The 144,179-nt window shown below is 37.3% G+C and overlaps 11 protein-coding genes and 1 pseudogene across 11 annotated transcripts; 4 read left to right on the top strand and 8 right to left on the bottom strand.

Annotated features, from left to right (window-relative positions):
- Positions 1–14,334: 14,334 nt before the first annotated feature.
- LOC132662537 (olfactory receptor 5M3) lies at positions 14,335–15,279 on the top strand. Its single transcript, XM_060607992.1, has one exon. The coding sequence runs from the start codon at positions 14,347–14,349 to the stop codon at positions 15,277–15,279; it is 933 nt and encodes a 310-aa protein (XP_060463975.1). The 5' UTR covers positions 14,335–14,346.
- Positions 15,280–21,942: 6,663 nt separating this feature from the next.
- Positions 21,943–22,875, top strand: LOC132662536 (olfactory receptor 5M9). The gene has a single exon (XM_060607991.1). The coding sequence runs from the start codon at positions 21,943–21,945 to the stop codon at positions 22,873–22,875; it is 933 nt and encodes a 310-aa protein (XP_060463974.1).
- Positions 22,876–29,906: 7,031 nt separating this feature from the next.
- LOC132662534 (olfactory receptor 8U3-like) lies at positions 29,907–30,863 on the bottom strand. The gene has a single exon (XM_060607990.1). The coding sequence runs from the start codon at positions 30,861–30,863 to the stop codon at positions 29,907–29,909; it is 957 nt and encodes a 318-aa protein (XP_060463973.1).
- An 18,574-nt stretch (positions 30,864–49,437) lies between these two features.
- Positions 49,438–50,397, top strand: OR8U3 (olfactory receptor family 8 subfamily U member 3). Its single transcript, XM_060607989.3, has one exon. It carries the CDS (start codon positions 49,438–49,440, stop codon positions 50,395–50,397), a length of 960 nt encoding a protein of 319 aa, XP_060463972.3.
- Positions 50,398–58,573: 8,176 nt separating this feature from the next.
- On the bottom strand, positions 58,574–59,515 carry LOC132662532 (olfactory receptor 5AL1-like). Its single transcript, XM_060607988.1, has one exon. It carries the CDS (start codon positions 59,513–59,515, stop codon positions 58,574–58,576), a length of 942 nt encoding a protein of 313 aa, XP_060463971.1.
- A 7,473-nt stretch (positions 59,516–66,988) lies between these two features.
- LOC132662531 (olfactory receptor 5AL1-like) lies at positions 66,989–67,936 on the bottom strand (annotated as a pseudogene).
- Positions 67,937–72,952: 5,016 nt separating this feature from the next.
- LOC132662530 (olfactory receptor 8U9) lies at positions 72,953–73,903 on the bottom strand. The gene has a single exon (XM_060607987.3). It carries the CDS (start codon positions 73,901–73,903, stop codon positions 72,953–72,955), a length of 951 nt encoding a protein of 316 aa, XP_060463970.1.
- Positions 73,904–84,425: 10,522 nt separating this feature from the next.
- LOC132662529 (olfactory receptor 8J3-like) lies at positions 84,426–85,373 on the bottom strand. Its single transcript, XM_060607986.1, has one exon. It carries the CDS (start codon positions 85,371–85,373, stop codon positions 84,426–84,428), a length of 948 nt encoding a protein of 315 aa, XP_060463969.1.
- A 15,439-nt stretch (positions 85,374–100,812) lies between these two features.
- Positions 100,813–101,772, bottom strand: OR8K1 (olfactory receptor family 8 subfamily K member 1). The gene has a single exon (XM_060607985.1). The coding sequence runs from the start codon at positions 101,770–101,772 to the stop codon at positions 100,813–100,815; it is 960 nt and encodes a 319-aa protein (XP_060463968.1).
- Positions 101,773–106,064: 4,292 nt separating this feature from the next.
- Positions 106,065–107,006, bottom strand: OR8K5 (olfactory receptor family 8 subfamily K member 5). The gene has a single exon (XM_060607984.2). It carries the CDS (start codon positions 107,004–107,006, stop codon positions 106,065–106,067), a length of 942 nt encoding a protein of 313 aa, XP_060463967.1.
- A 15,039-nt stretch (positions 107,007–122,045) lies between these two features.
- On the top strand, positions 122,046–122,989 carry LOC132662525 (olfactory receptor 5J3-like). Its single transcript, XM_060607983.1, is given in 2 exon segments — positions 122,046–122,286; positions 122,289–122,989. Coding segments are annotated over 2 exon segments (936 nt in total). The 5' UTR covers positions 122,046–122,051.
- A 10,126-nt stretch (positions 122,990–133,115) lies between these two features.
- Positions 133,116–134,072, bottom strand: LOC132676308 (olfactory receptor 8K3-like). Its single transcript, XM_060628421.3, has one exon. It carries the CDS (start codon positions 134,070–134,072, stop codon positions 133,116–133,118), a length of 957 nt encoding a protein of 318 aa, XP_060484404.3.
- Positions 134,073–144,179: the final 10,107 nt, after the last annotated feature.

Consider the following 144,179-nt stretch of genomic DNA (forward strand, 5'->3'; position numbering starts at 1 on the left):
GGAAGCTTTCTGTCTCCCCTTATTGGATTCTGTACTGATTTCTCTCCACACATGTTGCAGAACTGTTATCTGGAGACTGTGGTTGCTACTCTTGGTTTAAAATGTTGCATTCATTTTAAACCTCTGTTGGATTCTGTGTTGATTACTGGACCGTATGCTACAATTGAGAGATGCAACAATACACAAGGCAGAAAAAGTCCTTTATTATGTTTTCCAGGTGGGCTATTTTGATGGCAAAGTATCCACACAAACTGATAATCAAATATTTCAAGTATTAGTGTTATGGAGAAGGTAAAGTGAGGCAATCGGAAAGACAATGGCTCGGGATCATCGCAAGTGAGGGTGGTGCTGATGTGTCAATTTCAGCGGAGGGGAAAGGACTCTTGGAGAAGGTGACACTTTGAATCGAACCCTCATTGGTCAGAAGAAGGCAAACCCAGACAAATCTTTGGGAACTACACCCGGGAGAGTCACTAGCAAGTAGAGAGTTTCAGAATAAAGCCTGGCATGTTAAAACCACAGAAGGAAAAGCCATGTGGCTGAAGCTTAATAAATGGGAGAAACAATAGGAAACGTTGATCCCGGAAAAGTGGCCCCCCTATTTACTGGATGGCACTGTGGACTCCCAGAGTTGAGAGGCAAACAGACTGCAACACTTTGCTTTTGTGTCCACGTTTGGGTTGTTGCCATGTGATATGTGGCAATAATCTCGCAGGTTAGACAGAATGAGAAGTAGTAGTTGATTCATCAAGTTTTTGTTGGGTTAGGTTTTCAGTTATTGTTGTTTTGAGTTAGCAAAGATCATCTTATGGAACACGTAATCGACTTTTCTTCTTCCAGCCTCGGATTTCCTCCACATTTCCTCTACCCTTATAATTTAAGACTTAGCTGAAGAATTACCTCTTCTGGCCATTCTTCCCTAATACATTCAGGCTGTGTAGGTACCACATTATAGTTCAGCCATGAGTTTACAATTCTATCAGCACCATTACGGCATGGTACCTTGATCATATGCATAGTGTACACCTATTTTTCCCACTATTCTAGAAAGTTCTTATTAATGTTTTTATTTTATTTTATTTTATTTTATTTTATTTTATTTTATTTTATTTTTTGAAGGAGTGAGAGAGACAGAGCATGAGCAGGGGAGGAACAGAGAGAGAGGGAGACACAGAGTCCGAAGCAGGCTCCAGGCTCCGAGCCGTCAGCACAGAGCCCGACGCGGGGCTCGAACCCACGAACTATGAGATCCTGACCTGAGCCGAAGTCGGCGGCTTCACCGACTGAGCCACCCAGGCACCCCTATTCTAGGACGTTCTTAAAGGAAGAGACCATGTCTTTTCATCTTTGTACCTTTAGACCTTAGCAAAGTGTCTGATAAAGACATGAGGCCCAAGTCATGTTTTTTGAAAGAGTAAGATCTTTCTGCCTTTCCCTGTCTCCCTGGTTAATTATAGATTGTGGTCTGTGATACTTTCTTCTCCTCCCATCCTACCCTTTAATAATAGATGGTTACTTTGGTTTAGTAAAGTCGTATTCAAGTTTTTATCATAAATGCCCTGCTACAAGCCCATTGAGAGGAATTCTTTCCGAGCAGAAACTAAGATTGTAAATTTATTGGCACCAGGTAGGAATGATGGCACATTACATGTGCATTGTCATTCACTAGAGACAGATAAAAGTGAATGTTACATCACAGTGAAAGGACTTAAGGGAACTAATTCTGAGCAATCTTGGTAACAATGCCTCTTCCTTGCGATCCATCCATAATTACACATTTGTGGAACAGCTTATAGACAGAAAAGCCTTCACAGCTGCTCAGGCGAGGAGCATGTTGGGTGAAAATCACAACAGGCATTTGCTGAGACCAGAAAAGTTCCAAACCTGGGAAAGAATATACTCTCTTCACGCTCCTTATCCCTTGAGCTCACCAAGAAAGCCCTGATTATTGACTCAGGGCAGAAGTTCAGGCGCTCCTTAAGGTAAGGGGAACAACAATTCTGTGCTGCTTTCTCATCACCAACTATCCCAAGAAAATATTGTCTTCAACTTCTTGCCTGAAAAAATGTCTCTTACGTTGTGACAGAATATCGTAGTGGGAAACGGTTTAATTTGGAAGTTATTGAGACCCGAGTGTAGATCCCAGTTTTAGTATTTATTTTTCAGGTGGGTATGCTTAAGGGATCAGCTTATTCTACTGCAAAATATGATTAGGGACGCCCATCTCATGGACTATCAAATATTATCTGTCAGGTGCCTTTTCCTCAATTACTTTTGAGGCAAGAGTGCTCCGAGTTCGATTTTAGACTCACTGCTAGGAAACTTTTCTGAACACGAGACACATGATAGAAACAATAAATTAAATATGTTATTTAGTCATTTGGATGTTTGACATGTATTTATTGATTATTGCGTATATCAGGTACTGTTTTTGTCAATGTCTTCTGCATCTCATGTTCCAGGCGTTTTTCTTCTGGAAATTTGTCACTTATACCTAGTATTATTTATTTCCAGATCTTCAGCATCCCGTCAGTGTGCAAACTTCTGTAGGGGAAAGACACGGTTTTCATATTCGTATTCTGAAAATTAAACAGCCTGAGTTTTGCACTTAGTGTTTATTTTGTGCGAGTTTTTTAAAGAAGAATGTAGAAAATATTTTAGAGATCTTGAAATTCTGAAAATGAATACTTGAATTCCAGCTCATGAGAAGTTTTGTTCCCGGAGCATTTTAGATTTGGCCTTTAGCATTGCCTAAAGTATTGCCCTGGTATTCATTGCAGATAACTGGTTTGAATCAGGGAAATATCAAATGCGGATCAAAAAAGACTTATTTTGAGAGAGTATAGTACTACCCGTTAGTTTTTCTCCCTCTGAGGATGTTCTCCACTGGGATTACACTTCTAATTGATTCTTCTTGAAACATTTGGGGATTCTTCTGAGATAAATGCTGATGTCAGTAACTTGGGTAAAATATAAATCCCATAGCACTGGCCAGAATTTGAACTGTGGGGTCGTTAAGAAGCTCTAATTTTCATAGGTAGGAGAGGAACTGTGTTGCATATTCATTTCCAATATCTATTAATTTATGTGTTCTCCTCATTAAATTGCATACTTTTTAGATACCGATGTGTTGAAATAGGTAGTTTTAGAGGAAACTGGCACAGAAAATACATTTTCCATGACAGAAAATCTATAGGATTCTCACTGAACTCTGTCTTGCTCTTTTTATCATATTACCAGTGTCTTTGAGTCATGCTGGTAGAATTCCATAATATGGATCCCCAGCAGACGTTTCACTATAATTGATCTCAAATAATATTCTTTTGTGTTCTCCATTTGCCTTGGTGGTCCACTGTCCCAAATTTCCACACAAAAAAAGACAAATTGGAAATTTAGCTCTAGGTAGTTTTTTTTTTTTTTTTTAAGTTTATTTGTTTGAGAGAGAGACAGAGAGAAAGAGACAGAGAGAGAATCCCAAGCAGTCTCCATGCTGTCAGTACAGGTCGCAACGTAGGTCTCGATCTCATGAACCGTGTCATCATGACCCAAGCCAAAATCAAGAGTCAGATGCTTAACTTACTGAGCTCCTCAGGAGTCCCAGAAATTTAGCTCTATGTAGTTTATTCATGGTTAAAACTAAGAAATGGAGTTAGGACGTTATAGGTGTTATCTCCAACAGCAGACTGATTCTTGGGTGCCTGCATGGCTCAGTTGGTTAAGTGTCCTACTGTCGGCTCAGGTCGTGATCTCACAGTTCGTGAGTTCAAACCCCACATTGGCTTCTGCGCTGACAGTGCAGAACCTGCTTGAGATTTTCTGTCTCCCTCTCTGTCTGCCCATTCTCTGTGTTCTCTCTCTCTAAATAAATATTAAAAGAAAACCTCTCTCCACAAATTGTAAAATGCCAATAATATTATAAATAAACTTGTTTATATTTCTTTTAGTCTATTTCTTAGCATTCTAAATTGCTGTTTAGTTGATCAGTTCGCCCATTCACGTAAGAAGTATTAGCTGAGTGTCTATTATGTATTAGGCACTGTTTTCGTTATTTGTTATCAACGAACCAAACAGAAAAAGAAATCCTTGTTTTCATGAGGCTTGTATTCCGGTGGTGTGAGACATACATAAACAATTATCATAATACACAAGTGAATCATATAATATGTTAGTTATTGTATGACAAACTCAGAAAAAAATTATTGTAGTATAAAGGAGCACAGGAGTGTCTCTGGCTTGAGAGGCATGAGAATGAGGGTAAATTTAATTGAGAAGGTGATAGTAAGCAAAAACCTTATGAAAGTGGTCTAGACATTAGCCACGCAGTTATGGGGGGCAGTGCCCTAGGTATGGGAATAGCTAGTGTAAAGGGCTTATAATGCAAGCATTCAAGGAATGTTTCAGGGGTGTCTGGGTGGCTCAGTTGGTTAAGCGTCTGACTCTTGATTTCAGCTCAGGTCATCATCTCACAGTTCATGGGTTTGAGCCCTGTATCGGGCTCTGTGCTGACAGTGCAGAGCCTACTTGGGGTTCTCTCTCTCTCTCTCTCTCTCTCTCTCTCTCTCTCCATCTCTGCCCCTCCCCCATGTGTGCATGCCCTCTCTCTCTTTCTCTGTCTAAATAAAATAAAACTTAAAAAAAAAAGGAAAAAAGAATGTTTCAGAGACAGATTGGAAACCATTGCACTGGAGCCCAGGACAATGAGAAAATTAATGGACTATGAAATCAGAGCATAATAGGGCCTTAGTGGCCAATTATTTAAGATGGGTGAACTGTTGAAAGGTTTTTACTTTGAGAAAAATTGGAAGACGTGGGAGGGCTCCAAGCTAAGGTGCAATATAAAGTGACTTGTGTTTTAAAAGGCCCCCTTCAGTTTTTGAACTCGGGAGCGTAGAGGCACTCGGGCAGGGGGACGTTCCATAATTCGGTCAAGAGAGCTGATTGCTAGGATGATGGCAGAGCAGTAAAGGTGGTGAGAGGCCCTCAGATTCTGGAAATATGTTCCGTATAGATCTCTTGCCGGGGTTGTTGTTTGGAAGTGCGAGGCCACCGCAAACTCTGGTGACTGGCTGCCACCAATCAAGTGCAACTATAATTTATACATGAAAGCTCCAGACCGAGGTGTTTTAGAAGTATGGATGGCTTCCCCATCATTCCTCCAACATCTGGTAGCTGAGGATAGATGCTCAAAGTGACTTTGTTGAGGGCAGAGGACCTGTCAGCCGGAGATCCTGAATGACAGCATGAAACAGAACCCTCAGCTATGATCTGAAACACCTGTTTGCCAACGTTATATTCCTAATATTATATGTTTCATACTTTCTCTTTGTTTTGCTGATACTAGCTAGTAATTTGTCCATATGTGCAAAAGACCAACCCCAGATTCTCAAGAATTAGCTGAGTTTTTAAAAAATCGATCCTGTTTCCTTTATCAATGTTTGCCTTTATGTTTATGAATCTCATGGTTAACTATCTTTATATTTACTATTCAATTTTTCGAACATTTGGAATCAAATGCTTAACTGATCAATTTACATGTTTTTCTTATTAAGTGATGATAACTATTTAAGTTTTTATTTCAGATTTGGACCATATCATATATTTTGAAATGCATCATTCCTATTATGTTATGCTTTAAATTTAATTCTGGCTTTGATTTCTCCTTAAAGCTAAGAATTATATAAGTATATATTTTAGTTTATAAATTGTTTTAATAAATTAATGTTATTTTAAAGATGTATTCTTTGGGGCACCTGGGTGGCTCAGTCGGTTAAGCGTCTGACTTCAGCTCAGGTCATGATCTCACAGTCTGTGAGTTCGAGACCCACGTCAGGCTCTGTGCTGACAGCTCAGAGCCTGGAGCCTGCTTCAGATTCTGTGTCTCCCTCTCTCTCTGCCCCTCCCCTGCTCATACTCTGTCTTTCTCTGTCTCAAAAATAAATAAAAATATGTAAAAAAAAATCAAAGATGTATTCTTTGTTATTTTTTTTAAAAACCTTGTACTCTTTCATATGTTTTAGATGTTATTATACTATTATTGTGCTTTTCCACTAGGAATTTTCACAAATATTCAAAAGTTGTTTTTTATATGCCTCTTGATTAGTCTAGATTTCTGCATTAAAAATGTATATAATTATTATTCATACCTTCTATATATTCATTCTTATTTTTGTTTGCTTTGGTAAAAGCTTAAAATATTTTAAAGATGCAAATTTAATTTTAATTTCCAGTATTATCTTTCTAAATTATTTATACTATATAATTCATCTGTTACATATATTATTACATCTTCACTATGGATGATAATGATACCTTTCACCAGTTAAGGGATATTTTCCCTCTTGTTTAATGATTTATAATTAAATACACTTTAATTCTACTTTGCTTCATGTTAATTCTACATTGCTTCATAAACCTTGGTTTGGGAACATAGTTCATTTCAGAAACATGTTTTCAATCCAAAGTGAATTTACCCATAAGAAATAATGGAAATTCAGATGATTTGCTCTACAACCCAAAGTATTCATATAAAAAATGATTACAATACTGTAATAAAATACAAAATAATGAGGAAAATAGAAAATATAAAGAAAAATAAACAAATCAGCTTATACTTACCTTTGAAAATCTTCATGGCTGGTGTGAGGGAGCCAAGGGAGAGTAGGGTTATTGTGTAGACTGACTTTCACTATCACTAATGGAATTACTGCTATCTATTGGCTCAATGGAATCTTTTTCTGCATGGAAGCCATTGTATATGCTTGCACGGATGTTGACACAGTACAGTATTAATAAACTTTTGTCATATACTGTATTTAATGTAACTGGCAATAAGACAGCAGAGGAAAGGGTCTATATCTGCAGGCAGCCTGACCTAGAATGAAGCAAAGCATTCCTAACTTGACTCTTGTATGGAAAAGCAAAGGACTGCCCATAGGTGCTTTGAAGGGACAGAAAATACACTAGTGTCAGTTGTGGTAACTTTCAAACGTTCTGAAAAGTCACTGATTTCTGCCAAACACCATGGCCTGAGACTAAGCATCTGAGTATGGGAGATGATCACCCACAATCCCTCATAAAGAGAGAGAGAGAGAGAGAGAGAGAGAGAAGCACCATTGACTGAGTTGTGATTATGTGACATTTGATGTCATGTACTACTCATATTGCAAGACATCAGTCTTCTATAAAGTTAAGATTTATTAGAAATGTTTGCTTATCTTGCAGAACACTCACAGAACAAGTTACTTGCAGTCCAAGGCACTATCGTCTCTACTTTCTTTGTATTTGAGTTCGCTTGCCCTGTGACTTTTAATCTTGCTGAATTTTAGGTACATCAACAGTAGACAAAAAGTTTTATTTTGTTATCTCCCACTGTACACAATTGAAATACTTCAATCAATTAATTTACATGGCAGTTGTCATCATTTGGGGCAATGAGTTTTCAGGGAGAAGCGCAAGCATATCTCACATTTTGTTACGCTTTGGTTATTATCCAACAATGTCTCTATTTATTTTGGGGTCAAATATTGAGGAAACATCCATACAATTTTCTCACAGCTAAAGAGCCCCCAGTGATTGTCCTCAGTTTGTTTCATGATGCCCTCTTGAACATGCATTGAAGTGAGGCTGTAACCAACTTATTTGGCCTACACACATCACGTTTAAATGTAGCTTTGGGTAAATCTTCATTCTGTTAACTCCTTCAGTTTTGCTATTTTGACGCTTGGGCTTGTGAAGAAAAACATCATTAGGTTGAAGATAGTAGTGTGTTCTTATTCTTCATCATTTTCTTTCGTTTATTCACTTGTTCTTTCTTTCACACTTTAAAAGGAAACATTCCACGTGCCTCAATGACAAAGTCCCATGAAGCTTTATTGTTCTGTAATAACTTCCTATCATGAGGGAAAAAAAGAATTTGCCTTAGACTGCATGTGTCACCTTGATTAAGGCAGATAACTATGGATTGCAGAATCCCTTCCTCCTCTGAATCCAAATTAGATTGACAAAAAGAGGATCTCATGAGAAGTTTGGAAGGTGGAAGAGGAAAAAAAGCCAATACTCTGTGGTTGGCAGAAACATGGCTCCCAAAGATGTCCGCATCCCAATCCCTGAACCTGTGAGTATTTCACTGCGCATGGCATGTGCACCTAGCAAAATACTTGGTATTGCACAATTATTAAGGGTGCAATGATGAGTAAGATAGTGTCTTGTTTCAAGCTCTTCATCATCAAGCATTATGAAACATGCACTTAAGACTATACGAGATACAAAATGATAATTACTGCATAAACAATACCAACTGAGTGCTGTGAAAATACGGAGGAGGAAATTATAATTTTATACTGGGACCCCCAAGGAAGTGTTTAAAGGGAAAGTAATTTTTTCGTGGCCCCTATAGGTAGATAATTGGATTAAACAAACTTTGTGGTCTGGAGAGAACTCTAACTAGAATAATAAAAATTCACCTTCTTGCTCTGCGAACGTTGTCTTATCTGGATTTCTCTGTGCTAAATGAGTCGTTCTTATGACTCCTTGCACTGAGAACCACCTTTCAACATAAAATCCAGAGGAATTACATGAGGCTATTTAGTGTCTTGTAGCGGCTGGCCTTAAAAATTAAATCCAGCACAGTATTTGAGGGAATGAAAAATAATTAACTTGTCATTAAAAGAAATTCTGGGTCCGTGGTAAGTTCCTGTTTATGATGCAAGGACTAAGACCTCTGTTGCTGGTAAACACTTAGTTCTAAGTAACACAATTATGCTCTCAAGGTAGCAATTATTCTCTCAAGATCCACACAGAGCTGTAACTTACATATGCTTAATCAATACTCCTCAATTCCAAAGTGTGGCTTCATGGTAAACCTGGAAATTCTCAAACTTATTCTGAGACACATCTAAGTAACAGATTTGTGCCTCTCTTGCCTGTATAGTTCACCTATTGAAAATATAATCAGTTAGCCATTTTCTTTAGTCGACAAAGATTTCTTGAACATCTACCGTGTGCCCAGTAGTATTATAGGTCCTGGGTAGGGCTGTGAACAAGGCAATTGCTCTACTGAAAATCTTATTTGCAATGGGAGAAGAATAGACTTTTGAGGACACTATCAATTTCCTTCAGTGGTCTCAGTAAGCAGAAATAGACTCTTGTTGCATGAACTGATGTGAGGCCATATGAGTACAGTGGTCAGGCCAGAAGAGGGAACAAGTTTGAGGGCATAAATTGCCAGAGGACTCAATTCGTGTGATCAAATGCATATACCGCTGAAATTATCCACATTTTTTTGCTATACAAAGAACATATTTTTGTTCCTTCAAGTTCATTAAGACTGTGATAGAATATATTATACAGAATATATGGTATACACCAATCGTGTCGTGGAAATGAAAGTTATTTGGAATCAGAAGTTGGGACTTTTGATCTGTCCAATTAATAGTTACTTTGGGGCTATAGGATGAGATGAATAGCAGTACAAATTCTGGAATCAAAGTCTGGAATCAAGAATCTAGTCCCTGACGTATTTTAAGTGTGACTTTAACCAAGTCGTTGGAACTCCCTAAGCTCTGAGTTTCTTGTCTACAAAATGGAAATAATAATAATGACCTCAAGAGGTAATTAGGAGAATTAAGTTAAATTGGCATGTGCTAACTTCAATATACGCCGTATTGTTGCTATTATTAAATCTCTCACTTTCCTTATTTATAAAAGAAAGGATTTGACACACATACATTTTTCCTGCTTTGATGTACTACAGGTTTAGTCGTAGGGAATAATGATACTTGCTTCATCTTTCACTGGAAAAGCCAAATGGCACAGAGTATGGAGTGCAGAACGCAAGACTGCCTTGTGCAGATTGAGTGACACCATCACTAAGTTTAGCGTGATGCAAACCCAAAGCAAATTTTTCTTAATCTGATCCCAGGACACATTCAAAATAACTTGAGTTTGGGGAAAAATACAATTGTGCAAATCTCTTAAAACAACAAACCTTAACAGTGGACTCTTCCTCTAGAGACGTACTTCCCCCAGGGTTGTTTGTAGACAAAACTTAATTGGTTCTTTTTTTTCCCCCCTAAGGCAAACATTTAAGGGAGGTTTCTCTTGTGGGGTTCCAGTTTATCTTTTGCCTGGTGTACATTGTTCATCATCTCTCATGTAGCATTCGCTTTTCACTTCTGTATTCTTACCGGGAATATTTCTCTTTGTTTTCAGGTTGGTATAAAAATGTATCTGGAATCGTCAGGTTAAATTTTCATCTCATATTTTATCTCCTTTACTGCTTGTAATCACCATGAATTATCCCATGCACGTTATGTGTGTGTGTTGATGTTTATCTGTGCATGTGGAAGAGACAGAGAAATGGGAGGGTGGGAGGAAGGAAAGTGACAGAAAGAGAGAGAGAGAGAATTTCCCATAGAGAGTTGATTATTTGATTACTACAAACTATTAATGGAAGCTATAATTTCTCAGAGTGCATTTAATAATAATTGCGTCTTGTATATTTATTATGTGTTAATATGTAATATCTCTTTTCATACTCATAATAAAACAACGAAACGAGTATTATCATTATTACTGTTACATCATATTAAGGCATAGAGAAATTAAAGACCAAACAAAACAAGTATGAAACCAGTCCAAGTTAATAAGTCATGGCACCAGAATTCAACCAAAGTTTGACACCAGAAACAGAATTCTTTAACTGGAATACTTAGTGTTTCCTCATACCTGGTGTTTGGGGAAAAAATGCATATTTATTGGTAATTTAATTTGAAATACAGAGTGACACAATATGGGAAGTCTGTGCATGCGTTTTTGCCTTTAGATGGTGAGGACAATCCTCGAAGTGCTAATGAGGTCCCTAAGCCCCCCTACTTTTTTTCAGACCTCATTCTTTTTAAAATCGAGCCTAACTGTTACTCTACTTTCCCATGACTTCACCACTGCTATCTATTACCTGGCTAACCACCTGTCAGGTTTTCACGTACTCAGCTTTTGAGAAGTACGGTCACCACCATCTTTTATAGCATTTTGTTGTGCCGTTTCATCCTTAACACCAGGCCCTCAGCTCTGACTTTCCGAGGAAGAATTCCTCCATTACTAACCTTTGGAAAACGCATAAGGGTGTAAAGGTAGCCACAGGCATATTCTGTTGATTCGGACACCAGTACATCTGTTGAAGTGTTTGTTAACTCTTTTCAGTTCCAGAAGCTCTCTTCATCTTTGTACTTTCCCTGTCATCTACAATGGTGTCTAAAATATATTTTCAATAATTTCTCTAGGATGTGAGCCTGTAAAACTTTCAAAAGCCAATTTCTTCTTGTTGAGGGACTCTTTTGCTTCTGTTCCCGTGGACTGCATGTGATGACAGGAGCTCACAATAATGCTGCAGCACATTTGAGATAAATACTCAACACACATTTTCTCCCCCACCCAGACCTTCAAAGAGTATCTCCAAAGCTGAGAACATAGCAACGCAATGAAAAGTGCATCCAATAAATGGGGGGAAATATTTTGTTATGTTTTCTTCCTGCCTGATAATAACCTTTTCTCCCCAAAAGGAAAACAACTTTTTTTTTTAAGGCTGGAAGACAAGGCTAAAAAAAAAAAAACAGTTTATAATGTTAGTGGATTTCAATATTTAAGATTAGTTTAAAATGAAGTTTATGTTTATGTGGGAACAATTGCACGGAAATTCAAAAGAGGAAAAGTAATGGCAGGAAGAACTCAGCCATCGTAGGTAATAGATAGTAACAGTTTGCAACACATTTATATCGCCCTGTCCAGAGAAAAGCAACACCATCCATCATATTCACTTAATTGCTAGTCGTAATGCAGATGATTTATCATTTTATTTGTGTCGTTTAGCTTTATGGAAGTCGCATTAAGTGCTATGCACCGTTACTGTGCATATTGGAAAAAAATTGTGATAAAAAACCCCAAACAAAATATATTTCCATATTGCTACTTTCTACCCTGATTTGATGTCATCTTTTACTTATTACATTGCAAATATATTCCTTTAACATGGTAATTTAACTTTTGTGACAAGAATGATAAATTGGTAGATAAATAATTTTGACCAACGTATTAGCACACATGCTGTGACTAGTGAGCTGACCAATAACACAGCAAGTGTAGCTGGTTATTCTTTAATGTAAGTTAAAGGAAACTGCATTATGCATAGTAGTCTGATGCTCAAGTCTAATTCAATGCAATCACATTCATTCTCAAAGCTGTAGTTTATCTCTGTGTATCTATGCATGCTTAAATCTAAATGATCATGTCAAATTGGCCACTGGAAACCTATTCTAGGGGAGAATGAGCCCCATAAAGGAAGCATGAAGCCTTGGGGCTGGGGGTAGATGGGGTGAAGACACAGAAGTTATATAGAAAGGGTGACACTCTATATATAATAAAGAATTATAGAGATAAAATTATTAAATCTGTGACAGATGTATTTCAAAACAGTTCATCCAATTTTAGACAACTTTAACTGTTACTATTCCTTAAAATCTTTAAGCCATTAATAAACACCTCAAGTTTTCATTAGTTCGCCTGAGACTCTGGAGTTATATAGTCCCAATCTCATCGACTTTGGCTGGTAGCTTTCTCTTTTCTCCCAACAAAATTTTTCTTTCCAAGAGGGGTGGGTGGAAGCTACCTTTGGATAAGAGTCTGTTTATTCCATCATGGCCAGAAATGTATCTTCTTGCCTGCTCTTATCTCTTCTGGTGATAATAATGGATAGGGTCCGTCAAACTGTAGTGGAACAAAGTGTAATGCTGGAAGTAAAACAAAGGTCTTGGAAACATCATTTGCCCTAAAAATGACATTTAGCCTTCGGAGGGCACGATACAATACCATCTCCAATAAATTCAGTGTCCTGTTGAAAAGCTATCTCAGGATTCTTATTAAATAGAAGTGCACTTTGTGTCCTACAGAACATGAATGTTCATTGATGCTGGTGGAATCTCTCTCTTTATCTTTATCATTTTCAAGCTAAGTAAATGCTGGCTATGGTAAGTATAACAGAATTCTTTCCCACAGGACTTCTCACAGTCTACCTTTAGTAGGTAGATTGTGTATCGCTAAGAGATTGGATAGGATATAAAGATTTCTCATTATTATTTGTTAAATGAGCACTTGTAGATTTTTCTCCATAATACCTATTAACATCATGGTAGTGTTTTCTCAGGAAAATAATTTGGGTGATATTGTTCTGGGAAAAGGTTTATATGAAACAACCTATACATTTGTAAAATAAAAATTTGAAAATAAATAAATTGAGGAGAGCGTGGGTGGCTCCATCAGTTAAGCAACCAACTCTTGATTTCAGCTAAGGTCATGATGTCACTCTCATGAGAACCAGCCCCTTCTTGGGTTCTGCGCTCATTGTGGAACCTGCTTAACATTCCCTCTCTGTTTCCCTCTGCCCTTCCCTTGCTTGATCTCTTTCTCTCTCTCAAAAAAAAAAAATTGAAAATGAATAAATTGAAAATAAGTTTCAAAATATCCAAGATGCTTTTCCAGAGCTCCACTGGATTTCCAAAGTAGAGTGAAACAATCCGCAATTTCTGACTCTACTTTAACTCTGTAAAAATATATCATAGTTTTAGAAAGCTTATTTGCATAAATACCACTGTAAATTGTGATGTTAACATCTTTGTTTTACATATTTTTTATCTCCAGAACATTATAGTCAATAATATTTAGTAGATTGTAATTACATATTAGGTATGCAAAAGAGTCCACACCCAGGGAATATGTATAAATGTATGCATGTGTGTAAGTTTGTCCCTCTTGAACATAAATGAGTGCAAGTATGAGGTTAGCTTAAAAATAATTTTTTTATCTGACACTTAGGGCTGGCGAATTATTTGATTAAGTGGCTTCCATACCTAATCATGGAGAACATGTTTTATGCTTATGGTGAAAAAGTGATAAGGTAAAAAACTATTTTGGAGTTGGGTTAAAAGGAGAACTATAGCCCTTCATAAATATGTTAAACTACGAAACTACAAAATACAGCAGTATTGGAAATAAGAGATGTTTAAGAAGTAGTCTTAGAAATTTGGTTAAGTACAATATTTAGTACTAGCATGTTTCAATCACAATATTTTGGTATAACTGCCAGGTCCTGTTTATTTATTCACCTCAGTAACTTTCAAAGCCTGTTACATACCAAGTGCCCAGAAGAAAAATTTGCTGTAAAGAATGGCAAAGTGTAGTCATAGATATTGCATAAAGGAAGATAACAAATTACTAAACAAACCATACCTGATTTTTAAATTTATTTCCTTCTAGTTATCGCTGAGATTTATAACAATATTGATTAGAATTCAGAAAATGCTCAATTTCACCGATGTGACAGAGTTTATTCTTTTGGGATTAACCAGTCATCAGGAATGGCAAGTTCTCTTCTTCGTCATTTTTCTTGCGGTCTATATTGTCACCGTGGTGGGCAACATTGGCATGATTATGTTAATTAAGATCAGTCCACAGCTTAACAGCCCCATGTACTTTTTTCTCAGTCATTTGTCATTTGTTGATGTGTGGTTTTCCTCCAATGTCACCCCTAAAATGCTGGAAAATCTGTTATCAGAGACAAAAACTATTTCCTATGCTGGTTGTTTGGTGCAATGTTTCTTTTTCATTGCCCTTGTCCATGTAGAAATTTTTATTCTTGCTGTGATGGCCTTTGATAGGTATATGGCAATTGGGAACCCTCTGCTCTATGGCAGCAAAATGTCTAGAGCTGTCTGTCTTCGACTGATTTCTTTCCCTTACATATATGGTTTTCTGACTAGTCTGGCAGCAACCCTCTGGACATATGGCTTGTACTTTTGTGGGAGAATTGAGATCAACCACTTCTACTGTGCAGACCCACCTCTCATCAAAATGGCGTGCGCTGGGACCTTCGTAAAAGAATATACAATGATCATACTTGCAGGCATTAACTTCACATATTCTCTGACTGTCGTCACCATTTCTTATCTGTTCATTCTCATTGCCATTCTACGGATGCACTCAGCCGAAGGAAGGCGGAAGGCCTTTTCCACCTGTGGGTCCCACTTGACCGCTGTCGTCATATTTTATGGGACTCTCATATTCATGTATCTCCGGCGTCCCACAGAAGAGTCCGTGGAGCAGGGGAAAATAGTGGCTGTGTTTTATACCACAGTGATCCCCATGCTGAATCCCATGATCTACAGTTTGAGGAACAAGGATGTGAAAGAAGCCATGAGCAAAGTGGCCAGCAGAACATGCTTAACAAAATAAAATAAAATTCAGTTAATGGTATCTCCTGTGTTTTCATAAGCATTCGTCAACAGGTTGCTGTTCAGCGCATCGCTTAAAGACTTTTCACAAAAGCTAACGATTTTGTTCATTAAAAATTAAAAAAAAAAAAAAAAAGAGGAAGTGCCTTGTGGCTCAGTTGGTTAAGCGTCCAACTCTTGATTTTGGCTCAGGTCTTGATCCCAGGGTCATGGGGACCCAGACACATGTGGGGCACTGTGCTGAGTGTGGGGCTTGCTTGGGATTCTCTCTCTCTCTCTATCTCTCTCACTCTCACTCTCTCTTCCCCTCCCCCACTCACTCACAGGTGCACATGCACTCTCTTAAATAAATAAACTTTTAAAAAGTAAAAAAAAAATTAAAAATTAAAGAGGAAGTCTTGAATTCAGAAAAAAAAAGGAGATAGATCTATCCCTGTTGATGTAAGTAGTGAGGATTAATTCAAATTCAATAGATTAATTCATTGAAAAGGTTATTTGAGCCAAAGTCCACTGGTACACTAATTGCAATTGTTCAAATACTTAGCTACAATGAAAAGATTTTGTTTTTCTTACTTAAAAAAATGCAATGGATGAGTTTGGGATATACTTATCAGTTTGCCTACTTAGAGAGTAAATTGGGGCCAAAAAAATAGTATATTTCACTTAGTTTTCTAGTATGATGACATCAAAATGGTGGTCTGGCTTACAGTGGTGAGACCGTGTGAGAACAAATGCTTTTTTCAAGATAAGGGTGGGTCTTTTCCGAGACTACCCCATTGAAAATAGCTATCCTATTGTATTTAATCCCTTTAGATTTTTTTTTGGTGTTTAAGAGAGATACAACATGGTAAGTGTCTCTCTTTTACAGGTTCCAATAACTGCCGTATTTCAATGCCAAGGTGGTCAGTGACCAGACTGTACTTCTCACATGCCCCTGACAGTGTCTTCAATCTGACTAAAGACTGGGTAGAATCGGTGAATGGATGTGTATTTTTGAAAGCACGGCTCTCTAGAGTTCACTTAAAAAATTAAATTGATATTCTTGGGGAATACTTGGTACATCTGTGACTAAGATAAGGTAGCTAAGTAGTTTGAAATAATTTTTGTATCTGAAATACATAAAGTATTTAGGTAGTCTATTTGTTGCTAATGGTAACATGTCCCACCATGACAGTGTTAACATAATTTGGTATTTCTCATATTTCATTTCACAAAACACAAGCATGAGACAATGACGTTAACACTTGGACTTTGTTGGGGCACCTGGGTGGCTTAGTCAGTTGAGCGTCTGACCCTTGATTTTGGCTCAGGTCATGATTTCATGGTTCATGGGATAGAGCCTCGAGTTGGGTTCTGAGCCTGGTTGAGATTATCTCTCTCCCTCTCTGTCCCTCCTTGGCTCATGCTCTCTTTCTCTCCCGCTCTCTCAAAATAGATAAACATTAAAAACAAACAGATAACAAACAAACCCCCCCCAAAAAACCCAAACCTTGGACTTTCTTAAAGTCTCTTGGTAAATGAATAAACAAACAAACTGCTGTTTTGATGTAGAAAATACATAACTATAACAATTTAATACACACTTAAATTATACATGTAAGTAATTATAAATTTACCTTCAAAGATATAAATATAAAATGAGATTGATGTGTATGAGAATAAACATTCCCTCCCCCACTCATGCTCTGTCTCTCTCTCTTCTCAAAAATAAATAAACATTAGGAAAAAAAAATACTCCCACTTATACAAATTACTAATTTGGATTAAATTATAATACTGTATCACTGTGTCTATGGTTGCAAAACTTAAAACACCCTAAAGACTGTAAGATTTAGCACAATGTTACTTTTGGGGTTAGTTAAAAGGAACTTTGTCAGTACAACCATTTATTTTCCACATTTAGAGAGCTCTTGATGTGCCAAATTAGTTGTTGATTACCAATAAATTTCAAAGTGTGGTTTTAAAGTATTTTGATACTTTGTAGTCTGTGAGCAGGTGGGTCTGGATCTTTGTTACCTGTTTTTTGGTTTTTTTCTGGTTTTTTTTTTTTTTTTTTTTTTTTTTTTTTTAATGAAAAGATTTCCCTGTTTACTTTTTTGGAGAGTTAGTTTAGTGTTATACAAAGAGTGAGGACATCGAGGTCAAAGGTCAAATGATGCTCCTACTTGAGTTTGCAAATTTCAAAGCAGTTTGTTAGTCACCTTGGATAAATCATTTTTTATGATTCGCCCGTTAATTTTAGGTGATAGTCATTAACCTCAAAGGTCTCGTTGGGCTCATAATATCTATGATTCTAGTTTTGTTAACAGAACTTAAAGCAATTTTGCCATTTGCTGAGAATTCAAGATATCTTTGTAAAATACTTTAAAAATAAATCTTAGTATTACATTTATTTCTGTATCTGTCAGCCTCATTATATTTAAGCAGCTCTAACATAAAGTGTATTTATCTCTCTTTGTCATGATGCAAACCAAGAATATTTTCCCGAGGGGTGTGTGGGTGGCTCAGTTAGGTAAGTGTCCAACTTTAGCTTAGGTCATGATCTCACGGTTCATGGGTTTGAGCCCCACGTTGGGGTCTGTGCTGACAGCTCAGAGCCTGGAGCCTGCTAAAGATTCTGTGTCTCCCCCTCTCCGCCTTCTCCCTCTCATGCTCTGTCTCTCTCCCTGTCTCAAGAATAAATCATTAAAAGATTAAAGAAAAAAGAAGAAGAATATTTTCCTGAGATGCATAACTGCCAAGTTTGAATGAAAGAAGGCAGAACCCATGTGATGGTGGAAAAGTTACATCATGTTATCAAGAATTTTGATTTCTTAATTTTACTACAAAGACTACCCTTCTCATTAACGGTCCTTAACTTCTCCCTCCTGAGATACTTCCAGACTTTTAATCATTATTCCTTTTATGATTACCTGGGCAGCTCCTTGGGGAAATGCTCTCAATGCTCTCAGTGTTCAAAATTCTATTATAAACACTGGGAAACTGTCCTTTGATGTTCTCTGCTGAAGGTAAGTCTGCACATTGTGTATTTTTGCAACAGAGATTAATGCAGTCAAATCTTCTCATTTTTGTCTCTGTCTTGAACATACCACTGAGACTTTCTTTGTAGACTTATTTGTTATCACTGTACTTTATTTTATGAAATTATATTGTGGGGAAATATTCTCATCTCTATCCATTCAAAACATCATAGGGAGCTCATTACAATGGGGATTTATAACATCTTATTCTCATTTTTTACCCATTCACTCTTCTCTACAAGTACCATTAATTTTCCCATTGTTGTTGTATTTATTTTTAATTTTTAAAGTTTGTTCACTTGCTTGCTTGTGCATTTATTGATTGATTGATTGATTGATTGATTGATTGATATTTTGGTGGGGGGGAAGGCAGACAGAGAAAGAGAGAGACTCCCAAGCAGTCTCTACAATAGCAGAGAGCTGAACACAGAGATTGATCTCAGGAACCATGAGATCATGTCCTGAGCTGAAATCAAGAGTCGGATGCTTAGTTGCCATGCAGGTGCCTCCTTCGCAGTGTTGTTTTAAAAAATATTTGAATGGAGGTGAGAATATTATGTGAGTGGGAATGATTCGACTCATAACTATACCTCTATTGTCTTTCTTCATGGGAAATTCCTAAAAGGTTAATACATTTTTTTTTTTTTTTTGGTAAACTACACATTTTATCTTCTCAATTGTTCTGACAGATGATGCACTTGTGCAATCAACTGGCTTTTTCCCAGAAGTCATTTGATCATCTCATCCCAGATCTGTGGGATTGCTCAACCTTTGAGGAGGAGAAAGAAGCAGTCCATGGTCTGCTATCTTTGTGGTTCAGCCCGCTCCAGGGTCATACAAAGTTCTTCTAGTTTATCGAGGATGGGCCATTAAAAGGATAACTTGGTTATGTCTTGAAGGATAATCAAGCTAACTTTTAAATGTAAAGAAATAAGATAATAGAATAGGTCATCAAAGAGGCAGCAATATAAGGTCATTGAGGGGACAACACTGTAGTTAAATTCATTGGTTTGCATCCTAATCTGGTCAGTTTAGTGGTTGTCTGACCAGGGAGATGTACTCAGTCTCGGTGCTTTGGTTTCCTCATTGCAAAGTGATGTTGCTGATAGAACCTGTCTCATAGGACCTTTGCATGCAAAAGGTTCAGTAAGCACTCGGTAACAAGTCTGCTATTCTTACTGATGTTATAAAGCTGAGACTGTTGTCTCTAGAAGAATCTGTCTTGAAGAGTTTTTATAATATTAGAATATTGTAATGTATTCTATAAAGCTGACTTGGAGATCACGGCACCGTAAAAAAAAAATGGTAAGGGTGAACATTCCTGAGTATTAGTTATATGTAACATGCAAGCTGGGCAATTACAACCACAGAGCTGATGATTTTGTACAGAGGAGAAGAAATGCACACACAGGCAGGGACTAAAAATTGGAGAAGTAGTATTAATTTATATATCTTAGATACCTTGATGCTTTTTTACATGTTTTATACTTTATTTACTTTTAATGTTTACTTTGTATTTATTTTTGAGACAGAGAGAGAGAGAGCAGGGGAGAAGTAGAGAGAGAAAGAGAGGGACAGAGAGAATCCCAAGCAGGCTCCATGCTGTCAGCACAGAGTCCAGCCCGATGTGGGGCTTGAACCCACCAACTGTGAGGTCATGAACTGAGCCCAAATCAAGAGATGGACACTTAACTGACTGAGCCATCTAGGCACCCCTGTGTTTTATACTTCAAGAAAGATAGTAGGACCATTAACACAAGTTGACTCTGTTAATTAGAGAATCATAGGTTCATCAAGTAGGGTCAGGAGTTTTTACATAGGGAAATCCCTGCCCTTAACTCTAGTCCCCAACCAGTCTGCAGCTGTCATCTGACTCAGTATTTTCACACTCAAAAGGTGCAAAAGATGAGTTACAATCATGGAATACATAGTAAGGGGAGACTTAGAATTAAAACTTTGGTGCTTATCAAGGTGCTTGGGTGGCTCAGCTGGTTAAGTGTCTGAGTCTTGATTTTTGCTCAGGTCATGATCTCAGCGTCATGAGATCGAGCACCACTCTGCACTGAGTGTGGAGTCTGCTTAAAATTCTCTCTCTCTCTCTCTCTCTCTCTCTCCTTCTGCCCATCCCTCCCTCTCATGGACGCTCTCTCTGTCAAAGGAAATTAAATTAAATAAAACATAAAATTAATAATTAGAAACCCTTCGATGCTTATTATGTTATGTGCCCAATCCATAGCATCTTTAATTCCAGTATTAAACATTTTAAGAGCAAGAAATAGTTCTTAGAGAGTAACATAGTTAAATTTATCCTGTTACTAATAGCAGGGGCCATAATGTGATCACAGAGCTTGTACATTTTTTCAATATATAAAAGGATGTCTCTAGCAACACCCTTTTTCAACATGCCAAGCACATACTTCTCCTTCTGAGCTTTTGCACTTCATGCCCTTCATTTCATATTTCTACACTGTTCTTCACCAACTCAGAAGTCACCTCCTCAGAGAAATCTCTGCTCACTCTGTATGTCTGTGCCCTGCCTCCTCTTATTTCTTATCTCCCTAGCATGTGGCACTTTTGTCACAGCATGTCCACTCCCTGGAGTCTCTTGCTGGTATCTTTGTGTATTGCTTACTCCTTTTCAATGAGAATAAAGTACGAGGCAAGCCAGAATCTTGTACGTCTCGTTCACCCTCAGATTTCCAGAATTTAGAATTCTTCTAGATATGACAAATATATCAGCCATATAATTGGCTTTGATGTTTGCGAATAAATTAGGATAAGCAATTATAAGCAAAGGTCCATTGGTAAACTAGTAATATGCCCTTCAAACCATTATTACTATGGGGAGCTTAAACTCCCAAGATGGTGCTAAGCCTACAGATACATCCTTGAGAACTTATGGCAAGTTTTTACTTGTTGAGAGAAGTAAGCTGGGCAAGTGTAGTAAATGGGAAAAATATTTGGGGAAACTTTCCCTTGTGATAACATTAACTGTGAAAAATGAATAAGAAGGTGTAGAATTGCTTTGTTCTGAAAACCAGTGGAATCCGAAATAACATGTCACCTAAACTTCACTTCATGATATTTATCTGTTGACAGAATTTTAATAGGGGGTGCTGCACTCAGACAAGCACAGTGTTTAGCCAAACAAAATAAAATATAACCAGGAATTTCATACGTTGCAGGCATAAATCATATGCTGACATAAGGTAGGGCAAATATGTCAGTAACTAGATTGTAACACCAATGTGTAAGTTCGTAAGTTGAATAGGCTTCAGCCATTCCCTGACAACCTTCCGTCTGACTTGAATCATATGTGTGCCTTGTGATTTTAACATTATTATACTGCTCGAGCAAAATATAAATGTCCATTTTTAATAATATATGATACCAATGTAGGTAGTGGTCTATTTTACTGATAAAGAACTAACAAATATTGATGGCCATTACCTATAAGACCTACTACAGGAACTGATGATGCCTTCATATTCGTATCTTGCACATGGCACGATATTTGCATTGATTTTTAAATGATTTGAATTAGAATAAAGATATATATGACTCAAAAGTTTCAAGAAAAAAACAGATCCATTCATTTTTTTTTCCTCTCCATAGGCACTACAGACTGGCTCTGTGTTAAGGCAATGCCAAATTTCACAGATGTGACAGAATTTGTTCTTCTGGGCTTGACCAGTCGTCAGGAATTTCAAGTTCTCTTTTTTGCGATATTCCTAGTAGTTTACACGATCACTCTTTTAGGGAACGTTGGTATGATCATTCTGATCAGCATCAGTCCTCAGCTTCAGAGCCCTATGTACTTTTTCTTGAGCCATTTGTCTTTTGTCGATGTGTGGTTGTCTTCCAATGTCACCCCCAAAATGCTGGAAAATTTATTATCAGAGACAAAAACTATTTCCTATGTGGGGTGTTTGGTGCAGTGCTACTTTTTCATCGCCCTTGTCCACGTGGAGGTCTATATCTTGGCAGTGATGGCCTTTGATCGCTACATGGCCATCTGCAAGCCTTTGCTTTATGGCAGTAGAATGTCCAGGATTGTCTGTGTTCGACTTATCTCTGCGCCTTATGTCTATGGATTCTCTGTTAGCCTAATATGTACCCTCTGGACACATGGATTGTACTTCTGTGGAAACTTTGAAATCAACCACTTCTATTGTGCAGACCCTCCTCTCATCAAGATTGCCTGTGGGGGGGTCCACATCAAAGAATACACGATGATTGTTATTGCTGGAATTAACTTCACATATTCTCTCTCTGTGGTCTTCACGTCCTACGCCCTCATTGTAGTCACCGTGCTACGGATGCGCTCTGCTGAGGGCAGGAAGAAGGCGTTCTCCACATGTGGGTCCCACTTGACAGCTGTGACCCTGTTTTATGGGACTCTCATATTCATGTACCTCAGGCGGCCCACTGAAGAGTCCGTGGAGCAGGGGAAAATGGTGGCCGTGTTCTATACCACAGTGATCCCCATGCTGAATCCCATGATCTATAGCCTGAGGAACAAGGATGTGAGAGAGGCAGTCAACAAAGCAATTGCCAAGGCAAATGTGGGGCAGTGAAACTGCCAAAAAATATTTGTTGTGGTATGTTGCTACCTGTTATAAATGTCCAGGCATAAAAGTCCCAATGCAACAAGGATTATCTAAAGGTGACGCTTATATACAAGAAAAGGTCCAATCTAACACGGTGATGTTTTATTCCATGAATGGACTCTAACTGCTAAACCTGCTTTATTTTGTGTTTACAACCATCTGACAAACTGACATATTGGTGTAATTCATTCACAGTGTATATAAAATTGGGATAAGTGTAGTCATTGGAGGAACTCGTAAATAAGTTGATAAGTTAATTAATTATAAGTTAATTTGTATGTGCCCTTATTAGAGTCAAACATGATTTCCTAGGGTTTTTTCTCCATACACATGCTTCTCTACCTACGTTTCATATGAAATTTATAATTTCATAAGAAAAAGAGTAAGAATTCATGTCTTTTTCATGACCTTCAGGATGTTAGTGGTCCCTGATTTACCAAAAAAAAAAAAAAAAGTGTTCTATAATGTTTATGGATACATGGACTTTTTTTTTTTTTTTTTTTTTTTTTTTGAGACAGAGAGAGACAGAGCATGAACAGGGGAGGGTCAGAGAGAGGGAGACACAGAATCTGAAACAGGCTCCAGGCTCTGAGCGGTCAGCGCAGAGCCCAACGTGGGGCTCGAACTCACAGACCGTGAGATCATGACCTGAGCCAAAGTCAGCCGCTTAACCGACTGAGCCACCCAGGAGCCCCATACATGGACTTTTGCAAATGGAATTGCGTTCACGATCTTCAACCCGTGTCTCAGTACAATCATAAGGTCTGTCCTCAGGTATGGGTTGTTTGATAGCTAACAATGTTCCTGCTTCCATAAGCTGTTTCAATTACTCTAACTCTACTCCTTAGTTTGGGATCTGATATAAATATCCTGATGTGAAAAGGGTGAATACTTACAACAAAGGAGTTTTGTGTCCTAATTACAATGGAAAAAAGAGACAGTGTGAATATTCTGACATATACAATCTGACTTTTGGCCTCCAGACTTTGTCCTATTAAATCTTTGGTTGCTATGATTTGGAATTATTGCTGGATCCTAGTTTCTTGCCACTAATATTACATTCTTTGGCTCTGTATTTAGCAGCTTAAGTCAAGGTTTCAGTGCCTAGATGGATCAGTCATGCCAAAGCACTGTTTAACCAAATGCTATTGCACGAAGCGTGCATTCAAACTTGATCAATAGCATTTAAAATGGTACCCCATTGGACCTGGTTAAACATCCTCAAAAACTCACTATTCAATTTATCTTGATTGATGCACCTATAACCTACTTAGTCTATATTCCATTCTGGCTGCAGGTAGAATAGATTCTGTCTACCTTTGACAACTTTGCTGACTTACCAGCGTAGAGGAAAATGGGAAATATAAATGATTCCTGGTGAGTGAGATTATTCTTGTGTAAATGCTAATCCAATTAAAAGGTGTGCACAATTGAGCGTGCACAGGTAGACTCACAGAATGAGAAATAACATATAGCTGTGGTAATACCACCAACATGGACTAATTCAAGCACAGAAGAGAGTATTATTACTTGGGCTAACTTACTAATCAACCATGGGCCACTGTCCTTCAGAATGGATTGGAGGAAAGGCAGATGACAGGGGTTGTGGAGTTCTCTTTGGTAACATTAGATTCTGAACAGGAGGAAAGAGTTCCATTGGTTGGCACCAGAAACCATGTCATTAAAGGGTTTTTGTTTCTTTGTTTTTGGCTTTATATTTTAGACCACCCAGTTTTGCTTCTAAAAGGAATTTGTGTCAAGTACAAAAATGAGGGCTGCTCAAGGAACAACTTTCACAGATGTTGACAATATTCTAAGACCATATTTTCTGTGATCTTTATGACGGACATATCCCTACTGTTTTATTCTGTGTTGTAGGAATAAAACTCTTGGCATCTAGAAAACTCTTGACCACAGTTTCCATCTTTCCTTATTAGCCAGGTATGCAACCGTGTTATCAATTTTACCAATGAGCCGTCAGTAGAAATTTATGTGCAAAACCTAAGGGTCATCTTTTCAAGGTCAAAGCCACCAGACCTGAATTTTTTCCTCCCCCTTCGCACTCAAAAACGTTGCCACTGAAACGGTTGCCCTACAGCCAGACATAGAAGCCCTATATTCAGGGAATAACTGCCTTACTCAAACCCCTGATTCACACAATTGCCAGAGAAAAGACTAAAATCCTCTTGTTATTTTGAGGGGTCACTAGTTATACGACTTAGTATCCTAAGCCTCTCTCCAAGTGTTCCAATAATACTTTCCAGAAACATGATCTTTAGTGTCTCATCTCTGCCTATTACTACTTCCTAGGGAAATTTTTCCTTTGAAGATAATTGAGTCTCCTAAGATTCTTGCATATTCTGGTATTGGGTGAAGTGCATCTGGTCCTCTATCCTAACCAGAAAAAAGCAAAAACTTAACCCCGCTGTCTTAGATATTAGGTTGTATCCTCTTTCCCTCGCTGCTTGATGAGTCCTTGGACTTGTCACAGCCTCCAATGGTCACTTTAGTTGGTTATAAATCCATTTTGTTCCAGCTTCTCGGCCACTTTTCTCCCCTGGCATTTTCATATACAAGTTTCTTTCTTGGGCCCAGGAATTCTCAGCTGTTTCATCTGCCCTGTGTTTGTAGGTATAGACTGAGTGATCTTCCATCAGTCATTTTAGCCAACACATACGGTTACTTACTGTGGATTGAATTGTGTTCCCCCAAAATATATGTTGCTGTCCTAATCCTAGGTACCTCAGAATAACATTTGCAGATAGGGTCACTGCATATATGATTAGTTAAGATACGGTCACCTTGGAGTAGGGTGGACCCTTAATCCGGTATGACTGGTATCCTTGTAAGAAGGAAATACGGACACAGGCATAGACAGAAAATGGCCATATGAAGAGAGGCAGAGATCGGAGTGATGCGGCCACAAGTCAAGAAACACTGGGGCTACTAGAAGAAGCAAGAGGCAAGAACAGATCCTCCCTCAGAACTTCCTGGGAGCAAGGCCCTGCCGATACCTTGATTTCAGACTTTAGACTCCAGAACGGTAAGAAATAAATTTTTATTGTTTTAAGCCACTTAGGTTGTGGTACTTTGTTAAGGCAGACTGAAAAAAACTCTATGTTTTGTTGCTGCCGTGTTGGAACTCTGGTTTTTCTATGAGGCTTTTTTTAGTCTCCCAGGCTCTACCCTGGGAAGGTAAGCTATCATCGTTTCTGCTTTGGGAGTGCTTCAAACTCACTGAACTTAGCCTCAGTAGCTGTGTGTTTTTGTAGCAACCTCACCCGAATCTGGTATGTTACCCAGAGGATGGGGCAGCTTCTTTGCAATGATTCACTCACCTTTAAATTCTCCTCACATTGCCAGTCTCAGGTTGAGCTCTTACTGCTTGTGGAAAAAAAAAAAAAAAAAGAAAAGACTCTTTCGTTGTTACGAGTTCTCTCCCACTCTCCAGTTCACTGTACAAGATTTTAGCTATTTAATATTATAACAACCAAAACGAAACCAACAACAAAGATATCTCCCTGCGTTGAGTTCTTGCTCTTGACAATTGAGAGTCATAATTCCCAAGATTAATTTCTCGGCTGTCGCATCCTCCCTCCAAAAGTTTAAGAGTTTGAAAGTCATAATTCTAATTTATTGCTTTCTTTCCAGAATCTATACCATTTACAGTCACTTAGAACACATTATGGCCGTTTTAATAATGGTGTTGGGTTGTATGAGGCAAATATAAAAATAATTTTAAAAACATGTACCTTAATATGACAGTATTGATGTTTTCACGTAAATCTCAAGTCTAAACTTAACTATGAAATCTGTACTAAGATAACTTGGGATAACTTAAGTTAACCTTGTTAACACTGATTTCTTTTTTTTTTAAGTTATTCAAATAAGACAAAATCCAGTAAATCTGTAGTTATACCATTCTTTAATTTTAGTCATATAATATTCGAACAGCACTGGAAAGAACTCAGGTATCCAGTATGCTTCCCACATTGTTCAATGAACAATGCCTTAGGACATCTGCCTTAGGACAAAACCAGCTCTGAGTTTCTGAGTTTCATAAGCACCATGAAGTCAGAACTTAAAAATGTTAAAGCAACTTTTCATCTTAAGGTTCTGAGAAGCCCGTTTGATAGAGGTCAGAGATATTATCCAATGTCACTTAGTTACAAATGGTAAAACAGATTTGAAGCCCATAATATTCCAGGAAGTAACTATTGTTTTACTAAGATTCTGTAGCTTGAAGGCTGACAGATTTTGATTTCTGGTCATGCCTTGGTTTGAATCGCAAGGCTCTTGAGATGAAAACAGGGATGACAGAGAATAAAAAGGGGAATCAGCTCATGGAAGGTAAGCACTCATGTTACCTTGGCTTCATTTTGTTCATTTGATAACGAACTTCATTTTGTTTGTTGTTTGTTCACTTTATTCACCGTTAATTGTTCTTAACTTCATTATTGAATGAACAAAATATATTGCCTGGGCCATTAGATCCATTCTAACACATGCTACAGTACATAGGTCAGAAGGGCACAGTCTTATAATTCAGCAGACTGATTTATTTAGAATAAATGGGGGAGGTCATTGAGAGGACACGACTGCCAGTTGATCATTGAGCTGGACCTGGGCAATCAGGAGGCTCCTCACTCCTTCTCCTGTCCTTGGAATGTTCTCCCACAGTAGGAATCATTTTCAAGGATACAGACTGGAAAGAGCAAGTTGTTGTTGAAGACCATCTCGATATATACATGACTGAAACCCATTAAAGCCTCCACATAAACTTTTAAGATTCTGGCAGGTGACCGTGGACATTTACTTGTCTTATGGCCACCCAAGACAAGCCTCACATGTAAGTTTCCTTGTATAAAACTGACACCAATCTGAGGTGCTCTGCCTCTTTCTTTGGTCTCTTTTTGCTCTTGTGTAATGGGGCCAGTTTCAGATTTCACCAAGGAAACTCCCAAGGTTAGGAATTAACACTTATAAAAAAAAATTGTTTCAGTTTAAAGCCACAGAAACCACCCAAAGTATCTTAATAAAAATAAATAACAAGGAAGTGTGTTTTGTTTTTAAGTAAAATCACCATGGTATTTTATGAAACTCAAGAGCAGAGAATGTAACCAGGTTTCACAAAAAACAAGTACTTGGGCCTTGAAAGATAAGAACAAAGATTTCTGTTGTTTGGATTTCTTATTTTTCTTTCTCTACAGACCATTTTTCTGTTTCTCAGTGCATGGGGAAGTCACAATGGCAACCCCAGCTCCAGAATTCACTTAACCTAATATTAAGTGATCAGTTGACTCTCACTGGAATTACAGAATTATATCAGTCCCTTGAAAGACATCTGATTGGCTTATCCTCAGTCATGTGATCACTCCCATGTACTGTGCTTATGGGGTAGGTCTATTAGTGCAACGACTGTTGTCACATTCCGCCTCTGTGAAGGAGATTTTCAGAGGGGACAGGGCTTTTGTAGGTAGGAAAACAGTCTATACTGCGTTTCTTTTGTTTACTCACTCATTCATTCACTCCTCTCCCCCCCTCCCCCCCCGCCACCACCATTCAGAGTAGTTACGGGGGTTGTATCGGACGAGAGCGATACATTGTAGAAGATAAATTCATCCCACCAAATCCTGGGTATCGAGCATGCCAGAATGAAAGCCTAAACTATATGTCTGAGCCAGACCCAAACATGTCATAACATACTGGCAGACTAGCAAAGTAGAAGGAATTTTTGTACTGGACTCTGGTGGGCTTCGCCAAAAACAATCAGGACTGATCATTTGTCCTTTATTTCTTTTTAACAGGCTTAGAATACTTGTTTTCCCTACTGGGACCTTCTTATCCTACATGTGCCCTTATTTTCCAAGGAGAACATGAATACAATGCTCCCACACTCAACAGACCTCTCAAGGCACTTATGGCTAGTTGCTCATGCTGCTGGAATTTTGCCTTGGTTGCACATTAATGGACTTAATCACCTTTTTTTTCTGATCCTTTGACTCCCTCTAAGCCGAACTCATATCAAAAGTAAACATTTGTTTTTGTAGTTATTTGATTGACGTTTGTCTCCTCTACCAGACTGTTCAGCCCTAGCAGGCAGGGAATGTGTTTGTTTTAGCTCACAATATGAAGCAGACAGTAGACATTATACATTTGAATTTTTGAGTGAAAAAAAAAAAACCCACAAATCTATGACATTACAGTTGACAGTTTAAGTGGTTTTGGATTATTTTGCTTTATACATAATTAACCCAACATAAAGCTATATTCTTGAAATGTGACAACAACCATAATTATCATGTTGTTTTAAGCTACCCCTGACTGTCCCCCAGCACTTTGTAAAGTCCCCATATCCCCAAAACTTCAGAGAAACTTTGGAAAGTACAGCTTTGCTTAGGGAATTTCGGGATAGGTCTACATTTTTGCTTTGATAGGGTTACCAAGGGGAGTATAGCTTTCTAAAAGGTACTCTTGATCCACAGATTTACATAGCAAAAAATGGCATCTTTACAAAGGGCATGATAATTGTGTCATACCAGGAATGGCCAGTAGTGAACTAGTAGTAGTCAGAGGCAGAGTGAGGAGTGATGGTTAGCAGACCAGATACAGCTGGGGACAGGCTTTTGCACAAAATGACATGGGGATGGACAAAAAATTTACTTCACCCCCTTCCTTGCCCCTTTCTCGGTCCTCCACCAGCATACAAAGCAGAAACACTTTTGAAAGAAACTGTTGATTCTTACTATCAGTGGAACAGGAAGGGCTCTCAGTGTCCTACACCTAAACAGTTGGAATTTATTAGAAGTCTAAATTCTACTCCTTTAAATATTTCAACTTAGTAAAGACTGTATTAAAAATGGAATTCATGTACAAAATAATTTCACTCCCATAAAGGATGATAAAAATGAACTTACTCCATCAAAAGACTGAAAATATTATAAAAACAATATATCTATCTACATGTGGCAGTACCCCAAGTCAGACACTGCCCCGAGTCATTTTTTAAAGTTTGTTAGAAGCAGGATATAACATTTGTCAATTAATTTCCTCAAGGCATTTTTCACCTCTTTGTTCCTCAAGCTATAGATCATTGGGTTCAGCATAGGAATTACAATTGTGTAGAACACAGAGGCCATTTTGTCTGTGTCAAGGGAATGGTTTGATTTTGGCTGCAGATACATGAAGATCAGAGTCCCATAGAATATAGTCACAGCAGTCAGATGAGACGCACAGGTTGAGAAAGCTCTGAACCTTCCTTCTGTAGATTGGATTTTCAAGATGGCAGCCACGATGTATAAGTAAGAAATAAGAACAGTGGTCAAAGAGCTGATCATGTTGAAACCCGCAAAGATGAAAATCAAGATTTCTTTGAGACTGGTGTCTGAGCAGGCAAGGGCCATCAAAGGGACATCATCACAATAAAAGTGATTGATGATATTTGGGCCACAATAAATCAGTTGGAAAGTAACGGCTGTGTGGAGCAAAGCAACAGAAAAGCTGTATAAGTAGGGGCCTGTTACTAGTTGCATACACACTTTTGGGGACATGCTCACCATGTAGAGAAGAGGATTGCAGATGGCCACATAGCGGTCATAAGCCATCACTGCAAGAAGGAGCATCTCTGAAATCAAGAAGTTCAGGAAAAAGCCCAACTGTGTTGCACATGCATAGAAAGATATAGACTTGTGCTTGGTCAGGAGGGTCTGCAGGAACTTGGGGGCTATTGATGAAGAGTAACAGAGGTCTACAAAGGCCAGATTGCTGAGAAAAAAGTACATGGGTGTGTGAAGTCGAGAATCCAATCGTATTAATGAAATCATCCCAAGGTTCCCTACCAAAGTTAGAGTATATACTACTGAAATGAGAAAAAAGAGAGTGATTTCAATCTCTCTATGGACAGAAAAGCCCAAAAGAATGAATTCTGTCACCCTGGTGTTATTCCTTTCAACCATTTATTCCAGTCTCTTGGCTGCTGAAAAAAGACAAAATAGAGTCAGAGACAAGTTATTAGGTCAAGGAATTGTCACCAGATGCCAACTCTTATGTTTTAGCTTCAGAAATTATAGTTCATTGAGGTGGAATATGAGAACAAGTAAACACATCCCATTTCAAACTCTCCTTTCTAGCTATCATAATTTTATGAGGCCAAAGAATGAGGGCCAATAAAAAAAATCAATTGATGGCTATGTAGTAAAAATAACAAAGAAAAAAATTATATGTATGTATGTATGTATGTAGGTATGTATTTAATATGGTGAGAATTTTTTATCTTTCACTTTCCTCCCAAAATTAAAGTTAGCTTTCACAGTCTCAGAGGTGGAAAGAGGCATATAACTCCCAATAACCACACCACATAGGTTATGATAACCATAGAAGAGTCACATACAAAGAAGATTAATTCTTTAATTCTAATGGGCCTTCAATTTTTGTTCTCATAAAATTATGATAGCTAGAAAGGAGATTTGAAATGGGATGCGTTTATTTCTTCTCATATTTCACCTCAATGAACTGTACATTCTGAAGCTAAAACACACAAAACTGTGGGAAATAGAATAATCTCCTTTCCTCCCCAAACACATTAACCCAAGAGAAGCTTTTTTTTTTTTTTAACAGTTTTGTATGAGTGGCCAGAAAAATAGCCTTTCAAATTTTATCTTCTTCATTTATTGATTCAGCTTAATACTGTAAATGATACCTAATACATTCTCCAAATTAAATGTATATGTATGCATACACACATATATATACACACAAATACATATATGCATTCATACAGACATATATGTAATGTGTACAGATGTAGATAAACACATATATATGTATGCCTACAAACACACACAACATATACATACCTGCATACATAAAATCTGACATGAAAACAGTTTTCTGTCTCATCCATTTACTTCCTCCTCCATAGAAGCAAAACTCACCTTGTGAGAGGTGTTTTTGGATAGAATTTTTGAATTGGCTTGCCTTTTTGAGCTGGCGTCTTACCACAGCTGTTAGTGCTAGAGTTCCCTGTTCTAGATGTGGAACAAAAGGGAAAGTGGAAAGGGCACCTGGGTGGCTCAGTCGATTAGCGTCCGACTCTTGATTTTTGGCTCAGGACATGATCTCATGGCTCATGAGATTGAGCCCACATTGTGGGGCCTGCTTGGGATTCTCTCTCTCCCTTTCTCCTTGCACATCCCCTCCCCCTCCATAAACAAACAAACAAACAAACAAATTTTAAAAAAAGGAAAAGAGAAAGTACAGATGTGGACAGATATGGTCAGCATTCCCCACTTCGAGACATGGGATGCCTTTGATGTTTGAGAGGTGTAAGTTTTGGTATTGGGTTACTTTTCTTTGCACACACATACTGGAATCAGGCTGATTTTCTTTCCTTGTACATCCATTAAAAAAAAAGGGAGGGACCTTCAAAACCCACACTTCCATCAATTTCAAATTTTGAAAAGGTCCACTCCCGTTTTTATGTATTACCTTCACTTATGAATGTTTTTTTGATACACATTTTTTTTTCTCCTAAGAGAAAGGCAACTCTCACCCACAAATGCTTGTCTTCTACAGGCACTGGCTTCTGAAATTTTATCAGCAGATAAAACATGTTTTCTTTTAAAGGAAGCCTGAGTCTCAGGGAGCTATTGAGGGGGATAAATAAATAAATAAATTTATTTTGGGAGTGTTAGGAGGGTTATTTCACTCATTCTTGTGTATAAATGCCAGCTTCATCCAGTTGGAGCAGAATTAGATAGGGTCATCCACTTTCTTTTTAGTGGGGAAAACTGGATGACTTGGGAAAGGAAGTCTGTGCAAATGACCAACTGTACCTATTTAACCTACCTAGTTGTGGGAAGGGTATGTGAATGTGTGATATAGGCCTTTAGACAACAGTCTTTATTCCCTAGAGAGTTAATTCCCAGTTTTCCCCAGACATGACTGCCCTAGGGTCACTGACCCTCCAGGGGACAACTACGATTAGAAAGTTCTAATTAGAAAAAGATTAGTCCATAAAAACAAAGTTAGCATTAATTCATATTCAAACTAGAATGATCTCACCATGAAATCACTAGTCTTTGGTTACCTATGTCCAATCTAATTTGTATAAACAAAACAAAGAAAATCAAAACCAAATGGCAAGCAGTTGAAAGCTCACCACCATTTCCGAAATGTTTTCATCATTTATTTATAATTGTCCCTTCCTGTCCCTGTGACCTTAGAGGGATTCTGATTTAATCATTTGTCTTATCGAACTGAATGTGTTTTACACCCAGATGTTTTAAGTGTTTAAGCAAACAATTCTGTTTATTTTTTCTTTGCTGAGCATAGGCGTTGAAATAATAACAAACCCTCTTTATTTATATTTTGGGGAGTTGACATTTAATTTTTTAAGGTCATGTAGCATTAATTAGTTGATGACCTGAGGCAAGAACCTGAGCTAATAGGTTGTCCAAATAGCTAATTGCCCTGATGTTATTTAATTGAATAATCCATGTCTTTCTTATTAATTTAAAATTTGAAAATATCATTTTATTGACTAAAACAATGAAATAAAATCAACCAGCTTCTGATTATAGTAAAGACCTTAGAGTTTTAGAAACCTATCAAAAATATTTCATATATACTTTCTTTGAAAAAAAAAAGAAAAAAGAAAATCTTTTGCATAATATAAAGTACATGCATATATATGCTGATTGTGAAATTTTATATGTAGGAAGATATACATATAAATACAAAAATAAACATATGTCGGGGTGTCTGGGTGGCTCAGTTGGTTAAGGGGCTGACTTTGGCTCAGGTCATGATCTCATGGTTCGTGGGTTCAAGCCCCGCATGGGGTTCTGCACTGACAGCTCAGAGCCTGGAGCTTGCTTCAGATTCTGTCTCCCTCTCTCTCTGCCCCTCCCCCACTCATGCTCTCTCTCTCTCTCTCTTTCTCTCTCTCAAAAATAAATAAACATTAAAAATGTTTTTTAATACAAGAAAATGTCACATATAAATATATATCGTCTACCAGAGGTAACTGTTCTTCAAGTTTAGGGAGACTTTTGCTTTACTTTTTTCTTTATATTTTTATGTATTTTACTAAATTGGAGTCGTAGAGTGCATGACAATTTACTACATATAATTACCATTTTTTACCAGCAGTGCATCAGGATTTTACATACTATTCAAATTTCTTCCCAAAGCATGTTTTCTGCTATACATATAACACTTCCTATTTATACAGTTTATGACTTTTAATTAGTCAAATAATAATTCTTTTATTCAAAATTTGTTTAGAATGATCCAGTATTTTAGGGTAGAATGATAAAAAATAGAAATGCTGAATAACAGGATATGTCTAGTTTAAAACTTTTTGCTTATTGCTGTTTTTTTTTTTTTTCTTTTTTCTGGCAGTGTTCCTTAGAAAGCTGTTTGTGTTTACACGTTGCCTGCAATTTATATCCTCCTGCTTCTCTCCAAATCATTCCAGTAGACTTTCACCCCGTTATTCTTTCCAAAATCCCCTTAACAAGAGTATATTATGTAGTTAACAACTTTTATCAACAATATTTGCCAAATTAATGATTCCTGAATTAGCTTTCTTCGCTTGGTTTCCCATATCCTCTGATATTCCTCCTGGATGTTCTTTCTCTGGCTGGTTCGTTCCTCCTTGTCACCTTCACCTCTCTGTGTTGGCAAGTCACAAGTTCAGTTCTTTGCCATTTTGTCTGTTTGTATCTATACATTTTCCTTTACTTGCCAATTTCACTCAGCCTTATTCCATCCAAGAGTGTCCAGTACACTCCTCTGATTTCTAGATTCAAACATTCAGCAGCCTACTTGACATCTTTACTTGGATGTGTACAAGCATCTCGGGTTTATTGTCCAAAACTGAGTTCCACCACAAGACTTCTCCTCTATAGCTCTTATTTCAACTCTCTCTCTCTCTCTCTCTCTCTCTCTCTCTCTAGCTGCTCCAGGCAAAAATCCTTGGGAGTGACCCTTGACTCCTCTTGCTCCTATCCTACTCCAATCTGATAGGCATTCTGGTTGCTGTTACATTCACTGTATCCAGCATCTTTTTACCAACCACTGTGTTACTCTGCCCTTCCATCATCTCATCCGTCACCCTTTCCCTCTACAGTGGTGTTTCAACACGGTAATTATTCTAAATAGTATCCCACGCGCTTTCACTCCCTGGCACATAATCCCGCAATGGTTGCCCATTTCACCTGGAGTAAAATCCAAAATTCTTACAAGGGTGTGCAAGACTAGGAATGATCTGGCCGTTGCTGGCTTTCTGAACCTCAGCTATGTTAATCCCTATATCCCCTTCCCATCTTTCTGTCCACACTGGCTTGGAATACCCCAGGTCACACCAGCCTTCGGAATTTGTTTTTATTCCAGTATTCCAGTGCTTTTAGATGCCTTACTCCTCCACTCCTTCACAGTGGTAAAGTGTGAGAACACTGGAACCAGATTATCTGGGTCTTAAACTCCTCAATCTGCCATTATAGTACTTGGTCATGTAACATCCTGGGTCTTGTTTTCATCATCTTCGAAACAAAAATAGTGGGATGCCTGGGTAATTCAGTCGGTTAAGCGTCTGACTCTTAATTTTGGCTCGGATCATGGTCTTATGGTTCCTGAGTTCGAGCCCCGTGTAGGGCTCTGAACTGACAGTGTGGAGCCTGCTTGGGATTCTCTCTCTCCCCAAACAAATAAATAAATGTAATGGTAATAGTAGTTGCCTCAACTGCTGCTTGAGAGTTAAATGAATAAAAGTGTGAAAAGACCTAGAATCGTGTTTGGATTCGCTTATGTGCTTTATAAACATTGACACGACTACTGCTGCCTTTCCTCAATTTAGTTTATTTTTCTCAATATCATGTACAATATTTTTACTTGGTTAGTTTGTCATCTCTTTGTTATTTATTGTGTGGGCAGATTCGGGTCTCTTTATCTGTAGTTCCTGATACTAACTAGAGACTCAATAAATTTGATTCCCAACACTGCTGTATTGTTTCTGCACTAACATATATATATATATATATATATATATATATATATATCACTTTGCCTGATTCACTGCTTAAAAATGGTGTTTTCTCTTTTATGATTAAATAACTATGGATTAAAACCTTGAATTGCACCTGCAAGTATTCTGCAGGACAAGCAAACGTTTCTAATAAATTTTAATTTGATAAATAAGCGATGTCATGTGATACAAGTAGTACGTGATGCCGAACGTCACATGATCACAACTGAGCCAATGGTTCTCGAAATTCTCTTTGATATACAAGTGCTTTGGATTATAAGCGTGTTTCTGGAACAAATTGTGCTCACAAATCGAGGTTTTACTCTACATTTATTTATTTAATCATTGGTAAAATGTAAATTAGTCATTAATATTTTAAATATTTAATAATATTTAAATATTAGAAATTTATATCTTACCAGAGTAAAATCCAATTACTTACCAATAAGATCCATTATTTAATCTAATGATTAAATAAACATAATAAAAGAGGAAACACCATTTTAAAATTATAAGCTTGCCACTTCTGGAGTCAAGTTGCCAAAAATTTTCCAAGAGATTTATTTATATTGTTCAATAATACTTTATTAGGTCCCCATTTTTGTCAGGAACTACAGAAAAAGAAAAAACAGCTAAAACAAGACTTCTGTTTTGTTCTTTTTTCCTTGTATTTTTAATCACTAACTCAATTTACATAAGGCTTTTTTTTTTCTTTACCCAGTTTGGCACTTAATAAATAATCTTCCACATGTCTTTCATTTTTTTTTTTTCAGTTTTTATTTAAATACACACACTTATGCTGTTATTCCCCTGATACTTGTATTTTTTATTATTTTTTTTTATTTTTTAGAGAGAGAGAGCATGCGTGCGTGCAAGAGGGGAGAGAGGAGCAAAGAGAGAGAGAGAGAGAGAGAGGGTCTTAAGCAGCCTCCACCCTCAGCGCCCTCGGGCTCAATCCCATGACCCTGGGATCATGACCTGAGCCAAATTCAAGAGTCAGATACTTAACCAACTGAAACACCCAGGTCAGGTGCCCCTTGCCTGATACTTTTAAAGCTCAAATTTGATTTATTCCTCCAAGCACGTTTATTTGTTTTTCATGGAGTGACAGTTTGATACCTTTCAATATAATGTTTGCATTGTGATGAGGTTTTTGGGTCCTGTTCTGTTTCTAGAAAATGATCAGACATAGCCCTGAGTATCTTCTCATAGCTCAGCCTATAATGCACATTCAGAAGGTTTGCAGAAACCAAGGCTTCACCTAATTATTGCAGCTCAGAGACGGTCACTTGCATCCCAAGTGTGCACGTGTCTCATATCCCACATTTCACCGCTAGTATGCATGTTTTCTATTTCATATTTCTATCTTCTCTTCTTTTGAGTAGGCTTTTGCCTCGCGGACTCTTGGCTTTCTTTGTTCACTGAAGGATTTAATAGCCATTATTTTCCTTCAGTGCATTCTAGCAGAGACTGTCTGGTCACTGCACGTGTCAAAACGGGAATTGTGAAAAAAGTAATAGTTTGACACGGAACTTGAACGATTTCCATTACTGATTATGTTTCCAAGTTATGTGTTCCTGGTGACTATGCAGTATCTTGACAGGATCGAGAAGTTCCAGAGGGCCTATTGCCCTCCCTACTACAGAATATGAAAGCGATTAGTTAGCATTTCCATTTTTACTCAGGCTACAAAGGTTCTGCATATCTGAGAAGTCAAGAAAAATGTCAGCTTCTGTCACCACCATTGTTCATCTGGTGATTTTAATTCAATAATTGGTGGTCATTAAGAAAAAAAACCAAGTCAGAGTTTGCTTCAGCGTTGATGATGAAACTGTCTCTCTGTGTCTTGTTATAAAACTCTTCCAATTCCCTACGGGCATTGCTTCAAGCAGACTACTTGCTAATCAGTTTCAAGGGGCCTTATTAAAATGACTAGGTTTTCAGCTTTTTCATGGGGACGTTTTAACTGAAACCCACCTCAGCAAACTTAAAGTTTCAGCTTAGGATGAATGAATCTACAGTTTAGTGTGAGTGTGTGAAATTAATCGTCTGATTCCTCAGGGATGGCCATTTCCTCTGCCTTAAACCACCCTCCTCCGGGAGATGGAGTAGTGTAGGGGGAAGAAAAGGGGATGTGAAGCCAGATCTAGGTTTGCACACAGGCCCTTCTACTACCTACCTGTGTGCTCTTGGGAAGGAAATAAATTCTGAGCCTAAATTAAGAAATGAAAATACTAACTTGTCGCACAGGGCTACTTTGGGGCGTTAACTCGTAATGGCTATTAAATTGCTTTGCAAACTGCAAGTTGGTGATGTTGCAATGGTTATGAGTAGCATGATAATGATCATAATAATAACAGTGACGAGAATTTGTTGGTGCTTATTATGTGCCTGGCAAGGTACTAAAAAGTCCACATACATAGTGATCAAAAAGAAATTCTTATTCTCCGCCAAACAAGAATCTCACTCAAACAATGGATTTTGCATCACTCCCAGGGAATAGTAAACTATCAATCACACTCCTAAATTCTCTCATTTTTCAAGGCGTACACATCAGCTGCAACATGTAGTTTTCTTTTTTATTTATTTCAAATTCCACAAGCTTTAATGTTTCTACATACCAGTCTCTTTCAAATTCATTACATGCAATTCCATAGTGTTAAGCCATTATGTTTTTTTTTTTTTTTGAGGGAGCTTTTGAAATGCATCTGATATATCAATCTTGTATAGAAGACATTTCTATCGTTTCTATTATGAGGTTTAGGCAAAACTGTTTAGTATGATCTACAATGTTCTGTGTTCATGGCCCTGGCTGTCTTTTCTAATTTCTCCTGCTTTTTCTCTCTCACTGTCCACTATAAAATGCCTCTCCTTCTTTGACTGTGGCTGCACATCTTGTCTCTGCATATCCTGCATCACTGAAATACTTTCCCACAGCTTTTCCTCTCTGTAATGGCTAATACCTTCTCACCTTCTTAGTACAAGGTCACAGCTAACATCTCGGTAAAATTTTCAGGCAATTCACAATTTTCTCTTTACCTGATTCTCCCCAAAGGGGGAAGAATGTTGAATGATCATTTTGCAGGATACTCTGTTTCTTCTTTATGTCACTATTGTATTTTTCATGCTACATTATAATATACATTTTCCATGTCTGTCTCTCTCATTGGACTCTAAGCTACTTGGAAAATAAAATAATATAAAAAAATAAATAATTTTAATAATTTTTAGTAAATAATGGAACTATTAGAAAAAATGATCTAAGAGAAAAGAAACAACATCGGAGATTATTATTTCTAAGGCAAAAATTGTATTTCCTTAGTGATTTTTTATTTGAATATTTTTAATGTATGTATTAGTCTAATACACACATATACAATATATCTCACAATATTGTTCATAGATCTTTTCCCATTGTGTTTTTCACATTTCTAGTATATAAAGGTGCTATTTCTGGTGAAATTTTATCATTCTGATTCACTGATTTCCTTGGGTTTTTCTGATCACATTATTTGTGAAACATTTTTTTTATTTCTTTCTTTAAAAAAATCTATGTCTGCTGTATTTCCATTATACAGATTTGTTGGCCTCTGTGATGATACTTCAAAGAGACAGAGAGAGTGTGAGTGGGGGAGGGATAGACAGAGGGATGGAGAGAATCTCAAGCTGGTTAGATGCTCTCAGTGCAGAGCCCCATAAGGGGCTCAAGCCCATGAACTTCAGATCATGACCTGAGCTGAAATCAAGAGTTGGGAGCTTAACCAACTGAGCCACCCAGGAACCCCATGATGATATTTTTAATAGGTGTGTACTGATATTTTAACCCTCCCAACTAATATGACTACTTACAATTTTTAAAACATTTTTCTCCTTTCAGTAAATGGACTAATTATTATTAATAACTATTTTATTATGGACATTTTCAAACATAAACAGAATTAGAAGATTTGATACAATAATCCTTACCCCAATAACAATTGTCCAGCTTCAGTGTCTCCATTCATGATAAGGTATATATATATATATATATATGTATATATATATATATATATATATATGAAATGTTTATTTTTGAGAGAGAGAGAGTGGGGGTGGGCAGAGAGAGAGGGGACAGAGGATCTGAAGTGGGCTTTGCGAGGCCAATCTGAAGTGGGCTTTGCTTGAACTCACCAACCATGAGATCATTACCTGAGTCAAAGTCAGCCACTTAACTGACTGAGCCACCCAGGTGCCCAATGGTCAGGTATATGTTATCCATACTTCTTACTTACCTCATACATTAGCCCCCAAAGTTATTTGGAAATAAATACATCTTTATTTCCAAATAAATAAATCTTTATTTCCAAATAAATAAATCCCAGAATTCGCTCCATTTCATCTGTCAGTGTGCTCCAGGCAAAGATCACCAGGAACAATCTCTGGTCAAAGTTGTGTTACTTTTGTGTGTTTTAACAATGGACGTTGTACACCATGGGAATCAAGCTTGTTGTGGGATTGCATCTTATGAGGTTATTTAGAGTAGGGTTCAAGAAAGCATGGTGGCACTCTGGATTGGGTACCGTCATGGAGTGACACGTTTTTATGATTTAGTACGTTAATGGTTCCTATATAGAACACGGACAAATTGGAGTAGGGATAAAGCTTTAATCGGTAATGAAGCAACAGTCCCTTACAGTAGCCAGAGGAGAAGAATGTTGGACCATTTTTGTGGTCTAGACAGTGTTCTTGATTTTGACTAGATCTCTGACACTATTACTGAGTGACCCTGTTTTTGTCTTGCTTCATTACTGTTACCAAGTAAACTTTTCTCATGTTGGTGTTCTATGATATTATTGGTATTATTGATATTAATTTATTAGCAATGTTATTATCAATAATATTATTGATATGATAGTACAGCTTAACTTTTAGTACCAGATCAGGGCCCACCTGGCAGTTGTCAAGAGATGTTTCTTCTTCCTCATATCTACACAGATCTCACTTAAGATATATAATTTTGATTACATGGATAAAATGTAAAGAGTTCATATCTTAAGCAGATAGTAAAGATCCATGCACCTCACAGATCATTTCCCTATTTCTAGGAATGGTAATCGTGTCTGTTCTTTAAGTCCTCGCCGAAGTGTTTGATTTTTCCAAAGGTCTTAGAATGTACCCACTTTCACTTAAATAGACGTGATCTTGCTTCCTAACAAATTCCCAAAGCATTTAGTTTTCAAAAACAACAACCACAAAATGAGCCTGATTGCAATGCAGTCAGAGAATTGTTGATCAGAATCTTGAGAACCAACCCATATAATTCAAATGAAGAGACGTCAATAAGGAAAGATTAGTGAGGCACCTAGAGCCTAACAACGGTGCCACCTCATCACCACCGAAAGGTCTGAAGGGACGTAGGGAGATGTAGGAGCCCGATGGGATCAAGGTTGTGGATGTGGGGCTCCTGGAGGGAGCCGGACAGAGGGTTGATCTGCTGTCTGAGACATGGTGCCAAAGCGAGGAGAGAGCAGGGGCAGGGGACAAGTGCCCTGCCCTTCCTCTCCTGGTGCAGTCTCACCTCTTGTCACAACTCCCTTTTGGCTGCATCCGGTTAGAGCCAGCCCTCACCCATGACTGGGAGATGCAGTCAATCTGGTTGTGTTTAGAGCAGAGAAGGGAAGGAAGAGGAGTGTCAGTTAGTGGTTACGACTCTACAGCCAGTCAAAACACGGCTTTTCCACTTACTCAGCGGGTGACCTTGAGCAAGGTGCCCAATGTCTGTAGTTTGGTTTCCTCATTCTAAAATGGGAGTAATAACAGCACTTATGTTGCAGGATTGTTGTGAAAAGTAAATGTGCTGCTGTATATAATTATATATAATACATAAAAATATATTTATAAAATATGTCTCACACACACACACACACACACACACACATACACAGGGTGAAGTCTGGAGCAATAAAAGTGACCTTAAATAGGAGTTTGTGGATGTTATTGTTAATGACGACTGTGACGCTCTTTTATTTGCTCTTAGGGGGAAACTGAGAGACAGAATTACTCAAGGTCGAGGAGCCTTAGTTTCCTCATCTGTTTATATGATCATGTCAAATTAGATGACCTCAAATATTTATATCAAGGATGATGCAAATAATTTGTTGTAAAGCCTTGAGAAATTGCAAGCAAGGGTTGGTGCTGGTAAGGATGCGGGGAAATTGCCTTGTATATGATTGGTAGGAATATAAAATGGTATCGCTGCTCTTGACCACATTATAGAGGTTCGTCAAAAAGTGGGAACAGAACTACTATATCATTCATCAGTCTCACTTCTGGATATGTATCCCCCCAAAATTGAAATCAATATCTGCAAGAGATATCTGAGTCCTCATGTTCCTTGCATCATTATTCACAGTAGTCACATGGTGGCAACAACTTGAATGCCCACTGATGGGTGATGAATAAAGAAAATGTGGCACGGATCTACCATGGGATATCATACAGCCTTAATAAAGAAGAGAATTCGGCATATGTGCCAACATGAATGAGCCTGGAGGACATTATGCTAAGCGTAATAAGCCAGTTACAGAAGGACGAGTACTGCATTATTCTATTCTTCATATTTTAGATATGAGGTATCTGACATAGTCAGACTCATAGAAAGAGTAGAATGGTGGTTTCCGAGGAGGGGGGTGGGGGAGATAAGAGTTGATTGCTAAAGGATAGAAAAGGTCAATTGTGTAAGATGAATAAGTTCTAGAGTTCTGCGTACAACATTTTGTCTATAGCTGACAGTGCTGTATTGTGCAGTTACAATGTTGTTATGGGGTTTGATCTTATATAAAAGTGCTTTACCATGATTAAAAAAAGAAACAAAACTGAAAAAAAAGTGTGGTTTAACAAATGACAAGGAGTGAGACCATATACAACGTTTTCAGATTTCAGAGGAAATCCGACAGAGTTGAAAAGCGTCCGTTGTATTTACCAGTGAGATGATAGGCAGACAAGCTACAAAGAACCGGCTTCAGTGGTGGGGGGCAAAGCTGGATTGGAAGGGGCAAATGATTGGGGCAAATTGGAAGCAGTAGGCAGATTTTCCAGTAGTTTTGGCTTCTGTTATGAGTTTTGTATTACACACACATGTATCTAGTAATATATGATGTATATTAGACTTGAAAATGGCTTTCTAGTTTGAAATTTGGTGAGAAACTGAATTTCACCATTAATAAAAACACATTTCCCTTCTTGTATAGATTCACAAAGACAAAATCTGAAACTATGGTGAAAGCAGTTCTAGTTTTTAGGTAGGTTTTTGGGTTATTTTGGTATCATTTATTTTTTTGTCTCCTCTTACTTTTCAAAGGAAATATCTTTTGAACACTTAATATTTACCATAGAGTTTACTGAGTCCTTCCCAGACATTAATTTATTCAATACTCACAAAATCATAAAATATGGACCATTTTTACTGAATGTTACAATTAAGGAAATTGAGGCTTAGAAAGAATTTGGACATTGTCCAAGGTCTCATAAGTGAGTTACTCAGTATTTAAGGGTTGATGTTTTCCTCTCAAAAAACTTGAATATTTTATTCAAATGAACCAAGTTTACAGTCTTTTTATGTTGTTTCTAGTAGTATAGTCTACCTTTACCTTCATGGAAATTGTTCCTTCAGGACTACAGATAATTAAACATTTTTGAACTCCTCAATATAGTTTGTCCAGCTTATCTTAATTTGAGAAAAATAGGAAAATAAATACTGCAGCTTTCTGATATCTCCAGAGGATCAAATCTAAACCCGAAGGGATCCAGGAACTAGTAAATCACCCAAACACCTTCAGAATGAGCTCACTGAGAGCCAGGATCATTGCTAAGCAGGTGAGTCATGGAATTTGTACATGGAGCGAATTGCCAACCTTCCACCCATAGCCTAGCTTCCCGTTAGGAACCTCTCCCCTTTGCAAGCTGTGGTATCTGATGGAATCCATCTGCTTTCAATATATTTTTTAAGTTTATTTATTTTGAGAGAGAGAGAGAGGCAGAAAGAGAGAGAGAGAGAGAGAAAGAATCCCAAGCAGGCTCCTCACTGTCAATGCAGAGCCAGACATGCAGCTGGAACTCATGAACAAGACCATGACCTGAGCCCAAATCAAGAGTAGGATGCTTAACCGACCCTGAGCCACGCAGGTGCCCCAGACTCAGTATGCTTTTAGAGATGACACCTATAACATCCTAACCACATTTCTTAGTTCCATACTCTGTTTGCCAGTACTTTCTAAAGGATGTCTACTTGTACTTAAAATACTACTTTGTCTCTAACTCCCTGCCCTTCCCTCCTGCCCCCTCTCTGTCTCCCTTCTCTCTCTCTCTCTGTCTCTCTCTCTCACACACACACTCCTTAAATGACCTCATATTGAGTTTTCCAGGTCATCTAGAACCACCTTCTCCTCGACAGCAGTACTCGTAAAAGCTAGTTGTTATATGGCCAACCGAGGAGAGATACAAAGGCAGGTGGCTCTCCTGTCTAAAATTCTCTTATAACAGTGGGTGACCAGGAATGTTTCTAAACTGAAGTAATGGTAACAGTATTTTTCTATTCTTGGAAAACACCAGATATATGGTAAATATTTCCCTTTTAAATAAAGAATGGATACTCACTGTAATTTTTGAAACCTGAAATAAAATAGAAATCCACTAGTATTTCATTTGACTTTAAATTTTTTTTTAATGTTTCTTTGTTTTTGAGAAAGACAGGACGTGAGTGGGGGAAGGGCAGAGAGAGAGAGGGAGACAGAATCTGAAGCAGGCTCTGGGCTCTGAGCTGTCAGCACAGAGACTGACTCCGGGCTGGAACCCAGGAACTGTGAGATCGTGACCTGAACCAAAGTCGGACCTTTAACCTGGCTTAACCAGGTGCCCCTGGTATTTCATTTTTCTAATATTCCTTCTCAGAAGAGGTGTTTGGCCTCAAGCAGGGCTTTAAGGCAGGCAGACTCACACCAAGTGCTTCCTCACCCTTTTTCATGTCGTGTCATGTCACATCACGTCACATCACATCTTGTCATGTCATGTCATGTCAGTTGTACGTGTTTTGGGATACACAGAGGGAGCATCTTATGGCTAAAGAAGTGACAATGTCTCCAATCTGTACATCTGTATGCCCAGTACACTGATGGTGTGCAGTGTGCCTTTGCAAGATGGTCACCTCTGGGGAGGAAACCAAGCTTGGTGAAGGATGAAGGATGCTTGGCTTGGAAAAGCTATACAGACCCTTATAAAGCAGGGAGCAGGACCTAGATAAGATGAGACACCAAGTAAATCAGGTCAATTTATTGACTAATAGAGCTGTGGATAGGAAAGAAGATGTTTCCCAATAACTATTTCCTTCTTCTTTGCTATCGAACACTTTCTCTGTGCAAAGCTTGCCATTGTGTTAATTGCCAAAGCCTGTAGAACATCAGAGATACATCCCTAATCCTTAATAAGCAAGGCAAAGCCTTTAAGAATTAGTATAAAGGAAATATTTAATTTGTTTTGCAACGGTGTTTTGAGAAACCGGATGGGCAAAATAGAATCTACAAAAACAGATGATGGAGAATCAAATAAATGAAGTTGCTAGTTGTTAACAAAGTAGTCAACTACCAGAAAGAAATAAAAATGACTATTACTGATTAATCTTCGTACTCAAATAACTAAAAATAACAAGTATTTGCCTCATTATATATAGTTAAGTAAACACTTAAAACGTTTCACCAATAGTTTAAATAAGTACAAAAGATAATTTTATATTATAAATATTGGCATTGTATATTTATATATATGAATTTTTACATACATACATATATATGTCTATATAAAGTTAAATTCATTAAAAATAGTGTAATATGATTGTAATCAATAATTGTCATCATCCATTGAAAACACAGAGACTCCTTTGTACAATTAGAGAGAATAGAGCATTTCTTTTTTTTCTCTTTCAATTCATTTGTCCATTCAATTTTCACCATAATAATGTATTTTATTATATTTTATAATGTAACTGTTTCCCTGTTTACTTTGCTTTGCTTCTCTGAAATTCAAATATACACACACTGATTAGAATTTAATTTTTGTAATAATAGATTCTATAGCTTCTATATGTTATTGTGGTAAAATATTTCTATTTGAGTTATTATCACAATTAAATGATTAAAATCATCTATATACGTCCATTGTTGGTGGATAATTATTCAATATATATTTAATTTTCATTTGAAATTGAATTTATTAATGAACCAGGGGTATATTTACAGGTTGATCTGAAAAGAATCATCTAAATGCCCAAATGTTGGAGCCAGGAAACATAATAGGATTCCAGATGGGTGAGAGATATGCCTTTCATTTGTCAAGTGTGAGAAGTGTGGGTTTTGAAAAGGGACGATACAAACAAAAACCAAGAGTACGAGTGCCTTCTCAGGCAAATGATATTTGGAAAGGAACAGATAAAAAAAAATGGAGGACCTGTAAATTAATTTTCTTCAAAGTATTCTTGTCCACATAACCCTTGGTGAGTCTTTTCATGTCAGTAGAAACAGCCATACTCCAATTTGAATTCCACTGCATTGGTGGAGTCATTAGTATTCAAACTAATTCAGCCATAGGTCAGGCAAGCAAAACCAGAAGAGAAGTAAAAGTAAGTTTCAAAGAATGGTTGATCTCTGCTGGCCATTCTAACAAATTCGTTCTTCAGGCTACTTATTCCCAAACATGTCTGTACATTGGAACCACCTAGGGGGCTTTGCAAATGCTGATGCCTGGGTATGGCCCAAATGTTCTGGTTAAATTGGTGGGGGGAACCGGGACATTGAGTTAAAAACTTCATAGGCGTTTCCAATGTGCCGTAAAGTTCCAGGAAAAACCCACTTCAGGAAGGATGCAATGAAACAAGAAACAACAATGCTTCTTAAATAAATCTTTAGGTGAAATACGTCAATGATTTTGAGGACTTCCCTATTCCAGAGATGTGGAAATGACAGAAATATTAGCAATACTTTGAAATAGTGGTCGCTTCAGAACAACCTACTGAGAGTAATTGGAAACTATGAAAAAAATAATTACTTTTGAAAAATTAGGGGGATTGATAAAATAACCCATAGAGTTCTAAGGTAGATACAAAATCATAAATGCTGGATTTTATGAGAACTTTAACAGATGCTTATAAGTAATTTTATTTCTAGGTGAGTTAAGTTTCTTGAGTTAGGAATCCAAAACTCCTCCTTAATAGGCACCTCCACTGTAAACTTTGTTCTTCTAGCAGTAATGTGGTGCATAAATATTCTGATTAATAGTAAATAACCACCATATTTAATGCTTTAATTCATGTATTTTTCTTCTCAAAAGGTTCCCTCTGATTTTGTTTGACATGCACCTTCTAACCGCCACAAATCCTCAAGTTAATAAAAGCAATGATACAAGAAATTCTAATGCACAGATGGACTTTGCTGTTTTATGTAAAATATTATCAAATTATAAATGGGTCTTTTCCTCTGACACCATTTCTTTCAGTGAAGGCCTCCTTTACTTATACATCTCATGGCAGTCTTATAATTATTTTCAATTAAGTTTGACATTATAACTTCACATATGGAATTGAAATAAAAGACTTTGTGAGAAAACGTTCAATGCATTCAAGCCCTATAAGCAAGTAAGAGAGGCCTTAATTCTGAATATTCTTGAATGAAACAGTTATTTAGCAGAATGGACAGCATTACTTGATAACTTTTTCAAAGCTCAGACTCCTGCAATTTTACTTTGGCAAACTGCATAGAAAGCCCAGGACTCTTCAAAAAAATACTGCTTTCATATTTGTCTTCTCCAAGTTTGAAACATTCTGTTTGATATTACAGAAAAATAAATTCGTCTCCCAGATTTAAAATTCGATCCTAGTGATTAAAGCTAAAAGAGCAAGCCATGCACTTTGAGCAGCGTAGCATGATAATTAGGAATATGGGCTCTGCTTTTTTTTTTTTTTAAGTTTATATTTATTTTGAAAGAGAGAGAGAGGAAGAGAGCACATGCATGCATCTGAATGAGAAGTGGGGCAGAGAAGGGTGGGAGGAGAGAATCCCAAGCAGACTCCACACTGTCAGCACAGAGCCCAACACGGGGCTTGATCTCTCCAACCATAAGATCATGACCTGAGTCAACATCAAGAGTCCTCTGCTTAACCTACTGAGCCACCCAGGCACCCCCTGGGCTCTGCTTTCAAACAAACCCAGCCACACTCACATTATACCACCTACTCTGACCACAGCCATAAGCCTGGGTTTTTGCAAATGTCAATCAGGGATGTTGGGATAGAACCTTTGTCATAGCATTAGCAAGAGACTGGCATAAGTTCATTCATGTATGACAAAAAATAGAGTATCTGATAAGGACAGCCTTCAGTGGCAGCAGGTACATAATAACAGTAGAAAAAAATAAAATTTGAAATATGAAGGCAGTAGACATGATGAATTTCTCAAGGTGTCTTTCTTTATTAATATTTTGTAGTTATATTCTGTAGAATATAAAGCAAAGGACAAAACTAAATTCAAATAGGCTAATATTGAGCTTAATGAGATTAGTCCTCTTTTTAAGGCTGGTAGAACTAGAAAGAGTTGCAATTATTCTGAAGCATGCATTAAGAACTCCACCTAGCTATACATGTTTCTATTAAACTCTGCTTGCCGCTGATTATTTCCTTAGGCTATGTTGTTGATATGTCTAGAACCTACTAGAGTAAGTGCTTTGATATTTTAAGCCCTTGGAGTATACAGACACATGTTTATGGGGAAAGATGGCTATCTCCCTGTAGTTTAACAAGTTATATGATAGACTACTTAATTAATGTTAATTCTTTGGACAACAAACATTAGAATGTTGTGAATTTTGAATTGGGAAAAAATAATGAGTCCCTAATTGCTATACAAATAAAATTGCATGTTTCTTCTATATTTCTGATTAATTTTCTTCTAGTTTCTACAGCCTCAAGTACTTAGTCTATGTAAGTGAAGGTGGGGATATAGGAAAGCAAGTAAGTCAAAGTAGATTATTTTGATGTTTTTTAAGCCTGTGGAAACATGCAAATATGTTGAAAAAAGTTAAAATAGCTTCATTTATGAGTTACACATTTTTGTGCTGCCATATTTATAAATACAGAGAAAAGATAGTGGCAGCAAAAATGCTGAAATGTTAGTGTTTATTGTCTCAAGTGTTTTCTTTTAGGTAGCATTACAATTTTAACCAGCACCCTTCCATATTTTCTAAAATTACAAGGCAAAACAACATTTAAGAAGGCTATTGTGAGAGTAAAGGACTCCTCTCCCTGAGGCAAGAGTCCTCTGCATGTTATCCAAGATATAAGGTATACTTTTTGCCCACAAGACAACACGATTCAAGGCAAGAAGACACCAGCGATCACCTTTTGCCAACATTGGCAGGAGCCATGAGAAGTGCCATTTTTATTCTTCAACTTGGAGTGAAATCAGTAAAATTCACTTAAATAAATGGCTGAGACCAATATCACCCATGTCACTGAATTCATTCTCCAGGGAATCACAGACCAGCCAGAGCTTCAGGCCCCATGCTTTGTGGTGTTCTTCATCATCTATCTGGTCACAGTGCTGGGCAACCTGGGGTTGATAACTTTAATCAGGATTGATGCTCGACTCCACTCGCCTATGTACTATTTCCTCAGTCACTTGGCCTTTGTTGACCTTTGCTACTCCTCTGCTATCACACCAAAGATGATGGTGAATTTTGTTGTGGAAATCAACACTATTCCTTTCTATGCTTGTGCAACACAACTGGGCTGTTTTCTCACCTTCATGATCACCGAGTGTTTCCTGTTGGCTTCTATGGCCTATGATCGCTATGTGGCCATCTGTAGTCCCCTGCACTATTCAACCCTGATGTCAAAAAGACTCTGCATTCAATTAGTGGCAGTTCCATATATATACAGCTTTCTGGTTGCCCTATTCCATACCATTATCACCTTCCATCTAACTTACTGTGGCCCCAATGTAATTAACCATTTCTACTGTGATGACCTTCCTCTCTTGGCTCTGTCCTGCTCAGACACACACGTGAAGGAAATTCTGATCTTTGCCTTTGCTGGTTTTGATATGATCTGCTCCTCTTCCATTGTTCTCACCTCCTACATCTTTATCATTGCTGCCATCTTAAGGATCCGCTCTACTCAGGGGCGACGCAAGGCCATTTCCACCTGTGGCTCCCATATGGTGACTGTCACTATTTTCTACGGCACCTTGATCTTTATGTACCTACAGCCCAAATCAAATCACTCCCTGGACACGGACAAAATGGCGTCTGTATTCTACACGGTGGTGATCCCGATGTTGAACCCCCTGATCTATAGTCTAAGGAACAAAGAGGTTAAAGATGCCTCAAGGAAAGCCTTGGATAAAAGTTGTGAAACCTTAAAGCTGTTAAAGTTAAGAAAATAAGAATAACCAATGCTTAATTTAATACAAGAGGGTAAATAAATCAAACTTCCTCCTCCTGATATTTCTTGTAATTCTTTCCCAATCAACTAAAAATGTGACTGTAGTTCAGCCAACCTTGACCTTTTCCACAAGAACCCAGGCCAATTCTGGGAAGTCAGCATGATCCAAAGAGTCTGGTGCAGGCCACTGCAGCCTTGACAGACCACTGAAATTATGTTCAAATACACCCTCAAACACACCTTTGTGTAGCTCAAGCAAAGGTAGCAGTGTGTCTTTGGTAGAACTTACTATTCTGGAAGGAAGGCTGCCTGAGCTTGAATGCCAAGCCTTTCCTTTATTAACTACCACCCCTTGGACAATCGGCTTAAACTGTGTGACTCTGTTTCTAATTCTAGAAAATAAGAGGACCCTACTAATTGGTTTGTTTTAAAGATGAAACGAGTTAATATTTATGAAGTGCTTACAAAAATATCCTGTGATAACAAGTGGTATGTATATGTTTGTTATATAAATGTTTGTTGTATATAATTAAAGATTAATTCACCTAGCTCTCAAAAGCTTATCAGTCTTGAAGAAAGAAGGACAAAGCCTGGTTAGGTTTCTACTAGCTTCCAGGCGCTGAATCAAGCACTCCTACCTAATACAATAAAATAAACCTAAGAAATATCTGAGGCTTTACTTCTGGGTCTCAGTTATATGTAAAGTGCCTAAGTTCACATCACTAGTGATATGACAATTCTAAATGCAAATGTAAGTTTATTTGCATTTTTCTTTCTTAACATTGTAGATGTTAAGAAAGATGCTGCAATACAGATGATCTAATCTTAAATGGGTCATTATCTGATTTTTAAATATAATGGGAGGTATTTGTTTATAAGAAATTATGTTATTAAATGCATTAATAAGTTCAGCGTACCTGCACATTTGTTCAAATAGAAATAATCTTAAGTTATAAGGTTATTTATGTGTACCTGTAATTTATTCAATGAATGTTATAGGATCATGCCATAAAATTTAATGAAAACAGTAATTTGTAAGATTTTATCATTTTAATATTCACAAAAAGCAATTAAATTAGTTTCTTTTTTCTAAATCTTTATTTACTTTTGAGAGAGAGAGAGAGAGACAGACAGACAGACAGAGTCATGAACAGGGGAGGGACAGAGAGAGGGAGACACAGAATCCAAAGCAGGCTCCAGGCTCTGAGCTGTCAGCACAGAGCCCGACACGGGGTTCGAACTCACAGAGATCATGACCTGAGCTGAAGTCAGATGCCTAACCGACTAAACCACCCAGGAGCCCTGGTTTCTTAATATTATCTTCTTAATTTTTCCACTTTAGAAGGAAATTGTGATCGTTGCAGTAATTACATAGAATGCCACCTCTCATGCAGATGATTATTTCCCCTTCTGCACTTAATGTGAACATAGTGCAGACATGCTCTTTGAGGTGCTGGAGAACTTTGTGAGTTGCATGAAATCTTATATTTTTAAAGTAGGTTTGACAGAGGGGAGGTTCCGGAAGATGGCGGCGTAGGAGGACGCGGGGCTCACAGCGCGTCCTGCCGATCACTTAGATTCCACCTACACCTGCCTAAAGAACCCAGAAAACCGCCAGAGGATTAGCAGAAGGGAGTCTCCGGAGTCAAGCGCAGACGAGAGGCCCACGGAAGAGGGTAGGAAGGGCGGCGAGGCGGTGCGCGCTCCACGGACTGGCGGGAGGGAGCCGGGGCGGAGGGGCGGCTCGCCGGCCAAGCGGAGCCCCCGAGTCTGGCTGGCAAAAGCGGAGGGGCCGGACGGACTGTGTTCCGACAGCAAGCGCGACTTAGCGTCTGGGAGGTCATAAGTTAACAGCTCTGCTCGGAAAGCGGGAAGGATGGAGGACAAAGGGAGGGAGAGCTGCTGAGCCCCCGGACGGCAGAGCTCAGCTTGGCGGGGAACAAAGGCGCCAGCGCCATCTCCCCCGCCCATCCCCCAGCCAAAATCCCAAAGGGAACCAGTTCCTGCCAGGGAACTTGCTCGCTCCGCGCAAACACCCAACTCTGTGCTTCTGCGGAGCCAAACCTCCGGCAGCGGATCTGACTCCCTCCCGCTGCCACAGGGCTCCTCCTGAAGTGGATCACCTAAGGAGAAGCGAGCTAAGCCTGCCCCTCCAGCCCCCGTGCACCTTGCCTACCCACCCCAGCTAATACGCCAGATCCCCAGCACCACAAGCCTGGCAGTGTGCAAGTAGCCCAGAGGGGACACGCCACCCCACAGTGAATCCCGCCCCTAGGAGAGGGGAAAAGAAGGCACACACCAGTCTGACTGTGGCCCCAGCAGTGGGCTGGGGGCAGACGTCGGGTCGGACTGCGGCCCCGCCCACCAACTCCAGTTATACACCACAGCACAGGGGAAGTGCCCTGCAGGTCCTCACCACGCCAGGGACTCTCCAAAATGACCAAACGGAAGAATTCCCCTCAGAAGAATCTCCAGGAAATAACAACAGCTAATGAACTGATCAAAAAGGATTTAAATAATATAACAGAAAGTGAATTTAGAATAATAGTCATAAAATTAATCGCTGGGCTTGAAAACAGTATACAGGACAGCAGAGAATCTCTTGCCACAAAGATCGAGGGACTAAGGAACAGTCACGAGGAGCTGAAAAACGCTTTAAACGACATGCAAAACAAAATGGAATCCACGACGGCTCGGCTTGAAGAGGCAGAGGAGAGAATAGGTGAACTAGAAGATAAAGTTATGGAGAAAGAGGAAGCTGAAAGAAAGAGAGATAAAAAAATCCAGGAGTATGAGGGGAAAATTAGAGAACTAAGTGATACACTAAAAAAAAATAATATACGCATAATTGGTATCCCAGAGGAGGAAGAGAGAGGGAAAGGTGCTGAAGGGGTACTTGAACAAATTATAGCTGAGAACTTCCCTGAACTGGGGAAGGAAAAAGGCATTGAAATCCAAGAGGCACAGAGAACTCCCTTCAGACGTAACTTGAATCGATCTTCTGCACGACATATCATAGTGAAACTGGCAAAATACAAGGATAAAGAGAAAATTCTGAAAGCAGCAAGGGATAAACGTGCCCTCACATATAAAGGGAGACCTCTAAGACTCGTGACTGATCTCTCCTTTGAAACTTGGCAGGCCAGAAAGGCTTGGCACGATATCTACAGTGTGCTAAACAGAAAAAATATGCAGCCGAGAATCCTTTATCCAGCAAGTCTGTCATTTAGAATAGAAGGAGAGATAAAGGTCTTCCCAAACAAACAAAAACTGAAGGAATTTGTCACCACGAAACCAGCCCTACAAGAGATCCTAAGGGGGATCCTGTGAGACAAAGTACCAGAGACATCACTACAAGCATAAAACATACAGACATCACAATGACTCTAAACCCATATCTTTCTATAATAACACTGAATGTAAATGGATTAAATGCGCCAACTAAAAGACATAGGGTATCAGAATGGATAAAAAAACAAGACCCATCTATTTGCTGTCTACAAGAGACTCATTTTAGATCTGAGGACACCTTTAGATTGAGAGTGAGGGGATGGAGAACTATTTATCATGCTCCTGGAAGCCAAAAGAAAGCTGGAGTAGCCATACTTATATCAGACAAACTAGACTTTAAATTAAAGGCTGTAACAAGAGATGAAGAAGGGCATTATATAATAATTACAGGGTCTATCCACCAGGAAGAGCTAACTATTATAAATGTCTATGCGCCAAATACCCGAGCCCCCAGATATATAAAACAATTACTCATAAACATAAGCAACCTTATTGATAAGAATGTGGTCATTGCAGGGGACTTTAACACCCCACTTACAGAAATGGACAGATCATCTAGACACACAGTCAATAAAGAAACAAGGGCCCTGAATGATACATTGGATCAGATGGACTTGACAGATATATTTAGAACTCTGCATCCCAAAGCAACAGAATATACTTTCTTCTCGAGTGCACATGGAACATTCTCCAAGATAGATCATATACTGGGTCACAAAACAGCCCTTCATAAGTTTACAAGAATTGAAATTATACCATGCATACTTTCAGACCACAATGCTATGAAGCTTGAAATCAACCACAGGAAAAAGTCTGGAAAACCTCCAAAAGCATGGAGGTTAAAGAACACCCTACTAACGAATGAGTGGGTCAATCAGGCAATTAGAGAAGAAATTAAAATATACATGGAAACAAACGAAAATGAAAATACAACAATCCAAACGCTTTGGGATGCAGCGAAGGCAGTCCTGAGAGGAAAATACATTGCAATCCAGGCCTATCTCAAGAAACAAGAAAAATCCCAAATACAAAATCTAACAGCACACCTAAAGGAAATAGAAGCAGAACAGCAAAGGCAGCCTAAACCCAGCAGAAGAAGAGAAATAATAAAGATCAGAGCAGAAATAAACAATATAGAATCTAAAAAAACTGTAGAGCAGATCAACGAAACCAAGAGTTGGTTTTTTGAAAAAATAAACAAAATTGACAAACCTCTAGCCAGGCTTCTCAAAAAGAAAAGGGAGATGACCCAAATAGATAAAATCATGAATGAAAATGGAATGATTACAACCAATCCCTCAGAGATACAAACAATTATCAGGGAATACTATGAAAAATTATATGCCAGCAAATTGGACAACCTGGAAGAAATGGACAAATTTCTAAACACCCACACTCTTCCAAAACTCAATCAGGAGGAAATAGAAAGCTTGAACAGACCCATAACCAGCGAAGAAATTGAATCGGTTATCAAAAATCTCCCAACAAATAAGAGTCCAGGACCAGATGGCTTCCCAGGGGAGTTCTACCAGACATTTAAAGCAGAGATCATACCTATCCTTCTCAAGCTATTCCAAGAAATAGAAAGGGAAGGAAAACTTCCAGACTCATTCTATGAAGCCAGTATTACTTTGATTCCTACCCAGTAAAAAAAGAGAACTACAGGCCAATATCCCTGATGAATATGGATGCAAAAATTCTCAATAAGATACTAGCAAATCGAATTCAACAGCATATGAAAAGAATTATTCACCATGATCAAGTGGGATTCATTCCTGGGATGCAGGGCTGGTTCAACATTCGCAAATCAATCAACGTGATACATCACATTAATAAAAGAAAAGATAAGAACCATATGATCCTGTCAATCAATGCAGAAAAGGCCTTTGACAAAATCCAGCACCCTTTCTTAATAAAAACCCTTGAGAAAGTCGGGATAGAAGGAACATACTTAAACATCATAAAAGCCATTTATGAAAAGCCCACAGCTAACATCATCCTCAATGGGGAAAAACTGAGAGCTTTTTCCCTGAGATCAGGAACACGACAGGGATGCCCACTCTCACTGCTGTTGTTTAACATAGTGTTGGAGGTTCTAGCATCAGCAATCAGACAACAAAAGGAAATCAAAGGCATCAAAATTGGCAAAGATGAAGTCAAGCTTTCGCTTTTTGCAGATGACATGATATTATACATGGAAAATCCGATAGACTCCACCAAAAGTCTGCTAGAACTGATACATGAATTCAGCAAAGTTGCAGGATACAAAATCAGTGTGCAGAAATCAGTTGCATTCTTATACACTAACAATGAAGCAACAGAAAGACAAATGAAGAAACTGATCCCATTCACAATTGCACCAAGAAGCATAAAATACCTAGGAATAAATCTAACCAAAGATGTAAAAGATCTGTATGCTGAAAACTATAGAAAGCTTATGAAGGTAATTGAAGAAGATATAAAGAAATGGAAAGACATTCCCTGCTCATGGATTGGAAGAATAAATATTGTCAAAATGTCAATACTACCCAAAGCTATCTACACATTCAATGCAATCCCAATCAAAATTGCACCAGCATTCTTCTCGAAACTAGAACAAGCAATCCTAAAATTCATATGGAACCACAAAAGGCCCCGAATAGCCAAAGTAATTTTGAAGAAGAAGACCAAAGCAGGAGGCATCACAATCCCAGACTTTAGCCTCTACTACAAAGCTGTCATCATCAAGACAGCATGGTATTGGCATAAAAACAGACACATAGACCAATGGAATAGAATAGAAACCCCAGAACTAGACCCACAAACGTATGGCCAACTCATCTTTGACAAAGCAGGAAAGAACACCCAATGGAAAAAAGACAGTCTCTTTAACAAATGGTGCTGGGAGAACTGGACAGCAACATGCAGAAGGTTGAAACTAGACCACTTTCTGACACCATTCACAAAAATAAACTCAAAATGGATAAAGGACCTGAATGTGAGACAGGAAACCATCAAAACCTTAGAGGAGAAAGCAGGAAAAGACCTCTCTGACCTCAGCCGTAGCAATCTCTTACTCGGCACATCCCCAAAGGCAAGGGAATTAAAAGCAAAAGTGAATTACTGGGACCTTATGAAGATAAAAAGCTTCTGCACAGCAAAGGAAACAACCAACAAAACTAAAAGGCAACCAACGGAATGGGAAAAGATATTTGCAAATGACACAACGGACAAAGGGCTAGTATCCAAAATCTATAAAGAGCTCATCAAACTCCACACCCGAAAAACAAATAACCCAGTGAAGAAATGGGCAGAAAACATGAATAGACACTTCTCTAAAGAAGACATCCGGATGGCCAACAGGCACATGAAAAGATGTTCAACGTCGCTCCTTATCAGGGAAATACAAATCAAAACCACACTCAGATATCACCTCACGCCAGTCAGAGTGGCCAAAATGAAGAAATCAGGAGACTATAGATGCTGGAGAGGATGTGGAGAAACGGGAACCCTCTTGCACTGTTGGTGGGAATGCAAATTGGTGCAGCCGCTCTGGAAAGCAGTGTGGAGGTTCCTCAGAAAATTAAAAATAGACCTACCCTATGACCCAGCAATAGCACTGCTAGGAATTTACCCAAGGGATACAGGAGTACTGATGCATAGGGGCACCTGTACCCCAATGTTTATAGCGGCACTCTCAACAATAGCCAAATTATGGAAAGAGCCTAAATGTCCATCAACTGATGAATGGATAAAGAAATGGTGGTTTATATACACAATGGAATACTACGTGGCAATGAGAAAAAATGAAATATGGCCTTTTGTAGCAACATGGATGGAACTGGAGAGTGTGATGCTAAGTGAAATAAGCCATACAGAGAAAGACAGATACCATATGGTTTCACTCTTATGTGGATCCTGAGAAACATAACAGAAACCCATGGGGGAGGGGAAGGAAAAAAAAAAAAAAAAAAGAGGCTAGAGTGGGAGAGAGCCAAAGCATAAGAGACTGTTAAAAACTGAGAACAAACTGAGGGTTGATGGGGTGTGGGAGGGAGGGCAGGGTGGGAGGGAGGGCAGGGTGGGTGATGGGTATTGAGGAGGGCACCTTTTGGGATGAGCACTGGGTGTTGTATGGAAACCAATTTGACAGTAAATTTTCATATATTAAAAAAAAAAAAAATAAAGTAGGTTTGACAGAGAAGTGTGGTGTTTCCATTCACCACACTTTTCCTGGTGGGTGTATCTATACGGATGGATACAAAACACATACACGTACACATAAACACAAAACACATAAAAACATCAAAACCATCCTTCTTTTGTAGGTAAGGAAATTCAGACCTATAGTTTGTGGTAAAACTAAAACTGCTCTAAAAAAATGAGGTCTTATGAAAAACGTTCAACCGTATCAACAGGGACATTTAAAGTAAAGAGCAAGGTCACTTTTCAGGCATTTTCAAACACAAACCCTTCAACCGAACACCTTGTTATTTTTTCATTTCGGTTCAACTATGGAGGAAAATCTTGCCTGGTATTTTCAATCATATGTGCATGGTTGATGTCTATGAAGACAACCTAAAATTCCCCATATCATAGTGAAATAAGATCAAGTTATGATTTTAAGGTGCTTTATTCTTCACCTCTATTGTTGAAGCATCTCATGGAAAAACAGAATGGGTTGTTTTCATCTCTCTTTTTAGAATTCAACAGTAAAACAAATAAACATTTATAAAATGTCTACTATGTGTAAGCAGAAACAAGAAAGGCCTATTTTCAAGGAAATAGAGTCAGGGAACTGAGCTTCAGAAGACAAAGCTTTCTACACTTCCTGGCACTGTCCCATATACAAGCCTTCGTTTAAAAGTTCCTAATTTCCAGCGTTTCTTTAGGAACAGTACAACTGATTATCTATTATCAGAATGTGCTTTGTCAAAGATTTTCTTGAAAGCCTTTTTTACATCCTGATTCCTCAAGCTGTAGATCAATGGGTTTAACATGGGAATCACCACTGCATAGAACACTGAGGCAAATTTGTCTTTATCCAGTGAGTGGCTTGACTTGGGGTGCAGGTACATAAAACTGAGGGTCCCATTATACATGGTAATAGAAAACAGGTGAGAAGCGCAGGTGGAAAAGGCTTTATGTCTTCCTGCAGCAGAATGGATCTTTAAGATGGTGAAGACAATGAACACATAGGATATGAGAACAATGATAAGAGAAAAGAACACATTGAACCCAGCAATGATCCACAGCATCAACTCTTTGACTTGGGTATCAGAGCAAGCCAGGGCAATCAAGGGGACATCATCACAGTAGAACTGGTTGACCACATTAGAGTCACAGAAAGACATGTGGAATGTAGCCACTGCTTGTACGAGTCCTACAGTGAGTCCATAAATATAAGAGCTAGTGACCATTTGGAGGCAGAGTTTCCTGGGCATGAGAATGACGTAGAGTAAAGGGTTGCAGATGGCCACATAGCGATCATAGGCCATGACAGACAGCATTAATAATTCCCAAACTGAAAATGTGATAAAGCAACACACTTGAGTGGCACATGCATAAAATGGCATACTTTTAATTTCACGTAACGAGTTTGCAAGGGTGTTTGGAGTGATGGTGGAGGCACCATAAAAATCAACAAAAGCCAGATGACAGAGGAAAAAATACATGGGTGTGTGAAGCTGGGGACTTATTTGGATTAACACAATCAAGCCAAGGTTACCCAGGACAGTAAATGAGTAAATCAATAGGAATGCACAAAAGAGAATGGCCTGAAACTCTGGATTCTCTGTGAGGCCCAAGAGAATAAACTCAGTGACTGCTGACTGATTGCCTTTTGCCATGAAAGCGATGAACAATAAACAATAAACAACAAATCTACAATAAACTCATCTAGAGCACAGGCTCTGAATAATCTTTACTTTTAAGGAATAATCAATTCAATTGTGAGAAGAGAGTCCTGGCTCATCAGGGTGTTATGTTAAATTCGGCCGAAGAAGAACATTGATAAGCACTCAGAATTATGTGGGGATTTCACTTATGCTTTCAGTGTGAAGGATTTGGTCCAGGAAAAATTCCGTGATACAAAAATCCACCAGGGAGCTGTATAAGTAGAAAGAGAACATTTCAATTAAAATGTTATAATCAAGATAATGGCAAAATTTTTGTTCTACTTTTCTTTAAATATAAAGAAATAAAAAGGGACATTAAGAATGTAAGTGGCTTGGGGCACCTGGGTGGCTCAGTTGGTTGAGCGTCTGACCTCAGCTCAGGTCATGATCTCCTGGTTTGTGGGTTTGAGCCCCATGTTGGGCTCTGTGCTGACAGCTCACAGCCTGGAGCCTGCTTTGGATTCTGTGTCTCCCTCTCTCTACCCCTCTCCCACGCATGTTCTGTCTTTCTCTCTCTCAAAAATAAATAAACATTAAAAAAATAATGTAAGTGGCTTTGGCAGCATATATAAAAATGATTTAAGTTGTAAGTTTATCTCATGAAATTATTACAAATTCATTATTTTATAAGAATATTAAAAATTACCAAAATCAAGTGCAGAACATATAAAATGAAAGAAACAAAATATGAATACTATTATTTATAGGCATCCTGTTTGGTATAATCTTTAAATTTTCTTCTTTTTCCTTATATCCATTGTCTTTTTTTTTCAAGACACCCATAATATTGATTTCAAGGAAAAACGGGACTGTGATTTTTCTGGCTTTGTCTTTTGGCAAAATGCACACCAGAGAAAAATTGGCCAAATTTCAAGAGAATAGTTTCCAAATTTCAAACAGCTTTCAATGATTTGGAGACATTATTTTACCTTCCTCCTTCAGGTATCTAAATGGCCCAAGGTGAATAGAACTGAAGCAACTTTTAGAACAACTTAGTGTTACAGACCACTTCCATAAACCCAGGCTGGACTCTGAATGCATGCTAGCTAGCAGAATTGAAATCATCCCCCCTCCTTTCTCAAGCATAGCAGAGGATAAGTTAATTTGATTTTCCTTTATCACCACATTGTCTCAGGTTACTTCGCATGCACATGATGGTCAAGACAAGTAAAAGATAGTAAAATATAAAAAGCACTTCGTCCCCTTAAATTCTGATTAATATCCCCTTGGAAACTTTATCTTGGTTACTATTTTATTTTTTCTCTCCTCTTTAGCACTTTTCAACCATATACCTTAGGAAAAGCATCTACCCCTGATTTCTCAATCGTGTTTATGACTTAACCAAATATAACCTACCTTCCTTTTCCATTAAACGGAGGAATCCCCTCATCAAGTTTACTATTAGCTTCCCTATTCCCAAATCCAATAAAGCTCTTTTTACCTTGGCAGCTTTGTAGCACTGACCTCTATTGAATACACCTTTGGTTTCCCGAACAGAGCAGTCTCTGTGTTTATTATTTGTCCATTCTGATTTTCTACCTTGGAGTCTCTGCTTCTATTTAGACAACATATTATTCATGCTTTCATCAAAGCCTTCAGCCTTTCCCTTTTATCCCTTCTTGTTCGGTGATTTTATACAATCCTATGTCTTCAGTAGACACCTATACATTGCTTAAGCACAAATATGTATTTCTATCCCTCATTTATTTTCTATGTTCTATATACATCTAAATGCCCCCCAGAACTTCCCACTTATATATTCTAGATGGTCATCAAGAGTATCACATGTAGAAAATAACTTGTTATCTCTGCGCATTGAACCTAATACTCAGACCTGAAGTATATATTTTACATCTTCAACTAACAGTGCCATTATCCATTCAGTTTTCCAAATCAGACCAATTATCTTTTACTTTGCTTTCCTATTTCCCATGCCAATATTCAATTTGTCCCTGATACCTATTTCATACTTTACACACTTTACATATCTTTTCACTGATATCGGTTCATTGATCCAACCACAATGACTTGTTATTTGGTTACAACTGACCCTGAATTTTTATTCTTGCCTCCAATCTTTTCTGTGTCTCTCTGTTCCTCACAGTTTGGCTTATGTAAACTTTCATAGACACGAATTTCAGTTTTATGCTCTCCTGGTGTAATTCTTCAATGTCTTCCTATTCTTCTCAAGGTAAAAGCCTTTCTTCAACATGGCTGACATAACTCTTGAAAATCCGGTTCCTACATCTCAGATCAGGCTCATCTTTTGTGGTTCTCTTCGTATAGTCTTTATGTCACAGGTATTCCAAGCCACCATTGCTATTCAAATGTAACCCAGAATTTTATACACTTTAAAAAAAATGTCTATCTATTTTTGAGAGAGAGACAGGGAGAGAGAAGTGGGGGGCAGAGAGAGACGGAGGCACAGAATCCGAAGCAGGCTCCAGGTTCTTAACTGTCAGCACAGAGTCCGCCGCGGGGCTCAGACCCAAGAGCCATGAGATCATGACCTGAGCTGAAGCCAGACACTTAACTGAGTGAGCCACCCAGGAGCCCCAATTTTATACATGTTTCTAATCTCTGCGCAGAACACTTTCCCTTTGCCATCATTCCCTTTGTCTGACTTTCCTCCCACTAAACTTCCAGTACCCTGTTGTGCTGCTTCTTCTTGGAGGCTTTCCTGACTTTTCAGGGTAGAATAAGTGTTTCCCATATATAGGTTTTTCATCCATTGATTTCTTCTTTGTAGCACTTGCCACACTATATGGTAACCAACTGCTAACATGTCTGTAACACATCCTAAACTTGAAACTGATATTGTTAAGCACTAATATTTGTATTTTGTGCCCAAGCGAATCACCTACCTTTTATAGTATCTAATACAAAGAAGATGATCAGTAACTCTCTGTTCGATGATTAAGTGAATAAAAGCTATAGATATATAAGTCCAAAGGCTTTCTCATTAAGATAGAACATATTTTTCCTATGATCTGATATTTTTCAATATTTAATACACCGCCATTCAGTTCAACCGCAAACCCTCAAGTAGTCCAGTCTAGTGCACCCGAAAGAAATCTTTGTGAAGCCAGTAAAATTTAAAATTACCTGGATATTATGAGATAACTTTCTATTATGTGTGTGTGGTCCCCCAGGAAGCTTTTTTTGGGTATTAAATTATTTTTAGCAAACATTGAAAAACAATATAATTATATATATTCCAGAGCAGACAATTATTTTATATTTAGGGTTTAGGGACAAAGTTATTTCCCTTGAAATGGTAGATCACTTTCTAGGTTATTAGTTAATGAAAGAATCTAGGGTAGAAGAACATTTTAATTATCTCTTTTGGGAAAACAGTTTGATTAATTGCTATCTCTGCTTTAATTTGTGTCACATTGGTTTCAGAGTAAAATTATGATTTTTTTTTTAAAAATAAACATTCAGTTCATGGTCTTCTATTTAGTAGCAGCTTTTGAAAGCCATCAGACAAAAATGAATTTCCCAATTAGTCACATTGAAACCTTCCTTCTGAGATTAGTGTCTCAAATTGTGGTTATGATTGATATTTCAGTACAACTGCAAAGATTAATTTAAAAGAATGTTCATCTTCCTCTCTAGTCTCTAGGAGACCAAAGGCACACCAATCATAGGTCAGTTGATACTTTGTTGTAGTCACTCCACGGAAACTGATGAACCTCTCTAACTAAATGTGCTTTAGTTGAAAACCGGTTGTGTCCACAGGGCTGCGGTGGCCGTTGAGCCTCAGCAGCACCTAAGCAGAACAGAAAACAGATGAGGTTACTGTACTCAGTAAGCAGAGCTCAAGATACTAATTCTGGATAATACTTCCCTTGAAGAACCTTGGTATATATGTTATGTGTTTGGTTCTTGGGCTATTGGCGATGGCCTAGCTGTTTAAATGGTAAATTAGACCGCCTGCTGGTAAATTCAAGACATTCTTCTTTGTGGCCGTAAATAGTGGAAGCAAATAGCGATTGCTGATAAATTTGTCTTAGGCTTTATCCAAATGGGTAAAAATGGAGTCCATGCAATTGCTAATACATCCTGCTGTACCTGAATTAATGTGTTGGGATAAGGGGACAAGTCATTGCAGAAGCGTCAGGAGAAAGGCACCTACTTTTCTCAAAATACCGTGATTTATGGGGTTCGTTCACCTGCCTGTGTCTGGGATTCTGTTAAGTCTGGTTGCGACTAATACCACAGGTTGACCTTATCCTGTTTCTTGGAGTCCTGTTGAGAGTTACCTTAATTAAACTGTATTGGGAAATTTGAACATATTTGGTTTCAACCCCTGTCAGATTGGCTATGAAACGGCATATTCTTGGGTAAATTGTCCAGAAGCCAAGCCCACATAGAAATGAAGGGTGGATGTAGACAGACAATTCTTCATGCGTTTCTTATGTTTCTGTCTTTTATTTATTTTTACTTTTTAATGTTTATTTATTTTTGAGAGAGAAAGATGGACTGTAAGCGGGGGAGGGCAGAGAGAGAGGGAGACAGAATCCAAAGCATCCAGGCTCTGAGCTGTCAGCATAGAGCCTGATACAGGACTTGAACTCATGAAGCATGAGATCATGACCTGAGCCAAAGTTGGACGCTTAACCGACTGAGTCACCCAGGTGCCTCTCTTTCTGACTCTCTATTAAGCAGACACCCTTCATTCCAGAATATTGTGTAAGCATGTTTATGTATGAAATAACTTTGGAAAATAGAAATGATGTCTTTCTTTGAGGGGAGGAAAGTTTTGTTTTACTGTGCAACTTATTAAAGATAATTTCTCCCTTCGGGGAATATTTTAAGCAGGCTTCTTTACATTACACAACACTATACAAAACCCTGAGTTCAGGGTTTCTCGGCGGTGACATAATCTTGCTTCGTGTCCACCATCAACCTGGGCTTCTCTACAACATCCGCTTGAGACTTTGGGGGACAAGGGTAACAGATACAAACATGGAACTCATGGAGCTTGCTGAGTCATGAGTAATAAAGTCCTCTGTCACTTTGGTGTCTTGGGTCTTGTGCCAGAATCTGTGAACTATAGAAGACTAACTTGTTGGCTAGAAGTGGGACAAAATTTCACACCCTTGACATTCTTTGACAGTTCTATAGCTCTATTCAAGGGTAGCCATATAAGACACTGGAGAAGCGAAACACCCTGTAAGAACTTAATTCCAAGCAATGCACTTGGTTGTTGACTTTCCCCACAGAAGGGATATCCAGAAGTATGACTGTACTTCATGAGTAGGGGCTAACAGTTTGGCTTGAGGATCAGGGATTTGGAAGTAAGAAAATAAAAACTTCACACAAGTAGTTCTAGATAAGCAATATGGGGAGAGATTTTTCTGAATGTACCGATGCGGGGAGGTATATATGTTCATGGAATAGTCACTTAAGTTACTTTTACCAGAGAAGCTGCTTCATAGTCAAGCAACTGTAAACATAATACTGAGCATGTAGTCCATTGTTATACTGAGCCCCTTGCATCCTGATGCGATGCGCTCTTAAATAAGGTAGCCGTGGCAGGATGGATGGTGGTCATTCTTTGGCTCAGTAAAAGACCCTGTAATCTCTTTGGCTGATTCCTGTACATGCACCACTCGGTGCCCAACCTGTCAATAGTAGAGAATAAACTCTGTGTCCAGTTTGACAATGTCCACAGAGGAGCCAGCCAGGCTTCTAGCGGCAAACTTGTTCTATTAGCCACTTCAAACATAGAAGAAACAACAGTGTGTCATCACCAGAATGGACCCTTATTGTGATTAGGGATTTCCCTTTCCTGCTCGCCATGCTTCTGATAAAACAGGCAAGTTAGGGGAGTGTTGTCTTCACTGTTAAAATATTCTGAGCAACATGGCTTCTGAGCAAGAAGTTTACTTTATAAAAAATGAAGCATGAAATAAATTCACGAGCATGAAATTTGCTTGTCTTCCTCGACGTACTGCATGTGACAAAATTTTGCAATGGCCTGTTGCCGACTGACTAAAAGTGGCAGCTGTGTGTAACTTTAATGCGTAATTTTTCTCTTGGCCAGAATACAGAGGTCTCCAAATCAGAAGGTCATTAATAAAGTTTTCTCTTCCCACTCTTAAAATGAATAAACTTCCATCAAAGTGTTTGTATTATTGGCACAAAGTGAGAGTTTTATAAGATTTACAAAGAATCTGAAACTGAAACACCAAAATGAGAAATGTGTTAAAAGATACCAATCAACTAAAGACTAAAATTAAATAATAAATTCTGAGGTCTTATTTTCATTTTAACTTTTTATTTTGACATAATTTCAGAATTACAGAAAAGATGCTTACATTTTACGAAGAATTCCTGTACATGCTTGACCCAGATTTCCCCAAATGTTAACATTTTACCACACTTTTTATTCTTAACTGTTTAATAACCAGTTGAAGACGTAATGCTTCATTTTCATATTTACTTATCTGTCTATATTTACTAAAAGCAGGGGTATTCTTAAATGACGACAGTCCTATTATAAAAATAGGCAAGTTAACATTGGCACAGCATTACTATTTAAACCACAGACCTTATTCTGCTCTGAAGGACTTGTCTCATTTGCAAAAATTTGAGTTTGCTCTTTTAGTCTTTTTTAAATTATTTTTTATGCTTTTATTTTATTTTTGAGAGACAGAGTGAGTGGGGGGGGGGGCAGAGAGAGAGGGAGATACAGAATCTGAAGCAGGCTCCAGGCTCTAAGTTGTCAGCACAGAGCCTGACTCAGGGATCGAACTCAGGAATGGTGAGATCATGATCTTAGCTGAAGTCAGACTTAACTGACTTAGCTGCCCAGTCCTCCCCTCTCTTTTAGTCTCTTTGTTAGGTGTTCCACCAGCATTGATGTCATTGTCCCTGTAAGGTCATCAGAACCAACAATTTTTTTCAGATTCATCTTACTGGGAGTACGTGTGTGTGTGCATGCATGTGCATGTACATGTGTGTGTGTGTGTGTGTGTGTGTGTGCATGCATGTGCACGTACGTGTGTGTGTGCGTGTGTATTTTTTAGGCAATGTTAATAACTTTAATTGCTTTAGTGATCTGAAATAGATGCGGTTTTTACCAATGCCATGAGTTGGAGTGTTCCTCTATGGAAAAATTCCTCTATGGAAAAGAAATTTATTTTCAATGATCTATGGAACAAAATTTAACCCACTATTTGCAATTGAATTTATTTTATTTTCTTATCTTTAAATAATTTCAGGAGTCATAATTTTCATAATAATAGAAAATAAAATCAGAAAATTACCGTACACTCTGTATCGATAGGAAAGCATGTTACTAATAGTATGCTAATGCAGAACACCCAAGAACTGTTTTTTTTAACGTTGTTTCTTTTGTTTTTGTTTTTGTTTTGCATCCCGACTCTGAGGGCTTTCAGTTAGACCATAGGTCTTTTATTTTATAGTAAAGCAAACCTTTTCTATAATTCTCTTCAAAGCATTTTGACTTCCTGGTTCCTCAGGCTATATATTAAAGGATTCATCATGGGGATTACCACAATATAGAAAACAGAAGCTATTTTGTCAGTATCCAGAGAATGGCTTGTTTTGGCTGCATATACATGAAGACCATAAAATATGGTGATGAAGTCAGGTGGGAGGCAAAAGTAGAAAATGCCTTTTGTCCGCCTTCAGCTGAATTAATCCTCAGAATGGCAAACAGAATGAATATGCAGGAGATGAGGACGATAAAGAGAGAGAAAAGGGTATTGAAACCAGCAAGTGTGAACAATATCAGTTCTTTGATATCTTTATAATGGGTTTTACGGCAGGCCAGACCAACCAGGGAACATCATCATAGTAGAAGTGATTTATTATGTTTGAATTACAGAAAGGTAAGTAGAATGTTAGAATTGTCTGTAGGAGTCCCACAGAAAAGCCATACAATTGTGTACTGACCACCATTTGAATACAGACCCTTCTGTTCATGATAATGGTATAGAGTAAAGGTTTAGAAATGGCTACATACCTATCATACGCCATGATTGAGAGCATATACACTTCACAGACCACAAACATGATAAAGCAACACAACTGAGTGGCACAAGCAGGTAAGGATATTCTCTTAATTTCTTGGAGGAAGTTCACCAGGGTGTTAGGGGTGACAGAGGAGGTGTAGCAAAAAGCAACAAAAGCTAGATTGCTGAGAAAAGAATACATGGGTGTGTGAAGCTGAGAACGGATATAAATTAGCATAATTAACCCAAGATTACCTATGACACTAATTAAGTAGATCACTAGCAAGATCCCGAAAAGAAGGGCTTGAAGCTCTGGACTTTGTGTGAGTCCCAAGAGGATGAATTCAGTCACTTCCGAATTATTGCTTTCAGCCATGGAATACTTGTAGAAGCATTTCATATTCTTATCTGTGGAGCATTCATGCTGGATAATCTTCCACTTCTTGCATTAAGAACTTAACTCATACTTATTTTATGGTGACCGGATTGGAAAGATAATCCTCACTGGTCCTGTGGGCCATTCTCAGGTTTCAATACCACCTGTTTTTAACTTCAACAGATTTGCTCCAGGCAGAAATTCTAACATGTTTAGTGATGTAGGGAATTGTTGAAGACGAATGTCTTGAATTAAAATGTGGAATCTCATATACAATGAAAACCCAGTATTATAGGCATATCGTTTTATCAACGATAAAAGAAATGGGGGCACATTTCAGAGTAATATATTAAGATTAAATACTAAACATTTCAACTCCACTGAGAAAACAATTATAAATCTGACTAGACATTATTCTTAGTGTACTAGCCAATGCAACAAAGGAAGGGGTAAAAATATTACTTATAAAGTACATGATATTGTATCTGTACCAGTTCAGTGGAAATAGATATTTATTATGATTGTGGAAAAGTCTTCTGTTATAAATATAATGAAAATGATGCTATAATAAAAAATGTAACTTTCAATAAATGTGAAAATATAGTTTTTAAGATTTCATTTTAAATAATAAATTTAAAACCTAGTGTTTAATTTAATATTTAACTTCGCACAGTGTTGGCCCTATATGTTCCTGTTGTTTACGTTTGAGCTCAATAAATTCATAGTTTCACATATTTATTAGTTGAATGGTATTTGGGAAAGGAGAAAAGCCTTACAAGTTAATTCAGATATGTAATGCATGGTGGGTAACCCATAAATCTACTAAATAAAGCTATAAGAACAGTCTGGAGTTTTCTTTCTTTCTTCCTTTCTTTCGTTTTCTTTCTTCCTTTCTTTCTTCCTTCCTTCCTTCCTTCCTTTCTTTCTTTCTTTCTTTCTTTCTTTCTCTCTTTCTTTCTTTCTGTCTTTCTTTCTTTCTTTCTTTCTTTCTTTCTTTCTTTCTTTCTTCCTTTGATAGAGTGTGAGCAGGGGACACACACACACACACACACACACAGACACACAGAGAAAGAGAGAGAAAAAGAATCCCAAGTAGGCTCTGTACCTCCAATGTAAAGCCCAACTGTGGGGCTCGAGCTCACAAACCATGAGATCCGTGACCTGAGCTAAAATTGGTCATATGCTTAACCAACAGAGCCGCTCAGGTGCCCCTGGACATTTCTTTAAAGTGTAATGAAGACTTATTTATCCCTACAAATAGTAAACTGTGTTATAAGCTATGGAATGTAAAATAGAGTGGGACTCTGCCAGACCAGTGAATGTTTGTCAACTGGCGTTCAAAAAGTATTGATTTATAGCATCTGTTGTTTTTCTGATTTCTGCGGTATAAATATTCCGACTATTGCTGACTTCAGGCTACAAAGTTAAAGTCACGGAACCTGGAGTTGGGAAATAAATTCAGATTACAGCTTTTGCAAGCTGTTAAGAGAGAGTGGTAGTTATACAAAAATAAGTTGGTATTATAAGCAAAATCATAGAAAATATCATTTAATAAAACACATGCATATTATACCATATGCTAAAGAAATACTCAAATCAATGATGAGTCTCTTTTCATAATGCATTTCTATCTATAAGTGTCACTTACACTCATATGCTTATATTAATTTCAAAGAGAAAAAGTTCATTTTACCAAATATGAAAGAATCAGCCAGCAATAAATTGTTCGTTTGGTTGACCAAATTAAAAGATGATACTATCCGCAGTTGGTAAAGATGTGAGCAAACAAATATAGCCTTGCACAACCAAGGGAGGTGAAATTTGTGTTCATCTTTCTAGAAGGTAGTGTAATAGTAAGCATCAAAATTGTTTACATTAGTCCTGCCGTTGATTGATACAATGGTTTTAGTGCTAGGCAATTAGTGGAATAATAAAAGTATGCAAGTATATGAATGGTTTCATTTTTACTTCCCAAAACATTAAAGTTGTCAATACTCTGATAGTTACTGCACATCTCAGTAAAATATTAGGTAGCCATTCAAAAGTTGAAACAAGCCTGGATTTGTTATTTTTTTTTAATTTTTTTAACATTTATTCATTTTTGAGAGACAGAGGGTCAGTGTGGGAGGGGCAGAGAGAGGGAGACACAGAATCCAAAACAGGATCCAGGCTCTGAGCTGTCAGCACAGAGCCCGATGCGGGGCTCAAACCCACCGACTGTGAGTGAGATCAGGACCTGAGCTGAAGTCAGACGTTCAACGGACTGAGCCACTCAGGCGCCCCCTGTGATATTGACAAATGTTCACAATCCAGGATGTTAAAAAAGGGCAGCGGGCTAAACAGGTTATATAGTCATAGTGATTTCTGTAGACACACATCACATTATGACCTACAGATCCTTCACACACGGAGGAAAACCATGCAAACCATAGATATCGCAATGTTAACAGTAGTTATATCTGTGAGATGGTATTGTGGCCTTTTTTTCCTTCCTATTCATTTTGACCATCCTTTACATTGCGCACTATACACTCCTTCATTAAACTTGATTTCAATTTCAAATGTACGTTTCCGTTTTACCATGCATTCCATGTTTCTAAGGACTGACAACTTATTTTTTCATATTAGTTATTCTTGTAATTTGTGTTTATCTGGTGCCCATTTGGATGTGTGAAGTGTTTCTAATCATTTACCACTATAAATACCTTCATAATCCCACATTTTTTGGGAAAATATTTCATTATAATATGTTGCCACTGTGGAATAATTTGTTAACAAATTAAAAACACTTCTCCTCAAAGAGGACAAAACTAATTTACAAAATAATCAAATTCTAAGTGAAAATCATATTTTTCCTCGTATTAAAATTATATGACAAATCTTCACTTTTAATCTGAAGTTCTTAAATTTCACTTTATATAGTTTTCTGAATGTTTAACATTTTAAAATGAAGAGTAGGAGATCTAAATATTGTCAGTTTAAAAAAGGTTTTCATTCTGAATTTTTTTTTATCCTTTGCCTTTTAAAATCCTATGGTAATAGATTGATTCATCAATACTTTTTTCATCTTCTTAACTGCTGAGGAAACTGAGGCATATGTAAGCATACTAAATTGTCTAAGATCTTTTCATTCAGCAAATGTTAGACCCACTATTCACATTCGGGCTTGTAGACTACAAAGAATCCATGTTTGTTTTGTTTTGTTTTGTTTTTTGTTTGGTTCTGTTTTAGTATACTCTACACCCAACATGGGGATCCGAACTCACGACCATGAGATTAAGAGTCACATGCTCTACTGACTGAGCTAGTTAGCTCCCTCAATCCATGCTTTTTAATAGCACAGTGGTGGCACAGTGAACCCACCAGCTTGCCAAGGCAGGAGATTGTGAAGTCAAAGATGTTAATGATAGGCTTTTGGTATATAGAATATGGACTCACAATCTGCTGCAGGAGTTTTGTAAAAAAAAACAAAAAAAAAAAAAACAAAAACAGGGAGCCACTGAAATGTTCAAATAGTAGATGAATGTGTTTCATGAAAAGATAAGGAAGAAACTTTTGAGAACCTTGGATCAGAGTAGCCCTGTATCTCTATGATCCATCAAAATGTATAGTAAGATCAAAAGTGAACCCTGACCTAAGGCAAGTTTAAATATGATCTTCTCTCTCTAGCTCTTAATAACATCCTAGTTTTTTGTCATTAAGCATTTCTATGACCCCTAGACTGAAAAAAATTATTAAATGATATGCATGAGTGGCAAACTAAAAATCATTCTCTATGTCATTAAACATTATAAAATTATTGTCGCATTTATTTGAAACAGATGCATGCATATCTATATCTATATCTATTGTATATTATATGTAATATCTGTATATAGATATTATATAATCTATACATCTGTATCTATATCTATGTATCTACATCACAGTTATCAGTTGTGTGTGGTAATCCTTATCTATATATTGCCCCCTCAAATTCATCAGTACAGCTGGAACTAGAACTCAGGTCTTTAGGTTCATAGAAGGAAGATATACAAGTACCCATTATTGACGGTTACCCTTTCCATGTTGTTTAATCCTTAAGAAGACTCCAAAATGAGTATCATTGTCCTCATTTAATTGATAAGCTAGTGAAAGCCCACACACAGGCTACATTGTCCAATGGGTTCCTTTTGTTTTAAGCTATACCTTGATTAATAAGGATCAACTTACTGAAGGTTTGCCCACTATGAATCATATGATCCTTGCTACTGGCCAAATGTTTATGATGTTTCCATTATTTTAAGTATATTTATATGGAATGGATGATGCCCTTGGGATGCTATCCCTGAACTGCCTAATTATTATTATTTTTTAATTTAGATAATTGGAAAAAATATAGTGAGCTCTCATAGGCTTAAAAAAAAGCAGTTTACTGCTCTTTACAAAAAGAGTCTTTTAGGACCAAGCCAGGTTTACAGGTCAGTAGAAAGTTGTGTTAAATCAGTCACAAAGTAAAGTTAGGATGTAGTACTATTCTTTTTAATAAATGCAGTATGCTAAATTATAATATGGAACAGCTTTATAATGTCATATTTTTTCTAAGAAATTAGCAAGTCAGAAAAAGAATATTTATACCATGTATCTTTGCTTTTTATGTGGGATACTGGTAATGTAGCCAGAGATTTCTGAACTGGGAATTTCCGAGAGGTGAAAAGTCTGAACTTTTGTCCATGTTCTTCCTGCAACTAGTTATGTAGATAATTAGAGGCTTTTTCATTTATTTGAGAATTGAGAAAATCAGTACTTCACTATGGACCAAAAATTAATTAGTCTTAATACATTTTCCATTAAAAAATGAGAATGGCTATAAATTCTTACAGTTGTTTTCACATCTAAAATCTCATTTTAAGTGAAAATATTTTGAAAATTTCATTCTACAGTGAACACATATGCAGAAGTTGCATATTAAAAACAGACATTCTGATAGTTTTTAAAGAGCAGACCACGAAGAAAAGCCTGTTTAGATTTACTCAAGTTACTTCCTTAATTTAATGAACACAAAGCCTGGTTTCTATTGACAATGACTTTCTTCAGAGCATCTTTCACCTCCTTGTTCCTAAGGCTGTAGATCAAAGGGTTCAACATAGGAATGATCACTGTATAGAAGACTGAGGCCATCTTATCCGTGTCTAGGGAATGGTTTGAGCTTGGCTGTAAGTACATAAAGATAAGGGTCCCATAGAATATGGTGACCGCCAGCATGTGAGAGCCACATGTGGAGAAAGCCTTGCGCCTGCCCTCAGCTGAGCGCATCCTCAGGATGGCAGAAATAATGTACGTGTAGGAGACAAAGACGACCAGAAGGGAAGAAATGAACATGATCCCAGCACAGACAAAGATCCATAGCTGTTTGGAGTGAGTGTCTGAGCAGGTTAGCCTGAGGAGAGGCATGTCATCACAATAGAAATGATTGATGACATTGGAGTGGCAATAGGAGAGGCGAAAGGTGAGGATAGTATGAAATAATGCAACCAGGAAGCTATAGCTGTAGGGAACAACCACAAGCTGAATGCAGATTCCTGGGGACATGACAACCAGGTAGAGGAGAGGGTTACAAATGGCCACGTATCTGTCATAGGCCATGGAAGCCAGTAGCAAGCATTCAGCGGTCATGAAGGCCAGGAAACAGCCTAATTGAGCAGCACATGCATTGAAGGAGATAACATTTTGTTTGTACAAGAAATTCCCAAGCATTTTGGGTGTAATGGCAGAAGAGTAGCAAAAGTCAACAAACGCCAGGTTGCTAAGAAAGAAGTACATCGGTGTATTGAGTCTTGAGTCTGTTCTAATGACTAGGATCAAGCCGAGGTTACCAACTACTGTGAAGAGGTAGATAGATAAGAAAACCACAAAGAAGGGCGTCTTTAATTCCTTTCGATCTGTGAGGCCCATGAGAATAAAATCCTTTACGTGGGTGCAATTTATCTGAGCCATATCTTTCCAAGGCTTCTGCATAGGAAAGCAGAGAAAAGAGTTAAATTCAAGTTGCTGCTCCTATGAGTAGTAATTTTATACTTTACTGTCTTGTGAAGAGGTTTAGTTGCCAAAATAGTGATTGTTAGCATATTGTGATTCTGGGAATGAGATGGAGAACAGAAAGAAATATATGCGGGAAAGGCATATTTCACTTCTCTCAAATCCATTGTCTATAGAAAGATGGGACCCATGGAATAGTCCACATTGTTGTCCCAAAGCTGACAGAAAACTAGTTTGTATTTTTTATCTTACTTTAATAATTTGTCACTTAAAGTCCCTTCTAGGTTGCAGAATAATCTTCATAGTTATATTAACAATTCAAATACTAAAAATGGGTAGAGAGGGTACAATAAGATGTTTATTGGTCTCATTTGATCTTGCTAGACCTTTATGTAAAAACCATATTGTAATGCCCACTTTACACACGAGGAAGAGGAAACTGAAATAGTAACACCTGAAACAAAAGCAGATGACTGGTCTGAGTACAGGTAGTTTGGTTTCACACTCATATGTTTTTAACTCAGGAGACCATATCTCATCATTTTCAAATTTTGCTTTCTATCATACTGCCCACACATCATTATCTCTGAAACATGAACCTACATGATCCAAGGGAATGAACCCTCACGAATTTTACAATATATTAAGAATGAAAATAAACTGATATTTGCTTTCCAAGAGATTTGAAAATGTATGTCTCTTTATAAGTCAATTTATGTTTCTTTCAATTCTTTTTACCTCTTATTAAGGAAATATCAATTTAAATTGTGCTTTTATATTCATCCTCATTTTCTTACTTTAGGTTGGATATTTATTTTTCTTATTCATTTTGAGTGACTTTCCTAATTGAACTATTGAACATCCAAATATAATTTATGGAAATCTATTTTAGGAAAGCATAAGAATTATAGAACTGTGTTCATACTGTTAATATTAAATGTCATCTCTCTTCTCCTTTTCTTCTCCCTCTTTCTCTCCCTCTCTCTCTGACTGTCTCTCACTCTCCCTGTCTCCCTCTTTCTCTCTCCTTCTATATCTCTGTCTCATGTTTATACCTGAGAAATGAAAACAAATCTTTCTTAGATAAACTCATACAAACTGCTTTATACACTCTGGAAATTAAACAGGGAATAAATATACAAATCTAATAAAAACTTATGTTTCTTCAAATCTTGTCCAGAGTTTACTAATAGCTCTTTTGTAGCTCTTACAACTATTATTCAACTTATCCAAAAACGCATTTTAGTTATTTTTTGTTTGTTTCAATCAGTATGCTTATTGGGAAACACTGTGTGGTAAGTAAAAACTTTTAAGAAATACTTATTTACTTTAATTTTATCATAAATAAATTGTATATTCCTTTCTAAAACATTAATATTCATGGGGTTTTAATGTCTAATTACAGCAAGATGGAAATTGAGATAAATAAGAATTAGCAACCCATCTATTACAGATATCTAATTTTCATATTAAAAATGAAAGTCAATCTAAGTAAAATGTTTTTTTAAAAGGAGAAAGGAACGAGAAAGGGAAAATAATGGGGTGCCTGGAGGCTCAGTTGATTGAGTTTCCAACTCTTGATTTTGGCTCAGGTCATGATCCCAGCATTGTGGATTGAGCTCTGAGTTGGGCTCCATGCTCAGTGCTTAAGATTCATTCTCTCTCTCTCTCTTCCTCTGCCCCTCTCCCCCCCCACACTCTAAAAAGAGGGGGGGGAGGCAATAAAATAAAATTTTTATTTATTGGTCTGCTCATAAAAGATCTTTCTGTAGACTATTAGCTTTCAGACTCAACTTTTTTGTGTCACAAACCACAGAAATAAATAGTTATTACATGATGGCAATGAAATTAATAAATATATCCAGAATGATACTCTCATTACCCGGCATGCACTTACCTTGCATGTTCTTTTGTGTTCGAATAGAAACTGTTCTACATATCAGATGAAGAGTTAATACCCAAAATCTATAAAGAACTTCTCAAACTCAACACCCGAAAAACAAAGAATCTGGTGAAGAAATGGGCAAAAGACATGAATAGACACTTCACCAAAGAAGACATCCAGATGGCCAACTGACACGTGAGAAAATGCTCCGCATCACTCATCATCAGGGAAATACAAATCAAAACCACAATGGGATACCACCTCACACCTGTCAGAATGGCTAACATTAACAACTCAGGCAACAATAGATGTTGGTGAGGATGTGGAGAAAGAGGATCTCTTTTGAATTGCTGGTGGGAATGCAAGCTGGTGCAGCCACTCTGGAAAACAGGATGGAGGTTCCTCAAAAAACTAAAAATAGAACTACCCTATGACCCCGCAATTGCACTATTAGGCATTTATCCACAAGATACAGGTGTGCTGTTTCGAAGGGGCACATGCACCCAATGTTTATTGCAGCACTATCAATAATAACCAAAGTATGGAAAGAGCCCAAATGTCTATTGATGGATGAATGGATAAAGAAGATGTGGTATATATATACAATGGAGTATCACTCGGCAATCAAAAAGAATGAAATCTTGCCATTTGCAACTATGTGGATGGAACTAGAGGGTATTATGCTAAGTGAAATTAGTCAGTCAGAGAAAGACAAATATCATACGACTACACTCATATGAGTACTTTAAGACACAGAACACATGAACATAAGGGAAGGGAAGCAAAAATAATGTAAAAACAGGGAGGAGGACAAAACATAAGAGACTCTTAAATATGGAGAACAAACAGAGGGTTACTGGAGGGGTTGTGGGAGGGGGGGATGGGCTAAATGGGTAAGGGACATTAACGAATATACTCCTGAAATCATTGCTGCACTATATGCTAACTAATTTGGATGTAAATTAAAAAAAAAATAGAAAAATATATAACTACAAAAATATTTTAAACAAAGAATCTGTTTTAATTAATTGAAATATTACGGTTAAGATTCTAAAAATGGAATCATGATCTACTTACTAGTAGTTACAACACAGTTCCAAAAGCTACACGCTAGCATAACACACACCATCACCAATCTCACTATTCTGAGTAGATGAGCAACTTACCTGTAAACAGATCTAAGTAACACCTCCCATCCTGATCAATAAGCAAGACTGTGCACATTCCACCCTTTTCTTGGTTATGTCCAACTGCTACTCCCTTAGGAGCCTATCTCAATTAACTCATTCACTCTTTCAATAATATATATTGAGAGCCATTCATTTCCAAGCACTACTGTCTGAAAACAGAGCAGCCAAAGAATAGGCAGTAGACTAGACTGGAAAGAAAGCTTTACCTCAATTTCCTTTATTTTTCTGGTCTCTTTTCTTCTCAATTGTTTTGCTTCACTACAACACACAAAATTCTGACATTTGTACAGACAAACCATTTTACTTTGTATTAAAAGTAAAGCATGAATTATATTTAAAAGTATATGTAAACTTTTATAATCTCATCCCTTAATATTTTTATAATCTCAATTCCATTCAATTCTCTCTACCAGCAGTGGACATCCATTGGTCCAGTTAATCAAACTGGTCTCCACTTGTCAATAACAGCATGCCCTTCCTTGCTTCTCTACTTTGTTCTTGCCATTTCCCGTGCAGTAAAACCTTGGTTTGCAAGCATAATTCATTCCAGAAATAGGCCTGTAATTTAAAGCACTTGTTTATCAAAGTGAATTTCCCTGTAAGAAATAATGGAAACTCAGGTGATTCGTTGTAAAACTCCAAAATATTCATATAAAAATGAATTACAATACTGTCATATAATACAGAATAATAAAGAAAATAAAAAATATAAAGACAAATACAATTAACCTGCATTTACCTTTGAAAACCTTCTTGGTTGATGTGAGGGAGATGAATGACAGGAGCGTTATTGTCTGGGACAACTTTCACTATAACTAACGGAACCACTGTTATCTATTGGCTCAATGGAATCTTTTTATTTTCCTGCAACTTTAACAAAGAACTTATCCAATGATCTAGAATGAAGCAAAACATTCCCAAGTTTAGTCTTGTATGGAAAAGCAAAGGACTGTCCATAGGTGCTTAGAAGTGACAAATATAAATACACTATTATATATATATATATATATATATATATATATATATATATATAATATAAATACACTAGCGCCAGTTGTGAGCTCCATCCAACGTTCTGAAAAATCACTAATTTCTTCCAGACACCAGAGCCTGAGACTGAGCATCCAAGCATGGGAGATGATCACCCACAATCCCGCAGTGAAAGAGAGAGAGAGAGAGAGATCGAAGATCCTTTGGCTTATTCGTGATCATGTTACTTTCAGCATCACGTACTGCTTGCATTGCAAGACATCACTCATTTATCAAATTAAATTATTATAAATGTTTGCTCATCTTGTGGAACACTCACAGAACAAGTTACTTGCAATCCAAGGGTTTACTGTACTCTTCTTTACAAGAAAAATGGATGAGGAAAGGAACATTCTTTTATCCTTAATGCCTGTTGAAACGTCATCTATTCTGTGAAGAGCTACTTCCCATGTTAACATATTTCATATTTTTTTTCTAGAATCACTTGACACATAATTCATTTATAGTTCTCGCCACGTGTATAACGACCATCTGTATCCATACATCTTCCCTTTCTAGATGTTAGTTAGACATTTTAAAATTGAGAGCCATGATGGTTTTTTGTCATTTCCTAGTGCAGTCTCTTCTCCATGTTAGATAATAAAGAAATAAATAGTAACATTCGGTTAACTATTTTGAGATTAATATCATAATAATTATATTTGAATATTTCTTCCTCTTATTCTTATGTTGCAGTCATTGCTTTGGAAAATATTTCTAAAGACACACTGGTGACCTTTGTCCAATTTACTCCCCACTAATCCTGAGTGAATTCTCTAGCTATAATAAATGCAGAGACACAGTTTTGGCATAGATTATAATCTGATAGATCACGGGCCTGATTTTTCCAAATTTCTTCAGAGATTCTGAACTGAAATTTTTATTTTCTTTAATCTGAAAAGAAATTATATATATGAAATAAAATACATATAAAATATATAATCTAAAAATAAAAATATGTATAAATAAATATATATTTAAATCCAAAAAGAAACACATATAAATATAAATATAAATATAAATATAAATATAAATATAAATATAAATGTAAATGTAAATGTAAATATAAATATAAATATAAATAAATCTAATGCAAAATCAGAGAAAACAGTTTACTTTTATTTTAAAAATGCACTTGTCCATCATGTTATACTCTATTTAATTAAAAAAAATTTTCACATTTATTTATTTGAGAGAGACAGAGCATGAGTGGGGGAGGGGCAGAGAGAGAGAGAGGGAGACACAGAATCCGAGCAGGCTCCGGGCTCCCAGCTGTCGTCAGCACAGAGCCCAATGTGGGGCATGAATTCACAGACCGTGAAATCATGACCTGAGCTGAGGTCAGATGCTTAACCGACTGAGCCACCCAGGCACCCTCTACTCTATTTATTTTTTAAAATTCTTATCTTGAGCTGCTACAGGATTGTTAATAAGTCAATAAGTCAAAGCCCACCATTTTGAAATATATTCTTCTTATCTACCCAGGTAGAAGGTGCTCCTCTTTCTTCACACAATGGGTCTGAATAGCAGGTGACTGCACGCATTTATTAGTGTCTCTGTCCCAAAAGATCTTGCCTCACAGCATGATGCAAGCAAGATTATTAGAAAAATTACAGTCCCTGTTCAATTGATACCTCGAGAAAGCTTTGAAGGTTTATTGATGTGATTCCCTGTTTGTAAAGAACTGCATATCTATATCTCTGCCATTAGTATAGTATTATTGCTCTAAGGTTCTCCTAACTCTTAAAATATTATGATTAGTTAATTTTTAAACATAATTTTTGTGGTAGTAGATGATTAGTGGCAATCTTTGAGATTTGCTTTAAAGGGCAAGTGTGAATTACATTTTTAAAACTCTCATAACTTCCTATGAGATGAGTATCTATTTCCTTTAAGGGCCTCCCCCTTAATACTGTATGCACAGGGCATTTGGTAAAAGCTCTGGGCATTAGTTTCCACCCTAGTCACTTTGACCTAGATGGTGAATAAGAAATATGTTGCCAATGGTGCATGGGGAATGAAGTGTGGATATGTGAATTTTATATACTGGCTATGAATTTAAAATTTTCTCCTATCCTTTGAGCAAAAAGTTAACTATAACACTGGGCTGCGATATAATGAAGAAGGGGATGGAGTCTTACATTTCTTTTCCATGATGTATTAAAAAGACACTGTGAAGGAGAAAATATAGCAAAGGCTTAAAAATCACATGCTGCTTACATTGTGTAAATGATGATCAAGCTAGGGAAAGATCAAGATAGGAAATTGTATATGCTTGAACTACATGTTCCAGATATTAAATAATACTTTGAATGTATACTGCCTTTTTCTTCCTCGTCCCTGTTTGGGGAACACATCTGGTACAATTGGCTAAATATCCCATCTCTACTTGTGTCTTGTTATAAAACGCCGCGACTTGAGGTTTGGTATTGAGATGCTTGTCCATTATGTACAGTACAACACTTAAAAACAAACTAACAAAATCCTGAGGAGCAGTGATTCTGAACAAGGCATTCAATGCTGAATGTAATTAAAAGGACACTCTTACTAATGAATCAGAAATATTTGTTTATTTTTTAAATGTTTATTTATTTTTGAGAGAGAGAGAGAGAGACAGAGTATGAGCAGGGAAAGGGCCGAGAGATGGGGAGACACAGAATCCGAAGAATGCTCCAGGCTCTGAGCTGTCAGCACAGAGCCGGATGCAGGGCTCGAACTCGGGAACCATGAGATCATGACCCGAACCAAAGCCGGACACTTAACTGACTGAGCCACCCAGGCACCTCTGAATCAGAAATATTTAAAGAGTATGGGGCACCTCGGTTAAGTGTCTGACTACAGCTCAGGTCATGACCTCATGGTTCCTGAGTTCGAACCCCGTATCTGGCTCTGTACTGATAGCTCAGACCCTGGAGCCTGCTTTGGATTCTGCGTCTCCCTCTCTCTCTGCTCCTCCCCCATTCATGCGCTGTCTCTCTCTGTCTCTCAAAAATAAATAAACATTAAAAAATAAAAAGAAATATGTAAAGAGTTCAGAAATTACATTCGATTCCTCAATTCTTTTTTTTAATCTTAAAATATTGTATCAGGTAAAACAATTAAATAAAATACAACGGATAGAAGACATTTTATAAACGGTCATGGAAAACCATACCTACATTTTATATGGGAGTCCAGAAACTTTATCCCATGAATCCTGCATGTATATTTACCCGATGGTCCTGCTTAATGTCAATCCATACCTTCCTATTCAGACTGGTAGCAATCACTGTCAGTATCCATAAGTATTTCATGGCTTAGCTCCTCCTAAGCATCCATTTCCTCACTCATGTCTCATCACAAACAAGATTTATAAGGCATAGTGTCTGCGAATAAATGTATAATAAAACCATGCTCAGTGAACAGAACTTGGCTGATCAGACAAGTGTAGTAAATTAAGGATTTCCATCTTGTAACATTAGACTAGATCAATAATATTTTAACATCAACAGTGGGTGCATACTAAAAGACTCTACATGGGATGCCTGGGTGGCTCAGTCGGTTAAGCATCTGACTCTTGATTTCGGCTCAGGTCATGATCTCATGGTTCAAGAGTTGAAGCCACGTGTCGGGCTCTATGATGACAGTGCAGAGACTGCTTGGGATTCTCTCTCTCTCTCTCTCTGCCTCTCCCCTGCTCATGTTCTATCTCTCGCTCTCAAAATAAATAAATAAACTAAAAAAAATAAATTAAAGACTACATAATTTTATTCTTTCCTATTATTTAGTGGATCTATACACTCCCATACCTAAGTTCAGGGTAATAAGAAGATTCCAAAGGACTTTGTGGTCTCCTTGCTTACTAAAGCGTCTGCTCTAGCTGTCCATTCTAAAACTAGGACCATTCATCAATAATTTTACAACAAATTAAAGGAAACAAGGGATAATGCAAAGTATCCACTAAAGGCTTTGTCACGATGTTAGTATAACTGATAAAACATTTTCGGGGAGCCTGCGTGTCTCAATTGATTAAGCATCTGACTCTTAACCTTGGCTTGGGATTCTCTCTCTGCCTCTCTCTCCCCCTACCCCACTCCCTCTCTGTCTCTGTCTCTCTCAAAATAAATAAACTTAAAAAAAAAAAAACCAACATTTCTCTGGGATGCCTCATATTTCTTCTCCCCAAATTGGGTAGTTTCGAAAGAATTTAACTTAATTAGGAAGGAAATTAGTAGGGAAGAGTTTAAAAAGGATTTGGGGGGCAGGTAATCTAAGGATACCTCAATTACAATTCTTTCATGTCTATGAGTCTAATTTTGTTTTGCAGGATTGCATTTCTTTTCTTATATCATAATTCTTATGCCTAAATATTTAGTGCCTATACTTGAAGAAGATATTCAACACTGGAATTCATTTATAAGTAAAGTGAACATACCCAGAGCAGGTTAACATGATTTTCCATATACAGGCATACCTCAAAGATTTTGAAGGTTAGGTTGCACACCACTGTTATAAATAAAGTATCACAATAAAGCAAATCCAATGAATTTTTTTGTTTTCCTAAGGCATATAAAAATTACGTTTACACTATACTATAGTCTATTAAGTGTGCAATAACAGTATGTCTAAAAAACAATGTACATAATTTAAAAAACTTTATTGCTAAAATATGCTAACCATCAATGGAACTTTCAGTAATTCATAACCACTGGCCACAGATTACCATAACAAACGTTTGGAATATCACAAGAATTACCAAAATGTGCCAGAGACACAAAGTAAGCAAATGCTTTTGGAAAAATCATGCTGCTAGACTTGCTCGAGACAGGGTTGCCACAAACATTTTTAAAAACAAGAATGTCTGTGAGGTGCAATAAAGCAAAATGCAATGAAATGACAGATGCCCATATCTCTTCCAGTTTAGTTCTTTGACTATTTGTCAAGACTCATTCCTAAGGGTAAGTGTGGAAATCAGCCATAGAACTGATTAAAATATGGATTTATTGACCTTTTTCTGGTGATGCTGGTTTAATAGGTCCATAATACAATCTGGTTACCTCTATTCAAAATTGTACAGTAGAGATTGGTGTATACTCACTGATCAAAAACTCTCAAAAAACAGCAAAAAAGTCTATTACAACAACAAAAATTTCCCTCTAACGATACAAGGAATTCTCACAAACATGATCCCTGGAATGTCTAATGATATCAAGTACAGGACATATATTATACACAATAAAGAAGACTGAGAGAGTAGGGAAAAAAGAAAATCCTCCAGTAAATTTATGAATCAACACGAAAATATCAATGACTGTCCTCTGGGTCTTTCACTGGAAAGTTATATAAATTATATTAATTTCATTAAAATAATTTCAATCAGGAGCGCGGGGGGGGGGGGGTCAGTTGGTTAAGTGTCCGACTTCAGCTCAGGTCATGATCTCACAGCTGAGGAGTTCGAGCCCCGTGTTGGGTTCTGTGCTGACAGCTCAGAGCCTGGAGCCTGCTTCAGATTCTGTGTCTCCCTCTCTCTTTATCCCTCCCCGGCTCAAGCTCTGTCTCTCTCTTTCAAAAATAAATAAACATTAAAAAAATTAAAAATTAAAAAAATTTTAATTAAAAATAAAATAAAATAATGTCAATCAGATTTAGTGTTCAGAATGTAAATTCATCAGTATTATATGTTTTTTTCAATCAGACAATAGTAAGGAGTTTTATTTTAAATGTATTTTTCAGTTCAATTTTATTCACTTGGCTTTGAAGAGGATTTTAACTATCTGGATTATAGTTCTTCAAAATGCAGTGATCCACTATACCCCAACGTACCCAGGCACAAAGCAAAAAACAGAAACCAAAGGATAAGAAGGATCAATTTACTTCTCTCAGCTGTATTTTATTACTTTGTTCAAGTTTATTTACTTTTTTTAAACCTATGTCTCTCCCAATTCCTGGAAATATTTCTTTAAAATTTTTCTTTTAACATTTATTGATTATTGAGAGACAGAGAGACACAGAGCGTGAGCAGGGGAGGGGGAGACACAGAATCCGAAGCGGGCCCCAGGCTCTGAGCTGTCATCACAGAGACTGACTCGGGGCTTGAACTCACAAACTGTGAGATCATGACTGGAGCATAAGTCGGTCGCCCAACTGACTGAGCCACTCAGGTGCCCCAAAATATTTCTTTTAAAATTGGGTATGAAGTTAGTGAGCAATGTTTGTTTCTGTAACAACCTCACATTTCCAAGAACTTGAGTTTAGTTTTTAATTCAATGCTTCCCAAATCCTAGCTCCTTTTAATTCCTGGGATTAATTGTAAACCTATGTCAGCCACCTGTTTGCTTTCTCCGACATATGGTAACCTATTTTAACCATCTCATCATTTACCTATAGAGCTCTAAAATTACACTGATTTTAAAGAATAGCATGAAATTGTTAGATATCTCTGTAAGGCAGCCTTCACATCCTTATTCCGCAGGCTGTAGATCATGGGATTCAACATGGGGATCACCAGTGTATAAAACACGGAAGCAATTTTATCGGTATCCAATGAGTAGTTAGTTTGAGGCTGCAAATACATGAAGAGAAGGGTCCCATAGAACACAGTGACAGCCATCATATGTGAAGCACATGTGGAAAAGGCTTTTTTCCTTCCTTCTGATGAACGCATCCTTAGAATGGACAAAACAATGTTGAAATAAGATACTACAACTATTATCAAGGATAAGACCAAATTTGTAGCTGCAGATATAAATACTATTGTCTCTGGAAGGTAAGTATCAGAGCAGGACAATGTTAACAGTGGGACAATATCACAGAAGAAATGATTGATTACATTGGAAGAGCAATAAGACAGAGAAAATATACAATATGAAACCACAATACCTGTGGAAAAGCCATAGAGGTATGTGAGGGATACCAGCAGAAGGCAGATCTGTGGAGATACCACCACCATGTAAAGCAGGGGGTTACAAATGGCCACATAGCGGTCATAAGCCATCACAGCTAACGTGAGCACCTCGGCTACAATGAAAAATAAGAACCCTCCCAGTTGGGTGGCGCATTCATAGTATGAGGTGGTTTTCTTTTGTACTAAAAAATTGATCAGCATTTTAGGGGCAATGACAGTAGAATCGCCAAGATTGATGATAGCCAAATGGCGCAGGAAGAAGTACATGGGGGTTTGAAGCTGAGAGTCAACACTGGTGAGGGTGATGATGCCCAGGTTCCCTGCCATGGTCAACCCATAGATCACCAGGAAAACAAAGAAGAGTGGAATCTGGAGCTCTGGGCGGTCTGAGACTCCCATGAGAATGAACTCAGTCACCAGGGTGAGGTTCCCTGGAGCCATGTAAGGGTTTGGAAACTCATCTGTTTGGAGAAGAAAAGGAGAAATGGTTACAAACTCTAAAGATTTATTTTTTAGGACTTTCATTAGGCAGTAAGGGCAATTCCTTAGGTGAGATTTCCTGGAATGATGTATGAATCTAACTCAGTTATTGAAATCAAGGTGCTAGGACTAGTAAACTACAGTCGTTTGGAAGAGAGAAAAAGCAAGTGCAGCAAATTAAATAGATGACCCAGCTTCATTCATTATTGGAGGATTTCCTTCCTCACATTCTTATTAAGTTTTGAATATCTTATTAGCTTGCCAGTTATTTGAAGCCATGATTTCTATCTTATATGTCTCTTGAGTGTGAAAAGCCTTGAGGAATTGTACGCCTTCAAAAAATCCAATTTCTCCTTGTGATTTCTTAATCTGGGACTTGTTGCTTTATTGTAAGATTGGATGATTCTAGTCACTATCCTGCCCCATTTTCTTTATCCTATCTTTCTATAACTTCTAGCTGATGGACATTGAATTTGCAATTTCTACCATCCATATATGTTAACTGTTTTTTCTCATTTTCCATTTTATTAACCCAGACAAAAATACTTGGAAATATGTCTTTTTCTTACGTTTATTTATTTATTTATTTGATAAACACAGAGAGAGAGCATACACAAGCAGGGGAAGGACAAAGGGAGAGGGAGAGAGAGACTCCCAAGCAGGTTCCACTCTGTCCTTCCAGAGCCCAATGCAGAGCTGTACTCAAAAACTGTGAGATCACGACCTGAGCCAAAATCAAGAGTTGGGTGCTTTACTGACTAAGCCACCCAGGTGCCCTGGAAATATGTCTTTTATTTTTTAGATGACTTATTTTCTCTCCAGCTTTCAGAAAATAAGACCTGTAAAAATTACAAATCTTTGTAAAACAACCCATTATGCTTTATTGGATACTATTTCTTTTTCCTTTTTTTTCTCATAACTTTTCCTTCTTCCTCACAAGTTATAAAGTTCCATCATGGTTATTTTTAATCAGTATTTTTAATTTATAGAATATTATAACATTATTTTAAAAACATAATATATCTGGCCTTTGTTTTTAGTTGAACTTTATCTTGACATATTTTCCTACTTTTGACATATTTCACTACTGCAATGGTAATAAACATCCTTACATTATAAAACCTCTATGATAATTTCATTGCATATATTTCCCAACGGATCAGCATGCTATTATAATATGACTGAATATTTTCCTAGAGTTGCTTGTTTCGAGAATGGTCATCTGTTCCTAACTGAGCCAATTAGAATCCCTTCCCAATTACGACTGATAGTTCCAGTGGTGGGCACCTGTTCAAAAAAGTACCATCTTGTGTTACATTCTAGAGAATCAAGACTATATCATCATATAACATAACATCCACCATTTACCAGAAGTTTAAGTATTCTTGCACATAAACACACAAAATTAATAGTAATAGTAATAATAATAATAATAATAATAATAATAAAAGTGAGTAGGAGGAAATGTTTGGACATGATGGATATGGTTATGATATGTTGTGGTGATGGGTTCACTGATGTAACTTCAGACTCATCAAATTGTACCCATCAAACATGGATAAGCTTTTTGTATGTCAACCATACCTTAATAAAGTGGTCTAAAAAAAAAGACTACAGGTCGTAAATGCCTGAACTGTTAAAGCTCAAGTTGTTGACATTTTCTCTCTTACAATAGGATGGAATAGAGAACCATTCTGCAGTGAGAAAAAACGAATGAAGCAACAATACGGAAAGAATCAGAAAAAACAAGACCAGAATAACTTCTAACATTGTAGAGTATTTACTACATCATCATTCTTTTCCTGGTTTCTTTGAGCCATTTTCTTATTCAAGGGAGAGAGAGAGAGAGACTGTGAGTGGGGAAGAGGCAGACAGAGAGGGAGACAGAATCTGAAGCAGTTTCCAGGCTCTTAGCTGACAGCACAGAGCCTGACGCGGGCATCAAATTCATGGACCATGAGATCATGATCTGAGCCAAAGTTGGATGCTCAACTGACCAAGCCACCCAGGAACCCGAGCCATCTCCTTACTTATTTATTTACCAAGTATTTGTTTATTTCCTACTTGTGCAAGAGAATGTTCAATCTCCAGATAAATTACTTGTTCCTCAGTTCATGAGACTTCTATTCCAATAATAAAGAAGAGACAAAAGGCTGGTAATGGAACTCATAAATGAGATAATTGAAGGTTGTAATAAACACAATAAATAAATTGAATAGAAACATACATTAGGATAATCTGGGATGATGATATCGCATAGGATGTTAGGAGAAGGACTTTCTGAGAGAGTGACATTTGAACTGAAACCTAAAGTGTTGGAAGGAACCAACTACTTCAAAGATCACAGGAAGAACATTCCAGGATTTCAGGCAGGCATGTATTTCTTGAAGATACTGCACAGGAGTAGAAAAGAACTTGTCTTCTCTGTTTACAACTTGTACTACAACTTGTTCCTGTTTATTTATTTTTTATTGATTTAGGATAGAGGTTGAGAGAGAACAAGTCAGGGAGAGGGACAGAGGGAGAGAGAGAGAGAAAATCCCACGTGGGGCTTGAACCCACGTCCCGGGGATCATGACCTGAGCTAAAATCCAGAGTCATATGCTCAACAGACTGAGCCACCCAGGTGCCCCAGTGTTTTGTTCATTTTTAAAATGGAACTTGAGGGCACCTGGGTGGCTCTGTTGGTAATGTGTCCAACTTTGGCTCAGGTCATGATTTCGTGGTTTGTGAGTAAGAGCCCTCCCATCAGGCTTTGTGCTGACAGATCAGACCCTCTCTCTCTGCCCCTCCCCTGCTCATGCTATCTCTCTCTCTCTCAAAAATAAATGAACATTTAAAAAATAAAAATAAAAAATAAAAGGGAACTTGAGGCACCAGGGTGCCTTAGTAGGTCAAGCATCCAACTCTTGACTTCAGCTCAGGTCATGATCTCACAGTTTATGCACCGTATGGAGCTCTGAGCTGACAGCACAGAGCCTGCTTGGGATTCTCTCTCCCTCCCTCCTTGCCCCTCCCCACTCAATAAATAAATACACATTTAAAAAAATGAAAAAAAAAAGAACAAAAAGTTTTAAGGTAGGTAAATAACATGATCAACTTTAAATTTAAAATGAGAACTCCTACTGACATGAAGATAATAAGTTATAGGTTTGGAAAGAAGTACACATGAATAGAAACTTAGAAAGAGAGTCAAGCATTTGTTACAAGGCTCCTGGGGATGATAATGTTGACTTGGGTTCAAGTGGGAAGCTGGAGGTAGAGGGAAGGAGATACATTTAACAGTTGGTAGCAGAAAGAAGATGGTACCTTCAACATAATTCATATTATGTGAGACGGATATGAGGGGATAACAGATGGGGCCAGATCAGGAAAGACTTTGTGATTTTTTTTTAAGTTTTTGCTACTGGATCAACAGCCATGACATTTTTGAATATTAGAGAATGTGGTTTAAGATGGAGTGATTACAGTGGCATTTTGAATTTTTTTTTTATTGTTTATTTATTTTTGTGACAGAGAGAGACAGAGCATGAACGGGGAGGGTCAGAGAGAGAGGGAGACACAGAATCAGAAGCAGGCTCCAGGCTCTGAGCCATCAGCCCAGAGCCCGACGCGGGGCTCGAACTCACGGACCACGAGATCGTGACCTGAGCTGAAGTCGGACGCTTAACCGACTGAGCCACCCAGGCGCCCCAACAGTGGCATTTTGAACATAGTAAACTTTAGAGGCTTATGAGACATTTAAACAATAATTTACAGAAACTAATATTTAAATCTGGGGCACATTAGTGTGGTTGGTCTTATAGATACTTAAGATAGCATTTTTTTCATCTAATTCAAGAATTTTTTTTAAAAATTGTAAAAAGCAAACAAACAAACAAAAAACCCTAACTTCTAATATGTTCCTCAATCTTCATCCTTTTCCACACAGGGACAACCCTCTGTTTCAAGATTCTAGCTTTTCTTTTATCCTCAAACATTACACTACAGAATATTGCTTCTGTGTCCCCACCTCCATGCCTCTTTATGACCTTATCTTCTTTGTTTACGACTTTTAATATTTTGTTCACAGCTTTCTGGCTCTGCATTGTCTCCCTTGGCAAACACATCAACCCTAAGCAAAAAAAAAATCTAAATTATATCAGCTCTTCCATTTCTGCTGGAATCTGATATGTTGCTCATTATATCCTTCATACTAAAGAGCAAAAATATATTTTAAAAAGCAACCATTTTAAAAGACAAACATCTTATTCATCTTCCAATTTGCTCTTTCAAAACTCCATATGCATTGTTGGCCAATTTCTCTAAATACTTCCCCATCCTAAGCGTCTTCCTCTTCTACTTGCGTAGGTCAAGCTTTCTTTATCACTGGACTTGACTATTGCATCTGTCTTGCTTTCCCTATCATAATTCTCTCAGGTTAGCTGGTAGAAAAATGGCAGTCGCTAAAGCTTTTTGCGTAATTAAGGTATATAATCTGAGCCTTTTTAAAAAAAATAATAATTGAAAGATGCTTCAGCTTCATTTTCAGTGCATTCCACAATCAGGGCTATACCAATTTTCTGGTCATACTATCCTATCGGATACACAGTGAACATAATTTTCATCTCCGGCTGTCTGTGTCCTCATGTTGATTCTCCTGAGATGACTCCATTCTTTGTGTGTGAGAGGTGACATGTTATCTGAAGGAAGTTTGCTCATCCTTTGTAGCAGGGAGCCCCATGTGATCAGAAAATAGAAATAAAAGTAGTGTCAAATGAAGCTAACAAACGTGAATTTTGGAGTATTTAACAATGTCATCTCTGATCATACTCTAGGCATTTTCAATCTTCTTATGAATACTAATGAGTAACGTGGAGGGTAAAAAGTTGAGCTTTCATTAACACCAATGTTCCATGGCTAATAATCATAACCTTAAAAAGTATATATGGAAGTAGTTTCCATGTACTTAGAGCCTTCTTTTACTATAAAATTATGAGGCAGAATTTTTTAAAAAGTAAATTTATTTTTGAACGTCTTATTTTGCGTCATGTGAGGTAAGGGCAACCCAGCAAGTGAACATTTTCTTCCTTGTTATAGAGGTTCTGTCCTATAAAACCAGGGATCTTGGAGTTTGCGGTTTCTTAAAGTCTCACTTCTATTTATGCAGCGTCTCTCCTCAAAGACAGGTTTTTCTTTATGAGTGAGATCTTCTCAACTATAATATTGGCAGATTAGTTTTACTAGGAGATAGTATATCTGTATATTATCATATTCAAAGGGAGTTTTCTCAAGATAATTTGTGATTTTATATTCTCAAAAAGGAACAGCATTAGGAATTCTTTTTCTCACAGATTGTCAGGGGAAATATGCAGTTTTCTTTTAGCTAATATGGAAGAAATAAAACTATGATATACATAAACTCAGTGAGCAAAAGTTATGGTTTCAGGAGGGATATAATTTATTTGGGTACATAAGACATAACAATACCAGCCCTGATTTGGAAACATAATAGCCGGATCATATTTAACAACATGTATTCTCCCAAAGGCTACAAATCTTGGAAACAGATTAACGTATTATCTTATTGGATTATTCATAGTGTCGAGTGCCTTTCAAAATGGAAGTGAAGGGGCTCAGTTTGAGGTAGAGTTTTGGATCTTTCAAAAGCCATTATACAAAAATAAGACAAATATTTTCTACCCACCTCTAAAGGAGAATCTGTTTCAGGCTCTTAGTGACAGTCTCTAAATGCGGTTCAATAAAATACCTAACTCTGAAGCACGGGTGATTCTAGAATCCACAAATTGCCTTTTATATCCTTGGGGAAGATGCCCCTTGGAAATAGCTCCTTAACAAGATCTCCCTGCAGGAATTCAACCAGACATCCCTTGAGTGTTGTTTGTGGCACTATGAACCTCCATTAATGAAGTGAGTTCAGTTCCCTGATATCTAAGGGACACAGTGATTAAAGTGTATGTGTCAAAGTAACTCATGTGCATTCAGAGATTCATTATTGCAAAAATGCAATATTAAAGAGGTAGAAACCAATGGCCTAGCAGTAAAGTTAGAACAATCTCTATCCATAAATAGTATTGTATTATGCCAACTTTTAGGGCACCTGGGTGGCTCGGTCAGTTGGGCATCTGACTTTGGTTCAGGTCATGATCACTCCCAGTCTATGGGTTTGCGCCCTGTGTCGGGCTCTGTGCTGACATCTCAGAGCCTAGAGCCTGCTTTGGATTCTGTGTCTCCCTCTCTCTCTGCCTCTTCCCTGCTTGTGCTCTGTCTCTGTCTCTCTCTCAAAAATAAATAAACATTTAAAATATTTTTATTATACCACCTTTTCTTTTTTTTCCTTCACTTTTGCTTCAAATAATACAATTAACCATTATTTCATGGGGTGAAGTAGATATTAAAAGGAGAATGTGTCCTCTAAAAACATTCCTCAGGTAGTAAGATTATCATTTTACCTTTTCTTAATGGTTATATTTCAGGTGAGGAAAGGTAGAACGTAACTACTAGGGAAGAATCAAACACAGTATTTAAAAAGTCAGCCTTGGGGCACCTGGGTGGCTCAGTTGGTTAAACGTCTGACTTTGGCTCAGGTCATGATCTCGCAGTTCATGGGTTTGAGCCCCACTTCGGGCTCTGTGCTGACAGCTCAGAGCCTGGAACCTGCTTCGGATTCTGGTCTCCTTCTCTCTCTGTTCCTCCTGTCTCTCTCTGTTCACACTCTGTCTCTCTCTCTCTCAAAAATAAATAAAGATTATTTATTTTTTATTTTTTTTAACGTTTATTTATTTTTGAGACAGAGAGAGACAGAGCATGAACAGGGTAGGGGCAGAGAGAGAGAGGGAGACACAGAATCGGAAGCAGGCTCCAGGCTCTGAGCTGTCAGCACAGAGCCCGACACAGGGCTCGAACTCACGGACCGCGAGATCGTGACCTGAGCTGAAGTCGGACGCTTAACCGACTGAGCCACCCAGGCGCCCCAAAGATTAATTTTTTTAAAAAAAGGAAGCCTCTTGGCTATATCCATAAATTTCCTGTCACCTACATATATATTTTAACCAGTAAATCTTATATACATATACTATCATAGGTGTAATAATTATACATACATATTTATGCATGCAATGAACAATAGGATTATGTAGAAAGGAAACTGTCCTGTAAGAACACACACAAAAAAACCAGATAGACATTAAATACATCAGGAAGGTTACCTGCTGGTAGTGGGAGAGGGAACTGAATAAACAAATAAGGTGAAAGATGTAGAGTTTGCTGGGGCTGCATAACAAAAAAACACAGACTGGGTGGCTTGAACAACAGAAATGTATCTTTTCATTTGCGGAATCTAGAAGTCCAAGATCACAGGCTTGACAGGTTTGGTTTCTTCTGAGGAGTCTCTTAGCTTGTAAATGGCCACCTTCTCGCTATGTCTTCACATGGTCATTGTTGGTTCTAGGTACATGTCTAGTTTCTCTCTGGGTGTCCTAGTCTCCTCTTCTTATAAGGACACCAGTCACGTTGGATAGGGCCCCTATCCAAATGACTTTAACAAGCCATTTTAATCAAATTACCTCTTTAAAGATTCTACCTCCAAATACAGTCACATTGTGAAATACCGAGGGTTAAGGCTTCAACATATGATTTTGGTGCGACAATTCAGCTCATAACAAATTGGAATGAAAAATAAACTAAGGAAAGAGAGGGCCTTTGCCTGGCCCAATGATGATACAATGTCATGAACTGAGGAATATAATTTTTCTAAACATCTTGCCTTAGGTCCAAAAACAGTTGAAAACATACATATGTTCAGTAGGAAGAAAACTTGCTTCTGGAAATCTTCTTTGCAAAATAATACAAGTTATTAAATTATATAAAAATCTTCATGAGTATATTATTAGTATGGCAAAATAGTAGAAACTAAATAGTTTGGAAACTTATTAAGTAAATTATAAACATACATAATTAATATAATTTTATATATTCTTTAAAACTTTGTATTTATTATATAGAAATTGAAAAGCTTCTTTATCCATTCATATCCTTGTCAGTGCCTGTTGCTTCTTGTGTTGTTAATATTGGCCATTCTGACAGGTGTGAGGTGATATTTCATTATGGTTTTGATTTGTATTTCCCTGATGATAAGTGATATTGAGCATCTTTTCATGTGTCTATTAACCATCTGTATGTTTTCTTTGGTAAAATATCTATTCATGTCTTCTGACCATGTCTTAACTATACTATTTATTTTTTGGTTGTTGAGTTCGACATGTTCTTTATAGATTTTGGATACTAGCCCTTTATCACATACGTCATTTGCAAATATCTTCTCCCATTCTGTAAGCTGTCTTTTAGTGTTGTTGATTGTTTCCTTCATTCTGCAGAAACTTTTAATCTTGGCGAAGTCTCAATCATTCATTTTTGCCTTGGTTTCCCTTACCTCTGAATACATGTCTAGTAAAAAGTTGCTACAACCAATATCAAGGAGATTGCTGCCTGTGTTTTTCTCTCTAGGATTTTTATGGTTTCTTCTTGCACATTTAGGTCTTTCATCCATTTTGAATTTGTGTGTGTGTGTGTGTGTGTGTGTGTGTGTGTGTGTGTGCTATAAAAAAGCTATATTCTTTTGCATGTTGCTGTCCAGTTTTCCCAACACTATTTGTTGAAGAGACTGTATTTTTTCCAATGGATATTCTTTCCTCTTTTGTTGAAGATTAATTAACCATATAGTTGTGGGTCCATTTCTTGGCTTTCTATTCTGTTCCATTGATCTATGTGTCTGTTTTTGTGCCAGTACCATACTGTCTTGATGTCTATAGACTTGTAATATAGCTTGAAGTCTGGAAGTCCGGAATTATCATGTTCCAGCTTTGTTTTGCTTTTTTAAGATGGCTTTTCCTATTTGGGATCTTTTGTGGTTCTATACACATTTTAAGATTATTCTCGCTCTGTGAAAAATGCTGGTGGTTTTTGTTAGGGATTGCATTAATTGTGTAGATTTCTCTGGGTAGCATAGACATTTTAACAAGAAAGAAGTTGTGATGTATATACACAACGGAATATTACTCAGCCATCCATAAGGATGAAATTTTGCCATTTGCAATGATGTGGATGGACCTAGAGTGTCTTACGCTAAGCAAAATAAATTAGTCAGAGAAAGACAAATACCATACGATTCCATTCATATGTGGGATTTAAGACGTGAAAGAGATGAACATAAGGGGAAAAGAGAAAGAGTAGCCATAAAACAGACTCTTCACTATGGAGAACAAACAGCATTGCTGGAGGGGGAGGTGGGCAGGGAGAATGGATTAAAAGAGTATTAAGTTGGGTATTAAGGAGGGCACTTGTGATGAGCACTGGGTGTGGTATGTAAGTGATGAATCACTAAACTCTACTCCTGAAACTAATATTACACTATATGTCAACTACCTGTAATTGAAATAAAAACTTGAAAGAAACGTATAAAAACAACTTTTGTTTTCCACTTTTCTCCTGTTTTTTATTCCTGTTTTTATTTTGCTGTCTAATTTTGGACTATAGAAATGTTTCTAGAGTTTTTAAAATTCCATTTATATATATTTAATGGTGACTCTAGGGAACACAATGTACTAATTTTTCACATTTTAATTAGTGTTAATATTGTATTACTTTAAAATGTAGAAACTTTGCAACTGTATAGTCCTATTTAGTACTTCCCACTATATATACATAAAATGTATGTATCGTTTTTGCCTTATAGTGCTCAATTGCTAAAGCGGGAAATATTCAATGCAAGATCCCTTTTGAAAATTCTTAATTTTGTTAAAGGAAGAAAGTAGAAACTAAGAAGAAATTGTGAACGGAATAATTTACGTAAAATAAGAATTAAAACTGAAAAACAAACAAACAAACCAAAAGCTTCTGAGAAACAAACTGAAAATAGTATTAAAAAGGCAATATTAAAGCAGTATAGAGGTTCCTCAAAATGTTAAAAATAGAAATATTCTACGATCCAGCAGTTGCACAATTAGGTATTTACATTATATAAAGGATACAGAAATACTAATTCAAAGGGACACATTCACACTGATGTTTATAGCAGCATGATCAACAATAGTCAAATTATGGAAAGAACCCAAATGTCCATCAACTGATGAATGGCTAAAGAAGCTATAGTGTATATATACTTATACACACACACATATGTGTGTGTGTGTGTGTGTGTGTGTATACACACACACATATATATATATACATATATAATGGAATATTACTTAGCCATCAAAAATAATAAAATCTTGCCATTTGCAGTGATGTGGATAGAGTTAGAGAGTATTATGCTAAGCAAAGTAAGTCAGAGAAAGACAAGTATCATACGATTTCACTCATATGTGGAATTTAAGAAATAAATGAATACGGGGGAGGGCAGAGAGAGGCAATCCAAGAAACAGACTTTTAACTTTACAGAGCAAACTGATGGTTCCTGGAGGGGAGGTGGGTGAGACAGTGGTTGGAATAGGGTGGTGGGGATGAAAGAGGACACTTGTGACGAGCCCCAAGGGTTGTATGGAAGGGTTGAGTCACTATATGGCGCACCTGAAACTAACACTGCACCGTACGTCAACTCACTGGAATTTAAATAAAAACTTGGAAAGAAAAAGGAAAAAATGACCATATTATACTGGTTTCTTTTAAAACGATGTATTTTTTAAAATTAAATAAAAATGTAAATAAGACAATATGTTTTTAAGGTATAACTTAGGGAAGATAAAATGCCGATTGTGCATGGACAGCACTTGAAAAATAACATTTCCAGTATTACTCCTGCTTCCAATTAGAGAGAGTTTCATCACCTTAAAATGTGTGTCTTTGCAGCTAATTATCCCACACTGTATCCTAAGCCACAATTACTGTGATTTCTATCACGATGGCTGAATTTTACCTGTTTCGGAACTTGATGTAAATGGAATAAAGTTTATGTCTGGTTTCTTTTGCTCAACGTAATGCTATTGAAATTCGTACACTCTGTTATACACATGGACATGTATTCCATGTTACTGTTGAGTTGTACTTCAGTCGATGCATATACTACAATTTATGCTTTATCTATTGATGGACAGTTGAAATATTTCCATTTTGTACTGCCATGAGTAAAGTTATCAGTATCATTAACATACACCTGTTTTGCTGGAGATCTTTTTATTCCTCTCGTGTAAGCATCCAGGAGAAGAATTCCTGGGAGTAACATGTTTAACTTTACATAAAACTGCCAGTCCGTTTTCCAAAGTGAAGTACCTTTGTACCTTCCAATCAGCAACGTATGATAATTTCGGGAGCTGAACGTAGCAGCTGATATCATTCTTTGTACATGTGATTCTTTGGCAACCTAGGATTTTAAATGTTATCCACCCTAGTGGGTGACAAGTGGTAGCTGATAGTTATTTAATTTCATTTCCCTGGCGACTAAGGATGTTCAACTTTTTATATGTGTGTATTGGCCTTTTATATTTCTTCTGTGAAATGTATTTTCTAATCTTTTTCTCCAGTTTTTGCATAGTGTCTTTTGTTACTGATTTGTAGAATATATCTTGGATCCTATTAAGTTACGTTGGTTTCTTAGCTGATAATTGAACATATATGTGTACATGTTTGGGGCACTCTATTCTCTTGATTACTCCAGGTTTATAGTTGGTCTTTAAATCAATATTGTAAGTTCTTCAACTTCATTCTTTTTTAAAAATTGTTTTGGCTATTCTGGATCTTTTGTGTACTGTATTAAAAGCAGACCAAAAGCCAGATACGCGGGACCTAGCTTGCATACCATGAGGTTAGGTTTAGAACATTCTGCTCTGAAAAGGATCACATTTGGTAGCAGTTATTAAATTATTTTCATATCAAAATTTGATCCCAAACTTAACATTGAGTCTTGTTAAAAGTTGTACTTTTGTCTCGACCCTATGATGTTAAGTTAAGGGATGAACTACGTGGATACTTAGGATAATGTAGTAAAAGAGGTCATTCTTTTTTGAGCCAACTCTCTCCAGTTTCTTGAAGCCAGAATGGCATTCTGTTCTACGCGGGAAATTTTAAGTGTTTGCAAAAGCCCCTTCAAGAAACAGTGTTTCTTGTTTTTTTGTTCTTTTGTTTTGTTTTTGTTTTTTGTTTTTTGTTTTTTTTTTTAAACAGAGGTGATAGGAAAGGAATTCAAGACATCGATGTACAGTCCATGTAGGAAATCAATCTCAAGGACTTTTAGAAATAATTGGAGCGTGAGCTTTGCAGTTGAGACATTAGGGCCTTGTAACTAATTCCATTTAATCATTGATACAAATATATTCCAATTTCCAAACTAAAAGCTTGTATGCATGAATCCATTAATTAGATATGGGGTGAAAATACAAGAAAAACTAAAGGTCCTAACTTTGGGAAAGAGTGTACAAATACCAAAGGATTTTCATATAGGTTGGTAGCATTCTGTTTTTTTTTTAATTAATTAATTAACTAATTTATTTATTTACAACATGAGCAGGGAGGGGGTAGAGGGAGTGGGAGAGGAAGGATGCCAAGCAGGCTCCACACTTTCAGAGCAAAGCTCAATGTGGGGCTCAAACTCACGAACCCTGAGATCATGATCTGAACTGAAATCAAGTCAGACGTTTAACCAGCTGAACCACCCAGGCACCCCGGTTGCATAATTTCTAAACTATTTATCATTATCATTATGATGAGAATCTGTAGGGACAATAGCCCTAACCCTAACCAATGAAGTCAAGAATATGATAAATTTCCTGGAAAAAAGAAGGTAATGTTTTAGAGCCATTCTTGATGTAGCTAGAATATCAAATAGCTCACAATATCAGCTAGTGATGATAATAATCACCTGATTATCAGCTGAAAGTAATAATCACCTATTAGTCACATGTTGCAATTTTATCATGCAATCACACAATGAAAATGATAACTCAGTAAATGTTCATATCTCTTAAAAAATAATAAAATAAAAATACTTTTGGTAAAATCACAATGCATAGGACTTTTCTTTTTTTTTTATTTCAAGTTATTATACATATTTATAAAATGTTTACCCAACATATCATTAGAATGTGAAAAAACCCTGGGCGTTTGGATGGCTCAGCTGGTTAAGCATCCGACTTTGGCTCAGGTCACGATCTCGCAGTTTGTGAGTTCGAGCCCCACATGGGGTTCTGTGCTGACAGCTCAGAGCCTGCAGCTTGCCTCAGATTCTGTGTCCCCATCTGTCTCTGCCCCTTCCGCTCGTGTTCTCTCTCAAAACTAAATAAGTATTTTTAAAAAAAAATTTTAAAAGAATGTGAAAAACCCTAAATATTTGCTCTGAAATAAGAAGCAATAGCAATATCAAGCCCTGAGTACAAGGCTATTTTTTTAGGGATTTTTAAAAAATAATGGCTAAATAAATAAAAAGCTGCAAATAATCAAATGTTCATCAATCAAGGAATGGCAAAGAGAAAGTGACTGATGGGTACTTCACAGTATGCTGATATTCAAAATGTTTTTGAACAGTTATTGACCAAGAAAGATGCTGATGATGAATTGTCAAGTAAGGAAAGTAAGTTGCAGAGGTATGGTGAATTATGATTTTTTAAAATATCTTTCTATATATAATGGATGGTATTGGAGAAAGCTATTAATGTTATTTGACTTTACTTTTTGTTTTGTGGATACCAATGGAAATGAAAAGGACTGTGCAGTACAATATAAACTGTTAGGCTAGAAAACAAAATGCGCTCATAACAACAAATAAGCTGATGGATAAGATCCAAAACCAACATGGTAAACAAAATCGATATGATCTGAGAACACAAGTTTGTGTTCATCTTATTGTATTGAATTTATGTTTTATTTTAGTCAGTTCACTTTATTTAAAAAAGTTAAAAAGTCTAGCTTTATTGAGATAACAATCGATAAAAACATTGTATAAAACTAAAGTATAAAACATAATGGTTTGATGTTTGTAATGTTTCATGGAATGATCGCTACCATCAGGCTAATTATCATATCCATCACCTCACATATTTTTTCTATTTGTCGTGAGAAAATTTGAGATCAACTCTCTTCACAAAGGAAACTACAATACATTAAAGGAGGACAAAATAAGCAAAATGCATGGATTTAGCACAAGGAGGGCATGGTTCATATATTGATTTAATTTCCCACAATTTTAACTTTTAATACTAGGGCAGATGGAAACAAACACTAGCGGGGGCGTGTACATATTTTAAAAGTCTAAAAAATATCCATGAAATAACAAAGATAATACAAAAATGTAAGGAGTCCATCCATTTGCTGAGTGAGTGCACAATGGAATGAAGCATCTTGTTAGCATAGTCCATGCAAAAGCGTCACTGTATATACAGGCTGAGGAAGGGGACCAAATAGACAGGCATGTCTCAGAGGCACCTGGGTGGCTCAGTCAGTTAAGCATCCTACTCTTGATCTCGGCTCAGGTCATAACCTCATGGTTTATGTTTGAACCCTACCTGCATCAGGAGCATGGAGCCTGCTTGGCTCTTTCTCCCTGTTTCTCTGCCCCAACTTCACTCATGCGCTCTCTCTCTCTCTGTCTCTCTCTCTCTCTCTCTCTCAAATATAAAAAAAAATAAACTTAAAAAATAGCCTCATTTATCTTTAATCTTTGCTATTACTGCTATAGATTTTTCAAAATCTTGATGTCATTTTGATAGACAACCAAATAACTCCTTGATCTTGAGTTTGTTGATTCTAAATCAGCTTATCAGGAGCCTATGGTAAATCAAAGTTACTTATACAGTATGAGGACCTGTCAAGGGGGACCAAGAATCAGCCAATATTTTTCTCATGTTCTTAATGAAACAATCTTCCCAGATGACCCCTGTATCCTTGAAATAGAAACTATGAACTCAAGCCAACTGATAATATCATTCTGAGGTGTTATGTTTTCTTATTTAGCCTAGATTCTTGAAACGATTTGATCATGTTGTGTTATAATCACACATTTACTTACTCTCTTGCCTCCTGCCTAGCACACACAATCTTACCTATCATCAATACAAAATCACTACTATAAAAAACACATTAGTAATTTTCTGGTAAGTTTTATTCCATTTTGACTAAGATTTTTTTTTAATCTCTACAAACCCAAGTTCAATATGATTTGCCTACAACCTCCAATATGACCTTGGACATAACTTGGAACTTAAATTATCTGGCTATAATATTAATTAATTCATTCGTTCATTTATTCAATTGGAATGGAGAAGAATACAGGAAGATATAGGAGGAGTTTTGTCCAAAAAGGAGGAACACAATCAATCAGGTAAAACATTTCTACTTTTTGATGCTATAATTGAACTGGTAGAGCATTAAACAAAGACTTTTGGCCCCACCTTAGCAACTGAACTGTATGATATTAAGTGGGAATTTTGCATCGGTTGGTTAAAATTCTCTTCAGAGCATCTTTTACTTCTTTGTTCCTTAAGCTGTAGATCAATGGATTCAGCATAGGGATCACCAAGGTGTAAAACACAGAGGCCATCTTGTCAATATCAAAAGTATGGCTGGATTTGGGCTGCAGGTAAATAAACAATAATGTCCCATAGAACACGACCACCACCGTCAAATGGGAACTACAGGTTGAGAAGGCTTTGTATCTCCCCTCGGTTGAGTTCATTCTGAGGATGGCCACAAGAATAAACATGTAGGATATGAGAACAATCAAGAGGGAAGAGAGCAGGTTACAGCCTGAAAAACTTAAAATGATCAATTCTAATTCATGTGTGTCTGAACAGAGCATGGATATGAGAGGAAGGCAGTCACAGTAAAAATAACTGATAATGTTAGAGCCACAGAAGGACAATTTAAATAATTTGATTGTGAGAAAGAGCGACACAAATGTGCTGTAGAAATAAGGAATAAGGACCAGCGCCCAACGCACCTTCTCTGCCATGATGACCACGTAGAGGAGAGGTTTGCAGATGGCTACGTAGCGATCATAGGCCATTGCTGAAAGAATGAACAGTTCGGTGATGATGAAAATCTCAAAGACCGCCAGCTGGGTGGCACACCAATGGTAGGAAATTGTATTTTTGTGCACCACAAAGTTTACCATCATTTTTGGGCCGATGACAGTGGAGTAACCAAGATCAGTAATTGACAGATGTCTAAGGAAAAAGTACATGGGGGTATTTAGCTTGGAGTCCAAATGGGTCAAGATAACTATGCCCAGATTGCCTGTCACTGTGATCAAATATATGATGAGGAAGATTGCGAGGAGAGGTGCTTGCAGCCCAGGGTTGCTGGTGATCCCCAGGAGAATAAATTCAGTCACCTCAATCATTGCGGAATGATTCTGTTTCTCCATAGGATTCATCTTGGTAACCTGTGTAAGGTACAAAATCACTATGCATTATATTTGAGAGGCTATCTTTTAAAAGAATTTAAAATACTGTGCATGAGATAGAGATATACTCTCTTTACCTTGAAACATAAATGAAAACTCCTCTTCCCCTCAGGCCCAAACTACATACACCTACACCCACACTGTAGTGCAAATGCCTAACAATCAGCTTTTTTAATTGTAATGTATTATAACGTAAATCTCTGAGATTAAGCTTTTGATTGCCAAGGCAGCGATTTCAAAAACATAGCTCTCAGATAAGCACGTTGCCAGGTACACAACTAGGGAAAGATCAGACCACCTCACTCATGAAGTCCCCCTTTTGGAAGGCCCTGGGTGACCTAGAGGGCTGACTGCTGGAGGTACCCTGCATTTCCCTTCCCAAGCTTTAATTCCTGCCTCCTAGGTTTTAAATTCACTGATGACGAGCAAACCCATGAAACTGCAAACATCCCATCCTTGACCCCAATCAAGGCAGAACTCCAAGTCCTTTCCCCGACCTCTCTGAGACCAAGAATAGCATGGGTCCCCGGGCATTCCTAATTGATAGCTTCACTTTGATAGACTGAGACCCGCACACAACACATAGTAATGGAAACTTAATTTTTTAATGTTTATTTATTTATTTATTTAATTTCACAAATATTTTTTAATGTTTTTAATGTTTTATTAAACGTAATGTTTAATGTTTTTATTTTTGAGAGAGAGACAGACAGAGCGTGAGCAGGGGAGGGGCAGAAAGAGAGGGAGACACAGAATCTGAAGCAGGCTCCAGGCTCTGAGCTGTCAGCACAGAGTCTGACCTGGGGCTCAAACTCACAAACCCTGAGATCATGACCTGAGCCGAGGTCAGATGCTCAACTGACTGAGCCACCCAGGCACCCCAATGTTTACTTATTTTTGAGAGAGGCAGACAGAGCATGAGCGGGGAAGGGGCAGAGAGCGCGCGCGAGAGAGAGAGAGACCCAGAATCTGAACAGGCTGCAGGCTCTGAGGCTGTCAGCACAGAGCCTGACTTGGGGATCGAACTCAGGAAAGGTGAGCTCATGACCTGAGCTGAAGGCGGACGCTTAACCGACTGAACCACCCGACACCCCTATATGTCTGCTTTTTAAAATTCTGAAGCCCAGAAAACAAACATGTACACCTCAACCATAAGCTTTACCTTATTGACAATGATCATATCTGTTTAAAATAACAAGACATTAAAAAAACTTTTCAAATGGTTGACGGAGTGATGCAAAAGGTGATGTTCAGGAAACCTTTGACATTAAATATATATCTCAATATTCTCACATTACTGCTCAGTCTATTTACCCTCTACAAAATCTAATGATGTACTATATTAATTTCAGAATATTGTTATTTGTATCATGTCCACGTTTGCCACATCTGGTATTTCTGCCTGGCGAATCACTTATACTAACGATCCTCCGATCATACACTCCTTTTGCACTAAAAGGGATTTGGCCAATCTAATTATTTATGAATTCTTCATGGAGATACATCTAAAGAGGCCCAGTGGAAAGAAGAATACAAATGGATATCAAGCACTGATGGGGAACTCATCACGTGCCTGACACTTTTCTGAGCACTTTACATAGATTAACTCATATGATGCATACAGTAATTCTAGAAAATCGATGGTAGGACCGTATCCATGTGAACGTCAAGGAAATGACTAAGGTCACTCAGATAATAAGTGGTGGGGTCAAAATTTAAAAAAAAAGTTATTCTGTCTTCAGAATATATTCTCATAAACACAATAGGAGTCTTTCTCTCTATTAAGGTCACCCTGAGTCAGTAGGAAATGAATAGTTGAACAAGAGGAACATGAGGTAAATAAGGATACAGGAAGATTCTTGTTAAAACAAATGACAAAAGCAGTTATTTGACAGCAAAGGTGATCTAATAGCACAGCTCAGAGTACCAGAGAGTATATAATAGATCTCTCCTACACATTAATCCTATTGATGGCAGAAAAGTATATTGCAAAGGAAAAAGCAATTTTGCAGAGCATAATGCCCTTCAAGACTTTGGTGATGACCCAGTTTAAGCTGTACGTCCTGACATTTTCCAAGACCAGTGTTTTCTACTTACCTTACTGGAGAATCAGCTTTGACTTTCTATTGTTTTCATCCTCACTGGTTGCTGCAGAATGTATTTAAACATTTCCCTGCCCCCTTGAGACTCATTCTGTTAAAGTTTTAATCCGACTCCAGAATTTAAAAAAAAATGCATGTAATTACTTGAGTGAGAGTACCATGGGTCTCTGAAATTATTCCTGGAGTATCCCATTGAGAAAGATCAGAAGTGTCTTGTATGGGTGTCTAAATGAATAAATTATACAATATCATTAAACACTGGGAATCATAAATATGCTCAGCATTTCAGTTCATGCACATATTAGTCATATTACACACATACTCTCTCTCTCTCTCTCTCTCTCTCTCTCTCTCTCTCTCACATGCACACACACACACACACACACACACACACACAACTATGCAAGGGTAAATGAATGAATGACTTCCTATAAAAAGATAATGCAATATTGGATAGTACAGCATCCATTATCCAAAGATACTTTTACTAGATATATAATTATGGGCTAACATAAGGCAATGTTTTGCAACTTATATTGTTTCTGCCAATGTATCAGTGGTAAATCTTTTCTTTCCCTGTTCATGAAGTATCTTTCATCTCTGTTTTTAAGGATTTCTCATTATCATTGGGTTTTGGAAATTTGATTGAAATGTGGGTATACTTTCCTTTCTGTTTACCCTGCTTAGAATATTTTTAGCTTCTTAAATCTTTGGGATTCTAGTTAATGTTTTTTAATGAATTTGGAAAAAAAAAAAACCATTCTGGCCAACATCTCTTGCAATGGTTTTTCTGTTCCACATTCTCTCTTTTTTCTACTTGACCTACATTTAAATGTATAGTATACAGCTTGTTATTGTTCTGGAGATCACTTAGACAATTTTCAAAGTGTTTATTTAATTTTTGTTTTCCCTCTGGCTTCATTTTGGGTAGCCTCTATTGTGATATGCTTAAGTGAAGTTACTTCTTTTTCAGCTGTTGTTACTTTCGTCCAATTTATGTGTGTTTGTGTGTAATATTGTATTTTAAATTATAGAAGTTCCCTTTGGTCATCTTTAAATCTTTCATTTGTGTCCTCAAAAGGTGAATGTTTTTATTAAATTTTTCAATACATTGAGCATATGTTTTCATATGTTTAATATGTTATAAAGTCCTTGCCTGGTAATTCTATCATCACTGTCATTTTAGAACCTATTTTAATTATTTCCTGGGTAGGATCACATGTTTCTTTCTTCACATGCCTTCACTTATATCTAGTACTTGTGATTGGATGCTGAATATTGTGAATTGTCTGTTAATGAAGACTATATATTTTTTATCTTCCTAAGATAATGCTAAGTTATAAACACTGTTAAACAATGTTCATGATGGTATAAACAAGTATTACTTGGCTTTTTTTGAGATTTGTTTTCAAACTATACGAACAGGAATCTAAAGTAGTTTTTACCTCAGATCTCTACTGGATGCCTAGGTGTTAAACATGGATTCTACACTCTGGCTTTTGGAAATTTTCATGTCTTCCTGCCTTATGTGACCCTGGAATTGTTCAGCTCATAATTCCATGCTCATTCTTTTAATCACTTGTGTACTTTCACTATAAACATTCCTAAGTTAGTGTTGAGCCATAAACTCAAGAAGACCTTGTAATGTAATTACTTTAAATGTAAATAAATTCAATTCTCCAAAGGTAGGAATTGGGGGAATTGATTTTTAAGAAATCATGATCCAACTATACATTATCTGCAAAAGATTCACTTTGTTTATACTTTGTTCTGGGTTCAGAAAATACAGAGTAAATAAGATTGCAAAGATACCTACCCCTTATCCCCTTCACCCCCCCCCCAAAAAAAAAACTTGAAAGAAACAAACACACACTTAGTTTACTGATGCAGCATTTAATAAGGTTTCCAGTGGGAATAATGTAAAGTTCTATGGGATAACTAAAATAAACTTTGAATCAAAAGCAAGGAATGTTTTGGGTGAGTGCATTTAATTAAGATCCAAAATATGAACTGAATATATATAAGTATATTGGTTAAATAGAAGAGATTGATTTGTACATGATAATTAGTCTTTGTTCTGGAGTCAAAAGGAATTAGATACATTATCAAGTGACATTTGCCTTTATCATTGTTTATTAGAACATTATTCCATATTGAATATTAGATACAAAGTTTGTGCTGATTCTTAAAGAACCTGTGGAAGGCAATTTTTACCTCTTTGTTTCTTAAGCTGTAGATCAAGGGGTTTAGCATGGGGATCACTAATGTGTAAAACACAGAAGCCATTTTATCAGTATCAAAGGAGTGGGCAGATTTGGGCTGCATGTACATAAATAGTAGAGATCCATAGAACACAATCACCACTGTCAAATGAGACCCACACGTGGAGAAAGCTTTTTTCCTACCCTCTGCAGAATGCATTTGAAATATGGATATCAGAATTAGTATGTAAGACATGAGGACTACCAGCAGGGAAGAGATCAAATTAAATGCTGAAAATAGTATGATCAACAATTCTATTTCTTGTGCATTTGAGCAGAGCATAAGTAACAAGGCAACATCATCACAGTAGAAATGACTGATGACATTAGAACCACAGAAGGTCAATGTAAAAATTTTAATAGTGAACATTAGAGCCTGAAAGGTACTGTAGAGGTATGGAATGCCCACTAGCATGTGACAAAGTCTCTGCGACATAATGACATTGTAGAGCAGAGGGTTACAGATGGCCAAATAGCGGTCATAGGCCATGGCCGACAAGATGAAAAATTCACTAATGATGAACATAAGGAAGAAAGCCAACTGTGTGGCACATGCATAATAAGAAATGGCATTTTGATCCACAACAAAATTTACCAGCATCTTGGGACAAATGACAGTAGAATTACCAAGATCAATGAAAGCCAGATGTTTGATAAAAAAATACATAGGTGTATGTAGGCGGGAGTCAACCTGGGTCAAGATGATCATGCCCAGGTTGCCCACCACTGTGACTGTATAGATGATGAGGAAGACCCCAAAAAGGGGAACCTGTAGCTCAGGCTGCCTTGTGACTCCCATCAGAATGAACTCCGTCAGTGATGTTAGATTCTGTTGGCCCATGTACTCCAGTTAGCTCTTCTGAGAAGACACAGAGAGGTTGCTATTAGCTTTCATGTAGTTCATTTAAATAAATTACAATATTGGTAGACACAATGTAAATATTTCTTTGTAGTGGGGATAGAAGAAGAATTTCCACGTCTTATTTTGAAACTAAAACAAATGATGGAATTCTCTACTTCTCAGTGAGAGATCCACATGAAACAAATGTACTGGGATAGCCGATTAAACTTTAAATAGAGCCAACAATATTTGGAACATACCCATTGATTTTTAAAAAGCCATACAAGATTGGCAAAGATGTTGGTGTAGGAGGATGCTGGGCTCCCTGTGTCCTGCTGGTCACTTAGATTCCACCCACGTTGGCCTAGATAACCCAGAAAACCACCAGAAGACTAGCAGAATGGAATCTCTGGAGCCAAGCGTAGACAAGAGGCCTACCGAAGAGGGTAGGAAGGGCAGAAAGGTGGTGAGTGTTACACGGACTGGCGGGAGGGAGCTAGGACAGTGGAGGGGCATCCCACTGGGCAAGGCAGAGCCCCTGAAGTCTGGCTTGCAGAGAGGAGAGGCCGGATTCTGTGAGTTATGACAGCCAGCGGGACTTAACATCTGGAATGTTAAAAGTCAACAGCTCTGCTCTCAGAGAGTGGGGAGGGTGAAAGAACACCAGCAGGGAGAGTTGTTGAACCCCAGAAGGACAGAGCTCAGCAGGGGAACAAAGGCACTGGCAAGTGCCATTTCCCTCTCCCATCCTCCAGCCGTAATTCTAAAGGGAACCAGTTCCCTTCACCGAACTTGCTTGCACCCTGCAAACGCCCAATGCTGTGCTTCTGTGGATCCATGCCTCCGATGGGCGTGCCTCCCTCCCAGTGCTGCAGGGTCCCTCCCACAGAGGACCACCAAGGGCAAAGCTAGCTAAGCCTGCCCCACCCTCCCCTGTGCAACTTGTGGATCCACCCCGTCTAATATACCCTTGGCCAAATCCCATCTAAGCAGCACTGGCAGTGTGCAAGCAGCCCAGACAAGGGCCACACCACTCAGTGAGTCCTGCCCCTGGGAGAGGAGAAAATAAGGTACACACCAGTCTGACTGTGGCCCCAGTGATGGGCTAGGGGCAGACATCAGGTCTGACTACGGCCCCACTCACCAACTCAAGTTACTCCAGACAGCACAGGGGAAGTGCCCTTCAAGCTGGAGCTACCATAGGGACTACCCAAAGGACAAAATGGAAGAATTATCCTCAAAAGAAACTCCAGGAAGTAGCAACAGCTAAAAAATTGATCAAAACTGATTTAAGAAATATAACAGAACAAGAACTTAGAATAATAGTCATAAAATTAATCGCTGGGCTTGAAAAAAAGTATAGAGAACAGCAGAGTATCTATTGCTACAGAGATCAAGGGACTAAAAAATAGTCATGAGGAATTAAAAAATGCTATAAATGAGGTGCAAAATAAAATGGAGGTGGCCATAGCACGGATTGAAGAGGTAGAGGAGAGAATAGGTGAATTACAAGATAAAATTATGGAAAAAGGGGAAGCTGAGAAAAAGAGAGATAAAAAATCCAGGAGTATGAGGGGAGAATTAGAGAACTAAGTGATGCAATCAAACGGAATAATATCTGTATCATAGGAATTCCAGAAGAAGAAGAAGAGAGGGAAAGGGGCTGAAGGTGTACTTGAACAAATCATAGCTGAGAAGTTCCTGATCTGGGGAAGGAAACAGGCATTGATATCCAAGAGGGAACAGAGAACTCCCTTCAGACATAACTTGAATTGATCTTCTGCACGACATATCAGGGTGAAACTGGCAAAATACAATGATAGAGAGAATTCTGAAAGCAGCTAGGGATAAACAGGCCCTAACATACAAAGGTAGACACATAAGACGAGTGGCAGACCTATCTACTGAAACTTGGCAGGCCAGAAAGGAATGGCAGGAAATCTTCAATGTGATGAACAGGAAAAATATGCAGCCAAGAATCTTTTACTCAGCAAGTCTGTCATTCAGAATAGAAGGAGAGATAAAGCTTCTCCCAAACAAGCAAAAACTGAAGGAATTCATCACCAGTAAACCAGTCCTACAAGAGATCCTAAAGGGGACTCTGTGAGTGAAATATTGTAAGGACTACAAAGTACCAGAGACATCACTACAAGCATGAAACGTACAGACATCACAATGACTCTAAACCCACATCTTTCAATAATAGCACTGAATATAAGTGGACTAAATGCTCCAACCAGAAGACATAGGGTATCAGAATGGATTAAAAAAAAAAAAAAAGATCAATCTATTTGCTGTCTACAAGAGTCTCATTTTAGGCCTGAGGACACCTTCAGATTGAAAGTGAGGGGATGGAGAACTATCTACCATGCCACTGGAAGTCAAAAGAAAGCTGGAGTAGACATACTTATATCAGACAAACTAGACTTTAAATTAAAGGCTGTAACAAGCGATGAAGAAGGGCATTATATAATAATTACAGGGTCTATCCATCAGGAAGAGCTAACAATTATAAATTCTATGTGCCGAATATGGGAGCCCCCAAATATATAAAACAATTACTCACAAATATAAGCAACCTCGTTGATAAGAATGTGGTAACTGCAGGGGACTTTAATACCCCACTTACAACAATGGATAGATCATCTAGACACAGGATCAATAAAGAAACCAGGGCCCTGAATGATACATTGGATCAGATGGACTTGACAGATATATTTAGAACTCTGCATCCCAAAGCAACAGACTATACTTTCTTCTCGAGTGCACATGGAACATTCTCCAAGATAGATCACATACTGGGTCACAAAACAGCCCTTCATAAGTATACAAGAATTGAGATCATACCATGCACACTTTCAGACCACAATGCTATGAAACTTGAAATCAACCACAGGAAAAAGTCTGGAAAACCTCCAAAAACATGGAGATTAAGGAATACCCTACTAAAAAATGAATGGGTCAACCAGGTAATTAGAGAAGAAATTAAACAATATATGGAAAACATGAAAATGAAAATACAACAATCCAAATGCTTTGGTATGCAGCAAAGGCAGTCTTGAGAGGAAAATACATTGCAATCCAGGGCCTTTCTCAAGAAACAAGAAAAATCCCAAATACAAAATCTAACAGCACACCTAAAGGAAATAGAAGCAGAACAGCAAAGACACCCCAAACCCATCAGAAGAAGAGAAATAATAAAGATCAGAGCAGAAATAAACAATATAGAATCTAAAAAAACTGTAGAGCAGATCAACGTAACCAAGAGTTGGTTTTTTGAAAAAATAGACAAAACAGATAAACCTCTAGCCAGGCTTCTCAAAAAGAAAAGGGGGATGACCCAAATAGATAAAATCATGAATGAAAATGGAATGATTACAACCAATCTCTCAGAAATACAAGCAATTATCAGAGAATACTATGAAAGATTATATGCCAACAAACTGGACAACCTGGAAGAAATAGACAAATTCCTAAGCACCCACACACTTCCAAAACTCAAATAGAAAGAAATAGAAAATTTGAACAGACCCATAACCAGTGAAGAAATTGAATCAGTTACCAAAAATCTCCCAACAAATAAGAGTCCAGGACCAGATGGCTTCCCTGCAGAATTCTAGCAGACATTTAAAGCAGAGATAATACCTATCCTTCTCAAGCTTTTCCAAAAAACAGAAAGGGAAGGAAAACTTCCAGACTCATTCTATGATGCAAGCATACTTTGATTCCCAAACCAGACAGAGACCCAGCAAAAAGAGAGAACTAAAGGCCAATATCTCTGATGAACATGGATGCAAAAATTCTCAACAAGATACTAACAAATCAAATTCAACAGCATATAAAAAGAATTATTCACCATGATCAAGTGGGATTCATCCCTGGGCTACAGAGCTGGTTCAATATTTGCAAATCAATCAATGTGATATATCACCTTAACAAAAGAAAAGATAAGAACCATATGATCCTGTCAATCGATGCAGAAAAAGCATTTGACAAAATTCAGCATCACTTCTTAATAAAAACTCTCAAAAAAGTTGGGATAGAAGGAACATACTTAAACATCATAAAAGCCATTTATGAGAAGCCCATAGCTAATATCATCCTCAATGGGGAAAAACTGAGAGATTTCCTCCTGAGATCCAGAACACGACAGGGGTGTCCACTCTCACCGCTGTTGTTTACCATAGTGTTGGAGGTTCTAGCATCAGCAATCAGACAACAAAAGGAAATCAAAGGCATTAAAGTTGGCAAAGATGAAATCAGGCTTTCACTTTTTGCAGATAACATGATATTATACATGGAAAACCAAATAGACTCCACCAACAGTCTCCTAGAACTGATACATAAATTCAGCAAAGTTGCAGGATACAAAATCAATGTACAGAAATCAGTTGCATTCTTATACACTAATAATGAACAAACAGAAAGACAAATAAAGAAACTGATCCCATTCACAGTTGCACCAAGAATCATAAAATACCTAGGAATAAACCTAACCAAAGATGTAAAAGATCTGTATGCTGAAAACTATAGAAAGCTTATGAAGGAAATTGAGGAAGATATAAAGAAATGGAAAAACATTCTGTGCTCATGGATTGGAAGAATAAATATTGTTAAAATGTCAATACTACCCAAAGCTATCTACACATTCAATGCAATCCTAGTCAAAATTGCACCAGCATTCTTCTCGAACCTAGAACAAGCAATCCTAAAATTTGTATGGAACCACAAAAGTCCCCGAATAGCCAAAGTAATATTGAAGAAGACCAAAGCAGGAGGCGTCACAATCCCAGATTTTAGCCTCTACTACAAAGCTGTAATCATCAAGACAGCATGATATTGGCACAAAAACAGACACATAGACCAATGGAATAGAATAGAGACTCCAGAATTGGACCCACAAAAGTATGGCCAACTAATCTTTGATGAAGCAGGAAAGAACATCCAATGGAAAAAAGACAGTCTCTTTAACAAATGGTGCTAGGAGAACTGGACAGCAACATGCAGAAGAATGAAACTAGACCACTTTCTTGCACCATTCACAAAAATAAACTCAAAATGGATGAAGGACCTGAATGTGAGACAGGAAACCATCAAAACCCTAGAGGAGAAAGTGGGAAAAATCCTCTCTGACCTTAGCTGCAGCAATTTCTTACTTGACACGTCTTCAAAGGCAAGGGAATTAAAAGCAAAAATGAACTATTGGGACCTCATGAAGATAAAAAGTTTCTGCACAGCAAAGGAAACAATCAACAAAACAAAAAGGCAACCAACGGAATGGGAAAAGATATTTGCAAATAACATATCAGACAGAGGGCTAGTATCCAAAACCTATAAAGAACTCAGCAAACTCCACACCCAAAAAACAATTAATCCAGTGAATAAATGGGCAGAAAATATGAATAGACACTTCTTTAATGAAGACATCCAGATGGCCAACAGGCACATGAAAAGATGCTCAACGTCACTCCTCATCAGGGAAATACAAATTAAAACCACACTCAGATATCACCTCACACCGGTCAGAGTGGCTAAAATGAACAAATCAGGAGACTATAGGTGCTGGCGAGGATGTAGAGAAACGGGAACCCTCCAGCACTGTTGGTGGGAATGCAAACTGGTGCAGTTGCTCTGGAAAACAGTGTGGAGGTTCCTCAAAAAATTAAAAATAGACCTACCCTATGACCCAGCAATAGCACTGCTAGGAATCTACCCAAGGGATACAGGAGGGCTGATGCATAAGGGCACTTGTTCCCCAATGTTTATAGCAGCACTCTCAACAATAGCCAAATTATGGAAAGAGCCTAAATGTCCATCAACTGACGAATGGATAAAGAAGATGTGGTTTATATATACAAGGGAATACTACTTGGCAATGAGAAAGAATGAAATCTGGCCTTTTGTAGCAACGTGAATGGAACTGGAGAGTGTGATGCTAAGTGAAATAAGCCATACAGAGAAAGACAGATACCATATGGTTTCACCCTTAGGTGGATCCTGAGAAAATTAATAGAAACCCATGGGGGAGGGGAAGGAAAAAAAAAAAGAGGTTAGAGTGGGAGAGAGCCAAAGCATAAGAGACTCTTAAAAACTGAGAACAAACTGAGGGTTGATGGGGGGGGAGGGGTGGGAGGGAGGGGAAAGTGGGTGATGGGCATTGAGGCGGGCTCCTGTTGGGATGAGCACTGGGTGTTGTATGGAAACCAATTTGACAATAAATTTTATATTTAAAAAATGAAATAAAATAAAAGTCTATTCATAAAAAAAGTAAAAAGCCATATAAGCATTAATACAGATTTATTAGACTTTATTTCATCTACACAATGGTATCAATTTTCCTTTTGTACACTTCCATTTTTTTATGATAATTCCAGTGAAATTTTGATATTCTTAATGAAAGAAGCAGAAATAATCTGGAGGTAATGCAGTTTAAGATTTAGATTCCTCATTTGCATTTTCAAGGCCATGAATGAGGCTTTAGGCATGAACTAACAAAGTAATATATCTTTGTAAATGTTGCAGATGTAAAATATTTTAACCTTGATCAATTAAGCTCATTTTCTCTCTCCCTTCCAACTTCTCCATCATCCTTCAGCTAATGTCAAGATAGTTTGTCATGTCTGAGGACATTTGTGGGATCCAGTTAAAGAGAGGTTGAGTAAACAATACTTTATTTGATAGTTACTGAATATATCTATATGGTTCAAAATCAATGATATTTATCACTGAAAAGTGCCATCCATTTGGTGTAAGAACACCTGTTAAGAACACTCCTACCACCCAATATGCTGAGATGTATGTCATTAATAAGAACATATTTATGGATATTATAATGCTTTTTTTTGTAAAACAGAGAGAGATAGAGACAGAGACAGAGACAGCATGAGTGAGGGAGGGGGAGGGGCAGAGAGAGAGAGGGAGAGAGAGAATCCTAAGCAGGCTCTGCATTGTCAGTACAGAGCCCCACGTGGGACTCCAACTCACAAACCCTGAGATCATGACCTGAGCCAAAATCAGGCTTACCTGATTGAGCCACCCAGGCACCCCAAGATTTTATGATGCTTTTGATTATTAGTTTTAGAGCTGAACTTTAAGATTATGTTTCCATTGTAAATAAATATTCACATTTACATTGCAACTTACATGCATAGTTTTATTTCTTCTCTTTTAATTTTTTTTTTTAACATTCATTTATTTTCGAGAGAGAGAGAGAGAGAGAGAGAGAGAGAGAGAGTACAAGCAGGGAAAGGTCAGAGAGAGGGAGACAGAGGATTGGGAGCAGGCTCCAAGCTGTCAGCACAGAGCCCATTGTGGGATTTGAACTCACAAATCATGACGTCATGACCTGAGCTGAAATCAAGAGTCTGCCGCTTAACTGACTGAGCGACCCAAGCTCCCCTATTTCTTTCTTTTTTTTTTTTTTTTAAAGAACGATCTCAAATTAGGATAAGCCTCAAAATGCACAAGGTTTGGATCCACTCCTGCTAAAATATACAGTTTATATCAATATTCAGGGATTTTGAATATTGAATTTTACATGCTATATTGCCTCTGCTTTGCTTATTTATATGCATAGATTGATTCTTCCACTGTGGATATGATAAGGTCTATAAAACATTTAACATGTTTATTTGAGTGTTTATTATGTCAATTTATTTCTCAAATTCCACAAAGGGATATACGTAGGGCACAACACTGTGACTTGCAAATATTTCTCTGATAAGTGTCGCCTTCATTTCATAAAATTTACATTGGAAGTCAGTGAAACAAAGTGATTGAAGACAGTGAAACTGCTTTAGCTCAACCCACCTGGATTCCCTTCCTTTCCCACTGTTTTTCAGTGAACGTTCGGAACTCTGTTAGCATGATTTTCAAGTGGAGAAGGAATTGGAATTGAACATATTCAGTCAGATAAAATACAGAATAGAATTACTTTCACGTAACGAGATGTGTAGCTTTAGTCAGTACAACTAGCAGTCCAAGGGGGTTAAGGTAGACACTTCTACCTATCAGATGAAACTCCCGGGAGCCTACCACAGGCCAGCTGGAGTCTGAAGCTACCTGGGGGCAGCTGGCAGATTTCTAAGAATCTGATAATTTTTAGTGTTGAGTCAGCCAGTTTGATCCCCGGAGTGGGCATGCACAAGAGAGGCAGTACTGGAGATACCAGCCCATTTTCCTGGATGATATTGTCTATTTCTCCATTGAGTTCCTCCCTGCTTTCAGGGCCCTTCCTCTTGCACGAATAAGCGCCAAGGGTCGCCGGACCTGCTGTCATGGGTTTTCCCGCAGAACGGAAAATGCACCGGCTTAACAAAGGGATTCAGAATTCTGGTACCAATCCCACCACTTTGAAGTCGTCAATGTATTGCTAAGAACTAGTCTAATGTTTATTGAGTTTCTCTCCACTTTCAGTGTCAGTTTTTACCTCTCTATGAAGATATCTGGATTCTTTCGCCCTGTTTTTTTTTTTCTCTTTTAATTTTTATTTTATTATAAAAATAATTGACATGAGATCTACATTGTTAAAAGATTTTTAACTCTACAACACAGCATTGTTAACTAGGCATGATGTTGTATGACACATCTCTAGATCTTACTCATCTCACATAACTGAAACTTTATACCTGTTGATTAGCAATTGAACCCTGCTTCTGAGTATTTATCAAAAAGAATGGCTATTATGGTCTTAAAGAGATATTAACACCCTATCCATTCTTATTTTGAAAAGGATATCTGATCAGTTTTGAACATCTTTTTTTTTTAATTTTTTTTTTTAACGTTTATTTATTATTGAGAGACAGAGAGACACGGAGCATGAGCAGGGGAGGGGCCCAGAGATGGAGAGACACAGAATCTGAAGCAGGCTCCAGGCTCTGAGCTGTCAGCACAGAGCCCAACGCGGGGCTCCAACCCACAAACCGCGAGATGGTGACCTGAGCCGAAGTCAGATGCTTAGCCTACTGAGCCACCCAGGCGCCCCAGTTTTGAACATCTTGATGCATACATTTAAAATACTTCCATTTAGGGCTAACCATTAAAACAGGATATAAAAAATGACATATTGAAAATGACTTTTCAATCTTCAGACATGGTAATATGACGTAGGAATTATTTGGGGTTCAGGGCTTTCTCCATAATTCTTAAAAGTCATTCTATTTATTTTCCAGGCTATTCAATCAGTTTATAAATCCCATTCTGAATAAAGAAATCAAGTAGGAAGCAAATCAGTCAGGGAAAAAAAACAAAAAACAAACAACTAAAATATTTACAAGCTCATGCCTTGGAGTCCTTATATTAAAATTATTTGTAGTTTATAAAATATTGCATGGGTAATAATATATCTTAAAATATTCTTTTTCAAATATTTCATTGGATATATTCATACTAAAGAATATTATTAAATATTACATAGGACACATATTACAAATTATTTGTTGTTAATATGAAATCCATATGTAACTGGGCATTCTGTAGTTTATATAGAAATCCTAACCTTAACAGTTTCTAGTTGATGAGACCAATATTGATTTTTTCAGATACTTTTGGCTTCCTCTTCACTTGTAATATCCAAATTCCACTATCAACTCTCACAGATCAAATGGATCTATGACACATAGTCAATTCATAGGATTTAGTGCCCTAAAAAGACAATTCTCCTCCCCGGAACCCCGGTTAACAAAAAGTATAATGAATTTTTGTGGTGTGTTGGAAAGAATCTGCTGTCAGTGACCATGGGAGTGTCCATGACCAGAAGCCAGGAATCATGGGAAATTACCAGCATCCAAGTGATAATCAAAATTAACAAATCCTATCTACTCACCTTTAATAGACTGGATTTTCTTCTCCTAAATTACTCTTACTTTTCCTTTGGGCAGGGAGAATTTATATTTATCCTCTTCTTTGCAATGCTCCCTGAGGAAGTTACATGTAATTCATTCAGATGAAAGTGCCCAAATCATCTGAGAGATATTTTTAAGTTGCTTTGTGTTACCTACTAATTATCGAGGATATCCTACATATTCCCTAGTGAAAAAATGTAAGGGACAATTCAAGGAAAGGAACAAAACAACGTAAATGATAATGTACAGCTCCATGGAGACCTACATGATATAAATACACTCATTCAGAGTCAGTGATGAAAGTAACAATGGAAAATAGTTTGACATCAGCTTTATCCCAGTAAAACTGGAATAGCTCCAAAAATCATGGATACATTTGACAATAACATCATAATTGGACAAGAATTTTTCTTGGAATTTATTATTAGAATACAAGCATATCAGTAGGCACTGGGTTAAAATACATCATTTAACCTCAGTAAGATAGATATTACTATTTCCATATTCAAAGGACACCAAACTCAGATGACTTGCCGAAAGTCACATGGCTGACAAGTAGAAGATTTGAAATTAAAGCCTCATCTTTAAATGACTGATATACATGCCTTGACCTTTCATATGGCAAACCTGTAACCATGATTGTAATGCAATGTATTGCCATAATGATTGCCTCAAGTATAATGTTTCCTGAGCTGAGATCCTACCAATCTTTGATTCCCATGAACTGTACTCATTAAGAGTAAAATCTATTGTCTTGTTCTCAAATTCACTAATTGTTTTTTTATGCAGTATCTAGTTTGCTGTAAAAAAAATAATGAATAAGAGATGCCTGAGTGGCTCAGTCAGTTAAGCGCCTGAAGCTTGATTTCAGCCCAGGTCATGATCTCAAAGTTTATGAGCTTGAGCCCTATGTCTGGCTCTGTACTGAGAGCCTGGTTGGGGTTCTTTCTCTCCTGCTTGAGATTCTCTCTCTCCCTCTCTCTGCCCCTCCCCTGCTTGTGGTCTCTCTCTCTCTCTCTCTCTCTCAAAATAAATAAATAAACTTAAAAAAAAGAACAATAAAATGCTTATGACTGATATTACCTCCTGTCCCTAGTAACTCATTTAGGTTCTCTATCATAATTCCTGTTTCTCTTTTTAATATCCATGTTTTCCTTTAAATTCTTGCAAATATTTGCAATTGTTTTAAAGTCCTAATCTGCTATTTCTATTATCTCTGTTATTTCTAGGTCTAATACCGATGATTTACTTTTCCTGGGATTATGGATAACATTTTCCTGTTTTTTCAACCTGCAGAGAAATATAACTTTAGATGCTAAACCTTTCAAACATTCTGCAGTTGAGTAGAGAATTTTTACATCTTTCTTTAAACAGTGTTGAGTTTTCTTTTGGCAAGGAGTTTGTTTACTTTTATTTACTTGACATTCTACTTAATCCTGTTGAAAGTTAATATTGAGCTGTGTTAAAATGGAGTCTAGTGAATCTTTTCCTCTGGGGTGAGTTCTTTTCTCTTTTGCTATCTCCACTGGAAACCCTATATAGTCAATAAATTTCCTCACTAAGTGTTAACAGAATTTAAATATATCTGATATATCTTGTGTGAATCAGTAGTTTTCATCATACAGATTCCTGATGATTTCTTTCTCCCTGGTAGTTGTTCCTGATCTGGACTTATGGGGTCTTCTCTTAATATGTGCACTTCGGAAGTCATCCAAAGTCTCAAACGTCATGTCAACATCTTGATCACTTTGCTTAGGTCTTTCTACTCCAGGACTAAGCTCCCACATTTCAGGCACCCCAGCCCTTCCTGATCTGATTTTGTCTTTTCCTTTCAGTGTGACTATTGTGTTCTCCTTGTGTTCCCAACCACCACCCCGTGTCAGGATCCAGTAAACGTGCCCCCTTACAGATCACAGTAATGTGCCGCCAATCATCAAATATCTGAAAACATCTGTCACATGTGTGTTCTCCAATTTTCAGTGGTTTTCCGCAGCAGGCTTATTAAAATCCAGATTCCAGTTACAGAGATTGACAAAAGCCCTCAGAAAAGACATGCTACCAATTTTCCCTTATCAGTCTGATTTTTAGCATCCTCCTATTTCCCTCCATGATTATCTACTTTTTTTGAACAGATATCTAGATATTCTGATGTAAGTGTCTTTGGGAAGATGTTTATTCTCCAATCTTTCTTAAAACGAATATTCCATTATTTTTGATAACCCCTCATCTCTAGTGTGTACCATAATGCCTAGAGTATATCATCCATCAGTAAACATTAGTTCGGTGAGTGTAAGCACTGACTCTAAGCCGGATTTCAAGCAGGATTTCTTCCAAATCATTCTGCATGTTAAACCAAGAATAGAGATAGGTGTCCTAACCATCAGAAATTTGCTTGTTTACTGTGTGTGCGTACATTGCTTTTAAAGTAGTAACATTTGTCAGTGTCCTTACCTTGAACATCTGCATAAAGACAAAGTTTGGGGGAACCTGGGTGGCTCAGTTAGTTGAGCAACCAAGTCTTGATTTCTGTCCAGGTCATGATCTCATAGGTCATGGGATGGAGAGCCCTGGGCTCTGCCCTGACAGTGGAGAACCTACTTGGGATTTTCTCTCTCTCTCTCTTTCTCTTCCTCTCCCCCCTCACAACAAATAACTAAACTTAAAAAAAAAAAAAAAAGACAAAGTTTGTAACATGCCTAGAAACCTTTAAATATTTGTCACTTAGTTAATTCACTTTTCTTTTGAACAGATTTATCTTCAGTTATTGTTCCTACTATATGCTACTGAATTTCAAAAATCTCCCCATCTTTTGTTTGATGTTTTCTTAAATTATTAATAGCATTTTAGTTAATTATACACTTTAGGGAGATACAGAAATCATGGGAAAGTGTAAATTCCCTTGAGAGACAGTGTCCTAAGTTACTGTATAACATTGAAGCTGTCATAGATCTCCTTAGAGGCCAATGTCAAGTGTGTGTATATATATAGACGTCCCTTCTGTACAAACTTGTCCTCTTAGAGGAAAAGTATTAAATATGTTAAAACTGTTCATTAGTTTGTTATTCTGCTCCTTGTACATTAATAGATAAAATTTGCCTTCAATTATTTTACCTGGAGTTATCTTTATATACATACTATTAATATAATAACTCTGTATATCACATAATTATTAATGGAAACTGTTTTTCACCAATAAAAAACATGGAAAAGTACACAGAGTTTCTAAAGCTGAAAGATTAAAATTTTTTTGGTAAGTTCAATTAGTTTTGTAAGCTTTTTTTTTTCTTTTTCTTTGAATTTCCTCATAATTAGTAGATTAGTTAGAAAATTTGTTTTAAGTCTGGTAGAATCATATGAGTGCTAAGAATATTAGAGATTATGTCATCTAACTCAACACCTTATCATTCAATTCTGCTTCAATATCATCTTAAATTTTGCAGAGGATGGGTATCTCTGAATAAGCACTATAATTGAGTTTCTAAATTCCATTTGGAAGTGCCGTGTTTTTAATTATACTCACGATGAAAACTGTTTACAATAGACAATCTTTCCTTGAGAAAATGTTTTTTAGTTGGTGTTCTGAAAAGAAGAAGCAGACAGTTCCATGAGAATTCTAACCAATGCAACTTTCTGCAGTGATGGAAATGTCTATAATTTCTGTTGTTCAGCATATTGACTACCAGTCACATATGGGTCTTGAGCACTTGAATGGGGACTAGTTCACATAATTTAAATTTAATTCAGTTTCACTTTATGTGTAAATATTTTCATGAAATCACACTGCATAGGATACTTGGGACGTGATAGACTAATGTTATATTCAGTAATGAAAAGTCTGGGCTTAACATCATTTGTTGAAAGCACTCATGCATTGTGGCAAATATATTGATAGTTTCTGAGCAGCATATGAGAAATTGTGAATATTTATGGGCCAGTAATTTATCAAAGGAAATGTTAAACCATCCATTTACATTTACATTTAAATTCCATTTAAATTTTTTTTTAATTTTTTATGTTTATTTTTGAGACGGAGAGAGACAGAGCATGAACAGAGGAGGGTCAGAGAGAGAGGGAGACACAGAATCTGAAACAGGCTCCAGGCTCTGAGCTGTCAGCACAGAGCCTGATGTGGGGCTCGAACTCACCACCGTGAGATCATGACCTGAGCCAAAGTCGGTCGCCCAACCGACTGAACCACTCAGGCGCCCCTAAATGCCATTTTAAATAAAATGAGCCAGATATTTAAAATTGGGGAAAGGTAAATTGGTTGACTAAAATATTTTTTTTCATGATCTATATTTGTCCACATCTTCCCTTAAAGAAACTCACATAGCAATTGCCTATCAATATATTGCTTATCTACCTCCATATCTATCATCTATTACCTATCATCTATCTATCTATCTATCTATCTATCTATCTATCTATCTATCTGTCTTTTATCTAATCTACATCTATCATTTTTCTGTTATATATATCTTAACTATCTTTTCTATAATTTGGGTATTTATTATACACTCAAAACAATATTTAGCATCTTGCTTGCAATATCTCCTATTTTCTTTTCAATAATCATGTGACGTAGTTGTAATTATATGCAGTCTGAGGAAAGATAAATGAGTTTGCCAAAGTCAGTAAGTCAGTAGTGAAAGTGATTTCCTGGGTCTCAGAGTAGGTGATTTCACTGGGGGTGTCCTTCCAAGGGCTCATCAGAAGCCATCACAAGAAACCAGGGATCCATGCACTTTGAAGAGTATCATGGCACCAGCTTGAAGGTCAACCCCTGCCTTAGATCTTCTTGTAATTTATTTCTTTCATGTCTAAATAAGAAGAGTTGAGACCATAGCTTAAATTTAACTTTGCAAATTCTTTTCACTTGCCATCAGTGTCCCTCATTCTGGTATTAGCTTTCTTTCTATTGAGGTGGGCACCATAGAAACAGACTAAAATTTTTGAGAGTCTAAATGCTTTTTCAATATTTCCTTATGGGATAGAATCATAAGTAACCCTGAAAAAAATTAAGAAGCAATTTAATAAAGCTCCAGCTATTATAAATGAGTAGACTTAGATTCAGCAAAATGATTTATTTAAAGACACAACTCTAAACATGTTTCTGTTTGTTTTTACTAAATGCCAGACTGTCCTGTTCATTCTAATTCCTTTATTTTTTTTCATATCAGACTTCAAGATAAGGAATTAACAAATGGCCGAAGAAAATTTCACAGCTGTTACTGAATTTATTCTTTTGGGATTGACAGATAATGCTGACCTGAAAATCATGCTTTTTGTGTTGTTCTTGGTGATTTATGCAATTACCTTGGCAGGGAATCTGGGCATGATTTTCTTAATCCAAATCACTCCCAAGCTCCACACACCCATGTACTTTTTCCTAAGCTGCCTTTCATTTATAGATGCCTGCTCTTCATCTGTTATTGCACCGAAATGCTGATCAACTTCTTGGTTGTGAGGGAAACAATCTCATTCTCTGCCTGCATAGTGCAGCATTTGCTTTTTGGGGTGTTTATCACCACGGAAGGCTTCTTGCTGTCATTGATGGCCTATGACCGCTATGTGGCCATTGCCAACCCTTTGCTTTACAGTGTAGTCATGTCTAAAAGGAAGTGTGTAGGGCTGGTCACTGGGTCATTCGTAGGTGGAATGCTCAACTCATTGATACACACAATAAGCTTGGGAAGACTGTCCTTTTGTGGGTCCAATGTTGTTAGCCACTTCTTCTGTGATGTTCCCCCACTGCTAAAGCTGTCGTGTTCTGATACATCCAAGAATGAGTTGCTGCTCTTAACTTTTTCTGGAGTCATTGCCATGGCTACTTTTTTGATTGTGGTCATTTCCTACATTTTCATTTTTATCACTATCCTGAGGATCAGTTCAGCAGCAGGTAGACAGAAAGCCTTCTCCACCTGTGCCTCTCACTTGACTTCTGTGACCATATTCTATGGTACCTTAAGCTTTAGTTACATTCAGCCAAGTTCCCAGTATTCTGTGGAGCAGGAGAAGGTGGTTTCTGTGTTCTATACACTAGTGATTCCCATGTTAAACCCACTTATTTACAGTCTGAGAAACAAAGAGGTAAAGGATGCTGTGAAAAGGGCCATAGAGACGAAACATTTCCCCTGTTAATTTCAAGTCCCTGTGAATTGTACAACAGTCCACCGGTCCCTTCTTTACTTAACTAACGTTCGCATGAATTTAATTAACTGTAGTTTCTTAGTACAAACCATATATTCTACATACTCATTTTCACACGAGAAAACAAAAGTATTTCTACTTTTGTAGAAAGTGATTTAATTCATAATTGCATTTTAGAACAGATAACAAAGCTTAGCTCATGTGAGATATGTATCTGCATCAATTTTAATAAAATTAATTCAACAAAATTATTTCATCACTTCCTAGAATTGTGTATTTTCTGATGTTTGGAAAATGGAAAGAAAAAAATATACATATACTGTTGGAGATATAAAGAATTAGGGGCTCTTCTAAGATACTTAAAAATTATTGCCCACAAATTTAACTGCATACATTTTTTCTTTTATTTGTAAAACTTGCATTAAATGTATTTATTTATTTATTTATTTATTTATTTATTTATTTATTTTTTCATTTAGAGCGAGACAGCATGAGTAGGGGAGGAACAGAGAAAGAGGGGGGCAGAGGATCTGAAGTGGGTTCTCTGTTGACAGCAGTGAGCCCAATGCTAGGCTTGAACTCACAAACCATGACATCATAACCTGGGTGGAAGCCAAGAGGTTCAGCCGACTGAGCCACCCAGGTACCCCAAAACTTGCATTAAATTTTAAATATGGGAAAATCTCCCTGGTGACTAAAAAGACAGGTGTTATTTCAAGTGATATTTTCCAAACAGCAGCTACTTGTCTACTGTTCTTCTTAGATATGAGTGACCTCATTTTGAGAAAATGATAGTTACAATCGTCAACATGCAATAATGAGCTTTCCCTAAATAATTAATAAATTAATTTTAGTTTTTGCATTTATTCAGGTATATTCTGTCCTATGTATATATGCTTATTCAAATATCTGAAACTGTTATTGACCTAAATCCATATATATTATATGTTTTCTTTCTTTATACTCATGAAGGCTTGCTTCTATGCCTTAACTTTCTCTGGAGTGAATAAACTGGTTTCCTGAGTTCCCTGAGCTGCCCTAACAAATGTATTAACCGTGAGGAATGGGGTCATTGGAACCTCTGATTTGGACTCAGTTGGTCAGAGTCACAATAAACAACCTGGTCATGGAGTTGGCATCTGAAGTGGGGGACGGGAGGGGGGCGGGCAGTCTGTGGGACTGAACCCTTAACCCGGAGGATCTGACACTATCTCTGGGTAGAGGGAGTCAATATTGAGTTGAATTGCAGGACTCCTCTCTGCTGTTAGAAATTTCTTGTCACTAACTTCAACAGAGTTAGGCTGGCCATTGCTGCTGCGTGGATTGCAGCATAAAGAGAACAGTAGGAGGGCTAAAAGGAAAAGAGAGGAAAACAGGCGGCCAAGACTTGTTTATGCAATGCCAGGGGCTGTTAGTTCTCACCAACACTATGTGGTGTTCTGGCTGGAAATAACATAAAGATTTAACTGAGAAAAAAAATGTGGGAAAACCACACGCGCACACACACACACACACACGTGCACATGTGCACACACACAGATACACACACTGGAATTTAGGTACAAAATCATTAGTGTTACCTCCATACAAATGTAATGAGAACTTTCCACTCCAAAGCTTGTTATTTGGTCCATGTTTCTTTCTTTTCTATGTCTTAATCTCTGAAGAGGGAAGCTGGCCGCCCAATGACTACTTTTGAGATTATAACAGGAGCCTCAAGATTTCTGCTTCAGGTGTTTCAGTTCTAGTCCCCAGTGTAGGATCATTTAAAGACTAATTTAGTAGGGGTGCCTGGGTGGCTCAGGTGGCTAAGCGTTTGACTTCAGCCTAGGTCATGATCTTGTTGTTCCCGAGTTCAAGCTCCTCGTTGGGCTCTGTACTGACAGCTCCGAGCCTGGAGCCTGTTTCAGATTCTCTCTCTCTCTCTCTCTCTCTCTCTTTCTCTCTCTCTCTCTCTGTCTCCGCCCTTCCCCCACTCATGCTCTATCTCTCTCAAAAATAAATAAAACATTAAAAAATTTAAACGAGAGTAATTTAGTAAATTCAAAACCTTCTCTCTTTTTAAGTATCCTCTTTTTCTTCATTCAAGATTTAAAACAAAACGAAAATGCCAAGAAAATACTTCACATGCTGGAATCTTACAATTTCGAAAAATTCCATTGAATACATTTAAAAATCAGGTTCTGTAATTTGACACGCACTTACTGGCTTAGTTCGGTAAGTACTCAGTGATTCGATAGTTTTCCTTCATTTAATAATACCAACCTTTACCATTAATAAACAAAAATAAATCTGAGGGAAATATATTTGCATTCACATTAAATTAAGTACAATTTTGTGTATTTTTGAGTTCTTTAAACATTTCTTTTTAATGTTAATTTTTTTATTTAATTTTTTTTACATTTATTTATTTTTTGAGAGACATAGAGAGACAGAGTACAAGTTGGGGAGGGGCAGAGAGAGAAGGAGACACAGAATCTGAAGAAGGCTCCAGGCTCTGAGCTGTCAGCACAAAACCCAACGCAAGGCTTGAACTCACAAACCATGAGATCATGACCTGAGCCAAAGTTGGACGCTTAACCGACTGAGCCATCCAGGCACCCCAATGTTTATTTATTTTTTTTGAGAAAGAAAGTGCAAGTGATGGAGGGACAGGGAGAAAGAGGGACAGGGGATCCAAGGCATGTTCTGTGCTGACAGCAGAGAGCCGAATGCCATGTTCAAACTCATGAATTTTGAGATCATGATCTAAGCCAACGCTGGCTGCTTAACCAACTAAGCCACCCAGGTTCTTCAATGTATTTTTGAGTTCTACTACTGTGAAGGTCAGTAGATGCAATCTGGGATTCTCAAAGCCCATGAGTCAGTTGAAAATATATTCCAATGATTTTATTTTTGCTAGTTCATAACTGACAAGCCAGGCATATTCAACTAGTTAACAAAAGTCTCTCTACATAAACAGGGAAAAACCCCAGACATTCCTGTTGTAAAAAATACAACTGTAAAATGATCATATTTATAAACAGATTTTGGAATGTATATGATATGGATATGAATTTAAAATATATACTACAATCATTCAGAGGGATAAGAAGCCAATGGTATAAAGTTATTTCCAACAATGTAATAATAATTATCATAGTTGTAATATTATTAATAATGCATAATGTCAATGCCTATACAGAACATGCATAACTCATTTTATTGCATTTCACTTTATTGCACTTTGCAAATACTACTTTTTTTTTTTTACAGCTCAAAGGTTTGTGGCAACTCTGCATCGAGCAGTGTATTGGCACTATGTTTCCATCAGCCTCAGCTCATTTTGTGTCTGTGTTGCATTTTGGTAATCTCACAATATTTCAGACCTTTTCATTATCATTATATTTGAACGGCTGCAATCTCATAAAAAAAAGTTAATGGAAGTGAGGTGGGTTGAATAGAGAAATGTTGGCTAACTGCAGAAGGAAGAAGGACAAGGAACTGTATCCGGTCAGCATTTCCTTTTGGATTGCCTCATCCTACTACAACTCCTCCCGTCCTCAGTGTTGGATGAAGAGTTGCTTCTTCTGGATGAACAAAGAAAGTGGTTTCTTGAGATGGCATCTATTCCTGGTAAAGATGTTGTAAAGATTATTGAAAGGACAACAATGGATTTAGAATATTAGATAAATGTAGTTGATAAAGTCGGGTCAGGGTTTGAGAGGATCTACTCCAATTTTAAATTAGTTCTACTGTGGGTAAAATGCTACCAAAAAGAATCGCATGCTACAGAGAAATTCATCTGAGAAAGAAAGAATCAATGAATTTCATTGAATCAATGAATCACTGATTCTTTGACTCACTGAATCAAAGAATCAGTGAATTTCATTGTCACTTTGCTTTAAAAAAAATTGCCTCAGCCACCCCAGCCTTCAGCAACACCACCCCATCAGTCAGCAGCGATCAACATGGAGGCAACACTCTCCATTACCAAAAAGATTACAACTTTCTGGAAGCTCAGATGATGATGGTTAATGCATTTTTTGAAATTGAGATATGTACATTGTTTTTTAGACATAATGCTATTGCATACTTAATAGACAATAGTATAGTGTAAACACAACTTATATAGGCACTGGGAAATCAAAACATTTGTTTCTCTCGATTTAGTGTGATACAGCTTTATTGTGACACTGGCTTCAATGTGGCAGTAATCTGCACTATCTCCAAGGTATGCCCGTACAATATATTGAGTGTTGTCCTGATTCATGTAAACATCCAAAGGCTGCTGACCACAGTGATTACACAAATAAAAGGAACAAGCTACAACTCAGGAATATCTATCAACCCCATGAAAAGAACCTTCACGGATCAACCTATACAGTTTGTCATTGAAAGAGCTGCTGAAAACCAGAGGTGTCAACAGAGACCGAGTGGGGAATCTGGGCTTCTTTTTTCCCTCTGGCAGTCATGAGGCAGTTCCTCCTTCCTCTGCTAAGCACTGTCAGAGAAAGGTTATTAAACAGACAAGATAAAAGATGATTCGTTGACTTATAATGTAAAACTGTTCAAGTTTCAGATCTGTGAAAGACATCAGACCCAAAGGTACACGTATTGTATAAGTACACTTACAGGAAATGCCCCAATGGATGAAATCATGGAGGCAGGAAAGAGATTGTTGGTTGCTTGAGGCTGGGGTTTGGAGGTGTTGATGAAGAATGAGGAGTAACCACTAAGTACTAATAGGCACGAGGTCTCTTTCTGGGGTAATGAAAATGTCCTAAAATTGATTGTGGTGTTGGTTGTACAACTCTGTGAATATCCTATAATCATTGAATTGTACACTTAGAATGGGTGAATTGTATGGCTTGTAAATTATATCTCAAGGAGACTGCTATAAAAACAAAAATAGCGACAAGGGGAAAAAAGTCCATTTACGTGACTATTACTAGATCTGAAATCAGGAGGTTAATCTATGTATAATCCACCTTGCAAGAGACAGAAATCACATTTATCTAACAGGTATTAAATTCTTTATGGTAGACAAAACATGTGAAAGTTTAATGATTTTGTAAAAAATTAAAACTTGAAAGAAATCTTTATAATGTTCTATTTCTAAATCAATTTTTTGAAAATAAGTCTCTAATTTCTATGGAATCAAGGTGCACTGTGATGACCAAGGAAAAATTTTATGAAGAGGTAAGTTTTAAAAATGCCAACATTTTCAGGGGTGCTTGGGTGGCTCTGTTGGTTAAACATCTGAATCTTGATTTTGGATCAGGTCATGATCTCATGGTTCATGGTTTTGTGTCTCACGTTGTGCTCTGCACTGCCAGTGTGGAGCTTGCTGGGGATTATCTCTCTCCTCTCTCTCTGTCTCTCCCCTGCTCATGGTCTCTCTCTCTCTCTATCTCAAAATAAATAAATAAACTTAAAATAATAATAATAATAATAAGCTCTCTCAAAATAAATAAAAAAACTTTAATAATAATTAATAACAACAACAATAATAATAATGCCAAAATTTTCTATGACAGAATAAAATCTGAATTTTTACTTTGTCTACTCTATGGTTGACTGATTTCTATTATTTTGAGCTGTGCATTATATAAATAGGCAGATACCTCTGACCATATATTTTGCTATCATTTCATTTCATGTGCTATTTGATGAAAGTTTGTTGAGATTTAAAGAATATCATCCAAAGTATTTTAATCCTTATCATGAAGGAAACAATCAAGGTAAGACTGAGTGTAAATATAATATGAATTTCTGCTGAAATATGACACAGTAAGGAATAGGAAGGCACACCCTTCGTGCCTTCCAGGGAGTCACTCACACATACTAGAAATTAGAATAGAGTTTCTCCTGTAATATGACTTCTGAGATTTCTCTACCTCAAAGCATTCCTGTTCAGCTCTCCAAGTGGTTCCTCTTTCTCCAGGGAATTCTGAGATACGCGTGGCACCAGTTGTCAATTCCCACATCCTTCTTCTTTCCCAGTGGTGCCTTTCTCTAATTAAGAAATCATATGCAGATACAATTTGACATCTGGGAATATTATGATTATTGTAGGTCATTAGATATTTAATGAATCATAGATCGTTCCTTATTCCAAATATAACATCATTTAACTTTCATACGCAAGATTCTCAGTTATCTCTCTCTCTTCCTCATATTTTCAGGAGCTCTTTTGATGACAAACTGTGTAGGTTGACTGATAAAGTTTTTTTTTTTTTTTTTCATGAGGTGGATAAAGTTTTAGCTTGTTCTTTTTATCTGCGTCACCACTGTGCTGAACGGCCTTTGGGCGTTAACATGAATCAGGGCAATATTCAATGTATTCTACTTCATTGGGGAGGTGTTTTTCACATCTTAGTCTATATGAATGGAACACCCTAAAATAACATGGTGCCCAACCTTCACAACTGCAGGTAATGCTCTACCTTTCTCCATTATATCATTTAGGAATGCTTTTCCCATGCATTTAATGGGTCACTCAACAGATCATGGCTCAAGAAAGAGGGCCATGTTTTTCATTAAAAAAAAAAGTGATGGACTGTTGAACTTCATGGCTTTTCACTAGCTCTGTTGCACAACATCAGAGTCAATATATTCTCTTGTCCTTATGTTAATTTTCCAAATGGGTGAAGCTTGGATAAAATTTCAGCAAAGCCTAAGGAGTAGAAGATGATTGAGAGTAAATAGTCCCCTTACAGGCCTCTCCCACCCCCCCCAACTTTTTTTTTTTTTTTGGAAAGAGTATCTATCTCTTATAGTGTCCTTGGCAGAATTCCTACTACAAATCACTAACAATGACATTTGGCTTTTTTTTTTTTTTTTTTTTGTAATTCTGCTTCTCCTTACCTTTTATTTCTCAAAAGGACTCAAACTTTGAACATAAATATAAAAATATAAACCTCCTTGTTTATTTCTTTTCAGGATGTTTCTGATAACTTAATGCTAATTCTTGCCCTCCTCCAATTTATTAGAGATTTGTTCAGGCTTTGTCCTGCACTTTGTTATGGCTGTCTGAGCAAAATCACCCTTACGAGATGCCTGATTAGGAGCGACTGGGTGGCTCAATCAGTTAAACATCCAACTCTTGATTTTGGCTCAGGTCATAATCTCACGGTTTTGTGACATTGACTCCTGCATTGGGGTCTGGGCCTGACAGTGGAGCCTGCTTGGGATTCTTTTACTTCCCCTCTCTCTGCCCCTCCCCCTCTTTCTCTCTCTCTCTCTCTCTCACTCTCTCTCTCTCAAAATGAATAAACACTTAAAAAACCCCAAATGCCTGATTAATTAATTAATTACCATGAGTCAGTTCATTTATTTGTAATTAACTGATTTTATCGTTCTTGAATTCTTTTTCTGTGCAGACGTGGCTTCCATTATTTTATGAATCGCTCTGCTATTTCTCCTTTTCTAATCTGACATCAGCTTACGGGAAATTTTACTCTCTGTCATCTCTGGGATGACATCAGTGAAGCATAAAAATGACATTAAGAGACAATAAAGGGTATGTCTTAAGGGCATGAAGCCTTAGTAATGAACTAGACCACCCAGCTTTGAAGCCTGGTTCTAACACCTAATGAGTTGTGTACTCTGACAGCTTACTTAACCCCTCTGAATCACCATTTTATAAGTTAAAAAATAAAAATTCTAGTACAATCTATCTCACAGAGCTGTTGTGAGGACAAAATTCAAGACGTGAAGAATGCCTGTCATACAGTACCCAAAGAGGAGATAATACCTACTAGTCTTCATGACCATCACAAAGATTCCTTTTAAGGACATCAACAGTTTGATAAAATTGATCCTCACATGATACTGAATTATGCAATATAGTTTTTTTTTTCTATTTTGAGACTTTATTTTTTAAGAGAAGTTTTAGGTTTAGTGTAAACTTAAGAGGGTACCGAGATTTCTCATATATCCCCTGTCCCAACAAATGCATAGCCTCCCCATGTCCCATTATCCACATTCCCCAGTAGAGAGGTACAGTTGTTACATTTGATGAACCTACACTGATACGTCATTTTCACTGAAGCTCTATCATTTATATTACAAATCACCCTTGGGGTTGTACTTTTCTATTGCTTCGGACAAATATATAACATCTCGTATCCGCCATTATACTTTCATACAAAATAGTTTTACTGCCCTAAATTTTTTATGTCTTCCTCTATTCATCCCTTCTTCTTCCCTAACTCCTGGCAACCACTGATCTTTGTACTGTCTCCATAGTTATGCCTTTTTTCAGAGTGTCGTAGAGCTGGAATCATACTGTAAGTAGTGTTTTCAGATTGGCTTATTTTACTTAGCAACAGTCATTTATGGTTGCACCATATCTTTCTGTGACTTGATAGATCATTTCTTTTTAGTGCTGAATAATATTCCATTGTCTGCATGTGTCATGGTTTACTTACCCATATTCTTATGGAAGGGCATCTTGATTGCTTTGCATTATGCACTTTTCCTTTTTTTTTTTTTACTTTTTAAAAATTTTGGTTCAAGTTTTCATTAAAATCCTAGCTACTTAATATATAGGGTAATATTGGTTTCAGGAGTAGAATTTAGTGATTCATCACTTACATATAACACCCAACGCTCATCACAGCAAGTGCCATCATTATGCACTTCTTAAATTTTATTCCAGTGAATTATTTTATTCAATGTCCATTGGCTAAACAGAGACTTTATTGCATCATGGTGACCAAAGCAACTATCATTAACTCCTAACTTCAGTAAAATCCCAGAAGTATTAAGAGGAATAAAGGTAAGCAAAGGGGAAATTAAAAATAAGCACATGGGAAAGTGTGGAGCGACATAGATTACCTATGCATGAGAGGCAAGATCTGTGTGTCCTTGCTATGTATCCATCCTCATTCACCTTAGAAGTATGACGGAGTTTGGGGCACCTGGGTGGCTCAGTCGGTTAAGCAGCCGACTTCGGCTCAGGTCATGATCTCACAGTCTGTGAGTTCGAGCCCTGCGTCGGGCTCTGTGCTGACAGCTCAGAGCCTGGAGCCTGCTTCAGATTCTGTGTCTCCCTCTGTCTCTGACCCTCCCCTGCTCATGCTCTGTCTCTCTCTCTCTATCAAAAATAAATAAATATTAAAAAAAAGAAGTATGACTGAATGCAAAAACAGGATTGTTCATTTCCCTTTGCTTCCCACATGTAAGAGAATCAATCAATGCAGGTAAATGGTGATAGTCCATTAACATATGGTGCATAAAAAGTATTGATAAATTTTGGGAAACATCAATCCAAGAAAAGAGAAGCAATACAATTAATTCATTGTAGAATAGTCCTTTTACTCAAGGATACAAAAACAAGTGGAACATATTTTTAAAACACGGATAATTACTTTTCTTAAAAAAGATAAGGAAATATTATAATATACTAAACCAACAAGCCAGATTACTAAGAACAACCAGTTGAGGGAAAAAGCACAAACCAGGGAGTCCTCAAAACTTTATCTTAATTTGAATATCCTCAGATATCAACTGAAGGGACTTTGTGAGACAAACCATGGGCCACTCAGATTGCTGGATTACCAAGTATGTTCAGCCAATAGACTCATAAATTGAGGAGAAGAAAGGGGAATCTCAACGCTTGTAATAAAGGTGTTTGAACACACTACTGTGACCCAATGCTTCAAATCATCAGATATCACAGAAACAACCAGTATTAAAATAATTCCAAAACATACCAGGGAAGAGTTTGAAGGCTAAAACAGAAGGAAAGGACTTACACACACACACACGCACACACACACACACATATACATAGGCACTGCAGTTTTACAATATATAGGTGAGAAAAACACAGAAATACTTGACAGTTTTGTGTTTATGTGTCTCTCTGTGTGTATATCCATCTAACACATTCTACTGTACTATAATATTTACTTGATTTACATACACAATCCACCTTTCTCTTGGAAAGAAGGCAATATTTTTTACTATTTTGTTCACAAATCAGTTTACAACAGTTAGACGTGCCTAGCATACATAAGACAATCTATAAACTGTCTTCAAATATGTTGAACGCATTTGTGTTTCCTCTTTTCTTTGGAGGCACAGAGAGAAAAATTTAAAGTCCATAACCTAGTTTATAGGAATCATGTTAGACAGTGCATTTTAAGAAAAAAGAATTACATATTTTTTTCCACATCGTTTGTCCTGCATATTTTACACCCTTGTTCCTCAAGCTATAGATCAAGGGATTCAACATGGGGATAACAAGGGTGTAAAATATGGACGCCACTTTATCAGTGTCAAAGGAATGACTGGACTCAGGTTGCACATACATAAATATCAGAGTCCCATAGAACACTGTGGCCACTGTCAGGTGGGACCCACAGGTGGAGAAGGCCTTGTGCCTACCCTCAGCTGAGTTCATCCTGACGATGGCTACAAGGATCAGGAGGTAAGACACAATAACTATCAAAAGGGATGAAATCAAATCAAAACCTGCTAAAATCAGAATAATCATTTCAGTTTCATGTGTATTTGAGCAAAGCAAAGATATCAAGGGGAGACTGTCACAGTAGAAATGACTAATGACATTGTAGCCACAGAAGGACGAACTAAAAATCTTTATGGTGACTATAAGAGACACAGATGTGCTGTAGAGATAGAGGATGGCCACCAGCACCTGACACACCCTTTGTGACATGATGACTGGGTAGCGCAGAGGGTGACAGATGGCCACATAGCGGTCGTAGGACATTGCTGTTAGAATAAAAAGTTCACTAACGATGAACACAAGAAAGCAAGCAAGCTGTATAGCACAAAAATAATAGGAGATTGTATTTTGATCCACAACAAAATTGACTAGCATTTTGGGTCCTACAGTTGTTGAATAACCCAGATCAGTGAGAGCCAGGTGTCTGAGGAAGAAGTACATGGGTGTTTGTAGCCTGGAGTCCATCTGGGTGAGGATGATCATGCCCAGGTTGCCCACCACTGAGATCATATAGATGATGAGGAAGAGCCCAAATAATGGAGCCTGCAGCTCACGACGGTCTGTGATTCCCATGAGAATGAATTCATTGAGCATTGTTAGATTATGTGTTTCCATGCAGACTTATCAGGAAACCTATTCTGGATAGAGATATCAGCATGGTCAGTAGATTACATGTACTATCACCTGGGTGAATTTTAGTATGCAAAACTCGTATAAACAAAATACATCCAAACTTTCCAATTTCAGATATTTGAAAATGCAGCCATCTCCCCCAAGGCTAGTATAACATAAACATAGACAGTCAGTGGTCCTCAACTGGAGGCAATTTTATTGTAACCGAATGTCGTTTTATCGATATCTAGAAGACATTTTGGTTGTCACAACTGGAAGGTGGGGCTCTACGGGCTTGTGATGATTAGAGGTCAGTTTTGTTTCTAAACATCCTGCAATACCCAATGTTCAGTTAGAAATAGCAATAATGCCAAGTTTGAGAGACCAGGATGGTATAGATAGATAAGTAGATGAATAAGAGAGAGAGAAATAGATACATAGGTAGATACAAAAACATATATGTATATAAATATACATATAGATATAGACATAGGTACACACAGGAAAATTTTTTTAAATCAAAACTATGTTAAAAATTTGACTGTAACACATAGAAACCATACGGTACAATGTTATAAAGTTTTCAATTAGTCATTGATATAATTGCAATTACACAGTGGCATTTATAAATTGTAGTTAATACTATAACTTAATATATACGTCAATATATAATCAATTATATTATACAATTATATAATAAATACAATAAAAATTTAAAATACCCAATTCTCAAAAATATACAGAACCCACTACTTCGATACATATTCCCATAAAATAAATCCTTTACACCTACAGGTTGTCACAATTGGCACTGTGTGTGTGGGCACGTGTATAAATTAAAAAAAAAAAACTATAATGGATTACAGCTGAGAATTATTTGTCTTTGTGGCATAAATATATGAGGTAGATTTATATAGATACGGTCTGTTATACCTCCACTTATGGCATATATGAGGGTTACTCTGGGCCAGTAATCTAACTCAGCTAAAACTCTTTATTCTCATATACAAAACAATACTTCCTTGCGTCGGGCTCTTGAGAGGGAAAAATGAAAATTGAATGATTCAATGTGCCGATGCTACTTGAAAATCATGTACGTAGTGTTTGCTTGTATTATTTTTTTAAGTTTATTTATTTATTTTGAGACAGGAAGAGATAGAGGAGGGACAGGGAGAAGAAGAGACAGAATGCCAAGGAAGCTTCATGCCATCGGACTAGAACTCTGTGTGGGGCTCGAACTCATGAACTATGAGATCGTGACCTGAGCCAAGATCAACAGTTGGACACTTAACCGACTGAGCCACCCAGATGCCCCAGTTTTTTTCTTTTCTTTTCTTTTTTTTTTAATGGTAGCACTAACTTAGCTCAAAGCAGGTCTCATCACATATTTGTATGTAAACTCTTCTGGACTATGAAATATCTTCTTTGTCCATGCTATGAGGATGAACAGGTGCAGAATAGGTCAAGCACGATCAAATGCAGCTTAATGCAGGCCCTACCCTGAGCCCTTTCTCCATAACTATATTGGACAGTCAAGGTGCTATTCTTTTAATTACTTGTCTTCTAATTTCCTTAACTGTTTTGACAAAATATAAAAATAAGTTTCTTTTGATATAAATTTTCTTAAAAAAAGTAATCTTCCCCAAGGAACATTTTCATGTCAATTATAGTCGTGTACTAACATGCATGTGACAAATCAAATACACTTCATCATGCGAGAACCCAAAGAGAATGAGGAAATCTGGGCCCATTGGGAGAATGAGCAGCCGTGGGCATTGTTTTCATATAATAAAGACTCATAAAAAAAAACTCCCTTTGGATAAAGAGACACTGTACTTTAAAAAACTGTTTAAAGTTCCCATGGAGGTGAATTAAATGCACTAAAGATGAGATATACATGGATTCTATGATATTCCTTTAAGTTCTTCTAGACCTTAAGGCCACAGGAACTTCTCCAAACTATAATATAACACAAAACACAGATATACGTTGTAACCAAATAAAAATGTAACTAAATATCCCTAACAATATACAGATTAGGAATATAACAGTAAGAAGGGGATGGCAGATTAAGGCAAGAGAAGTATTAAATTTAAAATATTGCCAGTATGAATACTTCCTTAAGAAAAAAAATAGAAATGATACTAGATATAATGAAACATACATTGTGACATAATCGATACATTATAATGTAGTTACATTACATACTTACAGCAGTCTCTGACTGATCTATAAGAAAATAAAAACATACAAGTGTAAATAAAACATTAAATAAAAAATGGGTACATAAAATTTGCACTTAACTCATTTAAAATATTCCTGCTAATATTGTGACATCCTGATAAACTGCCTTGCCTTGATGCACACATCTGTCTTCCATCATAAAGACGGAAGCATGTATCAGTCGGTAGTAATTTTAGAAAAATATCTTCTGCAAATTCAATAAGGAGTGGTATCAATCTTAACTTTTGTTTGTTTTGTTTCGTTTTAAAAATATGAAAGACTAAGAAAAAGCATACTTGGTATGTTCCAAGTTTTCTCTAAGGTAAGGAAAGATCAACACGTTTTGTTTTATTTTGCTTTGTTTTTCTCTAAGTTTTAGAGTTCTAGGGAAAGGACCAAATTGTTCACAGTGTAACATTTTTGTTGAATACCAATTGTTATTTTTTTAAAAACTGTATTCTTTGAGATAATTATATCTGCTTCCCATTAAATTCCACTCAAATTGAAGCACATGCTGAACACCGTATCATTGCCATAAAACGGGGTACCTAAAAGTCTGCAAGTCTCCAAATAATGCTTTTCACATGTCAGCGTGAGGTTGAATACCCTCTCTCCCTTTCTTGTCTCATCAAGAGATCTGGAAAGAATCATATTTATATTTTTATTTAAATTATCACTAAATCTTAGGTTATATGGAAAGGGTCACAAAAAAGAGCCTGGGGTCACTAAATAACTAAGAGTTTGGAAGGACCTCAAAATGAAAGACTGAGCACCTGCAGCCTCTTAATTTTGCCAAGTTTTAAAAACGAGTATCTCTTTAGTTACGCTTCACTTGATCGCTGTTTCGGTCTGCATTGGAGATATAATTAATTCTGTAAAATGAATATTTTGTAAACAATAACATGATGTTTCCATGAATAGTTTGTCGATCCAGGTAAAAATACTCGCACAGTAGGAAGAGAAAAGGGTAGGCATCCTATTCCTGCTTAGGCATTATGGAGTAATAAAAGCAAAAACGAAAACAGAACAAAACAAAATCCCCCCAACCAAACAAAAAATACTAAAACATAAATGGCAACTTGTTGCTACAGCTTTGCTATTGAATTAAAGCCGAACTTTTCCTATGTCACTTGATCATTGTTGGTGTTGGTAACATAAGATATCCCATGAAATCTTCTATCATTTTACCTGGAATGAAGCCTCTGTCTTGACTCCCTCCTGTGTTTCTTACATGGCATATTGAGAGCAATTTATGGCTTTTTTTTTCCAGCTTTTGAGACTCTCCCTGAGGAGATTATCCCAAAAGTATTTGTGAGCATAACAAATTGTCTGGAGGTTGTCCTTTAATTATCAGAGAAAATTTGTATTTATTGTCTTTTCTCTCTTTCTTTTCTTTCTTTTTGACTTCCTTTCTGAATTCCTTCCTTCCTGTCTTCCTCCCTGCTTCCTTCCTTCCTTCCTTCCTTCCTTCCTTCCTTCCTTTCTTCCTCCCTTCCTTCCTTCCTTCCTTCCATTTTTTTTACTCTTGGTTACCTTTTGTATACATGGGACTCTTGATTAAAATATTATATCTATAGGGCATCCCAACAGGAATCTGCATTTTCACAATGGTCTCTTGAAATGAATAGCGCAGCGGAGAAGTGTTTAAACACCGTCCTATGACCTTATTTTTAAGTTTTTAGGGAATCAAAAGAATACATTATGCAAATATGAGATGCTGCTTCTTTGATTGGTGGCTCTTACTGTTTTTACTTTTCCCGAAGGGACAGAAACTAGTTACTGTTATTCCTCACTTTATTGCAAATTTCCAACTGTCTGTTCATTGTTCTCTTGTATTTTTGCTTTTTTTCCTTTTACTGCATATTGCACCATTTCAGTGATTCCATTCTGTTAACCCTCAACCTTAAATAGATCTATTCCCTTGCCACAAAATTCCATTCAGCTGTCCTCTTATAGTGACACCTCCCACCTCCACTTCTGCCACTGTTACTAATTCCTAGTAATCAATGATCTCTTTTCCATCATTATATTGTTATCTTTTATAAAAATGTTTTATAAATAATATACCATTTGTGGGGTGCCTGAGTGTCTCAATCTGTTAAGGGTTCCATTCTTGATTCTGGCTCAGGTCATGATCTTTGGGTCATGGGAAGGAGCCCTGCATGGGGCTCTGCCCCGGGCGTGAAGTCTGCTTTAAGATTCTCTCTCTCCCTCTGCCCCTCTCCCACTCATGCACACTCTCATGCTCCTTCTCTAAAATAAAAAAAAAATCCATTTGTAATTTTGAAAAAAAAATGTTCACTCATTTTCTAGAGAGAGAGAGAGAGAGAGAGAGAGAGAGCATATGTGAGGGGGGCAGAAAAAGAGGGGGCAGAGGATCCAAGGCAGGCTCTGAGCTGACAGCAGCAAGCTGGAGGCAGTGCTCGAACCCACCAACCGTGAGATCATGACCTGAGCCAAAGGTGGATGCTCAACAAACTGAGACCCCCCAGGTGCCCCTACAATTTTTAATCTTTTTAGATTGAATTTTTTAACTCACCAGAATTCTCTTGAGATTCACTTGTATTTTATGTATATAAACCATTTGTTCCTTTCTTGTTACTGAGCAGTATTGCACAGTATTGATTAATTTAATCATTCATTCACTGAAAGGCATTTGAGTTCTTTCCAGTTTTCAACTATTAAGAGTAAAACATCTGTAAATGTTCACTTAAACATGATTATGTGAACACAGATTTTCATTCCCTTGGGATGGGTATCCAAGAGTGAGATTTATAGGTTGTTTTAATTTGGATCAAGTCCAGTTTACCAGTACAGTAAAACCTTGGATTTCAAGTAACCTGTTCTGCGAGTGTTCTCCAAGAAGAGCAAACATTTTAAATAAATTTTAACTTGATAAATGAGTGATGTCTTGCATAACAAGTAGTACATGATGCCAAACATCACATGATCACAATTGAGACATTGGTTCCTGTCTCTCTCTCTCTCTCTCTCTCTCTTGCTGTAAGATTGCGGGTGATCGTCTTCCATGCTTGTATGTTCAATCTCAGGCCGTGGTGTTTGGCAGAACATTGGTGATTTTTCAGAACATTGGAAGGTGCCCACAACTGGCTCTAGTGCATTTATTCTCACTTCAAAGAACCTATGGGAAGTTCTTTGCTTTTCCATACAAGCGTAAGCTTAGGAATGCTTTGCTTCCTTCTAGGTCAGGCTGACTGCAGACCCTTTCCTCTGCTGCCTTACTGACAGTTATATTAGATACAGTATATGACAAGAGTTTATTAATACTGTACTGTGGTCAATAATGGTGCAAGAGTATACAATAGTCCCCATGCAGAAAAAGTTGGAAAGAAAGGTGGTGAGAAGAAGGAGAAGATCAAGGTGGAAGTTAAGAAGAAAATCATGGAGAAGTACAAATGAGGTATGTGAGTGGCCGAAATTACAAGATTTTATAAGAAGTCTATGTTGACCACTTGCACAATATTAAAGAAGAAAGAAGAAACAAGGGGGCTAGATGCCACAAAAGGAGTCATGAGAATATTAAAGCAATGTCGATGTGTTCTGGAAGATGTAGAAAAGTCGCTTCTGGTTTGGATGAACAAGAAGCAACTGGCAAGTGATACTATGAGAACTTTATCTGCAAGAAGGCAAAGGCCTTGTACACCAACCTCATGAGTAAACTGCCACACACATCAACAGAAAACAAAGAAGACTTGAAGGCAAGCAGGGGATGGTTTGGTAATTTTAGAGAGGTGGCATCCATATTGTTGTGAAGCATTGACAGGCTGTCAGTTCAGATGCTAAGGCAGCTGAGGTGTTTGCTACTGAATTCCACAAGTTCATAGTTTCTGAGTGTTATCTGCCAGGGCAAGTTTTTAACTGCAATGAGATGGGGCTTTTTTGGAAAAAGATGCCAAAGAGGACCGACCTTACAGAAGAAGAAAATACAGTGCCTGGTCACAAGCCCATGGAAGACCATCTCACCCTCTTGTTCTGTGCTAAGGCAAGCAGGGATTTCAAAGTCAACCCCCGACTTATGTATCATGAATCCATGAAGCTTCAAGAAATGCAAGGTGCAGAAGAGCCAGTTAAACGTGATGTGGAGGTCCAACAGCAAGGCTTGGGTCATTGCCATCTTGTTTGCTGAGTGGATCAATGAGGTCTTCAGTCCTTCAGGGAAGAAATACCTTTTAGAAAAGAATCTGCTACTCAAAGCCTTGCTGGTTATGGATAATGCTCCTGCTTATTCTCCAGACTTGGATGATGTCTTACTGGAGGAATTCGATTCATTAATGTCAAGTTCCTTCCTCCCAACCTCACTCCAATCCTCCAGCCCATGGATCAGCAGGTCATTTTGAACTTTAAAAAGCTTTATACCAAAGCACTATTTCAGCAGTGCTTTGAGGCGACCCAAGGAACAAACCTCACCCTCTGAGAGTTTTGGAAAGATCATTTCCACATTGCAAACTGCCTCAAGATCATTGAAAAAGCCTGGGATGGGGCCACCAAGAACCCTCAGTTCTACTTGGAGAAAACTGGCCTGATTGTGTTCTCGGACATGTCTTAGAGGGGCCTTGCTCATGAATAAGAGCCACCTGTTGTCAGTGAAATTGTGTCCTTGGAGAAGACCAGGGGACTGGAGGTGAATGAGGACGATATTCAGGAGCTGGTGGAGGAACATGGTCAGGAGCTGACCACCGACGAACTGATGGATCTGCATTGAGAGCAACCAGAAGAGGTTACGGAGGAGATCTCGTCTGCAGAAGAGGAAGAGAAAAAGGCAGAGGAATCCCGTGCTTCTAATGAGATTAGGGAGACGTGTAAAATGTGGGAAAGGCTTCAAAATTTTATAGAAAAGCACCACCTGAATAAGGCTGTGGCAGTGCAAGCGATGGATCTGTTTAATGACAGGGCGATGCCATATTTCTGTGAAATCCTCAAAAGGAGGCAAAAGCAGGTGTCATTGCATAGGTTCATTGTTAAAGTTGCACAAAAAGAGAAAGATTCCATTGAGCCAATAGACAGCAGGGATTCCATCAGTGATAGGAAATGTCATCCTGTACAATAACCTTCCCCTCCCTTGTCTCCCTCACACCAGCCACGAAGGTTTTCAAAAGTAAGTACAGGTTAATTTGTTTATTTTTCTTTACATTTTGTATTTTATTTATTATTTTGTATTATGTTACAGTATGGTAATCATTTTTATATGAATATTTTTGGGTTCTGGAATGAATCATCTGAGTCTCCATTATTTCCTATGGGGAAATTCACTTTGATATACAAGTGCTTTGGAATACAAGCATGTTTCCAGAAAGAATTATGCTTGCAAACCAAGGTTTTACTGTCTTTATAGTTTATGCTTTTGATGTCATGTCTATAAGCTCTTCACTGGCCCGAGGTCCCGAATACAGGTTTTCCCCTACATTTTTATCTAGACGTTTTATGGTTTGCCATTTTCCATTTAACTTGCTATTCATTTTGTTGTTAAATTTTTGTATAAGGTTTAAGTTAACAGTATTTGTTTATTTTTTGCCTCTGTATTCCCAAATACAGCACCACTATTTTTTTAAGGCTATTCACTTCTTTTGAGCTACCTTTGCATCTTTATAAAATTTTAGCTGAACTTTTGCCTCTTCATAAAATTTTAGTTGAACTGTTTAGTTGACAGAATAGAGGTCTAGTTCTGTCCATTTATGTGAGATTCATTTATGTGGTGGTATCTCCACCAAAGTCACACAGACTTGATTATTGTGGCTACGTAGTAAATCTCGACATGGAGTGGATTGTTTTGTTTCTCATTATGCTACATTTTATTTTATTTTATTGTTATTTTTTAAATGTTTACTTATTTTCAGAAAAAGTGAGAGGGGGGAAAAGGAGGGAGAGAGAATCCTAAGCAGGCTCCATGCTGCCAGGGCAAAGCTCATCGCAGGGCTCTAGCTCACCAACCATGAGATCATGACCTGAGCCAAAATCAAGGGTTAGTTTCTTAACTGACTAAGCCACCCAGAAGACCCTCATTATGCTCCATTTTAAAATGTGTTTCATCTCCGCTAGGTCCTTGAACTGTCATGTAAATTTCAGTATAAAGTTGCTACTACAAAAATCTTGCTAAGTTTACATTAAATCTATAGATTGGTTTGTAAACAATTGATATTTTTACTGTATTGAGTCTTCTAATCTCTGAACTCAATGTGCCTTCTAATTTATTCAGATCTTTTTTTGATTCCTTTAATTACTACTTTGTACTTTTCTGCATATAGATCTTGTACATGATTTGCTTGTTTCTAATTACATATTTCAGTATACGTGATGGATTTTGAATGTTTTATTTTTTATTTAGTTTGCAATATATGTAGATTATAATACTTATTGTATATAATACATAGTATTATATAATATATAATATATATAATATTATATATAATATTTGTTCATTAATCATATATCATGTCACCTTACTGAACTCACAATTAAACTTTTGTTTTTCAAATTCGTGGAGATTTTTTTCATTAGATAACATATCATTTGCATGTAAGGATCATTTCATTTTTTTTGTTTGTTTTGATTTCCAAGTTGTAAATATTCTATGTGTTTTTCTTGCACTTTCTGGGAATTGTCTGATCTGCTTCATGTAAATATAGGTGATTTTGCATTTTTAGATTTTTTTTGTAAATGTAATTGTAAATTATTTAGCCTTTTTGTTTTGCCATCTTTTCCTCAGCAGAAGTATTCTGAGATCATCCACATTTTTGGATGTACCAATAATTTATTACTTTTTAAAAAAATATGTATTTATTTATTTATTTAATTATTATTATTTTTTTAATTTAAATGTTAGTTAGCATACAGTGCAATATTAGCTTCAGGAGTAGAATTCAGTGATTCATCACTTACATACAACACCCAGTACTCATCACAACAAGTGCTCTCCTTAATTCCCATCCCCCATCTAGCCCAACCCCCCCCCCCCCGCCCCCATCAACTCTCAGTTTGTTCTCTATTTTTAAGAGTCTCTTGTGGTTTGTTCCCCTCCTTCTCTTCACTGAGAGTGGCATTCACTTGCTTGGATATCCTACAGTCCATTCTCAAGCGTAGGAACATTTGGCTTGTTTCTAGTTTGAGGCCATTACAAATAAAAGTTAATAAAACTGAAGGGGCAGAAAAATTTCTCCTTTACCACCTTAACGTTTCCACCTTGGCCTGAGATCTAACTGACACAAGAGATAATGGGACAAAAGCATACAGATTTTATTTAGTACATTTTTACATGTATGTGGGAGTCTTCACAAGAAGTATGAAAACCCAGCGAACTGGCAGGATCAAGTATTTACCTACTAAGTTGAACAAAGAGTGGCATTTGTAGGGGAGGGTGCCTGGGTGGCTCAGTTGGTCTGACTCTTGGTTTCAGGTCGGTCATGATCAATGGTTTGTGGATTTGAGCCCGGCATGAGGCTGCACACTGACAGTGCAGAGTTTGCTTGGGATCTTCTCTCTCTCTCTTTCTCTCTCTCTCAAAATAAATAAACATTAAAAAAACATAGTGGCAAAGAGCCTGGGTGGCTCAGTTGGCTGAGTGTCTGACTTCAGCTCAGGTCATGATCTCACGCCCTGTGAGTTCGAGCCCCGCATCAGGCTCTTTGCTGACAGCTCAGAGCCTGGAGCCTGCTTCGGATTCTGTGTCTCCACCTCTCTCTGCCTCTCCCTGCTCATGTCTCTCTCTGTGTGTCTTGCCCTCTCAAAAGTAAATAAATACCAAAAATTAAAAAGATAATAAAATAAATGGAAAAATAGTGGCTATTGTAGAAGATTAAAATATTTAGGGGGACTAAAAACAGGTAGGAATTATTTTATCAAGCTCTGCACAGGTTTCTTCTGGCTTCGAGC

This window comes from Panthera onca, chromosome D1 (assembly GCF_046562875.1).
Source record: "Panthera onca isolate mPanOnc1 chromosome D1, mPanOnc1 haplotype 2, whole genome shotgun sequence".
Classification (NCBI taxonomy): domain Eukaryota; kingdom Metazoa; phylum Chordata; class Mammalia; order Carnivora; family Felidae; genus Panthera; species Panthera onca.

What these genes read in the sequence shown, in the direction of transcription:
- LOC132662537 (XM_060607992.1), top strand. Translation starts at nt 14,347, where the DNA reads ATGCTCAATTTCACCGATGTGACAGAGTTTATTCTTTTGGGATTAACC.
- LOC132662536 (XM_060607991.1), top strand. Translation starts at nt 21,943, where the DNA reads ATGCCAAATTTCACAGATGTGACAGAATTTGTTCTTCTGGGCTTGACC.
- LOC132662534 (XM_060607990.1), bottom strand. Translation starts at nt 30,863, where the DNA reads ATGGTTGAAAGGAATAACACCAGGGTGACAGAATTCATTCTTTTGGGC.
- OR8U3 (XM_060607989.3), top strand. Translation starts at nt 49,438, where the DNA reads ATGGCTGAGACCAATATCACCCATGTCACTGAATTCATTCTCCAGGGA.
- LOC132662532 (XM_060607988.1), bottom strand. Translation starts at nt 59,515, where the DNA reads ATGGCAAAAGGCAATCAGTCAGCAGTCACTGAGTTTATTCTCTTGGGC.
- LOC132662530 (XM_060607987.3), bottom strand. Translation starts at nt 73,903, where the DNA reads ATGGCTCAGATAAATTGCACCCACGTAAAGGATTTTATTCTCATGGGC.
- LOC132662529 (XM_060607986.1), bottom strand. Translation starts at nt 85,373, where the DNA reads ATGGCTCCAGGGAACCTCACCCTGGTGACTGAGTTCATTCTCATGGGA.
- OR8K1 (XM_060607985.1), bottom strand. Translation starts at nt 101,772, where the DNA reads ATGAATCCTATGGAGAAACAGAATCATTCCGCAATGATTGAGGTGACT.
- OR8K5 (XM_060607984.2), bottom strand. Translation starts at nt 107,006, where the DNA reads ATGGGCCAACAGAATCTAACATCACTGACGGAGTTCATTCTGATGGGA.
- LOC132676308 (XM_060628421.3), bottom strand. Translation starts at nt 134,072, where the DNA reads ATGGAAACACATAATCTAACAATGCTCAATGAATTCATTCTCATGGGA.